The sequence below is a fragment of the Notamacropus eugenii genome, chromosome 2, assembly GCF_028372415.1.
Source record: "Notamacropus eugenii isolate mMacEug1 chromosome 2, mMacEug1.pri_v2, whole genome shotgun sequence".
NCBI classification, from domain to species: Eukaryota; Metazoa; Chordata; class Mammalia; order Diprotodontia; family Macropodidae; genus Notamacropus; species Notamacropus eugenii.
Window position 1 is genome coordinate 66,000,868 of NC_092873.1, and position 141,017 is coordinate 66,141,884.

The 141,017-nt window shown below is 42.8% G+C and overlaps 1 protein-coding gene and 1 pseudogene across 6 annotated transcripts; both read left to right on the plus strand.

The window, feature by feature from the left end:
- Window positions 1–1,177: 1,177 nt before the first annotated feature.
- TRAF3IP1 (TRAF3 interacting protein 1) lies at window positions 1,178–95,252 on the plus strand. 6 transcript variants are annotated; one of them, XM_072640698.1, is made up of 18 exons: window positions 1,178–1,443; window positions 5,045–5,113; window positions 6,873–7,034; window positions 12,536–12,679; window positions 12,790–13,263; window positions 15,766–15,846; window positions 25,825–25,900; window positions 29,759–29,860; window positions 33,032–33,133; window positions 34,960–34,977; window positions 36,073–36,093; window positions 41,886–41,976; window positions 42,677–42,760; window positions 45,194–45,317; window positions 45,547–45,583; window positions 47,839–47,915; window positions 90,003–90,226; window positions 92,757–95,252. In XM_072640698.1, exons 1-18 carry the CDS (start codon window positions 1,321–1,323, stop codon window positions 92,920–92,922), a joined length of 2,175 nt encoding a protein of 724 aa, XP_072496799.1. In that variant the 5' UTR covers window positions 1,178–1,320; the 3' UTR covers window positions 92,923–95,252. The 6 variants fall into 6 exon arrangements, with proteins under 6 accessions (XP_072496799.1, XP_072496804.1, XP_072496800.1 ...); XM_072640703.1 differs by lacking the exon at window positions 47,839–47,915; XM_072640699.1 differs by lacking the exon at window positions 34,960–34,977.
- On the plus strand, window positions 48,117–78,561 carry LOC140530376 (transcription factor A, mitochondrial-like; annotated as a pseudogene).
- Window positions 95,253–141,017: the final 45,765 nt, after the last annotated feature.

The window sequence follows — 141,017 nt, forward strand, 5'->3', positions numbered from 1 at the left end:
TACTTCTGCTGTGCAAGCTATAATTCTGCATTCACAATTCTTATTTCTCTTTTAAACTATTTGGATTTGGTCATTTTCACAGAGTGAAAAATGTGATGTGTATATCAGGGTAGGGTATTTTGTTACTTTCTTTAAAGTTTAGTGGGGCAATGACTAATCAGACCCTCACCCATTTACCTCAAATATGATAAGTAAGGGAATTGTAAAGTCTTAGTCTTCAGGGAGAAAATAAGAAAGAAAGACTATAGAGAAGAGGGAAGCAGAGAGAGGAGGGGGATGGGAGAGTGAAGGAGGAAAGCAGGGAAGAGAAAGGTTGAGAGAGGAGGCAAACAAAAGAGGGAGGGGGAGGAAAAAGGATAGAGGATTCACCGTAGAAAAGACAAGAAGAATGAGGGAGAATGGGGGAAGTGGGGAAGGAAGAGGAAGACGAGTGGAGGAAGATTCTCTGAGAGAAGGGACCTCAGTGGCCGTCTTGTCCAGTTCTCTCGTTTTGTAGGTAAGGAAACTGAGTCCTAGGGAGGTTGTGACTTAAGAGGGGGAGCGTTCACCCACATGCTTTGGGAGACAGGGAAGGAGGAGGGGGAACGAGAAGGGGGAGGAGGAGAAAAGGTGACTGGGAGGGAGAAAAGAGAAATGAAGGGAAGGAAGGGAAGGAGAGGGGAGGAGAGAGAGGGGCAGGAGGGAGGAGTCCAGAAGACCCGTGGGCTCCTCCCCCATCCCACCCCGCCTCCTGCAGGCTGGCCTGAGGGCGGGGCCAGGATCCTGGCTGGGGCTGTGAGGTGGGAGGTGGAGGAGGAAGGAGGCGGGTCCAGGGGGCTGGAAATGGGGAGGGGCTAGGCTAATGAAGAGCGGGTGCCGCTAGGGCTGTGGGGCCTGGCCTCTGTGGGTGGGCGGAGCTTGCCGTGGAGGAGCTCGCAGGGATGCGACGAGGGGTGGGGCTAGAGTCCGGGTCTTCGGGCCTTGGAAGGGGGGGCCAGGTCGCTGGGGGCCGGGTCGCTCTCAGGGGGCGGGGCCTAGACTCTGGTGAGGAGGCGGGCTGCCGGGCTGGGGGCGACCTCTGGAGGCGGGGACATCCGAGACGGCCAGCCGGGATTGGACGGTGAGGGGGAGGGGACGTGATGCCGGCGGCGGCGGCTTGTTGCCCGTTGCTAGGGCGGCGCGCGCCTGGCGACAGAACGCTGTGGGTCCGCGCAGGCGCCGTTGTGGAGCGCGGTGTATTGTGGGATGGGCCGGCGAGCTCGGCGGCGACGGCGGCGGTGGAGGCGGGAGCGGCGGGGCCAGGCGGCGGCCTGAGGTGGCCCGGTCGCGGCCGGGGCCGCCATGAACGCGTCGGTGGTGAAGCGCACGCAGGACTCCCTGGGGAAGGTGATCAAGAAGCCTCCGCTGACGGAGAAGCTGCTGAGCAAGCCCCCGTTCCGCTACCTGCACGACATAGTCACGGAGGTGCGGGCACAGGCCGGGGGGGCAGGGGAGGCCCCGGGGGGTTGGGCCTAGCGGGGGGTCTTCTGTGGAGGGCGGGGCTGCCGCCGGCGGCCCTCCCAGCTCGGCAAGCTCCCTCTGCCTGTGCAGATCGCCGCTCACGCCTCCGGCTTGCTGCGGGCAGCCCCTGGGGAGGGGGAGGGGAACCTGAGCAGAGCCCCCCTGGGGGGTGTGGGGGGGCGGGGAGCTGCCCAGCAGGGGCGCCCCCGTAATGTGCACGCCGCAGAGCCAGGGGAGTCGGATTCAGTGACCACCTGCGACCTGTGGGGTCCAGGCTCCTCCAGCCCCTGCCCTCCGGAAAGGGTCAGGTCCCGGGACTGTTTGTGGAATGCTGATTTTTTAGTCTTCCCAAGAACGTCCGAGTCGGCTGGATGTGAAACTTCCTGGGCTGGGGTGTTTGCCCGCGTTGCCATGGGAGGCCGGCGCGCTTCCCGACTGCCGTCTGCCCGGAGGCTGGGGGGGTGCGGGTCGGGGTGCGGGTCGGGGCCCTTAGCCCCCCGGTGACGGGCACTGCTTGGTTCTTGGACCGCTCGGGTCATACAGACGTTCTCCCTCTTGCTGGTACCAACCTTCCTTTGTCAAAAACCAACGAAAGGGGGAAATCGATCCTGAAAAACCATGTATTCTGTTTAATGCAACTAGGAGACTGAGAAATTGAAAGATGTGTTTACTGCTGTGGACTAGCCAGTCTATAAAGTGCAGCTGGAGTTTGGGTTTGCATGAAAGAAAATGGAATTCTGTCCTTGAACAACAGTCCCCAGGAAAGAACTAGTCCTTGGAAGATGACCACTTTTGTGCTTTGTGCCGTGCATGGGACAAGATGAACTGAAATAGGACCCCAAAGTCGGGTCTGGTTAATTGGTTTGTTGGGTAAAAGCAGTTAAAAGAATGAAAGAATGCCAGTTTGATCTAACTGAGCTTCAGAAGTGCCTGACACTGCCCTACAAATGTTCCCAGTTTCATGTCATCTCCGTGTTTGATAAATATGTGCCATCTGTTTCTTCATCTGAGTCATTGATAAAAATGGTCAACAGCCCAGACTATCCACCAGAGACATCCCCCTAAGTTGCCACAGAGCCATCATTTGTTTATGCAGACTACGTTCGCTCAATCAGTTGAGAATCTAGTTGATGGTACTGTCATGTAGCCTGGGGATTCCCAACCTTTTTGAGTATGAGAGTCCCTTTTTTCTAAAAGAAAAAAATATATAGACATATCGCATAATGGATATCAATTGAAAAGTAAACAACAAAACATTTAATTCACTGATGTTTAAAAATGAATTTACATTTTCTTCATAACGACCCCATTTACATATGCTTGAAAAGTAATACTTAAGTCTGCTTCTGACAGCATTTCCGTTAATGCCACCGTCACCCAGCCAGGGCCTCCCGTTCGAAACTTTAGAATTAACCTCGATTCTTCTTCATGTCCCTCACCTTCATATTCCAGTGTCTTTCACCCTGTACTAAGTCCTGTGAATTGTATCTGCAAAATCTCCTGCATTCAGCTTGCTCTTTGCTCATTGATTGAAAGCTCTGGGTGCTCCTGTCTTGGCCATTAACTGTTCGTGCTGTTGAGCCAGTCATTACCACTCCCTGAGCCTTGATGTGTGTGCCCATCTCTAAATGGGGGTTGTATAAGGGGTTAGCCCCAGAGGGGCAGCACTGGGGACCATTTGGGCATGTGACAAAGAGAAGAATTGAGATTTGATGTGAGGATAAAATTCCTAACAACTGAAGTTTTCCCCACATGCAGGGGCTGCCTGGGGAAGGAGAAGTGTCTTCATGCAAAGGTCGGGTGCCCATTTGGAGTTGGGTTATGCAGTAGGCAGATTCTTGCTTAGGTAGCAATTGGCCTCAAGAGCTTCACAGGCCTCTTTTGTCCCTGAGAGTCTCTAACCTCTAAGGTCCTCTGAGGTCACCTGCTTCTTTTTGCTCTGGCATTCTTAGGTGCATTGGTTGAGGTAGTAGTAGCAAGACTGAGGGAGAAAAAGAAACAAACAGAAGGACTTGATTATTCATAGGGAGGCAAGATACTTCTGTTGTGTATAAAGAATTGTGGGCCCTCATCTTTTTGCCACTATAGCCTTTCATTGATAGGATGCTAAATTCATCTTATCTGCCAATGTAATAATATTTAATGTTTGCCATAACTTGATGGCTAGAGGTCCTGCCTTAGAGTCAGGAAGACCTGGGTTCAAGTCTTGTCTTTAACATATATTAACTCTTTGACCACTGGTAAGTCATTTAACCTTCATCCCCATATCTACTCACCCACTCCCACCCCAACTTTGAGACTATATAAATTCCAGATGAACTGGTCACCTGCTTCAATGCAGTGAGGCTCCACACAGGAAATTCCCTAGAGCCATGAAATCTCAGGTCTGGACCCCTCTAGCATCCCCCCAAAAGAAAACACCTTTGAAAATTTGCAGGCTCTGTCACCTTGTCTGGTAGGGTGGGTAATCCAAACATCCAAGGTTTTGTCCTCCATGATTTTTGCCCATGATTTTTCCAGAGGGGCCCTGGAGACATCACAGATTTTGTATCTTATAGGGCCAGTTGATTTGACCATCAGTTTCTTTAAAATGCTAGGACCTCTGAAATCTTGAAAAAACTTTTTGATAAAATCAGTGTAAAGCATCAGAATTGCTAAAAAAAAAAAATGGTGTTTTGTTTTTATCTTATTTTTACTGATGCTTTTTTTGTCATGTGTCAGTATGGTATGGTGGATAGAAAGCTGGCCTTGAAGCCAGGAGTGCCCTGCTGACCAGGTGGTAATCATTGGTTTGGGCAGCCTTGAGATTCTCCAGATGTAGAGAAGGTGCAGATTTGGATTGATGAGGGGCATGTCCTTAACCAGGAGTTTCTTATACCAATGATCCAAACCTTTACTCTTTTCATCTGTTTTGTTTTTACATCACATGCTTTTTCCTGATTGTATCTTTCCTCTATTGAGCTAACCTTTGTGACAAAGATTAAAAAAGAAAGAGGGAGAAAAAACAGTTTAGTAAAACTGACCAGTGTATTAATGATATCTGATAGTGTAGACAATATTCAGTTCCTGTTCCCACCTCTACAGTGAAGAGCCAAGTATGGGTGTTATAATTGTAGTTATTATTATATATTATTATATGTAATGTTATTACATATATAATTATATGTAATATTATCATAATTATAGTTTCTCTTTTCTCCCTCCCTTCTTCCCTTCCTACCTGCCTACCTTCTCCACTTCCTCCTTCCTTCCTTCCACCCTTTTTCCCTGCTTTGGTTCTTTTAGTTTATAGTATAGTCATTGTTTGTATTATTTTTCTGGTTTTGCTTACTTCATTCTGCATCTGTTCATAGAAGTCTTCTGTACTTTGCATTCATGAATCTAACTCTGCCTTTTTTTTTGCTTCAAGCTGACTTGAAGGGTTTCTTATGGGTATAATCCAGTGGCAAATAGACCCGGAAAGATCTAAAGCTTTGGGGGTTTCCATGTAAACCTGTTACTGAATCTGGACTGATGCTGCTTTTTGGTGTGATATTAATAATTGACCTTTTCCTTATTTTTGAAGGTAATTAGAATGACTGGTTTTTTGAAGGGCCTCTACTCAGATTCTGAGCTGAAATCTGATAATGTTAAGGTAGGTTTGAAATCATCTCCCTGTCTTGGTTAATGTTTTTAAGTTAGTAGTTTTTCTTCTTCCTCCCCTAACCATTTTCTCAAGGGAATTCTTGAGAATTTCTCACATTCTTACAACTTTAAGATAAAAAGCTCGGTCTTTGACTTAGTAGCCTGGGGAAAAACACTTCAGTTCTGCCACTAGCCTCCTTTTTGGAGGGAAAAATGATAATTGAGTGGCAAAGTGAGATGGTGAAAATAGCTTATTGCACACTTCATTTTACATTTGGTTAAGAAATTAAGATAGCATCAGTGAAAGAGACGATTTATTTTCCTTTTCTTTTGGATGCAAGGAACTCTCTAAGGTCGTATTTATTCTTTTCTTTGAAAGCATTTGATATGCCTTCCCTGATATCTTCTTTATACATTTTATGTCCTTAGGTCGTTTACTAGTTAGCCCTAGGCATTAATTAATTCTAGGTATTAATAAAGTCTCACAGGGTTCGTCGTATAAATAGTAGAACAGTGTTTTATAAATTTGAGAAGATTTTTCTTTAGAGAAAGGCAGTTGGAGATTTTTTTTTCTAAATCATTTCTACATTATTTGGAACTCTATCCATGTTTCATTTGCAAACTTGTTTATTGTAAGGGGATGGATTTCTGATTTGGTGCCATATGTGATCACTTGAGTGGTAGCATGACCTGGGGAGCAGAGTTCTGCATGTGGAGTCAAGAGGGCCTCTCTTTTAAAACCTACTTTTGACCCTCGTTAGCTATGTGACTCTGGTCAGATCTCTCCTTCAGCTTCCTTGAGTCTCAGGCAACTTCCAAAGATTTACCTACTAACTTTTAACTGAGTTGTCAGTTTTGTATTGGTAGAGAGTTCCCACTCTGGCCATTCCCATTTGCATATGATGCTATATCTGTACATTGTAATGAAATCAGGCTACTTACTGTGCTTACTTGAAACTATTATTCTGGTAGACCTGATGAAAACTAGTATCTTAATCTTTTATGAAACACATATGCCTCAATATGTATTTATTATTTGTTGAGGGAAAAAGACATGCTAAATCAGAATGCTGCCTTAAAGACTCTCCTTCTGCTGGGTGTCTCCAGTGAACCTGCCTACCTTCAGTGCCAGCATGGCAGAGCAGGAAGCTCACTTTTGTCTTTTGTATCACAAACAGCTTTGATTTGGGGGGAGATCTTGGAACCCCAAGATTTGCAATTCAGTGGTAACCTCAGGAGGGTATTAATTATTGGGTTCACACGATAGGCTTGGGGGGCAAGAAACAGCTTGGGACTCTCCCCAGAACTGAGCTCGGCTGGGTCTCATGCTATCCAGTGCTGGCCTTGGCTCCTGGGCTGTTTCCAGGATTTATCTAATGACTATGTACTCATGTCTTAACTAACTCATGGTGACCTTGGTGATCTGAGAAGGGTGTCATGTTAATGTTCCCATAGGGATGAGATTTGTGATTCAAAGGTTTATGTTAGGAGATCAGTTCAGTCCTGGAATGTACTGAATAGGATCAGTTTTATTTACTTACACAGATCTCGAATTTCTAAATGTGAAGTGCTTTTCAAATTAACCATGTTTATTAGTGATGAGAACTTTATCAGTACAACGTGTTTAATGCTCTCCATCCCCAAAGAAAGAACTGGTATCTGAATACAGATTGAAGCAACTTTTGTTTTGTTTTGTTTTTAAAAAGATTATGTTAGAGGTGATATAAATTATGACTCTAAATATTTGCTTTTAAATTTCAATTTATTAGGATAAAGATGCAAAAATTAGCTTCCTTCAGAAAGCCATAGATGTTGTGATAATGGTTTCAGGAGAACCATTATCTGTGAAACCAGCAAGAATTGTGGCAGGACATGAACCAGAAAGGACGAATGAGCTGCTCCAAGCAATTGGGAAATGCTGTCTCAATAAGGTAATGTTTCAGGACCAAGTTAAAACAGAGTCCTCAAGAACAGGAGCCCATCACACAAAGAAGAATGTCATGACCTTACATGTTTTCCATGAAACCAGGGGCCTTTTTGTTCTGCCATTCTGGCTTCCATGGTGCTCCCCAAGGGTCCTTCTGTTTCTGTTGCATCATTTGCAAAACCGGGAGTGGAGGTGGGGCTGGGGCAGGCTGCAGCCTTGATTTCCTGGCTTTCATTCCTATTAGATGAGGGAAAGGGATGGATAACAGTAGCCCAGCCTAGAAGCTCATGCAGGTCTCTTATCTAGAAACCTCTCCTGAAATTCCAATTAGAGATTCATTTCCTTTACTGAAAGTGTTACATAAATGTCTGTTATTTTAAAATGCCAGACTAAGTCTTCTATCTTGGTGTGTTATATTTTTATTCTTAATGGGTATTTTATTTCATACCACCTTCCTTGCTGAATATATCCTGCCCCTCTTCACTAAAGGTAAAATACCTCTAATTCTCACTTTCTAAAGACAGTAGAGAGGAAAGAAGAAGCCACCTCTTTTTCCTCTGGGACCAAGCTTGGCCATTGTAATTAGTGTCAATTACTTTAATCAGATGATCTGACTAAAGCCTTCCTGATAGCAACACTCTGGAAATGGAAGTTTTCTGTATTTAGCAAAGGCAAGGACCGGAGAGTCCAGGAAGACTTTGGGGCAGGGTCGGTGGACCCTGGACAGTGGGCAGAAGGTAAGGGAGAAGAGATGGGGTCAGAGGGGTCAATGATAAGAGACTTCTCTAACTTCCCAGTTTTGCCTGAGGCTGCTTATGTGTGTTACCATACCAGATCAGGTGGAAAGAGTGTTTACCTCAGCTTTCTCAAGCTGAGTCAGGCCTCCCTCATCTTGGTTAGTTCAGGCAAGACAGGTAGAGGCTATTTAGGTCTCTCTGTTGATCTGTGAAGAGGAAGAGGAGGAGAGAAATCAGAAATGGAACAGAAATTGGATGAGGAGGAGAAACTGAAAGATCTGCCACCTTTTCCTCCTGCTGTTATTCTGGGACTTACCCTTTCAAAAGCACAAGGAAACAAGCAGTAGTCAGAGCCTGCTCTGTGCTGGGCACTTCACAGGTCAGCCAAACAGAAGCATCAAGGTGAAGTTCATGACCTCACGTGTATTATGGGTATTTGCTTATTTGATCCTCACAGCAACCCTCAGAAGGATAAACCTCCTTTTTGCAAAATACTTGCAGAGGAGGGGGAATGTTTCTCTGTCCTGAGTGGCTTCAGTGCATTTTTTCTGGAGGCAGGCAGAATCCTGATGAAGGGACATTGTGACCAGGAAGCCTGATAAGTATATGCCCATATATCTTCCCTAGTCTTTCTCCCACTTTTGATCCTGTATCATTTCAGAGGCCGGGGCTGAGCTGACCCATGGGTCACATGGGACCCCAGATGGCTTAAAGCCTTTGGGAAATAGAGAGAGAAGAAGCCTACTTAGCACTCTCACCTTCTTAAGTACCCAGCCAAGAGCTACTGGAACTTGAATGTCCTCTCTCCTCTTCACTGGCCTTGAGGAGTGGGGCCTGGAGATCTTTTCACTTTTGTCTGATACCTTTTCCCCCAGCCCCACTGGTGTCTGAATTGCCTTGGTGAGTGTTGTTATGTCCTCCTTCATGCAAGGAGGGAGGGAGAAAGGGAAGCCCAGTGTGCCCAGGAACAGTTCTGCTACTGAGATATTGTTAGCATGGCAGCACCTTGAGGTCAGGGACCATTTCCTTGCCTCCGCAGTGCCAAGCACAGGACCTGACACGGAGCAGGGACCAAATCAATTCCAGGCTTGTTTCCTGAGTGATTGAGCACAGTGTTTCCTGGTTGCGTGCTCTAGGCCTCCACAAGCTTCTTATAGCTTTAGGACGGGGCTCAATACCATCCTCATAGTCTTGTTTTGGGGCCAGCCTTCTCAACTCTCCACAGCTATGACCCTCAGAGGTAATCTTGTGGTTGGCATGATGTCCACAAATCTAATAGATAAAGCAATCTCTTCAAGGCCACAGGAGCTGGAGCTCAGAACCAGCCCTGCTATGCTGACTGAGTCACGGTCTTCAGGCAGAAACCAGCATCATGTGGTGTTTTCATCACAGACTGCAGTGCAACAAGACCTCCTTTGTCTAGGAGGCATCACAAGCAGGGGCTCATGGTGAACAGTCTGACCCCAGTTTAGAGAAAGCTTGCGCATGTGGAATCTCAACCTTGAAAAACCATTTTTACTTAGTCAGCCTCTGCATTAGTGACACAACATTTTAATGCAGACAGCTGAAAAGTGAAGTGTTAGAGCAGGTTTGGACTTCGGTTCTTAGAATTGTTGACTGACCAAGTAAGAGCAGGACAAGGGAAAGTCTCAGCATTGATTGAGGAACATCAAGGAAAGGCTGAGGAATCTCCCTGTACTCTGTCCTTTCTCTAAGTTTGATTCTGCTTAGATCCATTTACAAGGAAGAATTGAAGGCCACCAGTGGAGGTGACTTTTACTTTCACTGAGTCCAGCCCCATCAAGAGCATTACAAGGTGTGAGGGGGCACAGATAGAGGAGCCAGAGGAGAAGAACATCCATGGCCACAACTGGCATGGAACTAACCAGATTGGCTCTGGGTTTTTCTTTACTTCAGGGGAATGAGAAAGAAAAAGTAAATGTTTGCTAGAAAGTATGATGGAATACAAAGGAGGCCTCGGCTATTTGCTGTCTGGTGTGCTAAGTAGGATTTGTGGAGTAATAGTCACTTTTTGAAAACCTTGCTGTCAACAGGCTTTTGGTTCTTCCCTATAACACCATGAGTTATGTGGTAGGGACACAATTCTGAAAGTATTGAGACACTTCATGCTTTCAGCTATGGAAATCCAAAGTATATATACTGAGCAGAGATGTCATTTGTTGTCAGCTTTCCCCTGTGCTGCTGTAACCTGCTTCCCTTGGGCCTTGGTTTCTTTACTTGGAAAATGAAGGTGTGGGATGGCCTTGGCTCCATCCTCTGTGATTCTAGTGAAAGTGCAAATTCAGAAGTCAGCAGCCAGCAGCCCCTAAGTGCTGTGGGAGAGCTTCAGGGGAGGGAAAGGTTTCTGGGAAGGCCCAGACAGGCCCTCATGGAGGAAGGCCTCCTGGGCATTTATGTCTCTTGCATTTATCCCCATCATGCAGCTGAGCTCCTGTGGCAGCCTCCCCAGGGCTACACAGCTATCATGGTGGCAGCTGCCCTCTTGGTCTCTGATGCCTCGCCTCCTGCTTGGCCTGCCTGCTTCCTTTCTCTCCCTTTTCCAATTTCTACTTCACAAAACCTCTCTAAGGATCTTCCTAAAGTCCAAATGGACTGTGCCACTCAGCAGATCCTAGTTATTCTTGGGCTCCCCTTGCCTCTAGTCTCAACAGCGTCCTTTTTGATCTCAGACCTTTGCATGTTACTTCTCCTGAGGCATTCTGTGCTCTGGCTTCCTGGCTGTACCTAGAATGTTAGCTTCTTTCAAGGCACAGCTCAGGGGACATTTTCTCCAGGAAGTCTTTCTGTCTTTCTCTTTTCTTAAATGACTTCATTGCCCTAGTAGAGGTGCTTGGGAGATTGACATGGGTTTGTCTTGTCTTTGTTCCCCCAGGGTCTGGCATAACACCTGGCACATGAAAGGGTTTCATCGAGGCTGCCTTGCCAGCCAGGCCTAGTTCATGCAAGTGTGGGTGTAGTGATGAGACCTTGAAGCCTCATCTCCTGCTGGCCACAGGCCTGAGTCACTTGGGCTGTATCATGTGGATACAAAATAAGACAAGGCATCTTTTTCTTTTAGGTTCACCTCAATGTTTAGATGAGTGTAAGGCATATAGTAGGTACTCTGAAAGCATTTGCTTGCTGAAGAGCAGCCTCCCCTCTCACCTTAAACAGATGATTATCTGTTTTTCCTTAGAGCCTCCTTTTTTCCATAGAGAACCTCTCCAGTCTCTTGGTTGACAGACTTTGATGCTTAGTGCATGCTTTGGGGCCAACTGAGCAGTCACTAAAGCCAACAGGCTTGAGAGGTCAGTTGTGTTAAATAGTGTCACGCTCATTTTACTGCCAAGGATGCTGAGACTCGGAGGTGAATCGGCTTGCCTTCCATGGTCATGCTGCTAGGTACAGTATGGGAACACAGGAGGCCAAAGTCAGGGCTCCTAACACCAAGTCAGCATCATTCTTCTCTTCCAAGTAAGTTTTGATCAGCATGGGGCACATGCAACTTGAGCTCAGGGCAGTGTTGGTACAAGCATCACTTTTTTGGCCTCTCCAGCCGCCACTTCTACGGTATGTGAAACTATTGTCAGTGGAATTTAGGGCCGTTTGTTGGAGCTTTAAGATCCCAAGGTAGCCTTTGGCCGTTAGAGCTACTTTGTAAGGGCAGCTTGTCAGATGGTTCATCTTTATGATTTTGTTTTTGTTTTCCAGCCCCATGATCATATCATATAAGTTTATGGAACACAGGCTTCCTTTTCATCTAAATCAGTAGACATTGCTCTCCCCTGCTTCCCCTGCCCCTGCTCCGGAAACTGAGCAGTTTCCCCTTTGATTTCACTGATGGTTTGGGTGATCCAGGATGGCTTCTCAGCCACAGTGACTTGGGCCTTTGACCTTTCACCACTTTTCCTCAGAACTTTTCTCAATTCCTCTTGGTGTTGAAAGGACTTCTCTTCACCATAGGAAAGACCTTTATAACAACTGAAATGTGAGTATTCAGGTAGAGGCTGGATGACTATTGGCCATATTGCAGAAGGGATTCTTGTTTTGTAAGTCTATGTATGAAGGGGAGAGAAGACTCTTTTTAAGTACCCCAGTGCAAGATCAGTACAGAGATCCAGACAGTGCCTCAGTGACATCTCTAGCATGCTACATCTGCCAGGCACTGTTCTTTCTTTGATAAGCGTTTCACAGCAAAAATCAAAGCAAGCCAAACCAAAGGCATTTAATGTCAGCGATCTGGGCCTTGGGCTCTCAAGCTTGTATTTTCTTTGGTGATTTTATCATTTGATTTTACTGAAAGGTCTACAGGATCTTGTGCTTTGGTAGAAAGATCCCCGCACTGGGCGCAATACTCCTGTCTCTGCTTCCTGGCTGTGTGGTCCTGGGGGCATCAAATCACCAGCTTCTGAGCTCAAGCTGCCTCATTTGGAAAATGGGTACAATCACACCCTCTTTGCCTATTTCCCAGGATCATTGTGAGGGTCACATAAGAGATAGGGATAAGGACTGCTCCCTTTCCCAGTGCAGGTCAGTCCCATCTCTTCAACTTAGAGCATTGTCCAGAGTGCTGGAAGGTGAAATCATAGATTAGCTGGGGCTTGACCTGGTCTTTGTCCACAATGCCACATGACTCTTCAGGGAGATAAAGAGCTGGGCAGGGGCTAAGCTCACCAGCTGTGATGAATGTTCACTTGAATACCTGTCAGATTTGCTAATGCTCTCATTTTAACTTTTCCTTTGACTTCGTTCCCTTTTGGATCTGAAGCTGTCAAGCGATGATGCTGTGAAAAGAGTTCTCGCTGGAGAGAAAGGGGATACAAAGGGCAAAGCTCCCCTCGCCTCCAAAGCCCAAGAGCTAGATAATAAGGAGCTTAAGGAAGAAGAACCACGGATTCATAAAGACAAAGAGGTAAATGGGAGCTCCCATTCTATCCAAAGAGAACCTGCGGCCTTGGGGGAGCACAGGACAGAATTGCTCTTAGATTTTATTAATTTTTGTTTATTTATTTACTTGTTTAGGATAGGAGGAACTCCGAAATCAAAGACAGAAGCACCAGCCGAGAACGCAAACAAAGAGAAGAGTCTAAAGATGAAGAAAGCAAACAAAGAGAAAAGGACAGAGACAAAGAACGAGAGAAAAGCAAGGAAAATGACAGGGAGAGGCACAAAGATTCTGACCGGGACAAAGTGAGAGATGGGGACCGAGACCGAAATAAGAACAGAACCAAGCAGGAACGAGAGAGAGAGAAAAGTAGAGACAAAGACAGAGGCAACAAAGACCGAGAGTTAGAACGAGACAGGGACAAGGACAGGAAGAATGATGGAGTAAAAGAAAAGGAGCGATTGAAAGAAAGGGACAGAGAGAGAGAGAGAGATCGAGACAAGGGGAGAGAAAAGGACAGGGAAAAACGGAGAGAGAGGATGAAAGAAGGGGAGCACTCAAGGGAACATGAAAGGGAGAAAATCAAGGAGCAAGAAAAACCAGAAAAAAAGGTAAGAACCTTCACAGGGCCAGCCACCTTTGGGCCTCAGCTTTGGAGGAGTGAGGTGGGCAAAGCCTATATGTAGTGGAGTGTCCGTGACGTCAGCTTTCCTGCCTCTGCTCTGGCCTAGGAGCTCAATGGACTTGTTAAATGCCTGGTCCTATGTTAGGCATGCTTTAATGGTGGACTTCTTAGGCTTGTTGAGGCTAGGGCTTGAGCCAGATTAGTCTGATGAGCTTCACAGCCCACAGCATTGTCAGTGTAAGGTGTGTGTCTAGGGTCCGTAGACCTTCATCTCTGTCTCATCTTTGAGTTAAAGTTAGAAGACCCAAATGCTGCTGGTGCCAGTTGCAGTGCTACTTGTCATCTTGGGCAATGTCATTGAATGTCCCTGAGCTTCAGGAAGGCCTTTGGACCAAGTCATCTGTGAAGGTTCTTCTAGCTCAGAATATCAGAAGAGATCCATACTGGACTTGGTAGCAAAGGTTTAGTGGGATACTTTGTCTTTTGTAGACTTCAGTAAGGAATTAAGAAGTCAGGAAAACAGATACTTGACGTTGAGTTTTAAGGAAGATTCCTTTTTAAGGCAGCTGGCAAATAATAATTAGATGTCATTTAACTAGAGGTCTTGGGGACTTATTAATCCAGCTCAAATGTGGTTAAACAGAAAACAGAAGAGAGAAAAAAAATTAAATCTATGTTGATTTCATTATGCTGGGAGGTGCGAAGCAAAGAACATCATCATGGATTTTGATGTTTCATATGTTTTCTCAAGATTCTCTTTCTGAATATCAGTTCCTCCTTTAAGGCTGTAATTTAATTATAACTGGAAGAGAACTTTGAGATCACCTCAAACAATCATTTCTTTTCATAGATGGAGAAACTTCCTAAGCTCACCCAGGACACTGGGCCAGGATCACCGCAGAACCTAAATGTTCTGGTCCCCTGGCCCTGTGTTCCTTACACCATTCTGTAATGTGGAACCTTCTGTGTAGATATCAGAGGCAGAAGGGCTTCGATGAATTTATGCTAACTGTGGGACAGAAGCTGGGTTGATTTATTTCTATTTTTTAGTCCTCAGTAATGCTTTTATAATTTTTTCCCTCTCTGTGTGATTTTCCTTTTTCCTTCTAAATTGGAATATTTTTTTTTTTAACTTTTAGGGCAATTATTAGTTAAATTCTTGTTTATTAAGGTTTTATTATACCCCTAAGAGATCAGAAATTGTACTTTTAAATATTTCCTTTCATATACCCCCATGAAGTAAGGTCCTAGTGTTATGTTTTATAAAAACCTGAGGTCCATTATGACTTTTAGAATTTATAATTACTTTCACTTGTTCCTCATCGTTTAACCTCTCCCTAGGAGGTTGCCTCACATCTGGCTAAAAAGTGCCTACGCTGTAATGGATGACATTTTTCTGAACGTCGTTAGTGAAAAGAGACATTTTTCTTTGGCTCTTTGAAGTAGAAACTCAGATGAAAGCCTTCTGGAGTTCCTTTAGGGGATTGACTCCCCCATAACCAAAGGTTCCCTGCATTTCTGTAAAATAAATTTGGTCCGGTTGGATCTAGACTGTGCTCCTGCATAATCCTTGGGGCACATACTCATCAGTGGGATCTTGGGGTGAGTGGATGCAAGCATGTTAGTCACTCTCTTTGCTTCATTACAATTGCTTTCCAGAACAGTGGGACTGAAGAAATATTTTAGAATAACTACAGATAAAGGACTTCTGTTCACTTGTGAAAAATTTCAGGAAAGAAAGGGTTGGAGTTTTTAAGCCATCTCCATTAACTGCTTTGCTGCCTTCAAACAAACCTTGGGACTCCCTTGGCCAGCCTTGATGGTAAAAAGGAACCAGTGGCGTCCAGTAGAAAAAGCAACAAACTAGAGTTTTTAACGAACTTCGGCCATATTCACCCAAGCCACTTGACTGGTGCCTTGATTTCCTTGTAGGCAAAATACTTTGCCTGCCACGGGTTCTTTTGTGAAGGTTAAATGAAATATCTTTTTTCTTCCAACTTATGAAGAATTCCTTTACTCACATTTCAGAGAAACACATAACTTTGCCAGGTTTGTCTTATTTGATCAAAACATTGCTTAATGGATTAAAATACTTCAAGTCTTATCTGTGTCAGAGCATTCTGAAGAGTTATGAGCACAATCCAGCTGTTAGGTACATACCCCAAGAAAGTCATAGGCAAAGAGTATATACCCAATACCACAGGAGTTCATGTTAGAAAATTTTTAAAGGTCATATTAAATTCTCACCTACATTGCCTAGTATTTATGAGGGAAATTGACAGACCCCATCGGGTTTTTGAAATTCTGGTGTTAGGATTTAAAATAACAACAACAAACCCAGACATTAACATTGTGTGAACTCAGTCACTGAGAAAATAATTATCTTACTGTGCATGGAAGTTATGACAAATATTTTGATGTCTACTTAGATGTTATGTTACTTAAATATCCTGAGGTAAAGAAAAACGGTGTTTTAATCATTTTATAGGCCACAAGCACAGTGGAGAACTTGTCAAAAAAATTCTCAGAGTCGTCTATGAAGGACACCAGACTTGAAATGGACAAAGAGGTAAGCATGGCAAAAATGAACTTAAGCGCTTTAATATGTTAGGTAAAACATTGATACACTGCAAATGTAGTAGGGGATGTTAGGAAAACTGCCTTTGTTAACATAGAGTGAAATTGCCTGTTCATGCGTGTGTGTGTGTGTGCGCACATGTGTGCGTGTGTGTGTGTGTGTGAGAGAGAGAGACAGAGACAGAGAGAGGGAGAGAGAGAGGAGAAAACAGGTGCACATACCCACAGCTGAGGTCATGAGGCAAAGGAGAAATAAAAGATGATTAAAGGAAACTTTAAACAATCAGACATCATAAACTTTTACTCTGAATTCCTTTGTCAAGTTTTATTACTTTTGTTAAATGCTCAGGATCTCAGAGATTTTCCTCAGCCGCAGAGCTTGAATTTGATGTCATTCAGATTTGAACCTAAGGGCTACTGATAGGGCAAGAGGATATTAATGTATAGTCCTTACTGTACACAAATAAACCAGCTTCCATTCTGACCAGACCTTGTTCCAGACTTGGGTCCATGCTTTCTGGTGTTTCAGTGGGAGCCACATTAATGTTCTGACTCTTCATCTGCTCACCTTCACGTACTGTGTTACCTGAGTCCCTATACATTTAGGTTACATGGCCCCAAACAGGTTCTGTGTCCTCTTCACTATAGAAACTTTCTCTAAACCTTCCATCCTCTCCTCTAGTTTCCCCCATAATCCCATTCCTTTACCTCATACTTTACCGAGAAGATGCAAATCATTTGCCACAAGCTCCTTGTTCTCTCCTATCTAAACTCTCCCATTTCATCCCCCAATTTCTCTTCCTTTACTTCAGTTTCTAATGAAGAGGTGACCCATCTCCCCAAAGCCAGCCCTTCTGTGACCTCATCCCTTCTTGTCTTCACCAGCAGATCTCTCCCCAGCAGTCATCCCTTCTCTCTAATCTTTACCCTCTCCCTATCTGCTGGTTCCTTGTCTCTCCCACCCATAAATCATCCCTAGGTCCCACCACCTCTTCATGCTATCATCCTGGGCCTTTTGCTCCATTCTCCTCTTCACACTTGTTGCCTCCACTTTTTCTGTCTTTTTTAAGCCTTCTGCAGTCTGACCAGCGACTTTACTCTCCAAAGTGCTCAGTGATCCTTACTTGCCATCTCTCATGTTCCTTTTAGTGTCATCTTACTTGATTTGGATGCCCTTGGAGGCTTTATCCAGAGCTTTCTTATCTGCTCTCTGGGACTCAGCCGTCAGATCTCATTATCCAGCCTAGCCTCTCATTTCCCATCTTCAGGCCCACATCCCCAGGTGCCTGTGGGACATTTCCAATGGTTACCTATCCTACAGATATCCCAAACTGAATATGTCCATTGTAGATTTCATTTCCCCTACCTCCACCCCCCCCATTCATCTTTCAAACTGTACTATTTCTGCTGAGGACAGCACTGTTGTTCCAGTTACAGCTTTGCAAACTCAGGACAATTCTCAATTCCTCCCTCACCCATACTCCACAAATCGAATTAGCTGCCAGTCTTACTCGGTTTCAGTTCCACAGTTTCATTAGTAACTGCCCCATTCTGTCCACTCACACAATCACCATTTTAGTCTGGACCCCCATCCTTTTTTTTTCCTGGACTACTGAAATAATCTCGTTTTCTTCTCCAGCGCATCCTCCATAAAGCTCCCAGGATGACTTTGCTGAGCCAGAAGCCTAACTATGTCTCTCCCACCCTCCCTTCCCCCCATTACACACTAAGTGAACTTTATATGATCCCCTTTTCCTCTGGGATGAAATGCAGTGGGTTCCAAAAGTCTTACTAGATTTTACCACTAATAAAGCTTGAAACTACACTTAGACTGTTGGGACCTCAGGTATAAATTCTTCCATTTGGCATTTCAACCTCTTTACAATATTGTACCAACCTACCTTTCCAGACTGATTTCATATGACTTTGTTTTATGCACACCTGTGTTCCATCCAAAGACACCTACTCAGTGGACCCACAGTGTAACATTCTTTCTCCACTTCATCACTGTTCCCATTCCCTGGGATGTTCACTTTCTTCACTGTCTCCTCTTGGAGTCCCCACATTGCTTGAAGTCTCAACCCCAATGCCTACTAAGAAGTTCTTTCCAACTTTTCCCAGTTGTGCTCCTTTCCCCCTAATTACTCTGCATTTATCTTGTATATTTTTGCACATGTTGTTTCTTACATTAGGATGTCAACTCTTTGAGATCAGGGGTTGTTTCCCTTTTTCATCTTTGTTGCCCCAAAGTACCTGAAAAATAGTAGTTTTTTAAAAAATGCTTGTTAATTTGAACTGAATTGAATCAGAATCTTTCCATAACTTGGTGGATAGCACCACCTGGAGGCTAGCCTCTCTGTACTTAGCTAGGCTAGTCCTCAGATGACAGAAATGCTCTCCATCACTGTCCTGTCATTCTGAGCTTTTCCAGCCTGATGGAAGTTGCTGGAGCTTGCACTCCTCTGCCATACTTCAAGAAGCCAGGGTCATCTCCATGCCGTGATGAGGTGGGAGAACTTCACTGGACTGTTGTTAGCACTTTATTTTAAAAAGGGGAAACAATAGGTTCACTTGTCTAAGGAACATTGTAATAAGCTCATTGATATCAGTGGTAGAATTTCTACTTTGGCAAGAGTCACACCTTGTAGTTTCATTGAAATTAAATGTGTTTTAAGGGGTTTATCACTTATCTATATGCGCATTAATATCAGTCAGTATTAGATTTAGCCCTTTAAAAATTCTGTTGAGTAGAATTTATGTACTAAAGTATGTACTAGAATTTATGTACTGAAGTATACAAGTATGCTTAGTCATCTATTTTCTTTATCTTTTTTTGTCTTACAGATAACAGTTCAGATCTTTAAATTAGTTTAGTGTTTTTGGAGAGAAAGTAGACTAAACTTGTTAAATTCCTCTGGTTTCTTTTTATTTGAGTCTCGATAATTTGGAAATTCATTATTTCTTACTCTACCACTAGATATTTTACTTTAAATTTGTTTTCCTTCCTTCATGTGAGTTAATAACAGTCTGTCATTTATATATCACTGGCCACTCTTTCTCTTTTGTGAAAAAGTCCTTTTAATGTTGATGTTCTCCCAGGGATGCTCTAGGATTGCTAATCATGAATACCACTTTCTTCAGAGAATCAAGGCCATTGAATGAGAGACAGACTACTGGAGTAAGGGGGAGCATAGTTGTAATAATGATCTTTATATAAGAAATGATGCAAGGAAAGGGAAATGAGGAAATGTGTACTTATAAAAGGAAATGTACAAATATATGGTAAGAGCAGGAGATGGCACATGAGTTGTCCCAGAGGTCCATTGGTACCCACAAAGTATATTTTTAAAAAATGCCTTGAGTGAGGCATCTCATGCCTTGGATGTATCTGTAATAGAGGACCCATTGGAGGACAAGGTCAAGAATCACACAGTGCTGGATGGAGTGCCCTATCCGTGGGATCCTAGAGCCATTGCCATAGAATGCCTTTTGGTGTCTTTTTCAAACTGTGGTACTTAAACACAAAGAACAGTGGTACCAAATACATTCAATATCTTTTGCTGTTACCTCATGCTAAATAAAGTCCTTTATTATAATTGAGGATTTTGGAAAACAACCTTGTTCTCTGATATATACTAGCACAAAATTGCTAATGACCAGATGTTTGCTTCATGGTGGACACTAATTCATTAGAAATAGATAGGGGAAAAGTTCCATTATCAGTGGGGTTCCAGTAGTAGATGTGCATCTGGAAGCCCAGGATTGTCAGAGCTTGTCATGGATGGCCAATATAGGCAGTCAAGGTGGTGTTTTACAGATACAGAGACTGAGGCCCAGAGAGATAGTTGACTTGCTCAGGTTGTGCATCATGTTAGTAGCAGAGTCAGAGATTCAGGGGAAACATCCAAGATCTCTGGTGTCACTGGAGCTTTCTGACTGACTTGATACTACTACTTTAGAAATTTGATTTGGGAATTTAATCCTGACCTAAGATTTAGCAGCTGGACACTTTAGCAGCCATCCATCAACAAGGATTTATTTAGTGCCTACTATGTGCTAGGCATATAGACGGTGTAAGTGCAAAGTAATTGGGGAGGGGGGGGAGTGAGTTAAAAGGGTGGAAGGCCCTGGTGGGGAGACTGGGAAAGACCTCCTGCCCAGTCTGAAATTGGAGCCAAACTTTGAAAGAAGCCAGAGAAGGAAGCTTAGAGGGAGGACGTTTCAGGAATGGGGCTTAATTGTCATTTATAATATTACTGTCATCAAAATGGAAACAAAGGTATTTGAATGAAGTGGGAAGCATTTTCCATATTATACCAAGATAAAAAAAAAAACAACTAGAAAAAACAAAGAACGTTCTAGAGACTATGGAATGCTGAAACTGAACTTGTCTACCTTTTGGCACTCTGGTTTCACCAGAAATAAGAGAGCCCATCCTCCTTCTAAGATGTACTGCTCTTTTTGGATTCTATTTTCAAACAGGTTGACTGCTTTATGTGACATTTTTCTGAAACTTTCTTCTTTAAACAGGCAGAAAGTTCCAAATAACTATGTCTGACAACAAAATAAGATTTTGATTTTAAGGAATGTTGTTATTCAGATCTGATTTCTTAACATGCCTCTAAATTGTTTTTATCATATTATCATCATCATCATCATCATCATCATCATCATCATCATCATCAGGAGCCTGCAGTATTTTCGGATTCTTACTGCCTAACCCAGTAACTTGCATATAGCAAACACTTAGTCAATTCAAATTCACTTAACAATATTTATTAACTCAGTTGCCAGTATTTGGTACCAGACAGAAAATTGTGGATTGTATGTGTTTTTAGCCAGGCAAGGTGTAAGAAGTAATTTTCTAGGATTTCATTGGGTTGAATCTCAGTGATGGGTTTTGAGGGTATAGTCTGAGCTGGGAGTCTTTGAGCAAAGGCTGATTAACCATCCATTGTATATATTATACAGGGAATTCTCATTCAGGATAGACTTGGTGGTCATCAAAGTTCCTGCCAACTCTGTGACACATTTCCGTTGGCTGCATTACACAATGGCTCCAGATTATTCCGACCACTCATGGAGAAGTCATAAAAAACATTGTTTTTTAATTCGATTACTCTTTTCTAATAGTATTCATGGCAGTACCCTTAATGACTCACTCTTTTCTGTTGGTTCTTCAGAGATTCCCTTTGACTAGAAATAAGCCAGTTAATATCTTTAAAAAAGATTTCAAAGTAGTTTAATGAACATCAGTACAAACATTTCAAATACATAAGAATTTTAATTCAATACATCTTTGATCCCATTTGTATATACACTCTCTCCAGTGTGAAAAATCACCTTCTTCTCCCCTTCATTTCTTGTTTGAGTTGTCTAGACAATGTCTAATGCCACTTTTAGTTCTCTGTCTCTGATCTCCCCTTTCTTCAGAGAGACCATCCTTCCTCTATCTAGGTCCTGTATAGTGGCTGCTGTAGCTTTCTGTCCATGTGACTGGTCCACCCCTTTTCAGATGACATCTTTTTCTTGCACTGATGCAGCCTGCAGGCCCTAGCAGGGCCATAGCAGAAGTCTTTCCCTTTTATGCCACCTGCAGTTTTGTTGCTTTGGAGACTGGCATTCCATGGAATAAAATAATATCACATTACTGAAAGAATGGCCATGGATTAGAAAGGTGGAAGTTGTATCAGGGCATGGTTTGAGGTCATTGAAACAAATGCCTGTTTTTGCCAGTGGTTTCCAGTTTTTTGTTTCCTGTTCTGTTCTGGGTTCACTTTGATGTCCATATGCAGTCCTGGTACCAGAGAGATAGACTGAGTATCTCTCATAAGCCTGAAGAACATTCTTTTTTTATCCATTTGATTTCCCTCCCATATGCCTTATTAGATCAAGCTTTCTTTGAGGTTGAGACTCTCCTGGAGGAGACTTGTTAGTATTTGGAGCTTAATTCTTTCAACACAGGAAGGTCTGAAGGACTGTCACCATCTCTAGAGGATCCTAGTCTGAACTCTGCAAGGCATCCCCCATGACTGTGAAGGATGAGTGCTTTGAGCAGCATGCGCCTCCCTCCTTCCTTTCTTGCTTGGGATTGAGTTCTCCTAGATGCATCTTTCCCAGAATCTTGTATTATCTCAGCACACTCGTGGGAGATGCTTTGTTGAAGGAGAGCACTGAAGAGTGTGCATTTTGCTCTGCTGAGCCAAGTGCTTTTTCAAGTAGTCAGCAAAGGGTAAATAGCAGGATCTTATCTCCCCTGCACTTGAGTCCATCTTGAAAACTCTAAAAATGTGGTTTGTTGCAGAACATCATTTAGGAAAGCCTGCCTTTTCCTTTCTGGCATTTTCATTACAAACTTATTTGTAGATTGTGCTCAGGGAGATTATAGTCAAGTCATTTGGTATTTTCCTCTCTTAGATATCTTGGAAATTGATCCCTAGTACATTCAGCGCTGTTACTACCTCCAGTAAACATTTCTTCTGTGTGGAGTTGACCTTGTTCAAGTTGCTCTTCCTTGGTTTTCCTAGTAGCAGGACATTTTCACTTCTTCCATAGTCCATCAGGGACTGTGCTGTTTGAATTTAAATTAAAATACAGTTCTGCTGTATTGATGATGGAAGTAGTTTGTTGTAGAAATGCTCCCTGGCCTGTTTGACTTTTCTTCAGTTTCCTTCTTCCATATATAGAAATTTCTGGGCTGATGGGGTAATTTGGGTTTCAGGTTAGGCTTTCTTCCCCTTCACCGCTTTTCTCCAGGAGGTCATGGTGCTCTTAATTCTACCACTGGTCTTGTAACACTTTGCCAATAAGATTACGTTTTCAGTTATTGTGGCCCTTGATATCCATGTTTTTCACGTTAGCAAGAAGATCACTTGCTTGTTCTGCAGGTCTCATTGTGCCTCTAATGTTGTACAGAATTGCCCCTTGTGTGAAATGAGACTAGGCCTGTTTGATGCCTTTTCCATTTTCTCTTGCTTGGTTTTCAGGACAACAAGTTTCTTTGAATGGTTCAGGCTGGGCCAGTTGTAATTACATGCAGAATTTCTGTATAGTTATTGTTTCTCCTAGTTTAAGATTGAATTTCACCTTTGTTTTAGCTACTTTAAGTATGGTCATACACAGAAAACTTCTTTGGAAATGATCCTCACCTTAGGAACTGGTAACTGGATAAGACAGAATTTCATTTTTGGTCATGTTTGCCTTCCACATCCAGCATCATTTTTAAAGATATGGATGAGGATTCAGGAAAGATAGAGGAATGACAGAGGAACCCCAAGGCTGGAGTTCCCTATGTGGGCCATCTGGAAAAGGATTTCACAGAGTCAAGCATTGTTGAGGTCAAGGTGGTAAAGATTTATTACGCTTTACAGTGGGCAAGCGTTCTTAGTGAACCTGCAACCATAGAGGGGTACAGGTAAAGTTTATATAGAATGTTCTATAGTATAGCATGTGCCAGGTGTGATGACTAGGTGATTCAGAGTGGGATTGGGGAGTGGTTAGTTCTTAAAGGAACATGCACTTTTGGTATCTACTGTGCAGGTATTTTACCCAGAAGGACGAACACAAGACTAGGTGATGCAGTGTATAGAGCACCAGTGCAGGAGTCAGGAGGATCTGAGTTCAAATCTTACCTCAGACACTTGACACTCACTAGCTGTGTGACCTTGGGCAAATCACTTAACTCCAATTGCCTCATCCTGAATCATCTGCAGTCATCCTGATGAATATCTGGTCACTGGACTTAGATGGCTCTGGAGGAGAAGTGAGGCTGGTGACCTGCACAGCCCTCCCTCACTCCAAACAAAGTCAAGTGCAAGTCATGTCATTATTTCTCTGATGGCATGGTCTTCTTCGGCAACGAAGGATGAACACAGATGTTTTACCCAGAGTTCATTAGGAAATAGCCCAGGGTCAGGGGAGGGCTACATGGAGGTGTGGTTTTAGGCTTGAAATGTCACTAAGTCAACTGACAGTCGGGACTGACTAAGGAATACCCAGGCTGCTCCCTTCAGTGTCTTGTTAGACAAGATGATTGTAAGGGAGTTTACATATGTCTAAGCCTAGAATACGTATGATTGGTCAGTGAGTAGTAACTATTGTCATGACCCAGTGCACAGCTGGTTTAAACGAATAAATTCTATAGGTGCAACGGACTACTGTAGCAGGAGGGGAGATAACGGTTTTTGTTGGGGCAGGCTGTCCTGGGGCTGAGGAAAACCTTCCAGGATAGTGTTTTGAGGCTAGGGAGAGATGTGATTTTTAGAGAGAAATGTGATTTTAGAATTGGGGTCCAGGAACAGGCATCCAAGCACCCTGTCAATATCACCTTCATTCTCCGTTTTCTCTCATTAAGCCATGTAACAACAAAAAAGAGAAAAACCAGGAAGCAAACCAACCAAGGTGTCATCTGAGTCTGCCACCAGATGCTTTGTTCATCAGGCGCACAGTTCAAAGAGGAGTAAAAGATTAAACATAAAACTGTAAACTCCCAATATTTTCCTTTTGTTTGAGCCACCAGTAGTTTGATAAGAGTGCGTGTGTGCGCATGTGTGTGTGAACGTGTGCATGTGTGTGTGCATGTGTGTGCACCTGTAAACTTATAGAGGACTTTGCTGATGAAATATACTAATAATTTTTTATTTCACCAAACTTTACTATTCTTTCATTTTTGCTCAATTGTAGAAGTCACTTAAAGAGAAACTTAGTACCAGTTTACAGCCAGTTAAACCATTTTGTTTTAAAGAAAACTCTCACATCAGGACCCAATATTTTACTTAAAAACAGCATTTAAAGCCATTCATTTTACAAACATTTCTTATTTCTGGTTTGTGTCAAAATGTTTGAATGTGATATGGATTTGCATGCCACTGTGCTTTTAGCTCATGAAATTGAAAATAATTTAAACATTTCTTTAAGTCTGTAATAACACAAATGAATCTAAAACTTGAGTTGAAATTGAACTTCATTCTTTTTTCCTTCAAACATCATTCACTGTCATTCTGATATTTTAATGCCCAGACTAAACACTTCGCTTGGGATTTGGCACACTTCCATCATCAAAATGGATACATCTTTATATTGATGTATCTTTTGAAATAATTGTTTTATGGTGAAATCTAATGAGGTTTTACTCACTTATAATGTGGATAGGGGCTAAGCTGAATGTAGCTTTGCATCATTTATGAGAAAAGACTTCATTATCAGTATTTTAGGAAGAACATTTTAGTCTACCCAAGATGTGACTCTTTTGAGCACTTTAAAAGCCTATTTACATAAAAATTGTTAATTAGCAGGTTGTCTTATCTGTTAATTTTGTTAACATAGGTGTACAAGGTACACTTAATAACCCTTCTCCATGCCGTATATTTGAGATAAAAATATATTTGTGTAAAACATAAGTCATTTGGACTGACTTCCTATAGTCTGAGTAAGGAGGTTCTATTATTTACTTTCATTCTCACTTGAAGATTCTGACTAGGGTCCCAGTAGTGATACTTTAAATGAAGTCAACAGGTAGCATCATAGCCAGCACCTGAGGGTTGAATGTCTTGCACGTTGAAAACTAGTCATTTGCTCAGACTCTTTTGATTCGTCCTCTTTCTCCTTCTACCAAATGAAAAGTCAGCTGTTCTCTTGTATAAAAAAGATTAGCATCACAAAATTAAAGTGCCTAGACTATACTCTTATTGAAGTAGCTTAATTCAACTCCTGGCTAGAAGTTCTATAGTTCCAGTTGCTTTTGTGGCACTAAAATGCATAGAGATGTTGATAAAAACTTGTTTATCTTAAGTATCCAATTTAACCTGCTTCCAATAGCGGAATGAAATCAGCCAGGTTGACTGGACTGCTACTTTATGCACCTTGCTACCTATTTGGTCCCAAAGCAAGTCAGCGTTGTTTTTAAATTATATTGTAAAATGAGTACTTCTTTTTATTGTTTTCTAATATTTCCCTTTCTTTTTTCTTTAAGCTTGACCTTGCAAATCGGGTGTCTAGGTCATTGACAGCAAAGGGATCAAGATGGCGCTCCAAAAATCCAGTGGAAGGTACTTTGAGAGCTCTGCTCTTTAAAAGTGTCTGTGTACAGCATTTAGTGGGGCTTCCATTCTTTTCTGGCCATCATCACAGGGCAGGAAAAAGGAGCTTAAGCCAAAGGAATGTAATAGATATCTCCAGTGGGTATTCTTGGTAGGAATAAATTCTGATGTGGTATGATGTAATGTGGTATGGTGTGGGGAGTCAAGGAATGAATGATAACCTATGGAGGAAATCTCCATTCAAGAGACACATCTCTTACGTATTTACCAGGAACCTTGGTTTGGAGCTAAAACATCCTCTGAGTGGACATTTGTGGTGGTGTGCTGAGCAGTCTTGAGTAGGGTTCCGAATGTACACTGAGTCCTCTCCAGGCTTGACCATCAAAGATTAATGCTAAAGTGGACTGAAAAGAGTGTTAGAGAGCTGATACTGTTGCATCCGAAACCAGTAACATTATTCTTTGAGTGTGAGTAATGGGAAATTCCCATCAGACAGATGACAGGTCAGAATGGGCTTTGGGGAGTTTGGGGTCTAGTCTTCTAACTTGTGTTGGTGAAGCCTGAATGCTGGTCAAGGGCTCGGCTTCCTTCTGGCTCCTCAGAGAAAGTGGTCTCCAGTTTTGGGTCTCCCCTTTGCTGCCCAGAACTCTTCTCTTTTCTTGCCCTTTCCCCAAGGGTCTTCTCTTTAACATAAAGGAGACAGACCAACTTTGAAGTTCTTAAAATAGTTGAGAATTAAGTCTCACTACAGGTTTCTCATCTGTCTCTCTCCATACGCTCTTAATATTTTAGAGGCTACCAGCCATTCCCTCAGAGCCCAATTCTTTAATCCATTTCCAAATGCACTTTCCCCCTCCCCCTGTATTGTTAGAGAGCCTGCTTTCCCAGGAAACATATCACTACCCAAAAGTATTAAGAAAACTATTTTTTATTGGCTGACAAAGCCTAAGGGAAACTGAGGTATAGTCTCTAGAAGACAGAATGACCTCTAGGCCCTAAATGATCCAGTGATTAGATATAATGACTTCTAGCTACAAGTTGTTTATTAATGTCACTGCCTATCCTAGCCTCTCTCCTTTTACCCTTTCCATTCCATCCTCTCAGCTGACAGTGTTCCTAAAGGACAGGTCTGACCATGTCATTCCAGAGCTCAGGAAGATCTTTTCCAGGAAAAATCAAAACAAAACAGCTTTCTCTGTTTGACCTTGAAAGCCCTTCACATTCTAACTCCTGCCTACCTTTTCAGGTATTGCACATGATTTTCCTTCATGCACCCTGGTATCTAGCCAAACTGGCCTCCTCACTGGTACCCATGTATGACATCCCACTATGTACTTTGCCCAGGCTGTGTGCTTTCTTTACTATCATCTCCTGGAATCCCTGGCTTCTTTCCAAGCACAGCCCAAGGTCCCCCTGCAGGAAGCCCATTCAGAATCCTCCTACCTGCCAGTGGCCTATCCCTAGGAAATTCTGGGGGATGTACTTGATGTGTATGTCATATTTACTTTTCTATGTCCATGTTGCTCTCCCTCCGCATCCTCACCCCCAGTGTAGACAGGAGAGTTTGTTTTCAACTTGGTATGCCCAGCACCTGGCACATTGTATCTGCTTAAGAAGGGCTTGCTGAATGCTTGAGTCCTTGGCCTAGGATAAGCACATTGGTCCTGGGTCTCCTCTTCAGACCTTGTCTAGCTCTGCCCCTCTCTCTGGCCATGAGTCCGTGCTGCACTTTGGCTGTTGGGTCTAGTTAGAGTAGGTGTGTATGTTTGGGAGAATCCTTCCTCACATCAATTTTCCACTTGCCCCAATGGGCAATGGTGCTGCCCTTATCTTTGCTTCTCCCCCAGTGCCAAGCATAGGGCTTTTCCCATGGGACTGAGTAATGAATGAATGAGTGACTAAGAGTTCTAAAACTCCCAATAAGAACAGTTTTAAATTAGCTATAGTATTTGAGTTGAATATCACTTATAACTTGCTCCAAGTTCTGGCACCAAGAATGCGTGAGATGCGTTTTGTTTAGAAGAAAATGCCCATTTTGCCAGTGCCCTGGATTTATACATCATGTTTTGATGATGAAACTGTTAATCCTCATTCTGCACTGAGCTATATTACATCCTCCCCGTCTCCACGTTATACACGCGGTCCATGATTGGTCCATTATTGGACAAGGAGTCATTGACAGCTCGGACTTACGTTGATAAGCCCCGAATGCCAAGTATGGTGATTTTCTGGGGTAAATCTTTACCTTTGATGGCAAAGTAGCCGATGACCAAGCTCTGTCTCTTCATCCGTGTTCAGCTCTGCTGGGGCCATAGAAAGCACCAGGCGAGGGAATGGGAATGGCCGGGGAGTAGAGTGAGCAGAATTGCAGGGCTTAGAATGGAAACATGGTCTTCCTTTTGATGAAGTTGGGAATCAATCTGTCAATAAGCATTTATGAAGCACTTATTGTATACCAGGCACTGGGCTAACTGTTGAGTCTGTAAAGTCAAAAGATAAACAGTATTTGCCTCGAGGAACTTCCATGCTAAGGGGACCAATAGGCCCCAAGGATGAACTGCACATGGACTAAATGAGCAAAAGGCAGTTGGGAAGTCGGGGAAGCCAGGAAGGGATTTAGTAGCCACCTGAGAACCAGGCTGTTGGGGGACCCTGCAGGGGTACTCAAGGTGAGGCAGCCAGGAAAAAGGATGGTTGTCAACACAAGGGTCCTGGGAAACACTGGCAGCTATTTCATTCTGGGGCTGTAAATGTCCTGTACTACTCTGGGATCAGTACCTTCAGCATCAGTACCTTGATGAGATTTTCCTCTGGCCTTGTCTTGAGTTGACATAACCAGGGCAGCCTCTAGGATGAGTATCCTGCTCCTGGCATGCTCCAGTGGGCTACTCTGCAGATACCTATGTCCTGAAATCTGTTTGCACTGTGCACTGAGATGCTATGGGACATGGGAAAAGCCTTGCATAACCTGGGGGATTTTAGGGCATTGTCTTGGTGAGCAGGGTGGGCAGTGGACATCTCCACAAGCATTGGCATGTCTTTGTTAGAATGTTGTCTTCTTTGCTTACTCATAGGCCACCCCTTTCAGTTAAGGCATGGGTGTGACATGTCATTTGGCCAGTAGACACTTCTGTGTTTATATGTTGAATGTGTGCCTTGACCGGAGGGAGAGGCAGCCAGATACAGTAGGTAGAGGACTGACCTCAGTGTTGGGAAAATGAGGCGTAAGGCCCATCTCTGATGGGGGCTGATTGAGTGACCCTGGATCATTTAGTCTCGGTACCTTTGGCAACTCCTTAAGTGCAAGATGCAGAGCAGATGGACACACACACACACACTCTCTCTCTCTCTGCTAAAGGAAGCCCCAGAAACAACTGCTACAACAGTAACAACAGCAAATAGGAAACTTTATTTTATATTTTTATGTCAGAAACAAAAGGATGCAGAATTATCAAAACTAGGCTTTTCCCTAAAACAGAACAAGAGCTTTCTCCTTTCTTTAGCTAACGCCAAGGAGTATACAGAGCTCCAGTGAGGGGCCAGCTGTGTGGGTGCTGATGGAGTACTCAGCCAGGGCCCGGTGTTCCTGGGCCCCTGGTGTTTAGTACGTGGGTGACTGCCAAGGACTTGTTGGTGGGGACCTGATCTCTAGGATGAACTCACTGATGCAGCCAGTGTGCCAGGGCAGCACTGGGCACAGCTTTCCCGTGACATTTTCCATCCCATCCGCATACACGGTGCTACTTTTAGTCAATGTCACTCACTGGAGCACGATGTTTTTTGTCTTTATTTAGATGTTAAATTAAGACAGCTGTTTGAAAAACTTAAACCACATTTTAACACTTTATGTGAAATATTTTATGTCAGGAAGAAGGGAGGATAGTATTGTCTCAACTAAGACTATTTCAGACCCTTTAATGGCCGGGCTGGTTAAAGAGCCGGAGCAACAGACAGCATCGCCCGAGATAGGTAAGGAAATTGCGCCGCCCAGTGCCAGCTCAGCCCTTTGAGAATGTCCCCTGGACACAATGATGTGCTCTCTGTCTGCTCTTAGAGAGCGCATTGGAGGCCATTGGGACTTCATCATCACTAATAAAATTGGTTAAAGGGTCCCAACCCTTCCATAGGGAACCTTTATGGGCCTTCTCAAGCACCTGCTGCTTGTAGTGTGAGCCTTGCCAGCTTGTCTTTGGAAAAGCAGGTGGGTCACAGGGGCACAGCTCAAGAGCCCACATCCTTTGCCTGCTGTGGGATATTTTATGGAACAGGACATTAAACAGGCCAGGGTTAAAAGTGGGTGGTGTTCACAGGGCTTGCTGGGGCAAAGTGGCTTCAGTGACCATGGACAGGGTAGAACCTGGGGTCCAGTGTGTAGAGGTGAGTGAACAGTGCCAAGGGATGCCTGGGTGGTAGATACTGACAGGTAGTTCCCATGCTTCCTTCCTTATTAATGACAAGATCTGAGCATCTAGGAGCAAGGAGCGGCCTCTTCTACTGCCTTGTTCACCCCTCTCTCTACCCTACCCCACATCAGTGAGCCTGCTGCTTTTACTTTGAGATCCTCCATGACGGGGAGCTCAGGACCTCCCTTTGAGCAGGCGTTGTGACACTGAGCCTAAGGCAACCGTAGTACATGTTTAACCCATTGTTCTCAGAGTTTTGTGCCCTCTTCAGATGATTTAAGACAGCCCTCACAGCTCCCCTAGGTCTTTAGTATCTAAAATAAATGAGAATTGTTCCACCTTTGCTTTCCAATGTAAAAATAAAGTCTAGTGTCTTTGAGGCTGATGCTTTCCTACTGATTCAGAATTGGTAGCAGATCCTTACTCGAGAGGGTGTCTGTTTGCCAGCTGCCTCCTACACCATGGGTGGTAGAGCATGTTGTTTTATGCAGCCTACCTAGTTCTGACACTTGTAGTTCTTGTGACTTAAAAATTGCCCCTCCCCCCGCACACACACCCCCAAAAAGATGGCACCTCACAAAAAGCCCTCCTTCGGCTTTTGTGCTGAACCTGTCCTTTTGTAAGAACTTGTCTTGTGATGCTAACCTCTTCCTTATTAGAAGTTCGGGTTTCCCATTGGTGGAAAGGTTGAGACAAATTATCAAGCATTGTCTTGTATAATCAGCATCCAGAGCACCGCCCATATTAAAGGCCTGGGGACAGAAGGTTGCTGTTTAAAACAAAGGAACAATTCGTAGTTCTTATTTACTGGGGCCTTTAAAGTCAAACCCAGCTCTTTCCTTAAACCTGTAAAGGGAGTAGGACAGGTGTTAATTTCCTCTGCTTTTAGATGAGGAAACTGAGCCTTACTCTGGGTATATCACAGTTGACCTAGCCCAGGAAGTAGGCTGAGCCTGAAGGAGTCAGGCTGGAGTTGGCTTTTGCATTTTTAAAAATATATATTTTTTAATATTTCACTAAATATTTCCCAATTATGTATAAAAAATGGTTAACATTTTAAAAAAATTTTGAGTTCCAAATTCTTTCTCTCCCTCCCATTTCTTCCCTACCTCCTTGAGAAGGCAAACAATATGATATTGATTATATATGGGAAGACATGCAAAACATTTCCTTATTAGTCATACTACAAAAGAAAACATACACAAAAAGAAAAATGAAGATTAAAAAGTATGTTTCAATCAGCACTCAGAGTTCACCAGTTCTCCCTCTGGCAATGGATTACATTTTTCATCCTGGATCCTTTAGAATTGTCTTAGGTCCTTTCCCTGATCAAAGTAGCTGAGTCTTTCACAATTGATCCTCATTATAATGTTACCATTATTGTGAACAGTGCTCTCCTTATTCTGCTCACTTCCCTTTGTATCAATTCATATAGGTCTTCTCAGATTTTTCTGAAATCATCCTCATCATTTCTTATAGGACTATAGGTGGTGCACTGTTTAGAGTGCCAGGCCTGGAAGTCAAAAAGACTGGTGTTTGTGACTTCAGATTCACATACTTCCTAACTGGGTGACCCTGGGCAAGTCATTTAACCCTGTTTGCCTCAGTTTCCTCATCTGTAAAATGAGCTGGAGAAGGAGATGACAAACCACTCCAGTACCTGTCAAGAAAACCCCAAATGGGGTCACAAAGAGTAAGATATGACTGAAATGACTGAACAGCATTCCATTACAATCTTATACCCCAGCTTGTTTAGCCATTCCCAGGGGATGGTGAATTTTCCAATCTCAATTTCCAATTCTTTGCCACCACAGCAAAGAGTAATAAATATTTTTGTACAAATAGGACCTTTTCTCTTTTCTTTGATTTCTTTGGGAATACAGGCCTAGGCTTTTGAATTCTTTCAGCATTTTCAAGTTGTTAGTATTATTATTTTTGAAGTATCATGCACAATTTTTTTCCTTCCCATCTCCTTTCACCCATAAAAAAGAAAGAAATAAAGAAAGACCCCAGTACCAAAGAAAGACCCCTTGTATTGCATGCCACAGCAGTCACACCCAGAAGTGCATTTCTCAACCTTTGTCATCTTTTATGGAATCGTGGTTAATCATTGCCATGTATATAGTAATGATGAAGATGATGATGATGAGAGTTCTTAGGCCTATCAGAATTGTCCTTTATAATAATATTTGTTTTACTGTATAAATTTCTGCTCACTTCACTCAGTACCTGTCCGTCCACATCTTTCCATGTCTTTCCAAAATCTGCCTACTACTTACCTGGGCCAACTTTAAAAAGTATTCCATTCTTCTCCTACCCCACCCCTTTCAGAGAGTTGCCTTTCAGTTCTTTGCTCCACCCTTAAGGCCCAGTGGGAGGAGAGACAAACTAAATCCCAACTAAGAACAAATAGGGTTAAGGGTGGAACCATAGAGAAATATGGGATGGCCACTTTTGACCAGTTAGCAGAGCCTAGGGTTCAGCCAGGGCATCTTATCATCCATTTATGAAGCCTGTGTTGGTTGTCCCAGTGCCATAACCAAGGAAGTTAAGTGTCCTCCACTTCTGTCATATCACTAAAACCTTTGAACATTTACAAGCTTTGGGAGAAGCCTTAGGTAAATAACATTAGATAACTAGCCAGCTAATACAGAGCACTGGGGCATTCAGGTAGGATTGAATTGATTGAATTTCCAATTATAGCCTTAACTGCCTATTCTAAACTATTTTATGTCAGGAAGAAGGGAAGCTAATAATAATTCAGCTAGTGTTTCAGACGGCAGCCCAGCTAGCCTGTGGCATGAAAACCCTGAACTCGATCCGACAGCCAAGCTGAAAGGTAAGGATTCGGACTGGCTGCCCCTTTCAGGAATGCTTAGAAGCTCCATTCTAACATTCCTGCTTGAACTTGAACTTGAGTTCTCCAGGACCCCCTTGTCTTTGGAGGGACCTCTTCTGAAGAGAAAGCAGGAGTCTCTCTACTGATGCCAAACAGCGCTCTAAGGTGTTCAGATGCAGAACTCTTTATAAATGTCCTCTGATTGGTGCCTTCTAGGAGCCCCATGTGACTGCTGTAGGTCCTGCTGCTATCTGTCACCATCTCTGTAGAATGGGGAGGGACTAATACCTACTCTTAGGGCTTCCTCCTGAAGTCCAGCCTGGCTGTGCCATCACCTTAACCTCAACATAAAATGGCACGTGGCTCCTCTTTGGCAGTGCTTTTTTATATCATTATGGGATTTGTTGCTGACATCAGGCCAAGAGCCGCTAGATGGAGCCCCTCGCAGGTTATCTCTTGGTCAGAAGAGTTCTGATTCTCTATTTTAACAGCACGTATGAGCCTGTGAGATCTAGGGTGCGAGAGAAGCTAGAGCGAGAGAGTGGCTACTTTGAGCCACAACAGGTTGTCAGGGCCATGGCTGTTCAAATTTGTGAATTGTCAGGGGCGTTTTTTTGGATTTATTTGTAAGTGATACATTATTCCTTAGTAAAGCAGTGACATCCTGTCTCTTGAGGAAATGACTTTGGAGTGATAGCATGTATTTCCTTCATGAAAATGATGAACAGCAGTGAGTTCAGGGCAACACCTCAAATTTGCATCCTCTGGAAAGGAGAAAAAATGAAGCAATGTCCATGGGATACAATTGCAGATGCCTATGGAATGATTGTTAATGTTGGAACTGTTCGCGGGTACTTCAGCTGATTGAAAGGCGGAAGAGAGCTGCTCAGGGAGCAGTCTGCAGGCTGGTTTTTCCATTGGCATTTGCCTATTTGTCTGTTTTACCTCTTTAATGAAAACATTGGGTTCCGTTGCAGGTGTAGATATGTGTGGGGAGGGCAGCTGTATATGTGCTATGTAAATGTGACTAATGGAAAGTACTACTCAGTCCAACATCATCCCAGTTCATCTTCCTTGGAGACTCACTGAGTCATGACATATGGTTGTAGCACCAGCTGGAATTGGGGACCCATGGCTAGTGGTAGAACAAGGGAATGGGTAGTGCTCCTGCTTCCTTCCTGTTTATTTGTACATCTGTGGGAGCAAGTTCAAGCTGTGGAAGATCCTGGGTAGGCACCTGGGTGGAGAGGAGTCTGGTCAGAGCTGAGGGGAACTCCCAAGGGAGAAAGCTCCCTCTTCAGGGACATACTGCTTTGAATTTGTGACTCTCACCTGTAGACTGAGCTGGATGGTTGTTAAACTTCTGAGGGGTGGGTTGGAAGGGGCTCTCCCAGCCATGCCTTTGGGGGCTTTATTTAGTGCCAACAACATCACTGCCCAGCTCTGTGGGACAAGATGGCATAGATCATAGCTTGCTTGTCTCAGCTTGACCTTCTTCCACATATGTAGAAGCTCTTGGAACAAATAAAATACTAATTCATTTAAAGTATTCCTAGGTTCCTAGAAGCTTTTTGTCATTGGGTGTTTTCTGAGAGTGTCAATGCTATGGGATAGGGAGGGGCAGGGGAACCTGCAGCATTTTTTAAGATTAGAAAGGATGTTGGAAGAAGTTGGGAATGACTTCTTGAAATAGTATTGAAAATAAATATTACATTTGTGACTGACAGTGAAAGTGTCACCTGTAGGATAAGTACCTTCCATATGAGATACTGAGTTTACAAAAAAGCCTCTTTTTCTCTTTATCCTCTCCTGACATATGGATGAAGATTTGCCAGCTCAGAGAGGTGAGATAAAAGAGGATTCTGTTTCATCACTGAGTTTGAAATATTTCAAATGTTTTGGCAACTTGATTCTGTGAGTTCCAGACCTGGAGCAGTCAACCCCCAAATTTCTTTTATATTAATTATGATTTCTTGCCTTATTTCCTAAGTAGGAAGCAGAGTAGATGTTTCCTCTGAACATCAAAATACATAAAATAAGAAAGAAGTGGGAAATATACATACATAATACACACGTGTGTGTGTCTGTGTGTATGTGTATGTATAGTTGAGTTTTAAAACTCAAAATGGCCAAGCTTTCAAAAATGGCTACATTTGAATTTCAGTCATGGAAGCAATTCTCTGACCATCTTTAGATAACAGTTAGTACATAGAAGAGAGAAGGCAGAGCAGTTGTTGTGTTCATCCTTTGTTGCTGAAGAAGACCCTGCCATCAGCAATGATGACATGACTTGCACTTGACTTGTTTTGAGTGAGGGAGGCAAAGTCAAATGCAAGTCATGTCATCATTTCTCTGATGGCGTGGTCTTCTTCAGCAACGAAGGTCAAAAACAACCCTGTGAGTAGATGCAGCTGCCTGAATGGGGACCCAGCTAGCTGGGTAACTCAACCCCTCCTCTCTTGTCTGTCTCCCCCTCCCCTTCCTTCTCTTCTCCAAAGGAAGGTAAATTTGGATGGCCAAAAGACACCCAGTTGACTTGGGTTTTACTAGGTAGATCCCTTCCCTTCCCTTTCCCTTTCCCTTTCCTTTCCCTTCCATCTTTTTTTTTTCTTTGCCTCATTAATGGGCCATGCCCTAACTGGTTCTTAAACAGACCTATTCATTGAATGGGCATTATATCACCCTAAGTGAGTACTTACATAGACCTTGGCCTAAAGGGGCCAAGGTCTCCTGCATCCTGGGTCATCTCCAGTCATCCTAATGAGTAGCTGGTCACTGGATTCAGATGACTCTGGAGAAGAATTGAGGCTGGTGACCTTGCACAGCCCTCCCTCAAAACAAAGCCAGAGCAGTAAAGATGAGGAATCAAGAGGGTTTCTGGAAATGGGCTGTGCTCAGTTACTTCCTGCAGACATTCAGTGAATGTATTTTCTTTTTAGGTGACTCCACTAGTGATGCAGGTAAGCCTTTTCTCCTCCTGTGTTAAGTGCTGTGGAATCAAATGCATATTAACATCCCCTGTATGCATGCTCCCTATGTACTGTGTGCTTTAATAGCAATAGCGAGGTGATGGACATTGCTTCAGAACTATCCGCAGTAGGTAATTAAACCCTAGAATTAGAAGGGCCTCCAGAGGCCATATGGCCTCCCCACCCCCCACCCCAGTCATACAGGAGTCCCTTCTAGACCATTCTCCACAAGTTAATTTCTAGCCTTTGATGGAAACCCCCCTCTCTAGTGAAAATGACCTGAATGTCTTCCCAAAGCATTCCATTCCCCCTCGGACTACCTATAATGGTGACGATTTTTTTCCCTGAAAACTAAATCTGCCTCTTTGCAACATCATCCTTTGGGTCAAGCTCTTCCGCTAGAGCCAGAGAAAGATAAGTCAAATTCCCCTCCAGTATGATGGTCCACATAACAAGTTTTCTCCCCTCTACTCTGACTCCCAATCTACCTCTCATCCAACTCCCTGGAATGAGTCTTTTCTAGGATAAACCTTCCTAGTTACTTCAAGTGAGTTGTGTGGGGCTGTCCTCTGAGACCTGGAGCCACCAACCTAGCTGGTTCCTATCCTCTTCAGCTTTGTAATATCATTCTCCAAAATGGGCCCAGAATCAATCAGTCAGTCAGTCATTAAACATTTGTTAAGTGCCTATTTGTGCCAGGGTATCAGACTTGCGCTTTGGGAATGTTCCTTTTGAGCAGCTGAGTGAAGGATAGATTGGAGATGTGAGAAAGGGGAGGCAGGATCAAATAAGGAGCTGTAGCAGCCAAACAATACATTGCTGGAGCAATGGTCTGACCAGGGCGCAACCCTAGTTTAATTCAGTAAAATTTCTTAACCATCTATTAATGCAGAAGACCATGGGCTGATCCTAGAGATAAAAACACAAAACCGGAAAATGCCCACCCTTAAGTAACTTTCATTGTGTTGGGGGATACAACATACACGTAAATAAGTAAATGCAAGGATGTTGGCAAATAACGTTCATGCCTGCCACTGAGGAAATGAAACCTGGGAGGAGACACGTGCATTAGCTGCCTGCAGGTTGGGGAACGGTTGTCAGACAGGACCCCTGGGAGTCTAAAGGGCAGCGCCAGAAGCTGTAGGGGACAATTGGAAAGGAGCAAATTGAGAGTTGAGATCATATAAATTTTGGAGGGGCCGGGCCCAGAAATGGAATGAGCCACCCCTAGGGGAGAGAGAGGCTTCTCCTTCCTCAGAGGCCTTCCCATAGAAGCTGCATGGCCATTGTTCTAGTATGGGCATAGGTTTGACCCAGTGACCACACAGATCTTTTCCAGCTATAAAATTCTAAGATTCTCCGCCTTGACTCAAGTCAAGAGGTCAGTCTCCAGCTCACAGAGGGACAAATGCACAGGGTCAGGATTCTTAGGCAAGAGTAATGATACCTGAGCTGCTGCACTCGAGAGCCTTCTCTGAATTGGCATTTTTTCTATTAAAGGCTATTCCTTGAGTGACCCAATCAGCCGCTTTGAATCTAATTCGTTTTGCCAGGATCTCTCCTGAATTTGGAGAGGCAGCATGTAGCTTAATGTGTATTGGAGAGGCAGCATGTAGCTTAATGTGTAATGTGTTGGGCTTAGAGTCAGGAAGGCCTGAGTTCAAATCCTCCCTCATCTACACTGGGCAAGTCATTCAGGTTTTCTAAGCCTACATTTTACCATCTGTAAAGTGGAGAAAATAATACTACCAACTTCACAGGGCTGTTGTAAGGATCCAGGGAGATGATGTGAAATGCTTGGCACAAGGAAAATGCTACATAAGTATTGAGTATAAAATAATGTTGGTAAGCTACTTTGCCAACCTTGAGTTGCTAAATACAGCTTTTAACCATCCTTGTTGTCATCTCCTCCTCCTTCTCTTCTTCTTCTCCTCCTTCATCTTTGTTCAGATGGATCTAAAACCAGCACAAGTCACTCTCCTACTATTTTTCTGTGATATTCAGTGGTTTGTGAACTGTTGTGCAGGTAGACAAAATGACCACTTTTATAGGTGAATCAAGAACAGTTGGGATTGCCTGTCTTCTGCAGGCCCCCTGAAAGTATCCCCTCCTGGGCATTGGGTGGCCATCCTGACAGTCATCCCTGATGGTGCCCCCTCCCCTTTTTTCAGGGTTTAAATAGCAAAGTCTCAGGATAAGTCACTGTCTCCCTGTTGCCCTTTTGTGTTGCATGTTCTTTGCTCAGGTAGATAAAATGATTGCTGCCTGTAATTGCCTGTCACTGTTGGGATGTGGCTGCTTCTTCCACTGCTGCCCCTGCTAAGCGTTTGTCCACATTGTATACAAAAATCTTGCAAAAGCGCATTTGCAACTTTCCTGTGTCTTAAAAAAGACTTGTGATTAGTCTGGCATGTTCCACTCTTTTATAAATTGAAATTTTACAAATGTTATTAATATCTTTTGTTTTTACTTCACTTTCACTGCATTCCTTCTTTTTTCCCCTTGTAGCAAAGAATAAAGGGGCGGGGGGTGTAACCACCACACGTCAGGTGAATGTGCCAAGCTCCATGCCCACAGGCCCCTGCTTCGGGATGGGGGTGGGGTACCCTGGCTTATTACTGGGTTATTTTCTTGGTTTTATTTCCTTTACTTTTCAGCACTTCTTAGGAGTTTTTCCATGCTGCTTTAAATTCTTTTCATTCATTATTATAGCTCACTGGTAATCCATCATATCCTTATACCATCACTTGTTTAGCTGTTTCCCAGCCATTGGGCAGCTGCTTTGTTTTTGTTCTTCATCATCTGAATAAGTATTTATTTGAATTTTTTACCTGCATGGGACCTTTCTTTCTCCCTTGGCCCTCCTGGACTTATATGGCCTGACCTGCTCATGATGAAGTCATGCTTCCTCAATGGAGTTCACTAACTTGCCCATTAATAAGGCAGTCTAGAGTTTTGCCAGCAACCAAAACTAAACTCTTACAGCTCTCAGGCTCTGCCCTTCTCCTATTCCTACTTCCTTTTCCTTTTCTTTTTTTAATTGGAACACTTCTTGCCCTTCCCCAGTCTTGTGGCACCTCTCCCAATTTCCACATTGTCAGAGATCACTGCCAGTGGCTTGGTCATTCCATTTACCAGTTTTTTGAATACTTTGGGGTGTAGTTCTGCAGGCCTGGTGGCTGGACCTCAAGGGAAATGAGACACTCTTCGTTTATCCTGTTTTGTTTGGGTTTATTCTTTCCTTCCTTATCCAGCGATTACCCTTCTTGGAAGAAAAAAAATAAAATCAGAGTCCAAACTCTTTGTCCCTACCATCATTCCATCCACCATAGGGCAGACCTTAGCCTTCATTGGTGACTTTGGTAAATGCTGCACTTGAGGATTTGGGACACAGTTGTTGTTGTTGTTGTTGTTAACAAGAGTAATTGTTATATGCTACCATCATCATCATTATTATTATTTTGGTCCACTCCTGAGAATTCATTAGTGTAGAAAACTCCCAGCAAGGATGTTCTTTCCATCATGGTAAGTCAGTGCCTGTTTGCAACATGAATTTTAGAGGATTTCTTGGGGGTATTGTGAGGTTCAGGGACCCTCATCCAGGCTCACACAGCCAGTACATGTCAAAGGTAAACTGAATCTTAGTCCTTTCTTTATCCACAATCTCATGCTCCCTCTCTTTGCTGACACTGCTTATAGGATCATGCTGCTGTTTTGTAACCACCTTTAATTGTCTACCTTTGTTTAAAAATCAAAATTGCTTCATCCACATCAGTCTCTTTAGACAGATTCCTTCCTTCTCCCTCATTTGTTGTCAGTGAAATTGTTTGTTGTCATTTTCAGAATTTCTTAATTGAACTTTCAATTCCATTTGCCTTAAGAAGTTGGGCAATAGGATTGTTACCAAGTAACTTTCTGAATGCTGCACAGTTTCCTTTCCCCAAACCTAGGCTGTGTTTCCACCTATACTTAGCTTTCTTTTCGTATATCATGAATTCTAAAATGAAGAGGGGTCACTTTTCCCCAATTTGTTTCTATCCTTTCTCCTACACCAACTACGTCTTTGTTGATCCAAATCAGACTTGGAGTAGAAGTGCCTCTTATCAGTTCTTTGACCTTTTGGTGAGAAAAAGTGAGGACAGATATGAGAGATTGTAGGTATCTAATGGATAGGACTTGACTGCAGGTTGACTGTGTTAGTGAGGGAGTGGGAAGAATCAGGGAGATGCTGAGAAGATGAATTCCTGCATTTTAAGACATGCTGAGAAATACAAATCCTCCTTTCAGACATTCATTTCCTAGCCACTTCCGGAATCTTCTGTGCTCTCCTGATCCCCCTGCATCAATAGGCTGCAGTGCTCATTGTGAGCTTCCGGTCTTGTTTCTTTCCTGGGACTCAGTACTTTCTGCTTCCTTCTGGGAATGTTATTTATCCCCATGAAAATCGCCCATGGTAGGCAGTGATCATCTCACTTGAGGAGTCTTAGGTGTACGTTCCAGGCAGTTAGCAGGTTTTCCTTCCAATGGGGATCAGGTGGACAAGTAACTGCCTCAACTGTTCTGAGCAGGCAAGTCCCCAACAAGCACAGCCTGTCCCTTCTTCCTTTGACCCCCACTACATGAACTCCTGATACCACCAGTGACCTCTTGTTCCTCCACTTCTTAGGGACGTGCTATTTCCTCTATGAAAATAGGGGCTGGAGGTAATATCTGTAAGGTACTTGACCAGCCTTAAACCTCTGAATGGATGGCAGCTGGCTACTTATACACAAGCATGCATGTGTGTGCATAAGCAGCCAGCTGCCATCCATTCAGCACACGCATGCTTGTGTACACATATAGAAAATCATATTTTATCCATTTGTCCTGTTATTGTTGACATTCCTTTCTGTGTTTCTTTCCACCTGTCAGGATTACCCCTTAGCCTCTTCTGATTTCTTTCCTTTGCTCTTTTAATCTTGAAGTCTTTGGCTTTTTTGCTCGTGGAGTATCTTATTGTCCCTGCTAACCTGACAAGCACATGGGTGCTCCCTTTGGAGCACGACCAACCTGCACCTGGAGCAGAGATAACCATTTCTTGTCCATGGGCAAAAGGTAAATACTGTCCACTATGGACAGGTTACTGGAAGAGTTCACTTTCCTGTGCCTTCTGGTGAGTGTGCTCCTCAGTCCTCTGATATTCTTAGTAGTGGTAGGTCTATTTGCCTTGTTAGGGACTACATAGTGAAGCTTTATGTAGTATTCATTTAAATTCATTTTTTACCTCATTTAACATCATACTACCAAGGGGCAATGCAAAAGCCAGCCAACCGTGTGTGTATGGGAGGGTGGGGGGTGGGGAGGCAGTTCCTACTCCTGGGCCCCATTCTTGTCCTTATGCCTTCTCCATATAACTAGTATTTCCATTCTTTTTCAAATGTGAAAATATTTAGAATGTGCTTAGCATAATGCCCAGCACATAGTAGGCACTTAATAAATGCTTATTCCCTTTCTTTTCTCTTACCTTTCCCTACTTTTTAGCTAAAAATGTATGTAATATTGTTTAGAAACACAAATTATACGTTTGTGACAAGGGGGACAGTTGGACCTTAGTGATCATGAGTAGAAATGAATTCTCTGCTTTAAAACCTAGGTTAACCTGTCTCTCTTGTAATGCTGGTTGCTTGTGTCCTTTTGGAAGTCTTGTCCTTCCTTAATAACCTACTGACAGTGACTGCAAATGTAGCCTGCACTAATAGGTTGGGTTCCTTTCAGTTTTCCTAATCAGATCTTTATGTATTTAGAAGGAGAAGTCGGAATAGTTACCCAGGAGAAGCCGGTGATGTCAGAAAATGCTGAAATGCCCAATGAGCTTGCAGCTGGCGTCCCTCAGAGGTGGGTAGTTTTTCTTTTCCACCTATCTATCAACTTCCCATTGTTAGGCCACAGAAACAAGGACCAGAGTCTTGTGCCCACAGTGTTCTGGCATTGATTTCACCAGTATTTGTGGAAATTGCTTATTTAATTTAATATGGATCAAGGTGGATTTCTATATCCTTTTCTGTGGAGATGATTCCTAAGTCTGAGCTTGTTTTGAAAAGCATCATGGAACTTAGAGTCATCTCTAATTATTGGATTGTGATAATATTCTCCAGTTTGCAGGTATCTAAGGACTCACCTGCTGAAGGCTTCCTACACACATACCTACATACACACCTCAAGGCTTGCCAGATGCTTGTGTGTGTGTGTGTGTGTGTGTGTGTGTATCTCCTCCCTTTAACAAAAGAGCTGTTATTATCATCATCCCCATTTTACAACTGAGGAAACAAAGTCAGGCAGAGGTGAAGTCACTTGTCAAGGGACACACGCTAGTAAGTGTCTAAACTCAGGTCTTCCTAATCCCAGGCTCCACCCACTGGGCCACACTCACCTAGCTTCTTCTCCAGGGGATTTTCTGTAGGATGCAGCCTGCTGTGTTTGCTGGTGTATAGAAAATATTGATTTTTTTTTAAATACTGATGAAAGTGATTTTTTTCTCTTACAGTCTATTTTAAAATGAGTGACCTTTGGGCATTTCATGTATGTTTGTTTTTAGAAGAATGCCTCGGCCTGGCAGTGCCCGGCCAGCCCCACCTAGAATCAAGCGACAAGAAAGTGCCGAAGTCTTGGTACCGGAGAGGTGAGAACTGTGGGCCCAGGGCCTGCACAGGCTGTTTGGGAGAAAAGTGCTTGTCAGGCTTATTCCTTGTCATGTTAGCTTATTCTTGCAGTTAAAATAAATTACAAGTCATTTTCTTTTATGCATTTTTTGAGAATTCTTATGACTCTAGATATTTCAAAACATTACTTTGAAGGCTGGAGTTCATAAAATCTCCTTTTGTGTAACCCCTTATAGGATGGTGACTGATCAGAGTTGATTTCATCAATTTGACATTGACTTCCTAGAAGAATGCTGGGAATGATGGCATCTAATCCACTGTAACAGTGATTGCCTATCTTCTGGTGACATGGAGTAATCCCCTCCAAAACACCATTCCCAGGGGAGGTGGCAAGTATAGTAGGTTTGAGCACGTGTTTGGAACTCTCTCTCCAGAGAAATGAACAAAAATGTTGCCAGTCGTTACTGCCATACTCTTGAGCACCTCACATTCCAACCTAGTATTTGTAACATGGGTAAATCAAGTTGGCACCAAAGGGAAATTCTCCTTACTTGTTGATTCTCCTTTATAATATGATTTTTGCTATTAATTATTTGTTCCACAAACCAGCTTTATTAACTTCATTTTTCTGGCTTAGAAATAACTTTGTTTTCCCTAAGCCTTTTAGCTCCACCAGACAGAGAAATTAGGAGGCTAAGTAATGTATCTAGTGATGTCACATTGAGGGAGAAGAGAGGTTGGTGACAATGATAAATGTCTTCTGAGATGGTCCAGCACCTCCCATGGCTTTTCATTGGTGGTGTTTCTATGTGCCACAACAAAAACCTGTGTGTAGACACAATGCCAGCATGTCTCCATTTGGTGACAACCCTTTACATGTGGAAAAATAAAATTATACTACATGATGAATGTGAATAGTGAATTCCATAAATTAGAGACTTCATTCTTCTTGGGTTGAATTCAGTCAAATTTGGTGTTGTCCTGTGATCTTTGCCACTTGGGGAAAACCACTAGCCATCATCATTTTGTTTCAGGGAGTCAGACTAATCCATAAATCTGATTTTAGGTACATCACGACTTAGGAGTTTTTACCCAATAATCTCACATCTTCCCCAAAGCTGTAGTTGTCATTGGCACAGACCATTGATATAGACATACATGCAAAGGGAATCACATGTGGAAAATGAAGGAAGAATTCTATTTTAATTAAATATCAAAATATGCACAATTCTTCAGATGCACATTTGTTATTTAATTAGAAGTCTGGGGCAAAAAAGACTTGACTTTGTTTTCAAACTTAAATCAGCTCCTATATTCTCATTTCATCTCCGAAAGATTCTTCTTAATGAATAATTCAGTGAGAACAGTTTTGCTTATTCAAGCCAAATTCCTTCACTGTTCTTAATATAAGTATGATAAAGACACATTTTGCTCTTGTTAGATCCTACTGATTGAACAGGAAAGAGCTAAGGGCCTATTAAGGTCACTTCAAATTTGTATGGCTTTTGGCCAGCATCTTTTGTGAGATTTGTAAAGTAGTGGTAGTAGTGGTGTTAGTAGTAGTAGTTGTCATAGTCATAGTAAAATGAGTAAAAACATTTGTAAAATGAGCTGGAAAAGGAAATGGCAAACCACTCCAGTATCTTTACCAAGTAACCCCAAGTAGGGTCACAAAGACTGTGACATGATTGAAACCAGTGAACAGCAGCAAAGTCGTAGTGGTGGTAGTGGTAGTGGTGGTAGTAGTAACAACAGCAGTAACAGTTATTTACATAGCACTGTAAGGTTATGAAGTCTATATGTATTGTGTCGTTTGATCCTCACAACAAACCTGTTGTTATCACCTGAAGTAGGCAGAGCTTAAGTAACTGGCCCAGGGTCACACAACTAGTAAGTGTCAAAAGCTGTATCAATTCTGGTCTTCCTGACTGCAGGCCCCTACTTCTTCCTCCCTACCCTCCCCAGCTATAGACTTGGTGCTATCTGGGAAATACATATAATGATCAAAACAAGGAGATCAAAGTGTGTTTCTGAGTCGAAGGATAGCTGATATATCTGAGTTGGTTTCACAAATGGAGCCTGCATCCTGGCACCTTACCTGCTGTGTCTAAAATGGCATTTGCTGAGTTTGGAAAGAGAGGTTCTGCCATCTTAGCATATCTGAGAAGCCTTTTACAAATATTCCCTCCTCGTCTTTCTCTTTACAACAAGCCTGACAAGTAGGTGCTTTTGTGATTCTTGGATGATGGAGCCGCAGCAGGCAGTGGTGAAGGCAGTGGCGGCTCACTGAGTGTAAATAGAAGTGGGAGGCCAGACTTGAAATGGACGTGGTCTTCTTGAGTGGACAGTCATTGAAATCACCTCCAAAAGTGACATGTTTCCTGATATTTCATGTATCTTAAAGAAAGTGGCTAATGTTAAATCCGGATGCAATGACGTTTTCCTTTCCTCAGGACGGGCAGCGGTAAGATGGTCTCCAATGTGATTATTGATTCCCAGAATTCAGATGATGAAGAGGACAGCCAATTCGTGGTAGAGGCAGCCCCCACGCTCTCTGATATGCCAGAAATGGATACGGTGAGTGAAACCAGCCTTGGGGAGCTCACCGACTGCACCTCCTTCTGTCCCAGTGTCATATGGACTGTTTTCTACTTGAGATGTCATGTTTAATGGGCTGACCAGGTTTTTTCTAACTTGGGGATTCCATTTCAAGTCTCTTAATGTTGCCATTTGTACCTTTGGGTTTCTCACATGGGTGAGATGACAAAAAAGCAGCAAAACTTATTGTGGTTTGTGTTTTGTCCAGGCACCAGCCGTCGAATTGGAAGAAGATGAGAAACATGGTATGTTTTGACTTATTTTCATTATTTCCTTATTTCATTTTTTTCAAAAGTTAAAGATTTAACAGCCAGTTATCAGAGAAACAGACAAAATGAGGAGTGAGATACTGCCCAGACCCTTGGCCCTGAATCAGATACATGCAAACAAGTTAACTAACACTAAACAGATAGGGAAAAGCCCACTGGCTGATGCTGTCTGGCCCTGACCTCCTGTCTTCCTCTTTCTCCTTGTTCCTTCCCCTCTCCCTCCCCCACTTCTCTTTTCTTTTTTACCTTAGCTGTGTTTCTTTGCTTGTTTTTCTAATTGTGACAAATACATGGTTTTCAAAGGACCTAAGGAAAATTACTGGCCTCTTTTTGCCTTGGACTCTAGGTCAGGGTACACAATGACTCTGGGCTGTGCTGTCTCTGGCAGTAGTCAGGGTAGGGTAACCTTTGTGCCAGGGACTGAGAAAGAGGATGCCAACCCCTGTTATTTATGTAGCCCTTGAACATATGCTAGGCAGTTACATTGGTTCATTAGGTCCACAAGAGCCTTGTGAAGGAGACAGAATGATCCCCCTTTTATAGATGCTCAGAAAGGCTTTTCCCTGATGTCCCAGCTGGTGTTGAGGCAGATAGATAGGGGGCTTCTCCCAACTCCAACTCCAGGATGCTGCTGACTGGAGCCTGGTGCTTCTCCACTGTATGTGTGTGTCCTCAGCCGTCTTACGGATTCATCAGACTGAGCCCAGAGTCAGGAAATCTGCCTTCTTCTCCCTGACCCAATCATCTTTGCTTTCTCACCTGTAAAATGAGGTTGACCCACAGAAGGCCAGCTCCTTGGGAAGAGACCTGTTGGGACAAGACTTTGTTAGCCCAGCATAGTGCCGTATAGATGGCAACATTTCTGAGGTCTTCTCAAGCACTATCATTTTGTGATGATGAAATACTTCATTAAATCAGGAAAACCAACTACAAAAAGGAGCCAGGGTCTGTTTAGCTGTTATTACTTAAAATTTTAGCTCTTTTATGTGCAAGGGTTTTAAGTTGAGGAAGCCTACCTCTCTTCTACCTTGGCCCCAACCCCAAAGCATGTGGCCACAGTTGGATGGCAGCATTGAGGGAGTACTCCTCTGTCCATCCTTGAGACCTGCCCACGGGATGAGTAAGCATCTGGGTCCTCAGAAGTTTTGAGAATTGAGAAGAAAACTTTGAAAGTAATGAGGGCATTCACTGAGGCACAAGGGAAGGTAGTTCAAAGGCAGGAATCCAGGCTGCCCACTCAATATTGAGATTCCCGGCAGAAGGTCCAGAGTTTCCTGGAAACAACTGAGGATGATAGGCATATGGGAGGACCTACCTGTCATCCAGGGTCTCTCGTGGACCACTGTTCTAGGGACATGAGACTCATTTGTTCCTTGAGCCTTTATTAAGCCTCTGCTGTGTACAATTCCCTGTCAAGAACTGGAGTAAGAAAAAAGGAATCATTCTACACGATTTAAACTACCCTTAAGCCCATGACCTCAGGCTGAATTTCAGATAAAGGGGAGGACAAGGAGCTGGCATACACCAGCCACCATAGAGACTGAGACTGTGTATTGATGCTCTGGCCTTTCAAGGGGAGCATTTGCTGAGCAATGGGGTTGAAGGAACTTGCTGAGATTGCTAGAGGGGATCCAGGAGCATGTTGGTTCCCCCTCCTCCCAAGGGGTTTGTTGCCTCAGGGCTTTTGACCCCTGGCAGGCTCACCCATGGAGGTCCCTGGTATCCCCTAAGGGATTTGGCAATCATCTGCATACCCACAGTGGTAGAGTGCAGAGAAATGCTGCTCACCAATAAATATAGAGGGGAAGAGCAAAAGGCTGGAGTCAGGGCCTGGGAGCTCAAGGGGACAGTGACAGCCCCTGCCCCACAGACTGCTTCTAGTCGAGGCCTAACCCCCGTCAGTACAGAGAAATCCAATTTAGAACTTAGGGTTAGGTTATCTACTTGTCTCTTTATGGCATGGATTAAACAACAGCATGGCCTTCTGGACAGAAGGATGGAGGAGCCAGGGAGACCTGAGTTCCAATCCCACCTCCCGCTCTTACTTGCTGAATAGCTGTGTACAAGTCACATAACCTCTTTGAGTCCCAGCTATTGCATCTGTAAAGTATGAATCAAAATACCTGATATATAATATATGTAAAGGACTTTGAAAACTTCCAAAACTCTTGCTAAATGTCCAGCGTTGTGATGATTATGATTGCTACATCATAAGTATTGATTTTCAACAGGTGGACTCGTAAAAAAAATCTTAGAGACCAAGAAAGATTATGAAAAACTTCAGCAGTCCCCAAAGTCCACAGAGAAGGTAATCCATTCATTAGTTGTAAAACTGAACGCTCACAAAAATTGTAGAAATACTTCTGCCTTCCCACCTTTATAATTCCAAAAGTTGGACATTCGTTCTGTGACTGTTTTCTCACTTGTCTCCCCTTCTCCAAACATGTGAGTTTAGGGACTGAGCAAATATTCTGATTTTTCTAGGGCCCTTGTTCCTATAGGCCTTAGCATGCTGGCCCGCATCCTTGTGGAGCACCTTGGTGGGTACACTGGGGATTGCTGGCACCAGGGAGTAACCAACCTATGGCCCCATTCCTCTCTGGCAGACACAGCCAGCGTCCCTATCCCTGTCTCCCCCTCTTATTATTTTTTTTGGAATTTTCAAGTCCTTTTATTTATTTGTTTATTGCATTCATTTTTTTTATTATTAATTTGTTTTCAGTTTTCTACAGTCACTTCCATAAGTCTTACATTTTCTCTCCCTTCCTCTCCAAGATGGCATGTAATCTTATATGGGTTCTACACATTTATTCTTATTAAAGACATTTTCACATTTGTCATGTTGCATAGAAGAATTAAAATGAATGGGAGAAACCATGAGGCAAAATGCCATCCACATCCAGAGAAAGAATTATGGAATTGGAACGCAAAATGAAGCAGGCTATTTTCTCTTGTGTTATACCTCCCCCTCTTAGCTGTGCTCATCTCTGCGTTGGAGTGGATTGAAGGCTAGTTGCCACACTGTAATCCACTTGTGGATGCTTCCTAGTGGGAGAAGCCAGGTGTGGGGTCCCTTTTCACGGAGGATATTGGCTAGCCAGTGCCCACAGAACCAGGGTGTGGGAGGACTCAGGCACTGACTATTGGAGCAGTCCGACATCATGTAGTTCAGTCACTGTTGCCTCTTCTTCAAATTCAGAAAGCCTCAAGTGACCTAAGACTGTCAAACCAACTCTTGGCCTAGTGATCTGGTTGTCTCAAATCACTGGGTCCATGGGTCTGTTCATCTCAATCACTGGGTCCAATTGATCTGGTCATTTCAGGCACTGGGTCCGTACTGTGTGTTTTATCCTGATTTGTTGATTTGTCAGACCACACTTTGATGAACCCCGGATACTCCCTAAATATGCCAAACGTGACATCAGAGTAGAATAGATTCCTTTGTGTTGCCTTGTGAAAGATCACGGGATTGAGAACTAGACAGACCTGAGATCCTCAGGGCCAAGGACCTGAAGAGGTTAAGTGACTTAGGGGAGCCCCAGCAGCCATCAAAAGTCCAGCCTGCTGTGGTACAGTGAACTTGGGGACCCAGTTGGGGACTTCAGGCCTCAGACATCCTAGCCTATCCCTCTAGGCTCCATTTATGAGTCTCCCTTGGAAGTTAAGTAAATTGGTTCACATTTTCTGGCCAGGTCTTATGCCCAGCAGTCTCTGAAAGCTCCCTCTAAAATTCTGCTGAAAAGTAAACCTCCTCTGGGCAGTGACTTACTTGAGGCAACTTGTCCTGGCTCACTTTGCAGTCCCTGCTCTGAGGGCGCCAGCACCATGGGGCCAGAACGTGGGGCATGGGCATGGTGTGGTGGACAGGCCAGAGACCGTGGGGAGCAAAGCAGCATCTTTCATTTGTGAGCAGGGTCTAGTTTGAGGTCACTTTCACACCGATTGAAAAGTTACCTTTTTAAGTGAGAGCGCACACAGAAGCAAGACAGAATTGACTCCACCACTGTTCACAAAGCTCTTGTTAGCATGTTCAGTGTCATTTTACCCCTGTGCCACTTTTCTGGACTTTAAGACCCGAATCAGCCTGTCTGAACTTCAGGCCCAGCCCTGCTTAAGCGCCCCGTCTTGTGTTGCCAGCAGGGGGTGCCGTTGGCTCCCTGAACATTCCCCAGCCCTGACTTTTAGCGAGCAGTTTTCTAATCCAGAAAGTAGCATTTGTATTCTGGGCATATCTCAGGCCAGTCTTTGAGGTTACACTGGAAGAAAGTCCATTTCCTATTGTATTCATCAGCTTGAATAAAGCATTCCAAAAGCAATTTGGGGATCACATTGATTGAAGCTTGTTCTCCATCCTGCTGGAGTATTTCCTCTTCATTTTCAAGAGGAAATGCATACTGGCCATGGAGCTCAGAGCGGTGGATTAGCATTCTCTGGCAAGCTCGGTTTCCAGACTTGGTTCAATGAGGAGCAGACAGTGCCCAGGCTCGTTCCTACACAGGCCTCCAGTGCTCCTCCAGGATGGTCTTTAAAGTGCTCCTGGATTGTTTGTCACTTTTCTCCTTCCGATTTCCCCTAATTTTTTTTTTCCTTTTATGTTCTAAAATGTGCATTTCAGATTTTTTCCCCTCTTCTTTGAGTTTTTTCATACTCTGGTGCCCACTTGTGCTTGGTAGAATTATTGGATTTCCTAAGACACTTTGTATAACATTCATTGTCGCTGGTCTGGATGGTCAGCCACTGCAGGCAAGTTCTCTGCTGTCTCTCTAGGCCTGCCCTGAATTTAATCTGTTCAGCGTGGGGTTCTACCCCCCCACTCACATTGAGTCATGAGATCAGGACATAAAGTAGTGTAGGTCAGGTCAGGGTTCATTGAGAGTAGGAAACTATTGATTTCAGTGGCATAGGGGCCTTCCAGGTGAAGAAACTCCATCTGACAATGCAGGTGGTACCTTTTCTGGGTCACTCCATGCCTTAGGGTCACTCAGCTTCTGAGTATGTAGGAGAGGTGAGACTTGAATTGAGACTGGCCCTCTATCTGTGAGGCCAGACTGCCTTTTAGAAAGGCAGTCCTTAATTTTATAACTATTACACAAAATTCATTGTTGTTGAGTTATTTCAGTTATGTCCAACCCTTTGTGACCTCATTTCTATTTTCCTGGCAAAGGTACTGGAATGGTTTGCCATTTCCTTCTCTAGCTCACTTGACAGATGAGGAAACTGAGGCAAACAGGGTAAAATGATTTGCCCAGGGTCACACAGCGGGTGTCTGAGGCTGAATTTGACCTCACAAAGAGGAGTCTTCCATCACCATACCAATATGGTCTGATAAACAGCTCATATTTAGAAACGTAAAAAGACTAACTGGATCATAGAGTACATTTGCCTCTTAACTGAATAAAATAACTCCTCTGGGTTGTTGTAAACAAAATCTTAGCAAGAACCTATGTGGTGAGTCCACTAGATAAAATGAGAAACATCAGAATTCAGGTCTGAGCTTGAGTGAAGCGGCCAAGCTGGGGGAGGCCCAGGAGGTCCATCCCCCATTAATAAGTACCTACACTATGTGTCAGACACAGTGCTGCAAATACAAAAATGCTCCCTAAGGGAGCTTGCACTCTGAGTAAAAAGCATCGTGTGTATACTGAGGCACCCACTAGATACAGACAAAGCAGATTCAAGGTTACTTTAGAGGGAAGGGCATTAAACAGATGGAGGTAGAGAGGTGAGGAAGGCTTCCAGGGAGCCCAAGAGGTAGAGGTAGGTGGTTCAGCCAGGGTGCAGTGCCCATACAGAGACACATGGTGCCCTGTGGGATGATCACAAAGAAAGCCATTCAGTCGTGGGGACTAATGAGACTGAAGAAATGGTGAGAGGGGAGAAGAGGAGCAGCCAAGTTGTGTTAGAAGTAGCTGGTGGCTCAGTGGATAGAGCACCAGGAAGACTGGGCTTCAAATCTAGCCTCAGATACTTACCTACTGTGTGACCCTGGGCAAGTTGCTTAACCTCTGTCTGCCAGTTTCCTCATCTTTGAAATGGGAACATTAATAGCTCTTTCCTCCCAAAACTCTTAGGAGGATCAAATAAGATAGTAATTGTAAAGCCCTTTGAAAACTTTATCAAGTGCTCTATAAATGCCAGTGGTGAGGATGAGAACCAATGGCTCCCCTGCAGTGGTGTTTCAGTACATACTAATGACATAATAGCTCTGCCCTTACCCTCCCCTTAGATGCTTAGAGTTTGGGCCTGGAAGGTTCTCTTGCTTCTCTGGTCACTGTTCCTGAGTCTTGCCACGAGGGGTCGCTGTTGAACCACTCTCAGAACACCTTGCCCTGGGTGGACTTCACTCTGGGCTCTTTCAGGCAGGACTTTCTTTGCTCAGCATCTTGCCTGGCCCTGGTGCCCCCTCCAGCAAAGCTTGTGGCAGAGTCAGTGAAGCTCAGACCCAAGGAAAGGGTGTCAGAAATGCCTTCCCTCTGTTTGCTTGTGCATCACTGGGCTGTGTTTAAAAAAAGAAAGACCCTCCAGACGTCTTATGGACGCTTGGCTAGGAGGAGGCCGCAGGCCACCTTGTTTCAGAGAGGACGGTGACCCTGTGTGCAGATAGGTGCTACTCCCCTCCTCCCCCGGGCTGACCAGATGTCCATCAGCCACGCTGCTTTCATGGGCTCTGGAGCTGTGTGAGGGGCTTCCAGGTCAGCTACTGTGGACAGTCCAGCCCAGGAGGAAACCAGAAAAAAACCTCTTCTCAGCATGCAAAGTTAGTATCATACCATGAGAAAGGGCTCCATATGCCAGGAATAGCTCAGGCCTTGACTGAAACAGATCACAAGCCTTCAAATCAAGCTTTGCTCTTTCCTTTACAATACTCAGTTTGTAAAAGCATTATTAATGGGAGGAATGCTGCCATGCTCCACAAGTCAGCTTGAGTAACATCCAAGACCCTTTCTCTCAAGGGGTCATGGGTTCCCAGGCTTACAGGGGACTTTGGGAGGCCCAACCAGAAGACCCTCAGTGATATCCCTGACAAGTGACCATGCCCAGCCTGGCCACCCATTCCATGTAGAGACAACTCAGATTTCTAGGGGGTTTTTCTAGATGTTCAGCCTCAATCTGTAACACAGACCCATTTTTTATAGTCCTTGACTTCGGGGCCAAAGAAAACAAATTTAATCCTTTTTCTAAGTTACAATTCTTCGAAATACAAAGACTAGAAATTCCCCCTCCCCACCAAAAAAAGTCCTTTCTTCTGAATAAACATCCCAAATTCCTTTAGTTCATCCTTGAATGGCATGATTTTGAAGTCCTTTGGCATGCTAGATTCATAGCTCTAAGCTTGTCTTTGACTCCAAATGTAATTCCTATAGACTGTAGATGTGGCCTGATCAGGGCACAGTTGAGTGACGATGATTACCACCTATATTTAGGGCATGACCCAATTGACATGAGCTTGTCATTGACTACTGCTGAGATTGTAGCCCCTCAGAACCTGCACAGGATCCACTTGCCAGCCACACCTACACCACCCGACTCTGGCAAATCAGACTTTCAGCAGCCCAGGCAAAGACTACATTGGTTCCACTTGGAATGCATATTTTTTGATTCGGGCCAGTATTCCTATTTGAAACTTGTGAAGTCCAAGCTGTCAGCCAGGGCATTTCTCCTCCAGCATCATCATGTGTACCTTTGACAGACTTGGCTCCTTGTCTTCTCCAAAGGCATTTTCATTGATGAAAAAAGTGTTGATAAGGACAGACACCTAGGATGTCCCTCCAGAACTTTCTTTCAAAGTTGACATTGACCCATTAAAGATTCCTTTGGGGCCCTAGATCTTTAGCTAGTTGAGAATGAGTTTACCCACATTACAGTCTATCTCATCTCCTCCCATATTGTCTGTAAACAAATAAATGTTTTGGTGAAATCTAGGTATGTTGTGTAGATCCTTCTCCTGCTCTGACATCTAGACATCCTGCTCCCCTTCCAGGATCTTCATTTTACTTTCTAAATTCTCACAGATAAGTATCCCTTAATATCATATTCTAGATTTTTACCAGGAAAAGATGCTACCTCCATTGGTCTGCACATTACAGAGGCAGCTAATTGGTGCAATGGATGAAAACCTAGACTTCAGAAAGACCTGAGTTCATGTTGCCACAGCTTTGTCAGCTCTGTGGGCTGACAAGTCATTTACTTGTCCCAGCCTCAGTTTCCTCATCTGTAAAATGGAGATCATATTTGTAAAGCACTTTGTAAATCTTTAAATGCACATTGTTGCTGTTATCATTGTTTTTAGCTACTTTAAATGTCGCCTACTTGCCTCTTGAAAACTCAGAAGCACCTCTACCTTCTCCATGTCCTAAAGATCCCTGGTGATTCTTGGCGCTGACATCTCCCAGTTTTTCCGTGTCCCTGATAACTGACTCCTTGGGGGCTGTGAGCTGCTGTGACCATCTCCTCACAACTCTTTGGAAACACTTGTGTGATTGATGACTAGATTCCTGGGCTTCCTCATTTGGTCTTTACAATAACTGGGAGGAAGTGCAATTATTGTCCTCATTTTACAGATGAGGAAACCGAAGCTCAAAGAGGTTTGTTCTCACCCATCATCATCATCTGATTCATGGGCAGTGTTCTTATCTCTTCTTGAATTGCTCTCTTTTCCTTAAAGTCACAACTCCTCTGCCCCACCCCACCCCCCAGGTCCTTCACGCTCATTCTGGGCCTCAGTTTTCCTGGGGCTGTTTTTGTGGAAGTTGGCAATTTCACATTCTTTCTGGAATGTGGGAAGTTTCCACTATCTACATAGATTTAGTTTGTTGTTGTTTTAAACTGTGAGTTGGTCAGTGAGTTCCTCAGGCAGATGCATAAGTCCCTTTGGGCAGCCCCTCCTTTCCATAACGTCCTGTTCAGATGTTTCAGAATTCATCATCCCTTGTGGACCACGCCAGGTCCACTCTTCCAACTTCTGCCTGCCTTCCCCCAGGTTCCTGGTACCTGTGTCAGCAGCTACTTCCCTCTTGTTGGTCATAATCAAACCCAGAATAGCAATTATCTGTGTTGCTTTCTCCAGCTTTGGAAGGATGAAATTCTCCTTGGGGCTAGTCACAAATCTATCTGCTCTTGCATTTTGCACAACGTTCTAGCCAATGTCTTGGGAGTCAAAATTCCCGCTCTCTACAACATTGTGCTTTTAAGCTTGGGGCAGCTGTGTTTCCCACACTCTTGGTCACATTTTTCCACCAGCCTCATGAGGGCTGGAAGGGGACCCTCGTCACCAGACCTCTCACCTGCTGCTCAGCTTCATTCTGAGGCCCCTGCAGGTTCCTGGGTTTCCAGGTAAATCAATTTAGTCAGCAACCGTCTTGGGCTGCTAACTTGATCCCTTCACTCCCTTTTGAATTGTCATCTTCCATGCCTGAGGCCTGCCCTGCCACACCTGCAAGGTCTGTTCTGCCTCCTTCCTTAGTGAATGGCCTGGCTTCTGCCCTTCATGCTTATCTTTTTGCAGTGTGGGTAGGAGACTGGAGTCCCTTCATTTGGCCTTATGAGTGTGTACACACACACACACACACATGCACACGCATGCATACACGCATACACACATGCACACTCACATTCACGCACACACATACGCACATGCACACATTCATGTACACATACATGCACGTGCACACACATGCACACTCACATTCATGCACACGTACATGCACATAAACACATACACACACTCACATTCATGAACACATACACACTCACATTTGTGCAGACATACATGCACATAAACACATACGCACACTCACATTCACGCACACATACACACGCACACTCACATTCACGCACACATATACATGTATACACACGCACACTCACATTCACACACACATATACATGCATACACACGCACACACATTCATGCACACATACACACGCACACTCACATTCACGCACACAGACACGCACACTCACATTCATGCACACACACGCACACTCACATTCACGCACACATACACACGCACACTCACATTCACGCACACATACACACATGCACACTCACATTCACGCACACATATACATGCATACACACACACATACACACTCACATTCACACATACACACCCCAAAGAAGAAGAGCACCGACCACCATGGACAGTGTAGGTTGTGCTCTGCACCCCTCGGCCGACTACAGAGAGGAGAGAAGGGGATGCAGGTGTGTGTCTCTTTATCTGCTCTTGGGGGCTGAGGGTCGTCCTTATAATTTCTCAGAGTGCAGCTTCATTTTTAGATCTTTTCATTTGTATTCATTGTAGTGATCTTGTCATCCCCTTCTCCAGGTCACAGCATAAGTGATTATACACATTTGTTCTTAACTATATATTCTTAACTATAAGTGAAAAAGAGGAAAAATGTAAAATCACATTAAACATAATTAGTATGAAATTTTTTCACATTTAAATTTTGAAACTCAAGTAGGAACGAAAAGAATGATGGAACATAGAGAAATGTGCAGGAAGGGCCCAGTGGTAAGTTCAGAAAGAGTTTAGGGAATGACTGACCATGACCAAAGAGAAATCCAGGCCTCACAGTCAGTCACTTACCAGCACAGTGGGAAGCGGCAACATATTGATTCTAAGATATGTCAACAGGAAGCAACTGGAAATCAGTCATTCTCTCACTGGCTCTGACATTGACTCATTCTCTATCAATCAAGTAATTGGGTCAAATTGGAGTCTAAGTGACTTGACAGCTGTGGAGAATATGGAAATGGGCCAATGGCCAGCAGGGGAAATGATTTAAGAATTGGAAATAGCTGAGAGGAGAGGCTGAACCCTGAGATATTTCAACTGGAGAAGAGGCCATTTTGCCCAGGGGAGGAGGGAAGGACAGGGGCAGTGCCTGGCCCCTCCTTTTCCCCACCTCATTTGTCCTCTTCTCTTCTCTGGCTGTGACCACCCAAGCCAACCTTGGAGGCTTGGAGTCACTGTGCTCTTTGGTCATTTGGTAACTTGTCCCCTGCTTGAGAGAACAGGAGCATTACCGTCTAGATTTTGCTACAGATCCAAAAGTGCCACATAGGACAGGTCTGATCTTACGTACTCTGCGTGTGGTCAGTCAGTGGTGCACAGTGGAAGGAAGACCTGGGCTCCAGCTTCTGACCACGGCCCAGGCCCCAGCCTCACTGGACCTCCATTTTCTCCTCTTTAGATGGAAGGGAATTGGATTTGATGGTGTCTCTGGTCCCCTTCAGCACTGAATCTATGACACAGTGAAGGGTCTGATTGAACTAGCCATGAGAGAAAGGGAAAATGGGCTTGATTGGGGCGGTGCAATGTGGAGGCTAGACAGACGCGGAAAAGTACTTCCGGTTACAGACTAGTGGTCATTGGGAACAAGTCAGTTTAAAAACTGGCTGTGCCGTCACAAAGTTGCACTTTTGCCCGTCTAGTCTCGTGACTCCGGTGTCTCCTTCCTCCGTGGATTTCAGAGGTTACATGCGGTAGTGGAGGCCTAACAAGAAATGTTCTCACTGAGGCATTTTTATCCTTTGTTTTTCTGGAAGGAATAGATCAGTCACTCTGCCATGATTCAACTCACCATCCCACAGACTCTCCATTTCTGGCCCCCAGGCCTTCAGAGGTGGGAATCTCTGCCACTGAAGCCAGGGGATATTTCACATCTGTATCTGTGCTGCTGGTGCTTAGTGGAGGACTTGCTTGTCACCAAGGAAGTGCTTAGTGAATGTTTTCCAACCATTGGTTAATTCCTGAAGCCCTCTTCACTGAATTATTTTCATCCTCATAAGTAAAGATTATCTTTCATAAATAATTCATTTCTATAAAAATTCCAAGTGCATTTTGGTTTCTAATAGCCATATTTCTTTATGTGACTATACGTCCTATATTCAGATTCTCAAGTGGTGTATTAGAAATATACATTATATATGAAGCCAAAAGAGATACTTCAGCCTTTCTGCTGCTGACCCCGCTGTTTGGTTGATTGACTTTTCTCAATTCAGTCTCAGGCTGCTTTTTACACACTAGGCACCAAACTGAAATCTTGAGACTGGCGTAAGTATTGTTTTTGCTGCTGATACCATATTCCCAGGTATTATGAACCAAAGGCAACGTCTTTTAACAGAATCCTGTCTCATTTTGTAAATCCAGCCCCTAGTAGCCCACTGCTACCTCAGCCTCAGACGGACAGGGGCAGGGAACTGGGCTTCAATTTAACCAGGCTATAAAGAAGGGACGATGTTACCTTTAGGAAATTGTCTAGGGCTTTTGTTGGCCCCTTCCCCAGCTCCTCCTTGAAACAAAGACCCCTTTTAAGAATTCAAATTGAGGATCCTCCAAAGGGCAGTGGAGAGGCACAGGGCTGACCTCAGTAAAGAACTGTTCAGAAAAAGTATAAAGTATGTCTTTGGGAGAGTGGGCTGGTAGGACAGAGAAGGGGAACAAAACAGAGAGAAATGGATGGGAGAATATTTTTGTCTTGGAAATGTATAGAGATGAATAGAATCCTAGCAGAGTAGCCATGGCAATTATTTGATCTTGGTTCTAGGACTGAAAAGGGGGTGACAAGGGAGGGTATGTGTGCAAAGGCACAGCCGCTGGGATGGAGATAGCCAGAGAGTAAAGTGAAGCCTGGCTGGAGCCTACCTAGATGTGGTGGACCATCGGGACATTCCTGGGAGCCCCAGGGAGGCTTGGATTCAACATTATATGTGAAATGTCATGCAAGGTCCTGAGGGTAATGTAACCACAAATAAAGCCTAGTCCCATCTTTCAGGAAGTCTCTAGTCAGGTTGATAAGATGCCTGTAGATACTGTTAGTAACATCCATCTTGTTGAGTTTGTGAGAGCATGCTCCAAGAACTCCAAAGAGAAGGCAGGGCAGGCTTCCTGGAGGCAGCTGCATATGAGCTGGGTCTTGAATAGCTAGGATTTCCTGAGGCAGGGGAGAGTGTGAGGGATGGGCACGGTACCTTTGACTTGGTGTACCTGTTTACCTTGGAAATCCTGTTGGGCAACCTGGTTAGTAAGTGTCCAGTTCTGCAAAAGGGCACAGGAATGGTGAATTGGACTGGAAGTTTTTGAGGGCAGGATTTTCCCTCTTTACCATTGGCTCTCTCATTGCCTAGCACTACATATGAATGTTGTAGCTAAGCAGTGGAAATGCTAGAGGATTGTAGGACTAGATCACCAGACACAATAGCCAGGAACTTGTATTTCCTGTCTTTGTTTTTAGAGTATGTGCTGTTATATATTTTCAAAGAAATAATGATAATAAGAAAAGCATCAAGATTGATAGAGAGACTTTAGAGTTGCAGTGTATTCACACCTGGTTTGAAGTGGAGGAATCTGTTGCTGTGTTGTACAAAAGCAGTATACTGTGTTCCGGTTAATCAAGCAATCGCTTTAGGAAGTGCTTGCCTTATGCCAGGTCCTGGGAATCAGTGGCCTCCTAGAATCAGTATACCATAAGGTGGGATCAAGTATCATGATAGGAAGAAGGGAGGAGAGGTCATTTTTGGCTAGGGAAATGGAGGAGAGCCTCAGGAAATGGGTGGAAGAAGAGAAGGATTGCTCAGTTGATTTTTTTAAAAAGAAGACATCTGGTACATGTCGTATTTGGCATGACCTGTAATACACAATTGTCACTTAAATATTTAATGATAAAGAAATAAAGAGCTGGAGGAAACGAAAGGAAGAAAGTCCAACAAAAATTGCATTTGAGTGCATTGGAATCTAGAAAACAGCCTGTTCTTGCACCTGTGAAGAATATACTCAACCAAGTGAGCCTAATAGTGAGATAACATGAAGGTTTCATAGAGATAAGAGAAGAGACGCATATGGGCCATCTTCATGATCCTCTCTAAGCTGAAGTCTACTTTACTGACTGCATTCTTTACTGTTCTATCTAAATCTTGCCCTCTTTGGGAGAGTCTCAGAAGTGGCACCACCTTGCGTCACATTTTCTGTCAGCCGCTCTTACTGCCTTCCTTACGGGCCAACCGTGCTTTCTCATAGAGTATGTGGGGTACTGCAGTGGCAGAATCCAGATCTGGTGGGTCAGCCATGAGAGATGGTGAGACGAGGTCACTATGGAAGCCACAGCAGGTCTGAGCCCTTTCACATTTGATGGTTGCCTCTCCTGTTTCACCTAAAAATGCTCTAGAAATGTTCTACCTCAGTGGGATCTCCTCCCCAGCTTTGATGTTTTGTGAGGTGACAGCAGCCCTAACCAGCCATCCTCCTCCTCAGTGTTTTGCAGATTAATCTGTCTTCTTCTCCACCTGCCACATTTCCCTCTTAGTATGTTGCCTGCCATGGTTCAGGTGACTCCGGGGCTCTTTGGGTCTCCTCATTTGACAGTTCAGCTATGCATAGTTTTACTTCTCCTTGAAATGGTAACATCAAAGGCTTTCTGATTCTATTCAGTAGCTTATTTAGATAAATCTATTTGGAGCTGCTGTCCTTGTGTTTGATGTCTTCTAATTTGAGATTGATACTGACCTTTCCTCCAGCCTCTGTGACCTGAAATGGCTGTTCTCATTGTCACTTCTGTCCCCAGGTGACCCCTCCTTCATGTTTCCTGGTGTCAGAGGGTATTCGCCATGGCTGCTCCCTCAGACTTTCCTCCTGAAGAAAGTCTTTATTCATCACATCCAGGCACAAAGCTTCTGAGGTGCCTAAAGACATGGACTGGTCTTGTTTTACCATTGGTGCCCAAACTCCCAGGGGAGGCGCAGGCTAGCACCTTCTTTGTGACTTAGCGTCTGGGAAAGTTGACAAGAGCACAGAGAGGACAGGTGACTTGGCCTGGGTTACACAGCTAGTCTGGCTCAGAGGCAAGACTTGGCCCCTTCTTTTTCTACCTGTATTGCTGACTCTCTATCCACTGTACCACACTGCCTCTTAGTACGAAGAGCCAGCTGTAAAGCATGAGAGCAGTTTAAGCATCACCCATCACTGAACTCCCTCAGTAGGTGGGACTCTTGTTGTCTGACTTTCCCCACCCTGGAGAAATCCTAGCCAGTCAGAGAACAACAGGGCCAGGGCAAACCTGTAAGGATGGTGGCCTGGAGGGGCTGATCCAGCACTTGGATTTGTCCTACACAGAGCAGCTCAAAGTCCTTCAGAGGATCCACAGGCCAACCTCCCATTTCTCCATTCTCTTGCACATATTCTGAAATACTTCCAAGGTCTTCATGGCTCCTGCTCTGTCAATATCTCAGTGACTTGCCTGCTACTTCCCTGGAATCTGCTGGGCATCTGTGCCCAGTCATCTCAGCTTCAGGACAGCTGCCCAGTGAGAGCTTCCCAGTGAGAGGGTTTGGGTACTCTTATCATTGCCAGTAGTCCTTCAGTGCAGTCTGACCTCCTCCCCACTTGCCCCCAAGGGAGTTTGTAACTCCTTAATCACTAAATTGCAAAGTAAACATTTAGAAAACAAGTGTTAAATCTGAGATTATTTAACCTGCTCAGATGTCCATCCTGGGAAGGCTGATCCAAAGAACTCACTGCATGACTTAGGGACTTAGAAAAGTGTCAGTTAGATAGGGTTGCCATTTGTATCAGTCAGAAGATGTGGCTGGGGCTGTTTTAGGGGAGGCCACAGGAGACCAGGGATTCCAGTGAGCTGGCCTGAGGTTGGCCCCTGGGCATCCACTCTCACTGCATTAGCTCTGTGATCTTGGGCAGTTCATCTCACATCTGGGGGCCTTGGTCTCATCTCCAAGATGAGGGACTTGTACTGGATGCCCTCCAGCAGTTCTTCCAGCTCTAAATCTATGATCCCAAGGTCCTTTCATCCCTCTAGACCATGAAGTCATAGGGAATTGAGAGTTAGAATAGGACTTGTTCAAACTGGATTTTATCTCCACTTATTTGAAGCATTTGTTGAGGATTTTGTGTTCCTCCTGGGGATAATTGTAGACAGCCAAGGATATCACAATACTTGGTTTGGGACTCCATCTTCCAGAGTCAGCATTGGTTAGGGCTTTATTGGAGTGCTGCGTTCCAACCGAGGCCTCACAAGTGACACATGAAATAAAAGAGTGAGAGCCAGACTAGAGGAGGGCAGTAACAATGAAGAAAGGTTAATATGACCGCAGCTCCGCTTATTTAGTCTAAAGACTACGGGCCTGGAGCTGGGAGGGGTGCTCAGAGGAACAGCCTTTAGCTCTAGATGAAAGGATATCATGGGAACCAGGAGGAGGAGCAGACCTAGCTGGGAATAAGCTGAAGTGTAGGTTAGAGACTAGCCTTTTTTTTTTTCTTATTTTTCTGAGAATTAGGAAGTGCTAAGATCTATTTTCAAAGAATGTTCCTGAGTGTTCCCTGAAGACTTCAGACATAATGCCAAGTCTCTTTCAGGAGCAGTCTAAGTCCCTGACCCTGAAACAAAGGATTGGAGTGGATGCCCTTGGTAGATGCTGTAAACTCACAGGAGCCAGGAAGGGAATATGAGTCAAGGATGAGGGCCAAGTCCAAGCTTCTCACCATCCTTTACCCATTCTGTGCCCATTGACTGAGGTCCCACATGCCCTTAGGATCTGTACTATTGATTGGGGAATCTAAGCACACATGGCCTCACGTCAGTGTTAGTAGTATTATATTCTAGTTTTTTGTCTTTGAAACATCCTTTAAATTATCTCACTTTCAGTTCTCTGCTTCCCACATGTAAAGTCAGCCCTGGTACGGGAAGAATAAAGGAGCGTTGCCAGTGGCCAGTCTGCTTCCTGGAGCTGAGGAGAGGGGGGAGGGAAGATCACATCATGATAACTAGGACCCTATTAGCTCCCACTCTGTAGACGGAGCAGATAGTTGTTCCAAGACCCTCACAAGCTCTTGATTCCTTAACCCAAGGACACAAGTGACCAAACCTCCCAGCCTTGGACAAGGTGGTGAGCAACTTTAGGGAGGCCCCAGCGAGAGCCCAGACAAAGCAGACACTGGAATCTCCAAGAAGCTCCCACCCCTGCATGACTGCTGTGCCACTTTGGGGGCCCACCACAGCCAGCCTTTAGGAAAGAAGGGCTAGGAGAAAAGAGGAAAGTCTGTGGCCCTAACTGTCCCTAACTGCCAGTCACCAAGAGGACATGTGGATAGAACTGTCCGTGAATGTCAGATTCATCTTGCCTGGCTCCAGCGATTCCCATCCTGCCTTCTCTTGCTGTGTGCCTGCTTGTCTCATCCTGACTGGCTGCAGAGTTTTGACTACACAGCAGCCCTGGCAGAGACAGGCCAGCTAAGCACAGGCCGAGTCAGAAATCACAATGGGCTCTTTCCTCACAACAGCCTTGTAAACTGCACTGTATATGACTGCCTCTATTTTACAGAGAAGGAAACTGAGGCTCTGAGTTTTGTGGAGTCAGCTTTGCACCTTCCTCACCTAGCTTGTCTGGCCTCAATTTGATCAAATGAAGAGATTGAGCTGGATAACCACTAGGTCCTGAATAATCCTCTTATATGGCCACTCATGGCCATGTAAAGAGGAAGTGTCAAAGGCAGAATTTTAACCCTGATCTCTTCCTTCCAAATTCCAGCACTGTTAGCCACCTGATTGGAGGGATGAATGAATGCTGTATCCTGCGACTGACTTATCCACTGGGCCTGTCAGTGCATCAGACCAAACTAGGTTTTATCCCTGAGCATTATTTTCTAAGACTGAAGTGTTGACACCCCAAGGAAACTGCCAATCAGTACTGTTTAATGGAAAAAGGATCTTTACAAGCTTATAGAATTCCTCTTCAGCAGGGTCTTGTGAAAGAAAGCCTTTCTGGAGTCATAAACCCACCATGGGTCAAATTCAGTGACTCTATGTGGCACTCGCTCGATCCTTCCCCATTGTCAGACACACAGAGCTCAGTGCCTCATTCATCTACGTTCAGTCTCGCTTTCCCAGCAGGGGCATTGGGCATCAGGCTGGGCCAAGAGATAGCCCTGGTGTGTGTAGTAATTATTTGAACGACTAAGATCTCTTGCTTCAGTGCAGGAGCAGTACGTTATGAGTGTTCCAAACTAAAGGGAAATACTCAGGGAAAATGTTTATCTAGCAATTCAAAAACAGTGTTGTTTCTCTTAGACAAGAAAACTTCCAGTCAGTCCAGAGTGCAAGAACCGATGAGGCTTTGATTTAAACTTTCATAAATGAATCCAATCTATCATCAGTTGGTTTTGCGTTATACATGTATTCACACAGAGGAGTGAGCACATGTACTCGTAGGTTTGGTTGTGATTGCCACTTAGGAGTCACCTACGTATGGCCAACATGTATTGCTACTGTTAAAGTGGGGGTGATTTTAAAGGCAGCTTCTCTGAATATATCATGAAAGTACCTTTGGAAGAATCAGAATATCTTGTGAGTTAAACAGGTGGTTTGTCTAAATAGACACTCCCTGCCTTTGCTTTTTCAATGACCTGTCCTCAGCCTTGCAAGATTCTGGAGAGACTTCCTAAATTTATTTGGTTAGAAGTTGACCTTGCTATCTCCAGATGCTGAGGGCTGCCCAGATGTGTGCTCTGTATTCTACTTCAGGTTAGAAAACGCACATTTCATTTTGAATAAGGGATCTTCAACTTTTTTTTTTTAAGAGCTGTTTTAAAATTTTAAAATAGCCTATATTTTAAGAAACTAGTTCTAAAAGTTTAAAAAAAAAAATTCCATAAAGCTTACTATTTTCTGAAAAGGCAATTTTGAAGTCAAGACTTAGTTTTTTGTTGTTGTGTTTTGTTTTGTTTTGTTTTTTTGGAGTATGTGCTTCGTTATGACTGATAAATTTTGTTTCAAACAGTGTTAAACTTTAAATTGGACATACTAATTTTTCCATGACAGATGATGCCATTTCCACAGGAGTGGTTGAGTTGCTACTTTTTAATATGCTTCAGTCCCAGTTGAAGGGAACCCCAGTCTAAAGAAGAGCCCTCCATTTAGTAGCCAGCATATTCCCCACCCCCACCTTGGCTTGAAGACCTCCATTGAGAGGGAAGCTCCTGACCCCCAGGACAGTCATCCTCATGCCATGATAAGAAGCTGGGGCGGCCCTGATCTATATGCACACCATCTTAGCAGCCTAGATGCTGACTGCAGCCAATCCCTGGCCCTCTGATAAAGTGCTTTAGGTTTGCAGAATACTTGACTGCATTATCTCATCTGAGTCTCACTGGGCCCGGGAAGGGACCAGGACAGATGGAATCATCCCCATCTTACAGATAATGTAAGTGACCACATTGCTAAGTGGGAACTGGACCCAGAATTTGAACCCAGTTATCTCCTGACACATGCTCAGTGCTCTCTACTTTATTTTTTTATTAATGTTTATTTATTTATTTTTAGTTTTCAACATTCATTTCCACAAAATTTTGAGTTCCAAATTTTCTCCCCGTCTCTATCCTCCCCTACTCCAAAATGCTTTGCATTCTGATTACTCCTTCCCTCAATACGCTCTCCCTTCTATCACACTTCTCCCTTCCCTTATCCCCATCTTCTCTCTTTTCTTGTAGGGCAAAATTGATTTCTATACCCATTACCTGTATTCCTTATTTCCCAGTTGTATGCAAAAACAATTCTCAACATTCTTTCCTAAAACTTGGAGTTTCAACTTCTCTCACTTCCTCCCTCCCCACCCATCCCTACTGAGAAGGCAAGCAATTCAATATAGGCTATATATGTGTAGTTTTGCAAAAGATTTCCATAATAGTCATGTTGTGTAAGACTAATTGTATTTCCCTCCATCCTATCCTGCCCCCCATTTATTCTATTCTCTCTTTTGACCTTGAAGTGTTTACTTGTAATTACTCCCTCCTCCCATTTGCCCTCCCTTCTATCATCCCCCCCACCCCACTTGTCCCCTTCTCACCACTATTCTGTAGTGTAAGATAGATTTTCATACCAAATTGAGTGAGCATGTTATTCCCTCTTTAAGCCAGATGTGAAGATAGTAAGCTTCACTTTTTCTCTCTCATCTCCTCCCTTTTCTCCTCCATTGAAAAAACGTTTTCTTGCCACTTTTATGAGAGAAAATTTGCCGCTTTCCATTTCTCCCTTTCTCCTCCCAATATATTCCTCTCTCATACCTTAATTTTATTTTTTTAGATATTATCCCTTCTTATTCAATTCACCCTGTGCTCTCTGTCTCTATGTATATATATACATATGTGTGTGTGTCAGATATTAAGTCTCAAGAGTTACAAATATTATCTTTCCATATAGGAATGTAAACAGTTCTAGTTCAGAAAGACCCTTATGATTTTACTTTCCTGTTTACGTTTTCATACTTTTCTTGATTCTTGTGTTTGATAGTAAAATTTTCTATTCAGTTCTGGTCTTTTCATCAAGAATGCTTGAAAGTCCTCTATTTCATTGAATGACAGTTTTTTCCCCTGAAGTATTATACTCAGTTTTGCTAGGTAGGTGATTCTTGGTTTTAATCCTAATTCTTTGACTTCTGGAATATCATATTCCAAGCTCTTCAGTCCCTTAATGTAGAAGCTGCTAGATCTTGTGTTAATCCTGATTGTCTTTCCACAGTACTCGAATTGTTTCTTTCTGGCTGCTTGCAATATTTTCTCCCTGACCTGGGAACTCTGGAATTTGGCTACAATACTCCTAGGAGTTTCTCTTTTTGGATCTCTTTCGGGAGGTGATCAGTGAATTCTTTCAATATTTATTTTGCCCCCTGGTTCTAGAATATCAAGGCAGTTTTCCTTGATAATTTCATGAAAGATGATGTCTAGGCTCATTTTTTTGATTATGACTTTCAGATATTCTCATAATTTTTAAGTTGCCTCTCCTGGATCTATTTTCCAGGTCGATTGTTTTTCCAGTGAGATATTTCACAGTCTTCTATTTTTTTCATTCTTTTGGTTTTGTAATTTCTTGGTTTCTCATAAAGTCATTAGCTTTCATCTGCTCCATTCTGATTTTTAAAGAACTCTTTTCTTAGTGAGCTTTTGAACCTCCTTTTCCATTTGGTTAATTCTGCTTTTTAAAGTACTCTTCTCTTCGTTGGCTTTTTGGATTTCTTTTGTCATTTGAGTTAATCTATTTTTAAAGGTGTTATTTTCTTCAGCATTTTTTTGGATCTCCTTTAGCAAGCTGTTGACTCACTTTTCATCATCTTCTTGCATTGCTCTCATTTCTCTTCCCAATTTTTCCTCCACTTCTCTTACTTGATTTTCAAAATTCTTTTTGAGCTCTTCCATAGCCTGAGACCATTGCATATTTATTTTGGGGGTTTTGGATACAGAAGCCTTGACTTTTAGGTCTTCCTCTAAAGATATGCATTGTTCTTCCTCATCCGAAAGGGTGGAAGAAAATACCTGTTCACCAAGAAAGTAATCTTCTATAGTCTTATTTTTTTCCTTTTTTTGTATGTTTTCACAGCCAGTTACTTGACTTCTTGAGTCCTCAAGAGGAGGGCATACTCTAGGGACCTGTAAGTTCTCAGTTCCTCCAAGGTGGCACAATCAAGGGAGAGGAGTTTATTTCTCTCCTGGTCTGCCCACTGGTCTGGGAACAACCAAAAATTTTTCTGTCCAACATCTGCACATAGGGCTCCCTCTCCACAACCGCCTCCAGGTCCACCATGCCAGTGCTCCTCCTCACCCCAGGGCCGCCACTCAGTGCTGAGATCCAGATCAACTACTCAATTCCCCCAGGGGCTTTAAGCAGAGAGCTCCAGAAATAGACACTGCTGCTTCAGTGGCTGTTGCTGGCAGGGCCAGATCTCTTTCCCTTCTCACTCAGGCGAAAGAGCTTTCTCACTCACCTTTGAAGCTGTTTTTGGCATTTGTGGGTTGAGCAGTCTGAGAACCGCAGCTGCTGCCAGGGATTCCACCCCCTGAACCCTGCTCCAGTCCTGTCCCTGTCATGGCACATGGCCAAGGCTGAGCTGTACTCTGTTCCGAGCCTGGTGGGATAGACCTGTCAGCCTTCCAGGCTGCTTAGGCTGGAAATCTCTTTCACTCTGTCGTTTTGTGGCTTCTGCTGCTCTGGAATTTGTTTCGAGTTGTTTTTTACAGATATTTTATGGGCTATGGGGGAGAGCTTTTACAGGTCCATCCTTTTGCTCCACCAACTTGGCTCTGCCCCCAGTGCTCTCTCTTATACCTATGGTTGCTGCCAAGGAGAGATCATATGGTCACTGATAGAAAGTTTCTTGACACAGAAGTAATGAAAGATGATTGACCTGTGATGTGTCATTCCGAATGAGTCTCCTGCTTTCCTCATGACCATCCTGGAAGGCCTTCTAACTTCTTATATCACTTAGTGCAAGCCTGGGAGTCATGAAGACTTGAATTCAAATCCTGTCCCAGATCCTTTCTAGCTTTGTCAGGTTTGGGCACATTCCTTCACCTATCTTGTCCTCCCAGGATGGTCATAAAGATAAAATGAGTTAAGGTACATAACATGCTTTGCAAAAGTTAAAGTATGATATAATTGCTAGCTGTTATTAGTCTTGTACAGTCACAGAGAAGGGACATGATTGCCAGATTGCTTCTGCTGTTTGGAAGCTAGGGGACATGAGGGTACTAGCCGACCCCCAGGTTCTGTCTGTGGATCAGAGTGGATTTTGAAAGACCATACTTTAGCTATTGCTCCAAAGAAGCTTTCATCTGCATGCATTCATTGTACGATGGAACATCCACCCATACATACTCAAGGAAAACAAAATCCAGATTTGAGAAGCTATTGAGGTAAATTTAAAAGCAGACAAAGAAGAGGCCTCTGTATATAAAGCAGAGTGCAATTCTGATCAGAAAAAAAGAAAAGAAGCATCAAAAAACACTAGAAAGGAAATAATAAAAAAAAAAAAAGAGTTAACCATCTTGGGAAAGCCAAAAACATCTCACTCAGGTTATAATATTTTGATTTCTGAATAATGAAGCAAAAGGAATTTCATCATAGGGAATGATGAAACTTTTAAATGAAGAGTGGAAAAAAATTATCACGAAAGGAAGTATATATGCAACTTGCCAAAGAGGATAAAATTCATTATGCAAATGAAATTAAATTGTGGGAAGAAAAAGTAAAATTGAATGGGAAGATCTTTTACATTTTAGGAAGGTAAAAGCCAAAACTGGAAAACACCCTGAGGACATCTGTTGGCATTTGCATCTTCATAGAGAATATGGTAAGTACTCAAGGAACCAATCAGGGCTCTTGCTATGCAGGACTGTGGCAACATTTCTAAGAATGATGTTGATGAGCATTTTATATTAACTCTTTTTGTTAACACATGGACTTCAGTCAGTATGGTGACATATTTTGGATTAGCACCTAGTTATGGATACTTCACTAGTATAGACTCAGTCTAAATTGAGACAGAATTTGTTTTTGGAACTACTTAATACCAAAAATAAAAAAAATTATCTAGGTATAGGAAGGAATAATTTTACCCTTAGATAAAAGTAAATCAAACTGTGAAATATTCTCTGATACTGCATGATGACAAGAAAGCATTGTTGTTTCCTGATGAGGAAACAAACATTTGTCTTTCTCAAATTGTCTTAAATAATTAAAACCACAGTGGTCTAAGCTATGACTGTTATGTATTTTTAAAGACTGAAGAACTGGCCTAGGTAAATTTCAAAACTTAGGCAAGTTCTAATTCCTGCTTAAATACTGGCTCAGATAGCATTCAGACATGATGAGTGGACATGCATACAATTGCTGATTTCTTGTATGACTTTTAAAAAAACTCCTGAAGGATTTGTAAATGTTTCCATCCACCCTTTTTTTTGGGGGGGGGGGGGGTAAAGTAAAAAGATTATGTCAACTCTGTGCAAATTGGTATTTATATCACAGAGAGTAAAATCTTCTAATACATTCTAAAAAAATCCAACCCACAAACTTTGAAGGAATCTGCTGTGTGCCCCTGAGGGATTCACAGGGTCCATGTGTAAAGACAATTAGGGCAGCTGGGTGGCACAGTAGATAGAGCACTAGTGCAAGAGTCAGCAGGACCTGAGTTCAAACCTCACCTCAGACACTTGACATTCACTAGCTCTGTGACCTTGGGCAAGTCACTTAACCTGAATTGCCTCATCCTGGGTCATCTCCAGTCATCCTGATGAATATATGTGGTCACTGGATTCAGATGGCTCTGGAGGAGGAGTGAGGCTGGTGACCTGCACAGCCTTCCCTCACTCAAAACAAAGTCAAGTGCAAGTCATGTCATTATTTCTCTGATGGTATGATCTTCAGCAACAAAGGATGAACACACACATGTAAAGATACTAGGACAATCAAGGTGAGAGAAGGACTAGTGCCTAGCAATAAAGGAAGGCTTCCTAGAGGAGAGGTCAACTGAGCTAGCCCTTAAAGGAAGCCCAAGAAGAGGAGACAGAGGACAAGGGCATGAGATTGTGTGCCTGTGTGAAGTTGGCAGATGAAGGATCAAGTGGAAGAACAGCTCATGATCCTGTTTGGAACCAGGAGGCCCTACAGGGGAGGGACCCAAAAGAAGGTGGCAGCGGGGGCGGGTAGAAGGGAAGGTTCTTAAATGCCCAGCATTTTATCTCAGAAGCCGGGGACAACCAGAGTGGATTTTAAGTATCTGAGGGATGTGTTCAGCTGTTCAGAGTAGACTGGAGAAGGGTATTGTTAGCGACTGAGAGACCCCGTCAGCTGTTATATAAGCCAGGTCAGAGGTGTCCCAATGAGGGAGTGCCTCCAGAAAGGAACTCTTCCCCTCGTTCCTCAACCAGACTCCCTCCTCTGTGTTCTTACTCCTATGTAGACACATTAATGCCCCCTCAACCTTTGCTCTTCCTTTCACCATTGCATGTGATTCTGTTGCCCTCCTTTCTGCCCAACTGAAAAGCAGTTGGGGGTTGGTGGAGAGTGCACATAGCATCTAGCAAGAAGGAGGCTTGAAATGAAGTGGCTGGAGCTGGACCGAAATGTGTGGGTACCTGAGGCAAGCATCCACCAGGCTCTCTTTCAAGTGGACCTTGGTCTACTAATGAAGACTCTTTTGATCTGGTTCTTCAGCAAACTTTAAGTCCCCCAGCTGTACTGGCCCCTAGCAGCCATCTCTCATCCTCTGTACAAGGATAACATTCTTAGCTGAAATCTAGGTATGTTCTCACTTGGCTTTCCCCTTCCCAGTCTCAGCCCTAGAGTCAGCCAGTTCACTATGCTTTTCTCCTAGCTCCCTTGTCCCTCTGCATCTTTGCTATTCATCCCTTTCTAAAGTCCAACCCTGGATGATTTCCACCATCCATCTCTTCTGCCACTGAATAGTGCTGGGGCAAAGCAGGTGTTGTGCCAAGTAGGGGTCTGTTACAGGTTTTTCACCAGTGATTTCCTCAGTGAAAGGAGATTCCAGTCAGAAATTCAAGAGCTTAGAGAGTCTCCTAGGGCACTGATTGCCAAGTGATTGGTACAGGGTCACAGAGGCAGGTCTTGAACTCAGGTCTTCCTGCCTTCAAGGCAATGCCATGCTGCCTCTACTAGACCCTGGTTATTATATTTCTGCTGTGCCCTTACTGCAGCAAGGCAGTTCTCCCTAATTGACTGATTGTCCCATTTGCTCCCCTCAAACCTCTTATACCCATGTATGTACCCATTCCTTTCCCTGCCTCAGACTTAACAAGAAAGAGAAGCTGATCTCTGATGTTGGCCCTTCCCCTCACCAGGATCAACCCCTTTACATTTGTCTTCTAACCCATTCCCTCCCAACTCCTCTTCTAGATTGGCCTTTAATGCTTCCCTGCCCTCAAGTCTTTAACATCTCCTGTTCTACTTCTAGTCTTGTCTATACATTCCACATCTATCCATACTCATCCCAAGAACATACCCTGGACTTTCCTTCCTCTCTCCCTTTGGCCATGTTCATCCCTACCCTCAGTATCCTTACTTTTCTTCTTCTCACTGTTAAATTCCTATCCATGCTTTGAATCCTATCTCTTGCTCTCTCTTCTAGGAAGTCTCTCCTTATCTACTCCATTGATAAAGACCCTCTATCTTCGAGCTCCTATATAACACTTTGTTTTGTCTTGCTTAGGTACCTTTCAGTTTTTATTTTATTTTATTTTATATTATTACTCAGGTTAGTGACTGAATCTCTCAAAGATATATTTGGGTAGATGTACATGAAGCAGAAGGATAAAGATCAGCTGTGATTTCATTGGCATAGGGAACTTCCAGGTGAGGGAACTTCTTCCACCAATGCAGATTGGCACCTTCTCTGGAGCTTTGGAGCTTACAGCTCTCAGAGGTCAAGTAACTTGCACAAGGCCATTGTGTACCAGAGACAGCACTTGGACCTAGTTCTTCTGACTTTGAGACTGGCCACTGTCCCACACTGCCTGTTAATATAGTTGTTGTTATTATCCTGTCATTGCTTCTCGGTAAGCCCTGGGGGCCTCACTGTATTCAACAACCTTAGAATTACAAAATGTTAACTCTGAAAGACAGCCAGGTGTCTTCATTATACATATGTATGGTATGCAACATACATATAAGATGAGTAATATATCCATGTATATGTATGCATACACATGAAATATTTATATATGAAATATATGTACATGTGACACATTTCCATTCACACATTTTAGAAAAATATATTAATCCCAGCACATTTCCTTGTGTACTTGCAGTATATGTAAGTTTTTATATGAACCCCAGTTTCAGAAATTTAAGTAATATGATTATCTCATTACATAATAATGCAGTCACATGTGCAAAGTGATGTACATCTGCTGAAAGTTTCCCACAACCTAAAGCCAGCGACTTGCCTAACAATTAAGTCATTAGAGGCAGCTGCCACAGAGTACTGGGCTTGGAGTCAAAAAGGACCCGAGTTCAAATCCAGTCTCAGGCACTTACTAGTTGTGTGACCCTGGGCAAGTCACTTATCCTTTGCATCAGCTTCCTCAAACTGTAAAAATGGAAATAATAATACTACTTCCCAGGTTTGGCATGTTCTGGCATGGGACTCAATAAAGTGTAAAGTCTTCCTCCTGACTGAAAAAAAAAGTGCTGCCCTATTTCTTTTTTGTTATTAGACCACTCATTGTTAAAGAAAAAAAAAGGTCAGGTCTTAAATAAGAGTATTCTTTTAGTAACTTTTTTTTTAGTTCATGTTACTTAAGTGACTGAGGTCACGGGGAAAGAAGACTTTACTCTCCACAAATCCCAAGAAAACCTTTTTTACCCTTTGCTACCTCTTAAAAAAATAGAAAAGGGAACACATCGGACCAGTAGAAGTGATCTTTACTTTTTGGTGTAAAAATAATAGATTAGTTTTTAGACTTCAAGTAGGGATTGGCTGATGAGGTGGAATAGACCAAGATACTGCTAAAAAAATTTTTATAAAAGAAGAGATCAGCTCTGGCACTTGGAATCATTTACCACCCATTCCATTCAAAGGATCAGAATAACTGTCAGGATTCTTAGTGATTTGAAACTGAAGCATTTCTCCCAATTGTAAAGATGGGCCCAGGAATTAACATGCAACTAGATAATTTCTTTTTAATCTGTAATGGTTGTGTCTGAGTGCCCTGTCTTTGTTGGCCCCAAGTATTCTTTGTGGTAGCAAGTTTCTTGCAAAGTATGACATGGCCCATGAAGTACCATGGGAGTCCTATATGTACTGGTAAGTTAATAGAGATGCTTTGGGAACTTTCCATAGCTATGTGGAAGAAAAAAGATTTGTAGGTGGCAGATGTATAGATGTACTATTGTTCAGCCATTTAGTTGTGTCCAACTCTTTGTGATCCCATTTGTGGGGGGTTTTTGGCAGAGATACTGAAGTAGTTTGTCATTTCCTTTTCAAGCTCATTTTACAGATGAGGAAACTGAGGCAGACAGGGTGAAGTGACTTGCCCAGGGTCACACAACTAGTGAGTGTCTGAGACCAGATTTGAACTCAGGAAAACGAATCTTCCTGACTCCAAGCCTGGCACTCTATTTGCTATGGCACTACCTAGCCACCAGTGTGTACCATGGATGTACCATACCCTACACTAATAGCAAGCAACCATCCATACCATACATTCCACAGAATAAGAAGGTGTTTTTAGTGAGACTTTGCAAAAGACTAGCCTTTCACAAGACTGAGTCCCTGTAACTGTCCCTCAGTGAGTTTGCAGGGGAGTAAAATGATGAGCTCAATCCGTGTAACCCTGAGATGTTTTATCAAAGGGATTGACTTTGGTTTTCTTCAATTTTACGTAGCTGGCTTTGGTTTCTCATTGTAACTTGAACAGAAGTGTGCTACAATTTACATAGAGGATATGCTGCTATTCACAAGAGCTACATAAATCAGGTCCTATTTTTCATGCCCCACATGTGCCTGCTTTTTCAGAGAACCTTATGGTGAACCCTTTGTATGGCAAGCAATCACTCTTAATTGATCTTTTTAAAAAATATTTTTCAGATATTGAGTTTTTCAAATGCAAAATACATTTATCTTAGTGAATCTTGACTAATTATACAAATCAGTCTAGCAATCATCCCATAATAGAGCACCTGCTTCTCAAAGAGAGAGTATTGGCTGAATAACAAGAGTTAGTTAAGTTGTTTTTAACCTTTTATCTCTAGAAGCAGTGATGCTGAAATTTGATGAAATAAACAAAAAAAAAAAATACCTCCAATGCTGTTGATTTCTTTGGCTCCTGATTCCTTATTAAATAAATTGTAAGTTATAAAATCACTGCAAGTGTAAATGCTGACATTTTTAGGGACTGTGTGTGTGGCAGAATGCAAGTAGTATTAGGTATCAAAAGTAAGTAAATCTTCAGCTGAAAAATCTTAGAAGTATTTTTCTAAAATATATATCTGCATTCATCAGTAAGCCAAAGGCTGCTAAAATGCTTTTGGCTTCAGGCCCCACTGCCAAAAAACGCAGCTGAATAAACAGCTCACAGCTGGCACTGAAAAGAAAGACAATCAGGTAGGAGGACAAGAGGGGACAAGGGAACGGGGGAGGTTCTGTCCCTCAGAGACGCCCACAGGCTCTGCCACCTCAGTATTTATATAGCTTGTAGAAACTGCTCAGGGTAATTGATTGATCTCCTGGGGAGGGCGTTAAATCAAGGTGTTACTGGCTTCCTTGCATATATTATTATATGGGAGAATTTCAGGAAGCTCTGAAAACACAGTCCCTCCAAAGGAAAGACCTTGGAAGTCCAGACTGCAGTGTGTGTGTGTGTGTGTGTGTGTGTGTGTGAGAGAGAGAGAGAGAGAGAGAGAGAGAGAGAGAGAGAGAGAGAGAGAGAGAGAGAGAGAGAGAGACAGGCAGGCAGACAGACAGAGAGAGAGAGAGAAGGGAGAAGAAAAAGAGATGCTAATAAGGAAGGAAAATGTCATTTTCTCTTGATAAGTAAATGATCTGCTTTAAGTTCAGCAAAATAGATTTTGTGCATTTAAACTGAGTGTCACATTAGGTTTGATCACTGTCATTTTCCCCCTTCTGCTAACCCCCTCCCATCAGAGAAAATAAAGAGAACAGGCATATCTTCAGAAAGATCTCCATTCTAACCCCAACTTTCTGGATAGTGGTCATTCTTTCTTATTGATTTCAAAATTAGCCTCACAAATCTTGTTCTGTAAAATTTGGATTCATTTCAAAAGGCCTCAGTTAAGAATCTAGAAGGCCACATGTGGCCTTGAGGCAGCAGATTCCCCATGCTTGGTCTAGGTGATCCCTAAAGATCCCTCTTCATCTTGGGGAAAAGTTGTTGTGCAAATCAAGTTCTTTCAGTTTAGCCCTGGGATGTTTGAATCAGTCTTCCTTCATTGGAATTAAGTTTTTACTCCTAAACTAAGTAAAGATAGTATTTTCTGAAGCACACAGTGAACTGTGTATAATTGAAAACTGACTTATCCATGTTGTCCTAGCTTATTTCCTTCATAGCCATCTTATTCCCAGGTTGATTTCTCTTGACTTCCCATCCAACAAAATGAAATAAATTGGTAACAGATTGAGAATATAATTTAGATCTTAAAATACTCATATGATCATGTCAAATCTTTTAGGTAATGTCTTAAGAGCAACAGTTAATTGTTTTTTAAAGATTTTTATTGATGTGTTTTGTTCACTCTCATTTCTAATATATTCCTCTACTGTCCCCTCCGCAGTCATCCCTTGTAAGAAAAAAAAAAGAAAGAAAACAATTCAACTAAACTAACCAACATACCCTTTGAGTCTCATGGTGCTATACATGCCATATTTCACTCTCTGTGTCTTCCTTGAGGCCAAGCTTAGACCTTTCAGCAGAACAACATTCAGTTTGGTGGTGATGTTTTTAAATTCATTCCATGTACATTGATGTAATCATTGAGTAATGATGTAATCACTGAGTTTTCCTGATTCTGCTTACTTCACTCTGCATCAGATTATGCAAATATTCCTTTGTTTCTCTGAGCATCAGTTAATGATGCATAATGCAATGATAATTTTTGAAAACAAAATTTTTCCCTAAAAGTATTTAGAAATCAGTTTGTTCCTCAGTTTTTACTTCTTTCATGGTCTAACATACTATGATGTTCTAGAGCTTAAAGAGATGTTGAAAATCACCTAGCTCTCCCCATCCTCCACCCTCAGTTTTCTAGGTGATAAAAGAAAGGCCCTCCAAAGTGAGATGTTTTTCCCAAGGTCACAGAGCTAAGTTAGTGGGAGAGTTTAGGCCATTTTAGGCCATCACTCTAGTGCACAAAAAGCTGGTCTTTGAGCCTCCAAAGCATATCACCTGTGGGATCCTGAGTTACTTCACCCTCGTTGTCCCAAGCAACAGAGAAGGTGATGACCTATGATACCAGAGGGAGCTAACTCATCTGGGATTTCCATAGTTCACATCTTCTCCAACATTTATCATCTTCCTGTTTTGTCATGTTAGCTAATCTGATAGGTGTGATGTGGCACCTCAGAGTTGTTTTGATTCGCATCTCTCTTATCTATAATGATTTAGAGCATTTCTCCATATGATTATTTATAGCTTTGATTTCTTTCTCTGAAAACTTCCTGTTTATATCCTTTGACCATTTATCAATTGGGGAATGAGTTGTATTCTTGTAAATTTGACTCAGTTCTCTGTATATTTTAGAAAAGAGGCCTTCATCACAGACAAAAATTCAACAAGTTCTTTTGAAACACAGTTGGAAAAAGTCTTTCCCAGTTTATTGCTTCCCTCCTAATCTTGGTTGAATTGGCTTTATTTGTGCAAAAACTTTTCAGTTTAATGTAATCAAAATTATCCACTTTGAATTTCATAATGTTCTCTGTCTTTTGTTTGATTATAAACTTCTCCATTCTCCATAAATCTAACAAATAAGTTATCCCTTGCTTCCCTAATTTGTTTATAATATCAACCTTTATACCTAGATCATTTACCCATTTGGACTTTATTCTTGTGTATGGTGTCAGGCATCGGTCTGTGCCCAGTTTCTGCCACTCTTTTATCCAGTTTTCCCAGCAGTTTTTGTCCAACAGTGAGTTCTTATCCAACAGTGAGTTCTTATCCCAGAAGCTGGGATCCTTGGATTTGTCAAACAGTAGATTGCTATAATCATTGACTGCTGTGTCTTGAGTACATGGCCTATTCTACTGATCTACCCCTCTATTTCTTAGCCAGTACCAAGTGGTTTTGATGATTGCTGCTTTATAAAACAAGTTGAGATCTGGTATGGCTTCCCTAGCATTTCTTTTCATTAATTCCCTTGATATCTGGACCTTTTGTTCTTCAGGATGAATTTTGATATTATTTTTTCTGGATCTAGAAAATAATTTTCTGGTAATTAGATTGGTAAGGCACTGAATAAGTAAATTAATTTAGATAGAATTGTCATTTTTATTATATTAGCTCAGCCTATCCAGAAGCAACTGATGTTTTTCCAGTTACTTAGATCTGACTTTATTTGTGCGAAAAGTGTTTTGTAATTGTGTTCCTGAACTCCCTGGGTTTGTTTTGGCAGGTAAACACCCAAATACTTTATAGTGTCTACCATAACTTTAAGTTGGATTTCTCTGTCTCTTGCTGTTGGCCTTTGTTAGTAATTTATAGAAATGCATATGATTTATGTGGGTTTATTTTGTAACCTGCAACTTTGCCAAAGTTGTTTATTATTTCAGGTATTTTTTACTTAATTCTCTAGGATTCTCTAAGTATGTCATCATTTGCAGAGTGATAGCTTAGTTTCTTCTTTGCCTATTCTAATGCCTTCAATTTCTTTTTCTTCTCTTATTGCTAAAGCTAAAATTTCTAGTACCATGTTGAATATGAGTGGTGATAATGGACATCCTTGTTTCACCCCTAATCTTATTGGAAATGCTTTGTCCCCTATGCTTGATGATGGTTTTAGGTAGATATTACTTATTATTTTAAGGAAGGCTGCATTTATTCCTATGCTCTCCAGTGTTTTCAATAGAAATGCATATTGTATTTTGTCAAAAGCTTTTTCTGCATCTCTTGAGATGATCATATGTTTTTTTTAGTTTTGTTGTTGATATGATCAGTAATGCTGATAGTTTTCCTAATATTGAACCAACCCTGCATTCCTGGTATAAATCCTACTTGATCATAATGTATTATTCTCATGATAACTTGCTGTAATCTTTTTGCTAATATCTTATTTAAAATTTTTGCATCAGTATTCATTAGGGAAAGTGGTCTAAAATTTTCTTTCTCTGTTTTTTCTCTTCTGGGTTTAGGTATCAGAACCATATTTGTATCATAAAAAGAATTTGTAGGACTCCTCCAATTTTCCCAAATAGTCTATATAGTATTGGAGTTAATTGTTGTTTAAATGTTTGATAGAATTCACTTGTAAATCCATCTGACTCTGGGGATTTTTTCATAGGGAGTTGATTGATGGCTTGTTCAATTTCTTTTTCTGAGATGGGGTTATTTAAGTATTTTACTTTCTCTTCTGTTAATCTAGGCAATTTAATATTTTTTAAATATTCATCTATTTCACTTAGATTATCAAATTTATGAGCATAGTTAGGCAAAGTAATTTCTAATTATTGTTTTAATTTCCTCCTCATTGAAGGTGAGTAACCCTTTTCATTTTTGATATCAGTAATTTGGTTTTCTCCTTTCTTTTATTTTAATCAAATTGACCAAAGGTTTATCAATTTTATTGTTTTTTTCATAAAACTATTTTATTTATTAGTTCAGTAATTTTGTTCATTTCAATTTTATTAATCTCTCCTTTGGTTTTTAGTATTTCTAATTTGGTATTTACTTGGGGATTTTCAGTTTGTTCTTTGCATGCCCAATTCGTTGATCTCCTCTTTCTCTATTTTATTGATGTAAGCATTCAGTGATATAAAACTTCCCCTCAGAACTGCTTTTGCAGCATCCCATAAGTCTTGTTATTGTCATTCTCTTGAATGGAGTTGTTGATTGTTTCTATGATTTGTTGTTTAACCCACTCATTCTTTAGGGTTAGATTATTTAGTTTCCAATTAATCTTTGGTCTATCTTTCCATGGCCTTTGATTGCATATAATTTTTATTGCATCATGGTCTGAAAAGGATGCATTGACTTTCTCTGCCTTTCTGCACTGGATTGTAAGGTTATTATGCCCTAGTACATGGTCAGTTCTTGTGTATGTACCACTGAGAAAAACGTGTATTCCTTCCTATCCCCATTCAGTTTTCTCCAGAGATCTATTATATCTACTTCATCCAGAATTCTATTCACTTCCTTAACTTCCTACTTGTTTATTTTGAGGTTATATTTAACAAGTTCAGAGAGGGTGAGGTTGAGGTCCCCCACTAGTATAGTTTTGCTATTTCTTCTGTATCTCCCTTATCTTCTCCTCTAAGAATTTGGATGATATACCACTTGGTGTATATATGTTTAGTAATGACATTACTTCATTGTCTGTGGTGCCTTTTACCAGGATTTAGTTTCTTTCCTGGTCTCTTTTGATTAGATCTATTTCTGCTTTTACTTTGTCTGAGATTAGGATTGCTACCCCTGGTTTGTTTTTTTTTTTTTGGGGGGGGGTTGCATCAGCAGAAGCATAATATATTTTTCTCCAACCTTTTACCTTTACCCTGTGTGTATCCATTTAAAATGTGTTTCTTATAAACAACATATTGTAGGATTATGGTTTTTAATCCATTCTGCTCTCCACCTGTTCTATGGGAGAGTTCATCCCATTCACTTTCACAGGTGTTATTACTATCTGTGTCTTTCTCTCCATCCTCTCCCCCCCATTATGCTTTTATTTCTCCTCTCCTCTCCTCATCAATAAGAGTTTCACCTTTGATCCCTGCCTCCTTTAATCTTCCCTCTCTTCTATCAGCCCCTCTCCCTTTTATTTCTCTTTTCCTTTACTATGTTTTCCCTCCCTTTTACCCCCCCCCTTTTCTTTCCCCTTTCCCTTCCTATTGTCTGTAGCACAAGTTATATATCTATACTTAGCTGAGTATGTTGTTCCTTCCTTGAACCAAATCAGAGGAGAGTAAAGTTCAAATAATGCTCATCTCCCTCCCTTCTTTCCTTCTATTATAATGTTTTTGTGCCTCTTTCTGTGATGTAATTTACCTTTTTTCTGCCTCCTCCTTTTCTCTTCTCCTATTACAATCCCTTCACACCCTTTAATTGTTTTTATCATCACATCAGTTCATTTATACCCACTCCTTCTATCTATGTATAACCCTTTTAAATGTCATAATAAATACACAATTCTCAAGATTAACAAGCATCATCCTCCTATATAGGGATATAAACAGTTTTCCCATATTGAATAACAAGGTTTTGTTTTTCTTTTCCCCTGTTTACCTTTTTATACCTCTCTCAAAACTTGTATTTGAAGATAAAATTTTCTTTTGAGCTCTGGCCTTTTCATCAGGAAGGTCTGGAAATCCCTTATTTCATTGTATGTCCATCTCCTTGCCTGAAATATTATGCTCAGTTTTGCTGGGTAATTGATCCTTGGTTGTAGTCCCAGCTCCTTTGCCTTATGGAATATATTCCAATCCCTCTGATCTTTTAATGTAGAAGCTGCAAGGTCCTGTGTGATCTTGATTGTAGTTTCTCCATATTTAAATTGTTTCTTTCTGGCTGCTTGCAGTATTTTCTCCGTAACTTGATAGTTCTGGAATTTGGCAACAATATTCCTTGGTGTTTTCAATTTGGGATCTATTTCAGGAGGTGATCGATGGATTCTTTCATGACTATTTTGCCCTCTAACTCTAAGACTTCTGGATAGTTTTCCTTGATGATTTCTTGGAAGATACTGTCTGGGTTCTTTTTGTCATCATGGCTTTACAGTAGACCAATAATTCTTAGATTTTCACTTCTGTATCTGTTTTCCAGGTTAGTTGTTTCTCCAATGAGATGGCTTACATTTTCTTCTATTTTTTTCATACTTTAGATTTTTTGACTGATTTTTAATGTATCATAGAGTCATTAGATTCTACTTGCCCAATTCTAATTTTTAATAAATTGTTTTCATTAGTTAACTTTTGTACCTCCTTTTCCATTGGTCCAATTTTTCTGCTTAAGATTTGTGCTTCCTTATCATTTGCCCAATTTTCTTTTTAAAGGAACTCTTCTTTTTCAGTGTATTATTTTTTCATTTTATCAATTGTATTTTTAGAATCATTGGCCAATTTTTCTTTAACCTCTCTAATTTAGGTTTTAAAATCCCTCTTGAGTTCTTTCAATAGTATTTTTTGGGGTTGACACCAGTTCATGTGCCCTTTTGAGGTTTCGGATATGAGTACAGTCTCAATGCTGTCCTCTTCTGAATTTGGATTTTGGTCTTCTCTATTCCTATAATAAGATTCTATGGTCTTTATTTTTGTGATTTGCTTCTTGCTCATGGTGATTGCCTTTTTCCTGACTTTGAAAGTGGATCTCTGCTTCTGGGGCACATTTCTTGTGTTGGGAACTGGAGGCTTTGTGTTATGACCTGGTTCTTTCAGCTAGAAGCTAGAATGCTGCAACTTACCTGGTGCTGAGCTAGTTGGTGTGTGCTAAGGCTGAGACCAGGTGAAATCTTTCTGAGTTCCCCCAAGATTACAGTGAAGCTCCTGATGTGAGGTGTGGGGGAGGGGTGGTCTGGCCGTTGGAGTTCTCCTCCTCCCCTGAGCTAGAGCACAGGCAGGCTCAGCAGCTGGTGATCCCCCATCTGCACTGGTGTCTACCCAATTCCCCTGGCTGTGCTAAGGCACACCTGGGGTCCTGGTGTTGGTACTTACAGGCTCCACCCCCCTGGGACTCAGGATCTCATCCAGGTTCACTGAGGTGGGGCTGCCTGGGACACCTCCTGTGCTTCACTGGTCCCCTTCTGCCCACAGCAAAAGGGACTCTTCTCCTTGATCTCCCTAGCCTCCTGAGCTGAGAGATTGCTGTGCCCCTTCTGCTAATCCCACTATTCCGGGATTTTTCCTGGGGAAATGTTCTCTGGGTTTTTTGAGGTCAACAAGGGGAAGGTGAAAGCACTTACTGCTTACTCTGCCATCTTGGTTCCCAGAAGTTCAAGTAGGTGACTTTCAAACATTTAATCTGTGGTCTGATAGTCTCAGGAGTGGCTGCTGCAGTTACCGGGGGCCCTGATCTTCTCTCTCACTCAATTCCACTGAATGCCTGCCCTAGACTAAGATGTTTGAGAATCCGTATTGCTGCTTCTGCTTCATCTCGCCCCAGCAGTTCCTGCTGTGCGCTGCTATGGCGGAGTTTGCACTGGTGCAGCCTGTGCATTCTACCCTCCCCTAGCCCTATGTGTAACAGATCCTTCCCATCAACCTTCCTGGCTGTCCTGGGTTCAAAATCTGCCACATTCTGTCTTCTAGTAGATTCTGCCACTCTAAAATTTATTCAGATTCTCTTTTTAGAGGTATCTGAAGGAATTTGTGGTAGGGCTCATGTGAGTCTGTGCTCTCACTCCACCATCTTGTGTCTGTCCCCATTATTAAGGTTCTTAATCCACTCTGCTATCTACTTCCATTTTATGGGAGAGTTCATCCCATTCACATTCATAGATATAATTACTATCTGTATATTTCCATCCTATTTCTTCCCCCCCGCCCCACGTTTATGCTTTTCTCTCTCTTTCTCTCCTCACTGGAGTTTTATTTTGCCCTCCCTTCTATTCACTCCCTCCCTTTTCTTTCCCCTTTCCTTTCCTGTTGCCTATAGGGTAGGTTAGATTTTGGTACATAACTGATTATGTTATTCTAATTCTTTGAGCCAAATCGGATGAAAGTAAGGTTCAAGCAGTGCTCATCTCCCTCCTTTCTTTCTTTCTGCTGTAATAGGTTTTTGTGCCTTTTCATGTGATGTAATTTATCCTTGTTTTCTCCTCCTTTCCTCTTCTCCCAATACAAGCCCTTTTTACGACTTAATTAGATTTTTTATCATCACATCGAAGTCAACTTATACTGACACTCTCTGTTTATGTATACTGCCTTTTAAATGTCATATTAATGATACAGTTCGCAAAAGTTACAAGTGTCATTTTCCCTTGTAGGGATGTAAAGAGTTTGCCCTTATTGAATAACATGCCATTGTTTTTGTTCCTCTTTACTTTTTTATGTCTCTCTTGAGTCTAGTATTTCAAGATCAGATTTTCTGTTGAGCTCTGGTCTTTTCATCAGGAAGGTTTGGAAGTCCCCTATTTCATTGAATGTCCATCTCCTCCTCTGAAATATTATGCTCAGTTTTACTGGGTAATTGACACTCCTTTGCCTTATGGAATACTGTATCACGTACCCTCTGATCTTTGAATATAGAAACTGCAAGGTCCTGCATAATCCTGACTTATGATTCCATGATATTTAAATTGTTTCTTTCTGGCTGCTTGCAGTATTTTCTCTGACTTGGTAATTTTGGAATTTGGCTACAATATTCCTTGGTGTTTTCAATTTGGGATTTCTTTCAGGAGGTGATCGGTGGATTCTTTTGATGACTCTTTTGACTCTCCAGTTCTAGGACCTCAGCAAGTTTTCCTTGATGATTTCCTGAAAGATACTGTCTAGGCTCTTTTTTTCATCATGGCTTTCAGATAGACCAATAATCATTAAATTGTCTCTCATGGATCTATTTTCCAGATCAGTTGTTTTACCAACAAGGATATTTTATCTTCTATTTGTTCATTCTTTTGTTTCTATTTGCCTGATTCTTGATATCTCATAGAGTCACTAGCTTCCACTTGCCAAACTCTAATTTTTAATGAATTGTTTTCTTCTATTAGGTTTTGTACGTTCTTTTCCATTTGGCCAATTCTACTTTTTTAAGCACTTGTTTTCTCCAGTGTACTTTTTTTCTCTTTGGCCAATTGTATTTTTTTTAATTTTTAATTAGATTTATTTTCAGTTTCTACAATCACTACCATATAACTTAGATTTTTTTTCCCCTAACTCCCCACTCCCTCCCCAAGATGGCATGCAGTTTTATATAGGTTCTACACCTACATTCCTATTAAATACATTTTAACTGCAGTCATGCTGTGTAGAAGAATTAAAATGAATGGGAGAAATCATATAACAAACCAAAACATAATACACACAAAAAAAATGATCTGCTACATTCTGCAATTGAATTCCATATTTCTTTCTCTGGATGTGGAAGGCATTTTGCCTTAAAAGGCCATTGGGCATTTTTTTAAGTCCTTGCATTGCAATGAAGTTCCAAGTCTACCAGAAAAAATTCTCACACACTGTGGTTGTTGCTGTACACAAAGTTCTCCTGGTTTTGCGCCTTTCTCTCAGCATCAGATCATATAAGTCTTTCCAGGCCCCTCTGAAGTCTTCCTATTCATTATTTCTTATAGCACAATAATATTCCATCACATACATATACCATAATTTACTCAGCCATTCCCCAATTGATGGGCATCCCTTGATTTCCAGTTTTTTGGCCAATTGTATTTTTTAAGAACTTGTTTTCTATAGTCAATTTTTGTCCTTTCCAAGCTATTAACCCTCTCTTGCATACCTCTCATTTCTTTTCCCCATTTTTCTTCTACCTCTCTTATTTGACTTTTATGTTTTTAAAGAGTATTTTAATAGACAAATAATATCTTAATATTATGAAAATAGTTATGATCTTGTGGATCCCCCTGAATGGGTCTTTGGGACTTTCAGGGATCTGTGAACCACACTCTGAGAATCACAGCTCTAAAGACTTTCCTTTTATGTACTATGTTTGCAACTCAGTTAAATAATAATACCATCAGGATCATTGTAATTCCTGGAGGTGACTAAGGAAAAACAAGGAGACTTTCAGGGTGACCCTCTTGGAGTGTTTGTACTATGCGAAGGTCACCAGGCATCCACAACTTGATCTTGAACTTTACAGGTTCAGAAACTCAATTTTGTCTGATCAACCAAGGGTCATCCAGCTCTGGGGAACTGATTTTTGTTAACCAAATTCAGATGACAGTGAGTAATAAATCGTAATGGCAGTGCATTTACTTGCAGGGAAGCTATGCCTTTTCCATGGTTGGAATATGAATGTTCATTGCTTAGGTCACCCACTAGTATGGCACTGAAGAAATGGAATGAAGTCATGAGAAGGTTGGGTGGTGAGCCCTTTCATGCTTCTCTTGATTCTTGTATTTGAAAGTCATATTTTTATTCAGTTCTGGTCTTTTCATTAAGAATGCTTGGAAGTCCTCTATTTCATTGAATGACCATTTTTTTCCCCTGAAGTATTAGATTCAATTTTGCTGGGTAGGTGATTCTGGGTTTTAATCCTAGCTCATATGACCTCTGGAATATCATATTCCAAGCCCTCTAGTCCTTTAATGTAGAAGCTGCTAGATCCTATGTTATTCTGATCATGTTTCCACAATACTTGAATTGTTTCTTTCTGGGTGCTTGCAATATTTTCTCCTTGACTTCTGAACTCTGGAATTTGGCTACAATATTCCTAGAAGTTTTCCTTTTGGGATCTCTTTCAGGAGCTGATTGGTGAATTCTTTCAATATCTGTCTTATCCTCTGGTTCTTGTATATCAGGGCAGTTTTCCTTGATAGGTTCTTGAAAGATGTCTAGGCTCTTTTTTTGATCATGACTTTCAGGTAGTCCAATAATTTCTATAATGTCTCTCCTGGATCTATTTTCCAGGCCAATTGTTCTTCAAATGAGATATTTCACATTGTCTGCTATTTTTTCATTCCTTTGGTTTTGTTTTATAATTTCTTGATTTTTCATGAAGTCATTAGCTTCCATCTGCTCGATTGTAAGCTTTAAGGAATTATTTTTTTCAGTGAGTTTTTGGACTTCCTTTTCCATCTGGCCAATTCTGCTTTTTAAGGCATTCTTCTCCTCATTAACTTTTTGAATCTTTTTTGCCATTTGGGTTAGTCTATTTTTTAAAATATTCTTTTCTTCAGCATTTTTTTGGGTCTCCCTTAACAAGCAGTTGATTTGTTTTTCATGATTTTCTTGCATCACTCTCATTTCTCTTCCCAGTTTTTCCTCTACTTCCTTTACTTGGTTTTCAAAATCCTTTTTGAGCTCTTCCGTGGCCTGAGACCAATTCATATTTTACTTGGAGGCTTTGGGTGGTAGAAACTTTGACTTGGTTGTCTTCTTTTGTTTGTGCATTTTGGTCTTCCTTATCACCAAAGTAAGATTCTGTAGTCTTATTCTTTTTCCATTTTTTGCTCATTTTCCCAGCCATTTACTTGACTTTTGAGCTCTTTGTCAAGGTACCTCTCTGCTTCTAGTGGGGGTGGGAGGGTGTACTGCCAGCTGCTCCATCTCACCACAATCTGTGAGCCTAGAGCTCCAGAAACAGCCTCTGCCACTACCTCTGCTACTGCCACTGCTGCTGCTGCCACTTGCTGCTCCACCCCACTCTGCTGTCCTGCAACCAGGGACCAGACCACTCTCCTCTTTCATACAGGGCCCACATTTTTTTCCATTGCCTTTCTAATTTGTCCTCAGTTTTAGGGTCATAAAATCTGGAAACCACCCCAGGTGCCAGAAATTCAGTTGCCCTGAGGCCTGCTTAGATCCCATCTGTGGCGGTGCGGCCCATACTAGACTACGCTCTGCTCCCAGCGTGGTGTGATAACTGCTTCCCTTCAACCTTCCAGGCTATCTTGGGCTGGAGATTTACTTCATTCTGTGGGTTTTGCAGCTCCAGAATTTGTTTAGAATCATTTTTACAGGTATTTGACTGGGCTTGGGGAGAGAGCTCTAGCAAGTCAGTACTTTTACTCTGCCATCCTGGCTGTACCCCATAAATTTACTTTTCAGATATCATTCCATCATATTCAACTCACACTTATGACTTCTGTCTCTGCATACTCCTTCTAATTATAAATAATGAGAAAGTTCTTGGGAGTTAAACTGTCATCTTTCTATATAGGAAAAAGTAAACACTTTAACTTTATTGAATCCCTTATAACTTTTCTTTCCTATTTACCATTTTATGCTTCTCTTAAGTGTTATATTTAAAAATCACATTTCCTAAGCAGTTCATATAAGTCTTTCTAGGATTTTATGATGTCCATCATCATTTCTTATAGCACAATAGTATTCCATTACATTCATGTACCATTTCCAGTGGATGGGCATCCCTTCAATTTCCAGTTCTTGGACACCACAAAATGAGCTGCTATAAATATTTTTGTATATGTGAATTCAGCTCTTTGAACTCTCCATACAGGGCTCTCTCTCCTACTCTCCCTCCCTACCTCACTCCATTCTTACACTATGAGTCTCATTGTTGGGTAGTTTTTAGAGCAAAGGGTGCTGGAGAGCTCAAAAGGTGGTGGGGCCCATGCCTTTCTACCTCCTCTCTGTTGCCTTGTTCAATAATGGTGCATTTAATAAAAATACCATTACTTCCCAAAGGTATAGATTATGTCACAAAGTTGCACTCAGTTTAATTCAACAAGTATGGACTGAATGTCTACTGTGTATGAACTAGCATCATGTATTATTTTCTTCAGTATTTTTGTGCCTCCTTTAACAAGCTGTCAACTCTTTTTTCTGATTTTCTTACATCTCTTTCTTTTTTTAACCAATTTTTCCTCTGCATCTTTTATTTAATTTTTAAAATTCTTTTTAAGCTCTTCCAGAAGTTAATTTTTGGGCCTAAAGCCAATTCACATTTTTCTTTGAGACTTTGGATGTAGCAGTTTTGACTTTGTTGTCTTCTTCTGAGTTTGTGTTTTGATCTTCCCTGTTACCATAGCAACTTTTTATGATCAGCTTCTTTTTTTTGTTGTTATTCTTCGCTCATTTTCTAGCCTGTTTCTTGACTTTTAACTTTATTTTGGGCTCTGTTCCCCAGGTGGAGAGGGCACTCTCCCAGGATGTTTTCAGAGCTAGTTCTGGGATTCTGTAAGTTTTTAGTTCTTACTAAGGAGAAATGAGTTTATTACTTTTCTGGTCTGAGTGACCCCAATCCCTTTTTTACTGAAACTGTGACCAAGGTTCCTCTTCCTGCTAGTACTCCTCCTTACTCTGGGACTGAGACACAGGACTGCGACCCAGATCTGCATATGAGCAATGCAACAGAGTCTTGAATCCAGTATAAGCAAAGGGACCCTTGTAATCTCCTTCTGGCCAGTTACCCAACCTCCTTAATATCTGTGTGGCCTAAGAGGTCCAGAAGCTGCTGCTGCTGATTCCATTGCCCCCAAGGCCTGCTGCTGGCTTGCCAGGGTGCTGCCTATTCTGGAATACATTCCACTCCCACCCTTTCCTGCCAACCTTCTGAGTTGTCTTGGGATGCAAAATTATTTCACACCATCCTTTGGTGGGTTTTGCCACTCTAAAATTTGTTTTGAGGTGTTAGTTTAAAGTTGTTTAGAAGGAAATTTGGAAGAGCTCAGGACATTTTGTGCCTTTTCCTTCTGACCACAAACTTTTTTGAGTTTATCAACTCTGAGACTACGTTGTAGGTCAAAGTGGGGCTGGGTTTGATTTTGGTGGAGATATTACCCACACCTCAAGAATCAAAGGTGAGTGAAGTGTAGTGATAAAATGAAGTTGTATCTCCCACAACATTTCATATGATGCTACTCCATACATAGTAGGCATTCAGTCTGTACTTGTTGCATTAAATTGAGTGCAACTAAATATCCTTGTGACATAATCTATACCTTTGGAAAGTAATGGTATTTTCATTAAATGCACCATTATTGAACAAGGCAAGAGAGAGAGGAGGCGGAAGGACATGGGCCCCAGCACCTTCTTAGCTCTCCAGCACCCTTTGCTCAAAAAACTACTCTACAATGAGATTCATATTGTAAGAGTGGAGTTATGTAGGGATGAAGAATAGGAGGAGAAGGAGCCACATTCATATGTACAAAAATATTCATAGTTGCTCTTATTGTGGTTTCCAAGAACTGGAAATTGAGGGGATGCCCATGCATTGGGGAATGGCTGAACAAGTTGTGGTATAGGAATGTAGTGGAATACTATTGTGCTATAAGAAATGATGAATAGGCAGACTTCAGAAAATCCTGAAAAGACTTATGGGAGCTAATGCTGAGTGAAGTGAGCAGAACCAGGAGAACATTGTACACAGTAACAGCCACATTATGCAAAGACTAACTTTGATAGACTTAGCTCTTCTCAGCAATGCAAGGATCTAAGACAACTCCAAAAGACTCATGATGGAAAATGCTCTCCACATCCAGAGAGAGAACTATGGAGTCTGAATGCAGATTGAAGCATGCAATTTGTTCCTTTTTTTGTTTCTTCTTTCTCATGATTCCCCCCATTTGGTTCTAATTCTTCCTTACAACATGACTAATGTGAAATTATGCTTAATATGAATGTATGTATAGGGCCTATATCAGACTGCATGCCATCATCGGGAGGGAGAAGGGGGAGAAAATTTAGAACTCAAAATCTTATAGAAGTGAATGTTAAAAACTAAAAATTAATTAATTAAAATTTTTTAAAATCCGGGTTCAAATTTACTGGATAGAGCACTGGGCCTAGAGTCAAGAAAATCTGAGGTTAAGTAGGGCCTGAAACATTTAATAACTGTGTATAACCCTGAGTGAGTCACTTAAGCATTCTGTGCCTCCGCATCCCTCATCCGTGAAATGAGGAGATTGGGCTCAGTGATCTCTTTTTCCTTCCAACTCTAGTCCTCTGTTCCTGTTCCAAGCTTTGCCCCATTTGGCCTGATCCAGCTGCAGACCCTGTGAGCCTGAGTCAGGGAGCTGGGGGAGCCCAGTTTAAAGTCCCTGGGTTGGCTTGGCCAGAGTTCCATCCCCATGGGATGCTGGAGTCAAACTGTAGCAGAGCGGTGGTAGGCACTGTGCTACAGAGCCCTAGGCACATCAGTCTCATATGTGCACCAGGTATAGGTGAGCTGCGCACGTCCAGCTGGCTCAGCCCCTGCCGCCTCCTGAATGTTCAGAAACTCCACTTCTCATTCATCTGTCCTATTCATTTACTTCTGCTCAGTGTGAAATTTTCTCTTTTGTTTGCAAACCTCCTTAGGAGAGGCCGCTGCTTCTAGAAGCAGCCTGGAAGAAAGAGAAGGACATCGTGTCCAAGGAGATCGAGAAGCTGCGGACATCCATCCAGACTCTGTGTCGGAGCGCCCTGCCTCTGGGCAAGATCATGGACTACATCCAGGAGGATATGGACGCCATGCAGAACGAGCTACAGCTGTGGCATGCGGAGAACAGGCAACATGCTGAGGCCCTGCAGAAGGAGCAGAGGTGATGGGGCAGCCATGGGGAGGGGCCTGAACAGGGGGTGTCCAGTGTGAGGAGGGAAGGGGCCAGGGGCACCCAGGGAAGCAGGGAAGGGTGGGAGTCTGGGGTGGGGAGGGGCACGGGGCACCCTGGGGAGGCAGGGAGGGATTGGGATGTGGCATTTTCTGTTCATGCTTAAAAATGAACCACATCTTCAAATATGTCCCATATGTGCCATGGCACCATTGACCCAGAGTTAGACAAGACCTCAGAGGTCATCTTGTCCAACCCTCTCATTTTACATTGATGAGAAAACCACCCAAGACCATCACAAGAGTAAGCATCTGAGGTGGGATTCGAACTTGGGTCCTCTCTCTCCACGAGGCCCCGTCTTATCTGGCTTTTCAGAGAGTTCATTCACAATGTTGAAAATGGACTTCTCTCTCATCGAGCCTGCCAAGTGTGTTTTCCCTCCCTAGATTCCGTTTTTTTTTTTTTTTAGATGTATGATTCCATGAGTATAGGGAAAGGAGTTCCCTTCTCCAAACAGAGATTAGCATCTCATCTCTGGTGATGTAGACCTGGAGTTCAGGGTGCTATGGAGGCCAACAGATCTGGGAGTCATCTGCATGGAGATGATGGTGAAACCCATGGGAGCTGATAAGCTCACCATGAGGGAGGGGCAGAGCCTGGGAACACCCATGGTTAGTGAGAGTCCAGCAAAGAAGGCTGGGAAGGAGCAGCCAGAAAAGTAGGTGGAGAATCAGTGAAATGTTGAAACCCAGGGAAGAACAGGCCTCCAGGAGGAAGGGGAAATGGGGTGAGGGAGAGGAGGAGAGGGTCAGCAGAACATGCTTCAGATCTCAAGAAGGCACAGAACTGAGTAGAGGCCTTTGGGGGTCATGTTGGGGAGCAAGGTTGGAGTGCCAGTGAGGCCATGGGGAAGCCAGGAGAGAGGGTGTTTGAAGGGACAGTTGAGTCAGGTGACTTTTTGTTTATTTAAAAGTGGATGGTGATTTGATCATGTTTATAGGCAGCAGGAGAAATCCAGTATGAGGAGATAAAGGAGATGTGAGGAAACAAGCTACCAGTGGAGACTGGAGATCAGGGGATGGAATATGTTAGCGATGACCATGAAGTGCTATCCATGGGTTCAAAGAATTCATCTTCATAGGTGAAATATGTGGGCAGTAGCCAGCTATTTGTGGGGCTGAATGTCCAGGACAATTGTGAACTCAGCAGGAGTCAACCATGGGATATGAAAGCCAACCAGGGTTGTATGATCTTGGGTAACATGGTCATAGTGTGTAGATTTGCTGCCACTGAAGTATCAGGGCTCGGGGTTCCCCATTTATGAAATCAGATTGAACAGTTGGAATGTCTGTAGTGGGGCAATGTGGTGGTGAGGAGGTCAGAGACGAACCTGTGGGAGTATTGGCTGGAGGGCCTTGAGATGGAGAAAGAAGCCTTGCTGGGTTTGGAGGTGTACAAAGTTCAAGAAGCAGATGATAGATTTAGGCTCTATGTGGGGGAAGCTTAGGAAATGCTGGGATGGGCCATCAGCTCAGTGACCACTGGTTAGGATTCTTGGTCAGGGAGGAGATGTTCTACATGCCCCCTGAGGGCCTTTCCAACTCCACCATGCCCTGGACCTTCTTTCCCATTTGTTAAAGTTGGTCCTACATGTAGTATCATTCATTCAGTGCTGGCATTAGGGGGCAAAACCATCAACCAAACAATCTGTGCCCTCAAAGAGCTTGAAGTCTCTTGTGGGAAAAGAAGCTGTGCCCAGAGTGATGAGTCAGGATGCAGGGAGAGCACTGGCCCCTGGGGAAGGGGGGGATGGAGCACTGGGAATCAGGTGAGAATGCCACTGAGCTTTTCAGAGATCTAGGAATCTTAGAGGAACTTTTGTCCCATTTAATATCAAACCTGATTTATGCCTAAGAGAATGGATCCCATTATTTCAAGAATCTCATGTTGGTATTTAATCTACAAAATCAAAATGAATTTTGTTGTTTGGGAAATGTTTAATTGTAAAAAAAAAAAAAAAATCCATTAAAAGACTTTTTTCTAGTGTAAAGTCTCTCTGCTGCCTCCTTGGCACAAAGGTCCCTGAAATTTGGGAGTGTTTCCTTGGTGTGACTGTGGTGTGGTTGGTATCTCATCCACATTTATCCCTTTCCCTCCTCTTCATCTAATTCGTTTTCCACATGACAGTCTCCCGTTCCTGTCCATTTTGGATATTTGTGTGTATGTACATACATATGTATTTTAAATGTTTTGTGCATATAAATTTAAGAAATATTTTGATTTTCAGAGCCCCTCTTTTGTCTGTATAGCGTTTGGCCTTTGAATCTACTTGAATGAGGACCAAATTTCATTCCGTGTAGGGAGTTTGGAACTTTGATGTCAGTCATCTCTGTTTACATTTCTCTCTCTCCATTAAAATGATAGATTAAATAAACCATAAATTCTTAGATGCTTGAACGGGAAACCCAAGAAGGTATCTCCAGTCAATATTGACACACTGCCCATTCCTGTCTCCACTTAGCATCACAGACTGTGCGGTGGAGCCACTCAAGGCAGAACTGGTTGAACTGGAACAGCTGATTAAGGACCAGCAAGACAAGATTTGTGCGGTGAAGGCCAACATCCTAAAGAACGAGGAGAAGATCCAGAAAATGGTGTATAGCATCAATATCAGCTCCCGACGGTGAAGGCCTGACAGCAACTTGAATCCCCACCCATTTTAAAATAAAAGGGAAAGATGTGTGTACGATTGAAAGCTGTGTCCTTCCAACCCTCACAGTTTGCTAAGAAAACCATATCGTCAGCTCACCGAGTGAACGAGCTTTTGATGTGTCGCAAGTGGGGCGCCCTGGGCATTGGGGTGTGAGCATTTGCTAGTGACAACCAGTCCCCCTTCAGTGCCCCCCACAAACTTCCTCTGCTGGCATACTTGCTTGGCCAGTTCCTCTGGGGAGTTATGGAAAGTACACCTTATTGCTACAAATGACTAAGTCATTCCTTTCTTTTGTCGTCTGAGACCAGGTCCCAAATTTCAAACTGGTTTGTGCCCTCCGAGTCTTAAGGAATTGTTAAAGGTTGAGCACAGTGAAGCTTGTTGCCAGGGTAAATGAATGTTTATCTGATAGTCACTTTATAAATAGAACAAAAAGGCCTTTAAGACACCAAAAACGAACTCCTGTTTGTGTCTGTGTTGGAAAGGGTTACTCTAAGTGCATGTGTTCTTTTAAATATGTGTCTGGCTTCTTGCTTCTTACCTAATTCTATCTACAGATATTCCTTTGTACTATTTTTCCATAAGACATTTGCATATCTGAAAAGTTAATGATTTTTTTCAAATTTCACATTTTTCTGGATATCATATTCCTAATATGAAGTTGTCCACATCCACTCTCTTCTTTCCCGCTCATGTGCATCGCCACTGGCCAGGCAGCCCTCTGTAAGGTGGCCATGCCCTTCCTTTCCTCTGAGCTCAGGAAAGAGCTCGCTCTTGCCTGGCCTAAGTGCTGTTCTGGTGCCTTTGCTTTTGTTTCTAAGAGGATCGCTCACAAAATGTGAAGGGAAGACCAAGTGGACATGTTTATTATTAAGTACTGCTATGTTACCATTTCCAGAAAATTTCCTTTTTGTAAAGCCCATCTTTTTGTATTATTTATATGAAGTTTTGCATTTACCTATGACATTGAAGAAACTTATAAAATTCTTATAAGTTATTGGATAAAGGATTTCGCTGTGTCTGGAGACACACTTACTAGTTTTTGATTCTGTCTCCTGCTAGTTACATTTCTGATTGCTGAGGTTATTATGTATGTGTGCTGAGGACAGTCCTGTTCACCATTACCATTGTCTGATCCAAAGCTGACTCCCTTAGGAATGACTCCCAATGGTAGAGTTCAGTCACAGTTCAGTTTGCCCATGGCATTGGCAGATGAGCTGTGTACTAAAGCTGTCACATGGAAATCTGGATGGAAAAGCTCAAGGAAGGTCATGAGATTCTCTCCATTCAGAGTGGGACTCCTTTGCCCCCTTTCCCGTGGAGAATCTTCAAGTTCTAGGGATCTAGCCCTTTCCTGGCCTGTTCCCTCCTGCATGCTCCCCAGATGTTCACATCTGCTGATGGCCTCTTCTACACTGGACAGCATGATGAAGTGGCACTAAGATGACCCCTGTCATGCTTTGGGACAAGATGCCTTTCATGCCTTTTATGTATCTGTAAATATGACCAGAATTTCTGTGTAGAAAGAATGGCAAGTATACTATATGTGCATAGAACTTTGTACAAAGTAGTGTCTCAAAGATTGTATCATAAAATTTATTTTTCTTTTATATATAATTCATTAAAAAACAATCACCTATTTTTTCTATGAAGTGTATGAGTTGTACAGTTCAGTTCACACCTGGAAACATTATTTATAAGCATTTGAATTATCTTTTGGGAAATTTGTGTATTTTATTTTGTTCTTGTATGAAAAGTTCAGGGAGATTCTTTTTCACAATGATACAATGACATTTCCCTTCTCTGCATTAAATGAAGTTTCCTCTAAGACAGACAAGCATTTATCAGAAATTCTAAGACCATTAATGATGTTCTTGGGTATCCATTCAGATGATTGTTTTCTGTCTTTACTTCATACTGATTAAGTCCAAATGAGATCACCTAAATGCTTTTCCCAATTAGAAACTTCAATCTATAATTTTTCAATGATTTCTGAAATCATACCATATAGGGATTTGCATAGAAAGTGACTTGATATCCCAAAGGGTGAGTCTGGGAAAGAGTGTGGGTGAGATGGACTGTCAACTTCTCAGCCACTCATGGTATTCTCAGTGAGCCACTTTTTCAGGGAAATAGTGACCAATGACCCATACAGAACTGACTCAGTATCCCCAGAGAGGCCTTGTCAGGGATTGGTGTGGTACAGTTTCCAGAATGAATGGATGATGAGGGTTCTGTATTTTGGGGGAAAATAAACCTGAAGTACCCACAGGTTAAACTTTGCCAAATAAACTGTCCACAAGATTCCCTGTCTCTAGTTTGGATTTGTGGGGGTTGCCATGTTCTCTGTCACACAAACTAACTGCTTTTGTGGGGGGAGTGTCCACCATGAGAATGGCCCATTTAGGCTGGTGGTGTGATGTGGGGGAGGGTGGGGTTAGAGGGATGTGTTATTGCCAATATAGCTTCTTGGAGTAGGAGTAGTGGTGGTGGTGGTAGTAGTGGTGATAATAGTAATAATAGTGGGAGTAGTAGTGCTGATAGTGGGAGTAGTAACTCACACTGTGGGCCTTAAAGTTTGCAAAGTGCTTTATCTAAACACGGTCACCCCTGGGTCCCCAAACAGCCCTAAGACATGGATAGTATGGGTAGAGTAGCCCCATTTTACAAATGAGTCTTGGCTTCAGTGCCAGGGTTGTGAAGGATGGCCAAGACGCTAGGATCCACAAGGGAGCTCAATAGACTAGGACATGAGGCTGAATGTAACAGAAATCAGCCTCACAAGCTCAGGGTGGAACAAGATCTCAGTGAATCTGAAATAGGATCCTTGGGCCACAAGAACTAAGGCCTTCCTGGGATGTATCAAGGCATGGAGCTCCTGGGAATGAGGAGGGGACCAGTCCTTCGGCATATGGCCTTGCTCCGATGGCAGCTGGAGGCTTAGGCTCAGTCCTGGACAGTGAGTGCCCTGGGGGAAAGATTTGGGTAAATAAGCTGGAGAGCATTCAGATGGGGCTCGTGGGGTAGCAAGGTGCCTGGGGCTTATACCGTGGGAGGATCAATGAAAGGGACTAGGATATTATCTATGTTCAAATATTTTAAAGGCTGTCTCGTGGAAGGAGGGTTAGTGGTGTTCTGTTGGACTCTGAATATTTATTCAGGTCCTGCTCGTGCCAGGCCCTGTGCTGGGTGCTGGGCATACAAAGGCAAAAATGCAACCGCCTCTGCCCTCAAGATGCTTCTGTTCTGTTGTGAAGAAATAGCATATAATAATAAATATGGAACATGAGGGGGTAGGTAGATTCAGATACATATGTGTGCACATCCACATGTATGCATGCACACACACAGAGTAAATTACAAAGGAAGAGGAGTGAGTAGAGCAGAATTCATGCAGACCAGGGTTGCAGTGAGGAGGTGGTTCAGTCCTGGTCTCAGGGCCAACCTGTGTAAAGGAATGCACATAGAAACTGGAGGTCAGAAGAAGCAGGTCAGTGTGTCTGCACATGAAGGGGAGTAAGATGCCACGAGTCCAGAAGAGAAGCCTGGAGCCAAATGAGAAACGGCTTTAAAGCCAAGGAGAAGAATTTATATTTTCCCCCTAAATCAAGAGGGTCCCACTGTAACTTCTCCAGCAGGCCAGCCATGCGATTGGACCAGCTTTCAGCTGGTGGCAGCCATGTAGAAGGTGGGCTGGAGGGAGGAGACTGGATAAAAGGAAGCCAAAGGAGCTTATCGCACTTGTTCAGGAGAGATGTATTTTGGGCCTGAACCAGCCTGGTGACCACATTAATAGAAGGAGACAGACCAGAGGGAGAAGGAGGTAGAATTGACAAGAGCTGGCATGTGGTGAGAGGAACAAGGGGACAGGAGAATTACTTCAAGGCTGCAGACCTGGAAGACTGGAAAGATGGTAAATCAGGGAGACAGGAGCTGGGCAAAGTGAGGGGGGGGAGGGGGGTCATAGAGAAGGAGAACCAATTCTATTCTGGGCATAATGAGTTTACACTGCATATGGGACATCCAAGTGGAAGTGTGTAGTGGACAATTGGTGGTGTGTGATAAGTTCAGAAGCAAGACTAAGGCTAGATATGTCGATCTAGGAGTAGTCTGCAGAGGTGATGCCCAAACCCCTGGAACTGATAAGATGACCAAGAAAAAATGCAGAGAGAGGAGTCCCCCAACCCCAGAACTGAGCTCTGGGGCTCACCTACACTTAGGGAACCAGGACAAGGACAGTGATCCTACAAAGGAAAATTAAACAAGTGGGCAGAAAACCAGAAGAGAACAGAGTCGTGTCAATTCAGGGAGAAGATGGGGGTCCAACAGTGTGAAATGCCACAATGGTCAAGAAAGATAAGAACTGAGGACTTAGAAGAAGCAAAGGACTGCTGTCTAGCAGAAGCTCTGAACTACTTGACTCTGAGCTATTGAACTCTGTTTATACTCCTGGAAGAGTTTCCCAGGCTTGGAATCAGCTTTCGTACTTGGTGCTTGCTATAGCAGCTTGTTGATGTCAATTGGATAAATTATATTGGGGAGATATCATCTGCTTTGGTGATATTGGGGAACATACCATATGAGACTCATGAGCAACCATACTAAAAATCACCCATAACCCCTCAGGTTTACCCCTAGAACCCAAAGGGGAGATGTAATGACTGTTCTCAGTGGCCCTGACCTGCTAAGTCAGGTGTGACTTGGGAGCATGAGCCTAAGGGCCTGGGCCATGATGAACCTGAAAGAAACCAGAGGCCCTCTAGTCATGCCTTCAACAGGATGGGAGCTCTTGGCTTAGTACACATAACATCTAATTTTGGCAACAATCCTCGGAGGTAGGAGCGACTATTATTCCAGTTTTGGGGTGAGGGCTGTTTTCTTATTTCTCCTCAAAGCTCAGAACCTGGCACATACAAGGCTCTTAATAAACAGGCATAGCTTTGAATAAAAAAGGGAAGTGAATTGGCCAAAGTCACCCATGGAGTGCATGGCAGAACTGAACTGGGATCCCTGGTCTTCAGATTCAAAGCCCAAACAAATGCAATGGAGAAGTGGACTGGCTTTCCACCCCGGTGTCCTCAGTGGAACTCCCAGCATCGAAACCCAGCTGCCTCCCTGACTTCCATTCTTTGCTCTACGCCTCACACTAGAGCTGTCCCCCAACAAGCTGGAGTTTGGCATCAAGGACAGGTCTTGTTTGCAAGGTATTTTCCCTTGTTTATGAGCATGGTTATGGTTTCAGGGAAAACAAATGAATTCTGATTCATTTACACTTTTGACATCAAAACTTTCTTTTGTAAATATTATTTTAATGACCGAGAATGTTAATGAATTGAATTTCCCCTTTGGAAAAGCTTTGCAGGTTTTGCCAGGGCAACATCAGGCTTGATTCCAAAAGCAGCTGTGCTCTGTGCTGTCTGCTCTGAGGCACCTTCCTTTCTGAGAGCTCCCCCAGAATAAGGTAGAAGGGAGGCCCATCTGGACCTGCGAGGTCTTACTGGAACTGGCCATTGAGCAATCTCAGGCCTTTCCTTCCCTCTGGTATTTCAGTCTGGGAGAAGAAATGAGAAGGAATGAAAATAGAGCATCCCCAGATAATAGAGTCGGTGGGACCTTGGAGGCCATTGACTCTAATACCCATATTTTGCAAATGAGAAAACTGAGGCCCAAAGAGGATAAATATCTTATCCAACATCACACATAACTGGCAATCTAATGAGACTTCTAGGAGGTGTTGGCAATTTTCTGAACGGGCTGAGTAATGTAAGGGACAACAAAAGTCATAGAAACATTAAGGCACCAACCTGGAGCTTGAGCTTTGATGTCTCTTCTCGAATATCCTCGTTGAAAACTAAGACCTGGAAGGGACATGGGATTGGTCCAAAGGCCCTATTGGTAATATAGAACTTAGCTGAGTTTTGAACCCAGTATTTTAGCTCCAGAGCTAGTGCTCTGACTGTACCATTCTGGACCTCTCCCCAAGTGTCAAGCAGACCAGAATATCTGTCCAAAAAGGTTGAGTGATTGATCATTATGATGTCCTGACAGTCACGTGGGTTGGCCAGTAGATAGCAGGGTCATGTGGACTGTCATGGGAAGTGGAGGGAGACAGTGGATTCCTCCTGTAGGTCAGGAGCTACAGCAAATTCAGCATTTTGTTGAGGAACATGAGGATATTGTCTGGCCCCTGGAGTTCTCATTGTGTTTACAACTTCCATTTGACATGTCTGCTTGAAAATAGCAGACCTGGTTTTATGAGCATTGCCCTCCAACCTAATCTGGACCTGACTGAGAATCCTCTGACAAATGACCACCCAGTCTCTGCTTGAAGATTCCCAGAGATGCGGAACTCACTACCTACTGAGGCAGGTCATCCCCCTTGTATACAGCTTGAGTTCTTAGGAAGGTTTTCCTAAGATTGACTGGGAATCTGCCTCTCAATAACGTCTGCCCATCACTCCTGCTTTTTTCATTCAGTCAGACTTACGTGTATGCATTCACCAAGCAGTTACTACTTGCCTACTCTATGTTAAGCATTAAGAATACAAAGAGAAAAGACAAGAAAACAGTCCCTGTTCTCAGGAAGTTTATATTCTATTGGGGAGAAACAATCTCCCACAAAGAAGTTTATACAAAATATATAGAATGTAAATGCAAAGTCATTTCCAGGGGACAAGGTGAATACCCCGAACAGGACAGGAGAAGCCTTGTGGAACAGATGGTACTTACAGGGAGTCTTGAAAGAAACTGGAGATTCTATAAGGTCGAGGTGAGGAGGGAGCATATTCCATCCTGGGCCTTGAGACCAAGAAGATCAATTCTCATTTTTCTCCCCTGCTTAGTTATCTCTCAAATACTTGCAGCCATCGACCATGTTCTCCTTGGGTCTTCTCCGAAAGCTTCCCACTGATGGTGGAATACAAGCCAAGTCTTGAGGAGAATGAGGGATCTAAGATATTAAAAATAATAGTGAGTGCTTTCAGGTTTGCATGTTATGTTACTTAGATGTTTTTTGAGAATGTTACATGTTATCTCTTTTAACACATTATCAGCTCCTTACAGCTGTGAGAGATAAGAGCAGTTGTTGCAAGTTTTCCAAAATTCCTGACTCCCAGTCCATCACTCTGCATTGTGTCACTTAGCTGAGCTCACTGATCTTCTTAAGAGGGGCTATATAGAATGAGGGAGGACATTTCCAGGCATGGGGAACAGCCAGTGCAAAGGCAGGGGGTGGGAGATGGAAAGTCCCGTGTGAAGAAGGGCAAGTATGCCAGTATGACTGGATCATTGCTTGTGTGGAGAGAAGCAAGTTGTGAGATCAGAAAGATTCTTTGTTCATTTTCCTTGGACTCTGCCAATGTTTCTCTGTCTGATGGTTGTAGTCACCGACAACACCATCATCTGGAAATGGGCCAAGGAGATCAATGTTTAACAAACAGTTACTTGAAATGCAGATCCTCCAGACCCTGCAAAAACAACAAACAAAAACATTTATTAAGCACTGACTGGGTGCAAGTCACAGTGCTAAATGCCAAAATCTAATGGGGAAGATACTAAAAGAAAGCTGAACATTGGGAGGGGAGAAGTACTCTCCCAGAGATATGAGGGAGAAAGAAATCTTCCGAGTCAGGAGCACCGCCCAGAGAGGAAAGTAACGTGAACATGACTGACTGGAGGCCCTCCTCCAAATGGAGGTTCTGGGAGAAACAGACCCATCAAAGAGAGAGAAGCTGCCAGGGAGAGGGACCTTGCGGGGGAGCCTCCACTATTGTGAAATGGTGGAGAAAGGAGTCTAGACTTAGGAGTAGATCTCAGGATGGAATGAAAATTTCTACTCTTTGTATGGCAACTTGGGCAACAGTGAAGTTGGTGAACCCGGTGAAAGCAACGACTCACCTAAGCTCCTGGAAAAACTCCTCTGGATATCTCCGGGGGGAGAGTCTGACCAGACTTTGGAGGTGTAGAATCCAGTGGGTGACGGACTTTGACTGATTCGGAGCCCAGGCTGGACCGGAGGGTCCACGGGAGGGATCTGTTCCGCGGGGGTAAGACCCCGGCGCACAGCGCAGAGCAGCGCGGTCGGCGCGGCAGGGCGGAGGGGACCAGAGGAGCCCGAGAGTGGCAGGCGAGACCAGCGGAGCAGGAGATAAGCCAAGCCGAGCCGGTGAGAGCCGCTGAGTGCCAGACATCAGCGCAGCAGCCCTTGAAATCTTCAGCCTGAAGACGGACTTCGGTGGGTCACTACTTGAACTTCCAGGAACTGGGATGGCAGAGTGATCAGTAAGTGCTCTCTCCTCCCCCCTGATGACTGTGAGGGAACCATAAAATTCTTCCCCAGATTAATCCTGGATCAGCGGGAACAGCAGAAGGGGGCGGGTGGTCTCATAACACCAGAGGCTGGAAAAGTGGCAAAGGGGGATTCTTCCTACAGTAGTGGAGACGGCTGGAGGGACAGACGACCCAGGGCAGAGAAAATTCGCACTGAGACCCAGGCAAGTCTCAGAGCCGGGAGATGAGCCCAAGGAGGGGCGGGAACACGCGTTAGCTTCTAGGCGTGCCCTAGCCCTCCAGGGGAAAAGGGAAGACAATAGGGAAGCTGGGAGTCACCATCCCCTGACCTTGCCTTTGCCTCAAGTCAGCTGAGGAGATATCCTGAGGACAGACCACCCCTCCCACATACCTAACAAGCTAACCCCAGGGTTGATCGGGGAAACAAAAAACAAAAGCCTGCTTTTAGCCTAGACACACATCAGCTCAACTTAAAGATCTGTACCTTCTGACTGAAAGAACCAAAAGCTACAACACTCAGCCAACATCATGAATCGGAAAAAGCAGACGAAAAGTGAAAAAACCATAGAATCTTTCTATGGGGATAAGGACCAAAACACAAACACCAAAGAGGTTAGAGCTGAGACTGTACTTCCATCTGAAACCTCAGATGGGACTATGAATTTCTCGCAAGCACAACTAGATTACCTGGAACGTCTGAAGAAGGATATAAAAGAAAAACTGGCCAATGATTTTAAAACTATAAAAAAAGAATTCACTGATGAGAACATCACCCTGAAAAAGAAAATTGAAGAAATGGAAAAGGAAGTTCAAAAATTAACTGGAGAGAATAATTCCCTAAAAGGAAGAGCTAATCAAATGGAAAAGGAAACCCAAAACCTAATTGGGAAAATTGATCAGATGGAAAAGGAAACCCAAAACCTAACTGGGAAAATTGGTCGAATGGAAAAAGAAGTACAAAAATTAAATGGAGAAAATAGCTCCTTAAAGGGAAAAATTGGTCAGATGGAAAAGGAGATGGAAAAGCTAACTGAAGAAAACACTACGATGAAGATTAGAATTGGGCAAGTAGAAACTAATGACTCAATGAGGCAACAAGAATCAGTCAAACAAAATCTAAAGAATGAAAAGATAGAAGAAAATGTAAAATATTTAATTGGAAAAACAACTGACCTGGAAAATAGATCCAGGAGAGAAAATCTAAGAATTATTGGCCTGCCAGAAACCCATGATGAAGAAAAGAGTCTGGACAATATCTTCCAGGAAATCATCAAGGAAAACTGCCCAGAAGTACTAGACTCAGAGGGCAAAATAGTCATCGAAAGAATCCACCGTTCCCCTCCCGAAAGGGATCCCAAACTCAAAACCCCAAGAAATATCGTTGCCAAATTCCAGAGCTATCAAGTGAAGGAGAAAATACTACAAGCAGCCAGAAAGAAACAATTCAAATATCAAGGACACACAGTCAGGATCACACAGGACCTTGCAGCTTCTACATTAAAAGATCGAAAGAACTGGAACCCAATATTCCGTAAGGCAAAGGAGTTGGGACTTCAACCAAGGATCAACTACCCAGCAAAGTTCAGCATAACATTTCAGGCAAGGAGAAAGTCATTCAACGAAATAAGGGATTTCCAGAGCTTCCTGACCAAAACACCAGAACTCAATAGACAATTTGATCTTCAAATGCAGGTCTCCAGAGAATCATAAAAAGGTAAACAGAGGGGAAAAAACAAAAACAAAAACTTGCTACTCAATTAGGGCAAACTGTTTACCTCCCTATAAGGGAAGATGATACCTGTTAATCTTGAGAACTGTGCAGCTATTATGTAGAGGGAACGGGCATAAAGTAAATGATGTCATGTCAAAAATATGATTTAAGTATGAGAAGGGAATGTAATAGGAGGTGTGGAAAAGGGGAAGCAGAAAATGGCAAATTATATCACAGGAAGAAGTACAAAACTATAGTAGAGGGAAGGAGGGGAGGGAGATGAGCATTGTTTGAGAGGTACTCTCATCTGATTTGTTCAAAGGAGGGAACAATAATCTTAAGTAGATAAGCCTAACTAGCTCTATAGGTAGTAGGAGGGGAAGGGGGAAGAAAGGGGAGGGGGGCTAAAAGGGAGGAAAGAAGCAATAAGAGTAAAGGGGACTAAAAGGGAGGGGGGTCAAAAGAAGGAGGGGAAGGCTGCAGGAGGAGGGGGAGAAAAGTGAATACTATTGAGGAGGGGAAGGGAGATGGGAGAGCTAAAAGCACAAATGGTGGGAAAGAGGTTGGAGGGAAATACACAGATTGTAATCATAACTGTGAATGTGAATGGAATGAACTCTCCCATAAAACAGAGACGGATAGTAGAATGGATTAAAAGCCATAATCCAACAATATGCTGCTTACAAGAAACACATTTGAAACGGGGGGATACACATAGGATAAAGGTCAAAGGATGGAGCAGAATATATTGTGCTTCAGCTCATGTAAGAAAGGCAGGAGTAGCAATCCTAATCTCAGACAAAGCAAAAGCAGAAATAGATCTAATCAAAAGGGATAGGGATGGAAACTATATCCTGCTAAAAGGCACCATAGACAATGAAGCAATATCATTACTAAACATGTATGCTCCAAGTGGTATAGCATCCAGATTCTTAGAGGAGAGGCTGGGGGAGTTGAAGGAAGAAATTGATAGCAAAACTATACTAGTGGGGGACCTCAACCTCCCCCTCTCTGAACTCGATAAATCCAACCTCAAAATAAACAAGAAAGAGGTTAAGGAGGTAAATAAAACTCTGGATAAGGTAGATATGATAGATCTTTGGAGAAAATTAAATGGGAATAGAAAGGAATATACTTTTTTCTCAGCGGTATATGGAACATTTACAAAAATTGACCATGTACTAGGACATAAAAATCTCACAATCCAGTGCAGAAAGGTAGAGATAATCAATGCATCCTTTTCAGATCATAATGCATTAAAAATTACATGTAATAAAAGGCCATGGAAAGAGAAACCAAAAATCAATTGGAAACTAAACAATCTAATTCTAAAGAAGGGTTGGGTTAAAGAAGAAATCATAGAAACAATCAACAATTTCATTCAAGAGAATGACAATAGTGAGACAACATACCAAAACTTACGGGATACTGCAAAAGCAGTTATTAGGGGAAATTTTATATCTCTGAATGCTTACATAAATAAAATAGAGAAAGAGAAGATCAATGACTTAGGCTTGCAGTTGAAAAAGCTAGAAAAAGAACAAATTGAAAATCCCCAAGTAAACACCAAATTAGAAATACTGAAAACCAAAGGAGAGATTAATAAAATTGAAATTAAGAAAACTATTGAATTAATAAATAAAACCAATAGTTGGTTTTATGAAAAAACTAATAAAATTGATAAACCTTTGGTCAATCTGATTAAAAAAAAGAAAGAAGAAAACCAAATTACTAATATTAAAAATGAAAGGGGTGAACTCACCTCCAATGAGGAGGAAATTAAAACAATAATTAGAAACTACTTTGCCCAACTTTATGCCCACAAATTCGATAATCTAAACGAGATGGATGAATATTTTAAAAAATACAAATTGCCCAGATTAACAGAAGAGGAAGTTGAATACTTAAACAACCCCATCTCAGAAAAAGAAATTGAACAAGCCATCAATGAACTCCCTAGGAAAAAATCTCCAGGGCCAGATGGATTCACAAGTGAATTCTATCAAACATTTAAAGAACAGTTAATTCCAATACTACATACACTATTCTTGAAAATTGGGGAAGAAGGAGTCCTCCCAAATTCTTTCTATGATACAAATATGGTTTTGATACCCAAACCAGGAAGAGACAAAACAGAGAAAGAAAATTATAGACCAATTTCCCTAATGAATATAGATGCAAAAATTTTAAATAAGATTCTAGCAAAACGAATACAGCATCTTATCACGAGATTAATACATTATGATCAGGTAGGATTCATACCAGGACTACAGGGCTGGTTCAATATTAGGAAAACTATTAGCATTATCGATCACATCAACAACAAAGCTAACAAAAACCACATGATTATCTCAATAGATGCAGAAAAAGCTTTTGACAAAATACAACATCCATTCCTACTAAAAACATTGGAGAATGTAGGAATAAAGGGAACTTTCCATAAAATAATAAGCAGTATCTGAAGTTGGTGAACCCTCATCCACTGGAGTGTCTGTAAGCATGTGAATATTCACAAATAACATGTGGATGATGACCTCAAATGGCCTTTTGGTTTTAACCCACATATTTGGTAGCAAGTAGACACAGCTTTGGGGGATTCCTATGGTGTCTGATAACTGACTATCCCTCTGTACCCAGATTAGCAGATACCACCTGTGGCTCCTTTCCTGCAGAAACCAAGATCTGATTATCAGCCTCAAGGACTTCCATGGCTACATTTCTGCCTCATGTTTTTTCTTTGTGTTGTTAATGCTTTTCCTTTAGCTTCAATTTCTTTCCCTCCTTGAAGGGTAAACACTTCTTGAGATCTTAATTTGAACCATCAATGGGTGGGAAAATGAAAAACTGCCTACTTATTCACTGTTGTTGTGGCTTGTTGTGACTGTGCTGTTTATACTGGATGCTGTTTTTTCAAAGTGCTTTGGAAGCCCCCTTTAAGTGGCACATGGAGCCTTGCTGTGAAGCCCAGCCGTTGGCCCCATTTCCCTGGTTGGCTTTTCCTGTCAGGGCCATGCTCCCATGCCTCTTCCTTCCAAAGGAAACCTAAGGGTTTCACAAGTCCAAAGTTTAGTGTTCTTCTTGGGAGAATCATAGGATCATTCATCAAAGTAAAACAATGGGAATTCATCTCCCTACCATAGTTTCTCCATCCAGCTCATGGCCTCCATCTCTACCCCACTGGAACCATTGAATTATATCTTGCTAGGTTCAGTCCAGTGCTGTGGAATCTTGTGGATCCTGACTCTGTCACCTGAAAGGGGGTGCGACAGGGCATGGAATGCTGTGATCCTAAGACATACACTAGAACCCAGGCTTGATTTCTCAACCCCCAAGTGTCCTGTCCATCTTTCTGTCCTCAGGGCCTTTTATAGCAATTCTCTAGTTGAAGGCAGAGTGCCATTTTGCATTCTGTGAACCACTAGCAGGGTTGTGTCATTTCTAGAGATAAGTCACCATGGCTCCATGGAATACCATGCATAAGACAAGCTGTGCAAAAGGGAGAGGACCCACAGTGAGGTTCTCTAGGACCCCACTACCAGAAGTGATGCCTAGAGACTCAGGATCATCAATTAATAAGCATTGATTAACCATCTACTGTGCTCTAGGCTCACAGGTATTCACAATTGTGAACAGTCACAGCCTTCAAGGAAGGGATTCATTCTCTCAGTGGAGCCAGCACAATACAAGTTAATGCAGAATAGATACAACACAGATACAAAAAATTAGGTTCTTAACCTAGGACCCCTTTGACAATCTGCTGACATCTATAGAGCCTTTCTTGGAATCATTTCTTAATGCTCAGTTTCAGGTAGAAGCTAGGGAAACTAAAGAAGCCATTTTTTCCCATCCAAATTCATGGGACCTCTGAACTCTCCCCACAGACACCTGGGGTTTCCGAGGGACCTCTCCGAGGTCTTAAGGAAATTCTAGAGACAATAAGTGGCTGAGGTAGCTCCATTTCTCTGCGTTGTTCAACACACCTGCAAAATCACATTTTCTTTGGTTAAGTACCAGGCTTTGTGCTCTCTCAAAGGAGACTGCAAACTTCTTGAAGGCAGGGAGTTTTCTTTTTTAATGTCTAATACAGCACATAGAAGGCACTCAAAATAAATGCTTGTGGGGTGGAATGAAGTTCAAACCATCCCTCTGCCCCCATTTAGACACAACTACTCCCAGCATTTTCACTATTCCCTTCAAGTGAGAGAACAAAAATATTAGTTTGAGCTGAGGTTTTATGAATAAAAACTATCCCAGGAACCCACTACTGAAGACAAATAAAGCTAAGAACTTAAAAGGGAGGGAAAGCTCCCTGGAAGGGGACCAGAGGTTTTCTTTGGCCCTGCCAAGCTAGCCTCTCTCCTTGTGTGGGGCAGGCGCAGGCACTGTGGGTGGGTGGGTGGCAGACACTCCAGCATGGGAAGCACGTTGACTTGGTGGTTTGGACTTGAGAATCTAGGCAGGCATGTCAAGCCCCCTTAGAGCTAATGGGGCCTGACAGTTCTGGGAAGCCTTTGTTTTGTTTTCATAAAGTGCATCAAATCCTTTAACTCATGCAATGGAGAAGACCAGTCTGCCAACAGGGCCTTGAGGAAGGCTGGCTGTTTCCCCCATCAAAGAATTCACATGGGGTTGGTGGATCCTGCTGGCAACTGCCCTCTCCTTCCTGGCATCCACAACAGACCTTTGTGTCTTCCCTCTTTGTTTCTGTTCACAGAATCCCCACCTATCACAGCCCAGCTCTCCCAAGAAAGTGCCTCAACATGTGATACTCTTTCATTTTGCAAATAAACTCATCTCCCATTGGTTGAGGGCAAAAAGACCTCAGGATGAGTTGTAAGAGGCATCTTAGTGGCCCCAAGCAAGGACTGCTATTGAAACACCAGACGGGCAGTATACATGCTAAGAATTCTCCTGACCTGTCACAAAAATCCTCCACCAAAAAGGCCAAGGAAGCTTAGTGAATGGATCCTCCGTCTCGAGAGAGCAGGGTGGTAACTGGGGAGCAGCACAAAGATATAGCGTCCAGGACAGCTGAGGGAGACAACATTCATCCCCGTGCTTTTGGACAGACATTTACCTAGAAATACACTTTCAAAACCTGCCTGCCCACATTGTTTCTTCTTCCACAGGATGCAAACTCCTTGAGACAAGGAGTTTTCTTCAATTTTGGGGTGTCTGTATCTGAGCTCCCAGCAGGTTTCCTGTAAATGCTGGGAAATACAATTGAAATACTCTTACTATACCATATTTAAAAAATCGTACAGGTTTTGGGGGGAAGAATATAGGAGTTTTTAGGGGGAAGGAATCAACCAGAATTATTTGTTTCTTGATTTTGTGCAGGATTCAGCTGCCAAAGTGCTTTCCCTAAAGTGCAACTATGACTGTGTCATCCTCCCCTCAAGTTGATGACTTTCATTGGCTCCCTATTACCTCCCGAATCAAATGCCAACTCCTTTTTTTGGCTATTAAAGCTTGTCACTGGCCCCCTTTCCATATTTATTCTTAATTTTTCCTCCCCTATCCCCACTCTGTGATCTGGCCTCTCTAGTTCACCTGTTATCCCTTGTACTCACTGCCTACTCTGTGTCTTTTCATGGACTCTTCCCCGAGCTGAGAATGTTTTCCCTCCTCACCTCCATGTCCTGGCTTCCTTCAAGACTCAACCCAAATCTCACCTTCTACAGGAGAGCTCAAACTTGTCCCATTATTGCTCTTTCCCTCACTGCACAGTCACTGGTGTTAGTATTGAGACCTGCCTACACTAAAGCAGGTGCCTCCACTAGGGGTGGGGCGTGGCACCTGTGCCTGATTTTTCCCTTTGCTTGCAAATGTTCCACTCACTTTGAAATGAAACTGTTTTTTTATTCCCCTAATTCTCCTGTCTCTAGCCTGCTTTGTTTGGCTCCAGCCAATCATGAGCTAAAGGCTAGTTTGGTCCAGCTGACAAATTCATGGGAATTGATGAGACCACCAAATGAAAAAGCACAAAGCACTAGATTTGTAATGGGGGACCTAGGTTCACATCTCAGCTTTTCTACTGTGTGACAATGGTCAGGTTGCTTTGTCTCCCTCAGTCTCAGATTCCTTATTTGCAAAATGAGAAGGTTGGAACAGATGCCTCTGAGGTCCCCTAGATCTCAGTGATCTGTTTTGTAAAGGGTGTTAGTGTTAGAAAGACCATCTAAAAGACCATCTAGACCCACCCTCTCATTTTATAAGTGAGGCAGGGTTCCAGATCTCATCACCAGAAAGCCAACCACCCATTTGGCTGTGAAAAATCATGAACCCAATAGGTCAACCTAAGGAAGTGCCATGCTATGCACCCCTTTAAAATGACTTCTTCCTCCCTTCCCCCACCCCCTGGAAAGCACCAATCTTTCAAAATCTTTCAAAAACTCTTCAAAGACCAATGAGGGAGGGAAGCCTTCCAATCAGGCATAGCTCTTGTGCCATAACTCAACAGATAGAGTAGTAAGTATAATTTCAATATGTGGATACAGGGAAGTAATGTAATGTTCCCTGATGCATGCTGTCTCCAGGGCCTATAGGGATGGAAAGTTGTAGATGCCTCAGTCAATGGGCACAGGTGGCTCAAACCTATGAGCTGTTTTTGAAAGACACATTAGAATGGCAGATAGAGTGTTGGACCTGGAGTCAGAAGGATCTGGATTCAAATCTCGCCTTTGCCATTTATTTGTTTTCAAGTCACATTCTCACCTGAAGCCTCAGTTTCCTCATTTGTAAAACTGAGGTAACAACATCCAGAGTGAAAAGGAGTAAGGATGATGAACATTAATAATGATAATGATTCTAATTACTCTAATTTTTATTCTAGCTAGAATTTCCACAGTGCTTTAAGGTTTGCAAAATGCTCTCCATATGTTATCTCATATGATCTTCATGACAAGATGGAAGGGAGGTGCTAATATTATCCCTGTTTTACAGGTGAGGAAACTGAGTAGACAGAAGTGCAGTGATTTGCCCAGGGTCACAGAGCAGGTCATCCTGCCTCCAGGGCCAGGGCTCTCTCCACTGTGGTTACCTGAACTGCTTCCAGTATGGTAGAGTGTTGTGCATTCAAGGACCTCTGACATCCACCTGTTCAAACCCTGCTTTTCCTTCAATACCCAACTCAAATTCTTAAATAAGAGACAGACAGACAGAGAGAGAAACAGAGGCAGAGAAATACAAAGAGAGATATAGACAGAGCCAGAGAAGCCTTTTGCTAAGGGTCTAGAGGGGAGAGTATGGAAGCAAGGGAAACTTGGCATTCCAGGTGGTGTCTGAGCTTGCTTTTGAAAGAAAACATTTGTGATGGGCTAAGATGAGGCAGACATGCATCCCAAGTGGAGACTACCCAGCCTCAAATTGGTCTCAGCTTTGAGCACTGTCCTGGGACTGTTATTGGGTTACATGAATGGGTAGGGTTCATTTTGGACATATCACATTTGGTTAAGAACAGACATTTAAAAGACAGAGCTGCCTATTTCCAAACAATAGCGATGCACATTCTTTTCTTTTTCAACTCAACAGTCATTTATCAAGCACCTACTGTATGCCAGGTGCTGTGCGAGGTCCTGGGGGTGCAGATATCAATGTGAGAGTGTTTTCACTCTCATAGGAGTTGATACTCTCCTAAGGTGGAGGAGAGTGCAGCACCTGTGTAGGTAATGAAATACAAAGCATTTGGAGGAGAGAGGAGTGCTGAGAAATAAGGCAAACAGAAAAACCTTCTGCAGGAGATGGCACAGAAGATGATCCTCAAAACCAGAGATTCTGAGGTAAGATGAGAAGAGAATGCATTCCAGGCATGTATCACAGCCTCTTCAAAGGCGTTTGTTGTGCTGAAGTTATTTTTCAGTCTTATTTAGCTCTTCAGGACATCATTCAGAGTTTTCTTGGCAAAGATCCTGGAGTGGTTTGTCATTTCCTTGGCCAGTTTATTTTACAGATGGAAAAACTGAGGCAAGCAGAGTTAAGTGACTTGCCCATAGTCACATGGTTAGGAAGTATCTGAGGCTGGATTTGAACTCAGGAAGATGAGTCTTTCTAGTTTCAAACCCAGTGCTCTATCCATTGGGCCACCTCGCTGCCCCTCTACAAAGGCATAGGGATAGGCAAATAAATGTCAACATGGGGAATTAGTAAGTAGTTGGGTCTGAGCAGAGGAGACCTTCATAGTTCAAAGACTCTTCAGGAGTTGAAGGTGTAAAGGAAGAGAATTTCAGGCTTTGGGGGTCAGAAAATCGAAGCTTTTCTTTGCAAAAACATAAACAAGAGAATGTTTTCATGTTTCATTTGCTTAGTCTGAGGACTGTAAAGTTAAATTCGTGTTAATGGGATCTGCCCTTTGGGAGCTGAACATGTTAAGGAAGGAGGAAGTAGGGTTCTGCCCTTCACAGTCTGTTCCTCTGGGTCTTGCTTTATAGCCAGTGTTACGACTGATCAGAAGCTCGGCTTGGGAGGCCATTAAAGCTGTTCCTGAGGTGAACATGTCACTTTCTCAAGTGTCATGTACAGCATTCCTCATGGGCTTGTGGGGTCTCAGGGTGGTCTCACACTTCACTAACTCAGCCAACACATCCTCAGGGAGCCAGCTGGTTCTAATGGAAGAGCACAGCACTCAGCAGAATAAGTGACCGACCTCCTCTGTTGAGAAGACCCCACGGACTGTTGTTTTACCAAGGTAGGGAGCAGGGACCCCACTGACTCACTAGGATCCATGTTGCTGCTTGGAATTGGGTTTGGGACCCAGCAACTGACGAAGGAGAGGGGCAAGGTGGAGTTGGACTGTCCTGGAAGGTGATATAGCAGTTTTAGACCAAATATGGAAATTGTCTCATACTGGATTATCAAGTCACTGATGAGAAGTAGAATCCTAGAAACAGAGGACTTGACCAGAAGAGACCTCAGAAGCCACATGGTCCAGTTGTCTCCCTTTACAGAGGAGGAAATCAGGCCTGGGGAGATATGCTATGCCCCAGTCACACAGGTAATAAGTGAGGTATCCTGAGAGCAGATATTTAAAGCTGTAGGAGCTTGAGTGGACATCTAGTCCAAAACCTACATTTCCTGGGGAAGGAAGCAGAGGACCAGGGAGCTTAAGTGATTGCAAGGGTGGCTGAAGGCTGCAGGTTCTCCACCTCTGTATCAGCCCAAAGGCACTCAGGCAATAAACAGCAGTGCTAAGATTAGAACCCAAACCCAAAATTCATTTGATTGCCTTTGCTCTCACAACGGCAGCGACTCCATGAAAATCAAGGGGCTAGTGAGAGATGTAATACTAACCTGTCATGTCAGCTGGTCAGAGAGGATCCATGCTCCAACCTGTAGAGAGCTGTCACGTAGGCATCAGCCCTCCAAAGAGGATGCTCAAGGTCTGTGACACTCCGCTTCCCACTCTTCTCTGGAAAGCTTTCCATTCTTCCTCAGGCAGATGGGATCACAATGAGATCCAAATTGTCTTTTAAAAGGGAAATAAGTGGATGGGAAGGTTGGTGAGAGAGAAGGAAGGAGAGGAAGAGTGATGGAAAGGGTCTTCTCTCTGCCATCTCTTTATTATACGGCTATAATGAAATCTGGACATTTTGATCTCTCTCTCTTCCCTTTTTTTGTCAATCTCTCACAAAAGGGATCCATCTGGGATTTTTCATAGAGTCACAGAAGATTTGAATGAGATAGCACATGTATAAATGAGGTTGCTGACTCCAAACTCGTCTGGTCTTTCAAGTTCATCTGGCCCAATCCTCTCATATCACAGGTGGGGAAGTTAAATGACCTGGAGTGCTAGAATCATAGATTTAGAGTAGACAGGACCCTTTCTAATCTAGAATTCAGAGGTAAAGTCTAAAGAAACAGGGATTTTTCTGGATAATGTTTCCATATTCCTTAATTTTATAAATGAGGAAAGTAAGACCACAAAGTTATATGAAGTAGTGGAAGGAATATTGGGTGTTAAAAAAAATAGGTTCAAACAACTCCCTGACTCCTGTGACTTTGGGAAGCCACTTAAGCTGTTTGCTCAATTATGAAACAAAAGTTTGAGACTGGAGTACTACTTTCATGATCTGAAGGTTATGCTGAAGGTCCCAGTGATAACAAATAGCAGAGCTGGAATTTGAACCCAAGTTCTTGTCCTCCAGTGTGTTTCCACTTCACCCCATGGCACACTTCCTGGGTTTTTGCATTTTGATCCCTTAGGTGGTGCCATGTTTTCGTTTCTTTCAGATTGGACAAGGGCTCCCAAATTTATCTGTGTCAGTTTCACCCTGAATGAGGATGGAACTTAATTTATCACATGATTCAAGAGAATAGCCTGAGATTCCATTCTGAGCATTTCTATCTCAGCACTTGGCTTCTTTTAGCCTGAGAACAATAGTTGCATGTTGCCAAGGTGTGGATGGTTAAACTGAAGCTTTCTATCCAAGGAACTCCCGCTGAACTATTAAGAGGAAAAGGAAAGGACAACTGAAGGAGGGAGAGAAGGGGAGAAGCAGAAAGGGAGGGAAAGGAAAGAAAGAGACAGAAAGAGGTCTTTCCATTATTCATTTCTTTTGAACAAGATAGCTGGCTGTTTGCTTGCTGTTAGATCTAACCTAGGGTTGTTGATATGCTTGGCTAAAATATAGAAGTACTTATTTCCAGGATTGGAAGTTTGGAGTGTCAGCTTTTGGATGACTTTCCCTCCATTATCTATGAACTGCTTTGAGACTGTGGGGTTTGCTGGTCCTTCATAGCCCTGGATTAAACCTTACTGGCTTTAGAGTCAAAGGTTCCAGTCCCTGCTCAGCTACACACACAGTATCTAACATGCATAGGGCATTTCATAAATACTTATTGAATTGGACTGGATTGAATTGAAAAAGAAGATATCCCTAACATCCTTTCCGGTTCTGGCTCAATTATCCTGAATGAACTTCTCTGAGCCTCAGTTGCCTTCTCTGTAAAATGAAGGGGTTAGACTGATGACATCTAAGGTTGCTTCCAGCTCTAATCACTGACACCCTTCTCACATTTTGCTGAAGAGCACTTTGTTCTCCCTAATACAATGTAGACTCCTTGAAGGCAGGGACCTTGTGGTAGGCGTCCTCATTTGCTCATTTGCTTTTGTTTTATTTTTATATCCCCAGCGACCAGTAAGATGCCTGGCACTCAGAAGCATTAATAAGTGCTTATTATATCTAATTGAAAAATAATTCAATTTTGAATGATAATGGGATGATTCAGATTTCAAGAACACAAGACTTAGAAAAGCAATGCAAGACCATCAGTTTGGAATCTTTTGGAGTCTCAAGGTGACTCCTTAAAATGCCTGCTCTCCCATTTCATTCAGAGTGATTTATCCTTCCCTTTGGCTCTGTCCATCACGACAATGAATTCTTTAAAAAAAAAAACCACGTATTATAGATGATATTTTTTTTCTGGATGATATAGTACTTTGTCACTCCTACTTCAGATTGACTTTTCCTTTGTGACAAAGAAAACCATCTCAAACAGTGAAGATATATGAAAATGTCCTCAGTGTCCTGTCTGAGCAGTCTTCCACTTCTCTGCAGTAAGGGAGAAGGAACATTTCATTACCTGTTCTCTGGGTTCTCATTGGCTCTTCAATTCTTCTAACTTCAACTTTCTTTTGGTGTTTTCCCATGTGCACCATTACAGTCATTGTGCCAATTGTTCTCTTGGTTCTACTCACGGTGCTCTGCATCAGTTCATCTAAGTCTTCATGCCCATGTATGTGTTCCCCCCAATACAAATATGATTGCCTAGTACTTTCTCATCAAACTAAGCCCACATCCTCTTTTTTCTTTTCCACTGTGATACCCTTCCTATTTTGGAAACCAACTCTGAATTAACCCAGAGTTCTGAGAAGAAATCAAGCTTTAACATCCATTACAAGTTTAATTGTTGGGATTGATTCAATGGGTATGGTTTTCTGAGTGTATCCTTTCCTCCACCACAGCTCCATGGATTTCAAATGTGGAGCTACATGATTTGCTAAAGAGGACAACTTTCTCTTATATTTTTTGTTTTACCTTTATTGATTATAATGATGATGATTCAAAGTTATGGGAGTTAATCTAGTAGAAACTAGAATTATTTCAAAAGACCCCAAATCTTCCACACTGTCATTTACCACTTCACTCTGCAATTGTTTCTGTTCTTGCCTAATTAATCGTAGCAACACAAAACATGGGAACTCCTCTAGTTTTATTAAAGGTCTAACATTTACCCTTAGTCTGCACCTTCTTGCCAATGTCTGCCTTTGTGAAAAGGAGTGGACTCAGAGAAAGAATAGGGATAATAAAATATAAATATTCCTACTACTGGAAAAATGCAGACATACCTGATAATGGGCCAATTAAATCATAGGGTCACAGAATTCAAATCTGAAAGAACCTTGGTGTATCATTTAATCCAATGTTTTCATTTTATAGATAAGGAAACCAAGGCTCCAGAATGTTAAAATGCTTGTCCACAACCATGGAGGTAATATGGGGTAGAACTGGCATTTAAATATTATCCCTCTACTACTGGTTCAGTGTTCTTCTCTTTATACTACACTCATTTGCTCTTTTAGAACACATATGATAAGGAAAACAGAGAGAGTGCTTAGCTCCAAATTTTGGAAGTTCAAGTAAAGTGGGTGAATTACTTAGGAACTAACTCAACATAAGAACTGACTTTATTTTGCAAATGAGTTACCAGAAGAAATTCCCCCATGCTCAAAGCACCGTGTAGATTATCATCCATATAGAACCATATTTCAAGAGTCCCCCCCCAAAATGTTAATGTTGACCAACTAGCTAGAAGATACATTCATTTAAAATAAATGGCATTTGAGGAAACAACATTGGTCATAAGATGACAAAAAAGATCTTCCAAAACACACACATGATGCACTTTCCACAGGTTACCACAATACTGGGGTAAAGAGCACATATGCAGAGAACTCACATGAGAAATAAACATGTGTGGATAACACATGCACATAGAAAAGATATGACCAAAGAGGATGCAAGCAGGGACCACAACAGGAATCCATGTAACCAAGTTATACATTTCTCCAAGGCAACTCACCCCTTCATTATTGCAGACCTGCTGACGCCTTTTGGGGATGTCATCAGTCTGTTTCTTTCTGTTCCCTGTGCTAGGTGATCCATGTCTTCTGGGACATTTTTGGTCATATCTTAGTTTCTGAGCTTTAGTTTGTTGCTATCTTAGGTTTCAGCTCTTTAAGGACATCTACTAAGCACTCAGCTCACATTTACTTAGGCACAGTTACCAGAAAGCCTATGCCTGACAAAGTCATGCTGACTTATCTTTAGTCCATAGCCAGTCAAGCAGTCAACAAGCATTTGTTAAGTGCCTACTATGTGCTAAGTACTGAGGATACAAAGAAAGTTTCCTAGCCTCAAGGAACTCACAGTCTAATGGGAGAAAAAACAGACAAGCAACTAAGTACAAACAAGCTATAGCCAGGGTACGTTAAAAATAATCAACAGAGAGAAAGTTGAGACTTGACGGAAATCAAGGAGGGGAAGAAGGAGAGAATTTGAGGAATGGGGAACAGCCGGTGAAAATGACATGACATTTAGCCAAGCAAAAACTAACCAAATATGGGCTTTTGCCGATAAAGAATACATAAGTTAATGTATTCTTTTTTGACTGCTCATGTGCTGCTGATTTGAAGTCAATGATTTCAGTCATCTCCCTGATTTAGGGTTAGAAAATTTCTTATAATTCCCATTTAACCCTGGGTGGTGATCCTGTGCCCCGCCCCCAAAATCCATTTCTGTAACTCTGCAAAAAAAGCCAGTATCTGTATAAAGCACTTCCAAGATTCTTTCTGATTGGCACACTCATTGACTGACTAGGATTCCTTTCTCTATACTTTGATAACCAATAGTGTGATGTAGTGGATAAAGTTTTGGACTTGGAGTGAGAAAGAAGTGGATTCAAATTTTCACCTCAGACAGATATTCATTAGCTGGGTGACTCGGGGCCAATCACTATTCTCTCACAGCCTCTATTTCTTCCTCTGTAACATGGGGATGATTACAGCTATGGTAACCACTCCCATTGGTTTATCCTCAAAGGAGATGATACCCACAAAGCACTTGGTGAAACTCAAAGTGCTGTCCAAATGTCAGTGTTTTCACTAACACCTTCCTTGGCTGCCCTGAGCTCCTTTCTTGCTCTATACCTCCCAGAATTCTGAGTTATCTTTTGCACTCTGTTCAGACACCACTTTCTACATAAAGTCTTTCCCCATCTTCTCTGATGCTAATGCCCATGCTCTCTCCAGGACTGTGGTTAGCCAGGAGCCATAGGTTCTGGCAGCTTGACACCTTCTTTCTGCTTTGTCTGCTTCCATAGCCCTCCTAGTTTCAGCTTAGGAGTCTGCCCTCCTCGTAGAGGAAGTAGAGTCTTCATGCTCATAGTTTTTGGTTCATGTCCCACCTGGCTAATTGAGACACAATTCTACTTTTGATTTATTCTAAGGGTTCACTCCCAGAAGGGAGAGAAAGTAAAAGGTACCTTTCAAATACAAATCTATTAAAATACAAATAGTTAAAATACAAATATGGAATGGTTTGTTTTATTCCCACATATAAAAGGGAATGCTAATTATAAAGATTCATAGGATGATTAGAACAGAACCCAGGAGAATCAGCTAAGAGTCTAGTAGTCAAGCCTCACTGAGACATTTGCAAACAATTTCTTTGTGAGGTCTAATTATCCATATTACATTTTCACCTCCACTAAGTATTGTCTGATGCCAAGAGGGCTCTTTCTTTCCTGCTGGCTTCTCTTTCCCTCTCCCTCTTCTTCTCCCTCTCCCTCTCTCTCTCTATTAGAGACAAGGGGATATATGCTTTTTCTTATGGTCTGTCAGTTTCTGCTACTCTGGTCACCTTTACCTTGCTGCTCAGATGCCCAGGAAGGGGAAGACCACAATCATCTATCAAGATCTCACAAAGCTTGGTACCCAAGAAAAAAAGGCACAAATGGAAGGCAGTCCTATCCCAGGTACAGGCTTGCCTAGAAGGCAATGAGCTCAAGGCTTGTATCTTGGAGAGGGATGTGCACTCTCCACCCAACCATCTAGACATATCAGAGAGCCATCTTTGCCCTTTTTGTATATTCACAGAGTTCAAACTCAGCAGCCAACTAAGAGACTTCATCATGGAACAGTACAAACTTGAAAATATAAGTTCATCATGCAGTACAAACAGCTGAAAGGAAGAGATCTGAGGAGATCTGCCCCTGCACTGAAGTAAGGAGGGGAAGGATCATTATGTCTTGCATTTCCAGAAGCCACTTCTTCTCGTACTTCCTTGTGATTGTCTGGAATCCCTGCAGAGCATGTCCCAAGGTGCTGGTGGGAAGAGCTCAGGGAGCCCTGTAGATACAGTTTATGATGACAAGGGCTGCTTCATTTCTATCTGTGTAACCCCAGTACCTAGTACAGTATCAGGCACATAGTAAGCACTTAAAAATATTCCTGATTGAATTATTGTAATGTAAAATGTCTCATTATTACTGATGATCTTCACATCATGAGGTAGGGACATGTAGATGAAACTATAAACTTTTCTCATTTTTTGAGGGGGGAGAGTTTATTCCAAGGTCTTCTGTTCAGTGATTCCCTGGTGGAAGTGATGACCATGGATTATTTCATAATGACAGGAGATGGCAAGAGGATTCAGGTGGGAGTGATTGTGCAGGATCCTGTGCAGATTGTCAATGGATCACCTTCTGGGAACTCTGGAGATATTTATTGCTGCCAACATGTGCCAAGAATTTGTCCTAAAAGTACCAAGACATTCTCTTCCTTCAGTCCCTTCCCTAACAAAGCGGGTTTACCCTTCCTGGAGTGTGGTTAAAGTGAGCTTATTTCTCTAAGAGTAATTTCTATTCAGAACCCCACAGAAAAGTCATAGTCTAGGAAAATTAGAATTAGAAATTAGAAAAGGCCTAAGAGACAGCTGTAGGTAATACTCTGTGTCTGGGGCCACCAAATCCCTCCTACAGGATATGTCTGTCTAGGAGCAAATATCTGGGGATAAGGGCATTTGCCAAGTTTTCTATTTTAGCTTCAAGGCATCTGGTTTAGAGACACCCTTCAGGGCTCACATCCCTTTGGGGGATCTCACAAATGTCTGGTGAAACCCAGGGCCAATTTCTACTCAGAGATAGATGCGTCCAACACTCACCAAGTTTATTAAGGACTTGGCCTACCCTGTGTTTCTCTCTCAATGCAGAAATGCTTGGCAGGAAGCTTGGAAATAGCATCAGTCCCACAGATTGAAGACCCTTTCATGATCCCAAGCTTATTAACACTTTCTCCCTCTGCTCAGGTCATCATGCAGTCATACCTATTTACAAACTGTATCATCACACAGCCCCTCCCTCCCATGTCTCTCTTCCTCCAGAAGGATGTGAGCTCCTTGAGGCCAGACACCGTTCCATTTGTGCCATTGTATCCCATTTGTCTATTTAGCAAAATGTCTTCCATGTAGCAGATGCTTAATTTTCTGTTGGATTAAATTAGAGTGAATCACAGAATTTTAGAGTTGGAAGGGATTTTGGTGACTAACTATCCCAAGACATAATAAAAAGAAATCTCTAAATCAATCCACCCAACACATGGGCAGTCAGCCTCTCCTTGAAATGTCTAATGAAGGGGAATCCTACTTCTTGCTGCTGCAGACTGTCCCATTTCAGGACAGCTCTAGTAGTCCAGATGTTTTCCCTGACTTTCCCCCTAAATTGACTTCTTGACAATGTCCATCATTTGATTCTGGCTCTGCCCTTTGGGACAAGTAGAACTAAATCGTTCATTATCTGAAGGGCTTAGAACTGAACACACTTGGTCTTTTGACCCCTTGTTCAAGATGCAACATAGGCATAGACTCTCCTTTAAAAATGCAAACACTGTTTGAAGCTCGGCCTGGGTCTGAGACTCTGCCACCTGAAGAGTTATCCTGGGAGGGAAGGGATTGGCTTTGTTCTACTTGTCCCCATTAAGCTGAGCTGGGAGCAATGGATGTGTGCAGGAAAGAGTCAGTTTGACATGCTAAGGAAAACTTTCCTAATAGTTATTGTTTTGTCATTTTTAGCCAATTCCAACTCTTTGTAACCTCTTCTAGTGTTTTTTTGGCAAAGATATTGAAATGGTTTGCCATTTCCTTCTCCAGCTCATTTTACAGATAAGAAAACTGAGGTAAACAGGGTTAAGCGACTTGCTCAGGGCCAAACAGCAAGTGTCTAAGGCCAAATTTGAACTCAGGTCTTCCTGACTCCAGGCTGACACTCTATCTACTGTGTCACCCAGTTGAACTCTTAATAACCAGAGCTAACCAAACATGAAATTGATTTCCTTGGGAGTTGTGAGTTCTCTACCACTGGATAGGATGGTATTCTAGAAGGAGAATTGAAAGGGACCTGAGAAGCCTTCCAGGCCAACCCCATTTTACAGATGAAGTTGACTTCCAGAGAGATGAGACGTTGAAAATCACAAAGCTAGTGTATCATGGAGGTGGGGCTGGTACATCTGTTTCTGATTCCCAAACTGGCACCTTTCCTCCTTCCTCCCCCTCCAGTCTGTGTGAAGGCCAAATAGTCACTTGGTAGAGATGTTGCAGCCAGGTAGGGGTCTGTCCATATACTTCTGTGGTTCCTTCCACATTGGGGATCTGTGACTGCAATTCTGAGACACTCACTATGGATGCCACAAAAGAAGAGATCCCAAGATGGATGATTCATCAAATCACCCCTCGAAGAACTCAGAACTGATTGGGAGCAATGAGAGAGGGTGTTGATGACTCTACAGTTTTCAGAATACTCTCCACAACAGCCCCATAAGGGAGATCATTCGAGCATCGCTATTCTCATGGTACCATGAGAAAGCTGGCCACAAGCTCAGGTAGGGCAAAAACAGCTTCCTTCTTATCTCTGGATCCCTGGTCCCTAGAACAGGCACACAGGGTTTGACTCTAGTTAAGGATTATGGGATTGAATTTTGAACTAAGTCTAAGGTCAGATGAGTTGTCCAAGGTCACATACTTAAGTTAGTATTAGAGTCAGGATTTAATTCAGGTCTTCTCTGCTCAGAATCCAACACATTTTCCAGGATCTCACAGTGCCTCTTAGTTACACAGTTTATCACAATGCCATGCAGACTGGGAACATACTAGAAGAGGCAAATAGGGTTGGTCTTGCCACCTCTTTTACTACCTGGGAGACCAATCGCCATTTGCACTTCCATAAGCACATCAATCAATCAACAAGCATTTATTCAGCACCTCCCATTTCTGGAAGTCCCTAAACAAGAACTCTGGGGCTTCTGTCCAATGAGGAGCTAGCTTTCTGGGTGGCAAGAGGCTTTTGGTTCATTATCTCATTAGGACCTTCTAATCCCCTGTGAATTAGGTCCAACTGCCAGTTGACCATTTTAGTGGGATGGTAGGGAAAGTGAAGGAACCTTGGATTTCATGAGTGGGGCCTCCCAGTGAGGTGGCTCCTTTTACCAAGGCAGTCCTATACTTGTTCTTCCTCTTTGAGTATTAGAGGGTTACCTGGGGGGACAGAAAGGGAAAATGATTCCTGCCCAAAGTCACACAGTCTGGATATGGCAGACTCTGACCTTGAACTCAGTTCTCCCTGAATATAATCTATTGCCTCTCACATGGATTTTTTCCCCCTTATTTTTCAGATCAGGAAACTGAGGCTTAGAGAATTAAGTGACTTTTCCAACATTACATAATGCCAGAGGCAGGATTTGAACTTAGGTCTTCAATTAAAGTCAAGAGTCCTTTCCATTCTGCACGGATGCCTCCCAGGCCACAGCATCCTAACAAAGATTTCCTTAGGTTTGTGCTTGTAGGCAGGAGTAGGGCTTGGGCATAGTTCTATGAGTCTGTGCCTTAGGAAAATGACTTCTTCCCTTCTCATTTTCACCAATTGAAAACTGAGGCTCATGGGAAAGAGTCTGGCTTTCAGAAAACAGAGGAGACCTTGTCAAACACCTGTTGTGTGGGATCCCTTCCAATGTTCATAGGGACAAGTAGGGTGGAGGGACCTCATTCCAGGGAAGGTAAATCTCCAGTGCTTCCCTCTCTTTGCCAGAAACAATGAACTCTTGGGAATTCTCCCTGGCCCCCCAGAAGATTGAGCTCAACCCAGGTGGCATGTTTCAGCATGAACAACCAGGGTCCTTTTAGCTGACTGTGGCACATTTAAGATGACTGAGAAAGGGAGCATGTTATCACATGTGATTGTCATGGAACAGATAAAGAGAGTGGGGAGCAGCCCCTCAGTCTGGCATGAATGCAATAGCTATCCCCAACCGATGGCACCTTGTTGGCCTAATGGACATAGCAAGCTTGATGAGGCCTCCTTGTTTTCTAGCCATTTAAAAACACTTACTGAGGTATAGTCACATACTTGGGATTCCTCTGATCTGTTTCCTATTTTCGGGGATTATGGAGAAAGGAGTCTCTGGGACAATTTCAAAACAAATAGTGGGCTTCTCTTTAAAAAGGAGATTTTACAGCTTGAAATCCTTAATCTGTAGGTAGTGACTGGGAGACAAAGAAGCTGAGTTTGGAGCATTGCCCTAACTTTCTCTGGAGTAGGTCACTTAGCCTCCCTGGGCCTCAGTTTCCTCATCTATAAAATGAGGAGATTGAACCAATAATTGATTTTAAGATTCCAAGAGAACTTGGAGATCTCAGAAGGCCAACTCCTTCATTTGACAGATGAGGAAACTGAATCAGAGGAGTCAAATATCTTGCCTGAGGTCCCAATGAACATGAACTGGTGTTTGTACTGAAATCCTCTGACTCCAGGGCCAGCCCTTGGTACTCCTTTATACATGTGGAGAGGAGACTGGTTATCTAATTATGGTATGATATGTACCTCTCTTGGGATACATCTGAACATCTGAGAAAACCTCTAAAGCTTAACGTTTGTGAAGAAATTATTGCGTTGTGGTTGGCATCCATAATCTGATTTTCCTGAAGTGCAGCTCACTCCCTCCCCAATAAACTCCAGTGGCTCCCTATGGCCTGTAGGATCACATAGATATCCTCTATTTGGCCCTTTATTGACCAGCCTTCTACTTCCTTTTCCATCTCCTTCTGCTCTCACACATACTCCTCAGTCCAGTGAACACGATACTCCATCCCTCTGCTTCAGGCATGGTCTCTGCCATGCACTCCCTTTTCTGCTCTACCTACTGACCCCCAAACAAAATCTGTCCTTCTCCAGGAAGCCTTTTCCAGCCCCTCTTAATCATTTTCTATTTATCCTGCATACAGGTAATCTTGTCTATATTTGTTTGCTTCTTTTTTCCCCTATTAGATTTGAGGGCAAGGATTGTCTTTCAACTTCTTTTGTGTCCCCAGTATTTATCGTAGTCCCTGACACACAGTAGATGCTAAATAAATACGTATTGACCAACTGACTGATAACTTGCCTCAGTTCATCTTTCCTGTCTCTCGGAACATTATTCCCCCTCTCCCATTTTGCAGTCCAGCCTAAGTGACCTCTCTGTGCCTTCTGCCCACTCCCTCTGCCCTCTCTGTGCCTTTTCTGGTCCTCTCCCATGCCCAGAAGCTGCTTCCTCCTTCCTTTCATCATCTCTCTTTCTTTAAGATGAAGATTAGGCAGTGTTCTTGCATGGAACCATCCCATTACCTTAGTGCTGGTGACCTTCCTTCCAAACTCCCTGGCATTTTCCTCCTTGGTTTGTGTTTGTACTCATTAACTTTGTATTTGCGTTGCATGATTCGGCTAGGTTCTTGATGTCTTCCCCAACAGGAAGAATGTGAGCTCCTTGGGAAGAGAAATGGATTCATTCTCTGTATTTCCAGTGCCTGGCATACAGGAGGTGCTGAATAAATGTTGGTTGATCAATTGACTTGCTGATGGAAGTTTGAATCCCACCTGCCTCAAACACTAGGAATGCCTCCTCACTATCACATGCATTTCAGTCCTCTGAGTCTGTCCACCCACTTGTCTAAGGTCCAGCGTCATCTCCTTCTATTCACTCTTTTCAGACATTTGTTTAGGTTTCTAGAGCCAAGCTATCAGGCCACTGTTGTTCATTTCAGTATCCTTAGTGCCTAACAGAGTGTTTTGTGCATAGAAGGAGCCTAATAAATGTTTGTTGACTCTAATTAAAAAGCATTGGCATTTCCAAGTTCCTAGAAAAGTGTCAATGGATTTATACGATCTGATGCAGAGGGAAGGAGAATCAGAGCCAAGAAAAAATAGACAGTGATGACAACCACGTAAATAGAAATAATAAACGCACAAGGGAATCCAAAGTGAATGTAGCAAAATTACATGAAAGCAGGGCCCCCAATAAGAAATAGAAGACATGACTCCCCCCACCAACATCCCACACAAACATCCCATGCCTCCACAGAGGCAGAGGGTCCCCTGATGTGGAATGTTCTATAGACTTGCTGGCTTTTTCAATATATTGGATGTTTGTGTTGGTTTTTTTTCTGATCAAATAAATTAACATATATATGATTTACACACATTAACAATCTGAAGAAATGCTAGATACTGGGGGTTTTTTGCCTCTTCCTTTTTTTTGTCTTTATAAATAATCTTTGTTACATGGGATGGATCTGAGAGCAGAAAGGGACATTGGGAAAATTTCTAGTGATGTAAAAAACAAAACAAAACAAATCAATAAAACACATTTAAAAATAAAAACAAGAAGATCGACTAGGCAAAAACAAAGCATCGATAATAGATTTACTATGCTAGAAAGGAAGTGGCACCCATGTGATCCAGACCCAAGCTCATTTTCTTCCAGGCTGGAAACTTGTCAGTCAACATCCATGGCTGGCAAGACCGTTTCTTAATGGCCGCAGGGCAGCTTAGTTTTGAAGATTTTAAGGCTTCCTGCATTTTTTTCTTCAGGCGTGGTAAGCAAAGATCCGTCACTGGGGCATGGTATGTGGGGATCTGCTGAGGACACTGAATCCACCAGGCACAGACAGCCCTGCCCAGATCCTTCCCCAAATCTACTGTGTCCCCAGAACACCTTTGAAGCCATTTTCCCTCAAGCACAAAAAAGCCCAGATCAGTTCTGTTAATGTGCCAAGACTTTAACAAGGTGATTAGGTGCATTTGGATCAGAGGACTTTGATATGAACCAGGGTCTCTTATTCCTCCTAAGATCATAGATTTAGAGTTCAGAGATATTTCCATCCCTCTCATTTTACAGGTGAACAAACTGTGGCTCAGAGAGCTGAAGTTGACTTGTCTAAGGTCACACAAGGAGTAATTAACAAAACTAGGTTTTGAACTCAGGTCCTCTGACTCTGAATTTTGTGCTTTTTCCATAATATCCCACTGATTTTCCCTCTAGCCCTAATCATCTCATCCTGTGATTTCTATCATGCTTAGACAAAGGACTGTACTTTCAGATACATCCCCCAGAATTTGGGGAGATGGAAAACACTGGGAGTGGCCCACACCATAACTCAGGCCAGATAATCAGGACCTCGTTCCCCCGAAGTGGTCTTTCCTACAGAACAGTCCAATGGAAGGTATGCTCAGGGAGGGCCTTCTCGGGTACTGGACATCTTTTCATTTCTTGGGGGCTGCTACTTTTTCTGGGTGTCAGTTGATTCACTTTGGACTTAGATGCCCAGTTTGGGACTTTGATCCCCGTGAGCTGCACAATCTCTGACTGGGGGGTGGTGTTCCTAATACTACCCCAAGGGGGGGGACCTTTGTGTCTATGAGTCAGAAACTTTCAATGAGTAAAGGAAACTTTAAAAATGAAGCTGCTTCAAGGCATAAGAGGCTGAATACTCTACCAGAAATCTGCTGGTTGTGTGGCACTGAGTAAGCCACTTAGCTTCTCTCTCTATCCCAGTTTCCTCATCTATAAAATGGGAACAATATGGCACCTACTTCACCAGGTTGTTGGAAGGATTCAATGAGATCATGAGAATGCAAACTGCTAAATAGAAAGAAAGTTGAATCTGGAGTCAGGAAGCCTGGGTTCAAATATCTTCTCTCTCACTTGCCAGTCATATGACCTCAGGCAGATCACCAAATATCTCTGGTCCTCAGCTTCTGCTCTTGTGGAACAAGGGGCTGAAAAGGCAACCTCTAAAGTTCACTTTTGCTCCTGTGTCTATAAATTTCTTTGCCAACCTTAAGTGGTATGGAAATGATACTTTTATGATGATCCCTGGTTCTGCTGAGAACACTCCTATTTAGTATTTAAAGACCTTCCTAGACTGCCTCCACCCCGTGAACCCTCAGTATGTCTTGTATTGAGGCAGGCAATCCTGGCCTTCCTGCTAATGCTCATACACAATGCTCCATCTCCCATCACCCAGCCTTTGCGCAGGCTGTTCCCTTCACCTGGGTGCTCTTATTCCCCAGCCTCTACTTCTCAGAATTTCTGGTTTCCTTTAAATGTCTTCTTGGGTGCCATCTTCTACATGAGAGGCCTTTTTCTGATTCCCCTGTCCCCATTCCTCCCCTTGAAAAGTTATTGCAAATTTACTTTTATACATTATTTATATATTCTTAGGTATGTTCTGCTAAAGAATATAAGCTATGTGAGAGCAGGGCTTTTGCTTGTTTTCTCTTTGTATCTTCAGCACCTAGCATGGTGCCTGGCATTCAACAAATGTTCATTGATTGATTACTATTTGTGTTGCCTAAGACTAGTCACTTAACCTCTTTGTGCCTCAGTTTTCTCATCTGTAAAATGGGGATAGTAATACTTAACATCACAGGGTTGCTGTGAGGAATAATCTTTGTTATCCTTGATGTGCTATAAAAATGACGGTAAGCTGTTGGCCTCTCTTGGCATCAGTTCTTCCTTCTGTAAAACAAAAGAATTGTATGAGGTAAAGGCTTCTTATTCTGTGGTCTATGAGCTGGTTTTAAAAATGTTTTGACGATTGCATTTCCCTATATTTGATTTCTTTGTAATGCTATGTATTTCATTTTATGCATTTGAAAATATGATTCTGAGAAGGGGGCCCATCAACTTCCCCAGCCTCCCTGGGGGATCCATGAACCAAAGTACCAACCTCTGACTGAGGTGGGCTTGGAGGTCCTTCCAAAGTCTGGAGTGTGGGGTCTATTAGGATGATGGCGGGGCCCTAAAGTAAGAAAAGTACTTTTAGGAGAGACTCAAGACCTACGAGCCGGTCGTTTTTCATGAGGTAGTTCTTTTAAGATTGGGTGCCTTGGAGGTGCTCTTGCCTCTAGGGTAGGGAACCAGGACAAAGAAGTCAGTGCTCTGACCCATGGGGCATTTGAGACCCCTCAGAACCAGGATCAACAAAACCTAGCTCATATTTAGTGAGACCAATTAGTTACAATAGGAGGCTACCAGATGGGGCTGCCTTTCCTGCCTGCACCCCTAAATGAGCAAGAGTTTGATGTCACTCGCCTAGGGTGTGCTTTCTGGTGTTTTCTTTCCCTGGAATAAAAATTTCTCCTTATATCTCAGCCTCCAAATATCCAGCTCCCACAGGGTGCTTAAAATTGGAGTGAGGTACCCTAAGTCCCATGAACAACCACATTTCTAGAGCAGGGCGGTACAATGAGAAATATGGTCTTTCCCTGTGTAAGGACAGGTACCCACCTGTACATGAGTGACCCAAGGCTTGGGACCCTTAAATCCAGTGCTGAATATTTAAAAGCAACTTGTACCTGATATACGTTAGGTGCTTAGTAAATGCATGCTTGTTCAGTTGAACAGATGCCACTTTGGAAAGCCCCAAAGGCAAGAAAAACTTTAAAAAAAAAGAAAAAAACCAAAAATTTATTCCTTGCTTTTCTTTTAAAAATTTTCCCAAATTTTTTTCCTGAATCACCTTAATTTCTGAGAATGTCCTTCCCTCTTCTCCCCCCAGTAAGCCCTCATATATAACAAAAAATAAAAGAGAGGGAGGGAGGAAGAAGTATTTCAGGAAAACTAACCAGCCCATCAACTAAGACTGGCAGCATGCAATCTTTCTGCACCCATAGGCCCCCACCTGGGAAAAAAAGGGCAAGAGATGCATTTCCTCATTTCTTCTTGGAGGCCAAAGGAAGGAAGACGCTTGAACAAACAAACCTACAGGAGCAGATGCAGAGTCCGAGGCCAGAGAGGTCCCGTGGGAGCTAGCGGCCCAGACTCCACCAGCACTTCTCCCTGGCTGTCAGCAGCTCTGTTCAAAGCTCTCTTTGCTTTATAAGAGGTTGTGTTCGGACTTGGGACTTAAACTAAACAGATTTCCTATAGGAAACACACACAAAATTACAGGGCTTCTAAAGTTACTTTTATCGACATTTTTCTCTGAGAAATCTTTCTCCCTGGAAAAATAAATTCACAGGATGTAATTAAAACGGTTATATGTGTATGTTGGACTGGCCGAGTCTTAAGTGCTTCTCCAAATGGACCACTGAGAGAAGAAATGAAAGCCAGCTTTGTTTCACTCTATTAATGCCAATATTTATTAATTATGAAATGAGACGCTCTCCTGTTAATTTATGGGGACTGAAATAGCCTTCAGCCAGACCTGGGCTGGACAGCTTCAGAAATCCATTATCCTCTGGGAGAAGCCAGAGAGGAGATGATGGGTCCTACCTTTGGACTGGCCGGATGGATAAGTAGTGATGGTATGAAAAACTCCAGAAATTCCACGAATGGCTGGAGGTTTATTTGGGGATTTCTAGGCTGGGTTCAGGCCCTTGTTATAAAAAGAAATTGTCACTTCATACATAACATTGGGAAAGAAATCGAGGAAAACAAAAGGAATATTGTCTGGTGCTCGGAGGACCCCTTTCTTGTCTCAGGAGGGCTGAACACTTGAGCTGACTTCTGCTTGCCTCGGGAGCAGCACTCATGGGCACGTCCAGGTTCTGGGGAGTCTTTGGAACCAGAACAAACCTATGATTTCCCAGGATCTTATCCAGGGACATCAGCTCTAACCTTTTGTCATGCAGATGATGAAACAGAGGCCCCCACACATAAATGACTCAAAGTCAAGATTACAAAGGGCCAGAGGCAGAATTAGTACCAGACCCTCTGAACCCAAATCCAATGATACCACAGTGAGGTGGGTTTGGCATGAGTTGGATGACCAGACCCAAAAGCTTGTGATTAATAACTCAAAGTCATCTGGAAAAGTGGAGTGCTGTGAGGATCTATGCTGGGCCCTGCAGGGTTTAATATTATATGATCTTAGATAAGAATTTAAATGGCCCTCAGAGATGCACTAGCCCAAACCTACCTGAATTATAATCTCTTCTGCAATATCCCTGGCATATGGGCATCCAGAGTCTTCCTCTTCCTTCTCCTTTGTCTCAGCTGTAGATCATCTCTCCTGAAAGGACCTTACAAGCCTCCTGGGAACTAGAAGGACCTCAGAATTCCCTATGTGGTCTGAGTATACTCTCGCCAGTGGGATGAAGATGTCACTGGATAAAGGAGGTCATATACAAAGTATTTTCAAGAAAGAGGAAGTCCTAATACCTCAGGGTCGGGAGCAGGAATTAGGAGATAGTGCTGGAGCATCATAGATGTAATTAGTGCTAGAGGATATGGCAGACGTCAGTTAGTCTAATCCCTTCATTTTACAGATGAGGAAACTGAGACTCAGAAAAGTTAAAGTGAGTTGCCTAAGGTCACACAGGTAGTAAGTGGCTATTCTGGGATTCAAGCTCAGGTGCTGTGGCATCAGGGAATTCTTCTGGGAAGGAGCAATGTCCATGCGGAATGTCATACAAACAAAATAGCCAGCATTCCAGTTTGAAATGGAGAGTGTATGAGGGAGAGACAGATGAAGAATTCAGTATACAAAGATGTGTGGGGGCTAGCCATATTGTAGGTTTTCAATCCCAAGTGGAGGTCTTTGCATTTTACCCTCTTTGTATTTTACCCTGGTGGCAGCAGGTACTCGCTGAAGACTTGTGAGTCGATGGGGTGCAGTGATGGAGCCAAGAGTTAGGTCCATCGATTTGGCAGCTGGGTGGCATTAAGGCACTGTAATAAGAAACACATGAGAGGTGGTGTTCTTTGGCGCTTCTCCTGGATCAGCACTGATGTTCTTGGACAAAATTAGGATCGACACACTGCAAGCTTTGACTGTCAGTTCCCTACTTGTCTTCTGCCTGCTGAGACAAAATACCTCTCTCCGTATACTCTGTAGATGGAATTGTGCTCTGTTAATAGTCCTGAATGTATTTCCAAAGAGGTGATCTTTTTTTCCCCTAAGAAATCAAACAATATTTATTGCATACCACTGGTAAATCCATGGGGGGGTGCTTAATGTAAAAGAGATTAACATGTGCAACATGTTTAAAGTTGTTGGATCTGAATATCGCTGTTACTTAGTATGAAGAATGGACATTCTCAATTATTCATTCACTGAATGTAGTGAAATTGACTTGGACAAGTAACCTTTGCATATGAAGAGTCATCTTGATTGGTCTCATGCTTTTAGCAAAGAGGTGATCTTGAGAGTAAAGCAGTGATTTTGGATGGACTCAGCCTTGCTCTTTTGTCCTTTTACATCTGACCATCCTTCTTAAGAACAAAACAAAACAAAGAAGGCTCATTGATGTCTTTTTTATGTCACTCATTTTGGGATATTATCTTCTCTCCTTCCCTGAATTAAATCTTTCCTTGTAATTAAGAAGAAAGTTCAGTACAAGCAGCCAGTATAGAGACTCCTCTGTCAACATGTGCCGTCTTGTGCCCTTGTCATCCCCTTCCCCCACCCAAAGGAGGGAGCTGTTTCATTTTCTTTTCTCTTGGACCTTCACTAGCTTGTTGGTGGCTCACAGCCTGACTTCCTTTCAGTGACCTTTCCATTTACATCGCTGTAGTCATGGCTTAGATTGGACTCTTGGATCTGCTTATTTTTCTCTATGTTCATTCATACAAACCAGCGTATGTTGATCCAAATTCCTGATATTCAGCACTTATTACTTCACAATAATATTGCATGACATCGGTGTTCTACAATTTTCTTGCTTTTCCCTGGTGAAAAGGCAAATACTCTGCTCCTAGTTCTTGACTATCACAGAGAGTGTCGCTGTAACTATGGTGCGAACCATTGGTTCTTGGCGTCTGTCTTCATCCTCCTTGGGACATGTGTCCATTTGGGGTATGAGTCAAAGGGAATTCAGTGGGTGTTGTTGTTTTTGTGGATCATCCTCGTTTTTCAGAGAACAATGGCCCATTTCTGGATGCCCCCACCATTGATTCTCCTGTTTCCAGATCACTTCCAAAATTCATGCTTTTGCTGAGGCAAATGTGGACATGCCATGAATATTAGAACTGTGCCAAGAAAGTGGGATGTCCTTAATTTCAGTTCTGTGCTGCCACCTCTTTGCTAAAATACATGAGACTAATCAGGATGACTCTTCACATGCAAGGGTTACTTGTTCATTTTTGCCTCTCATGTGGCTTTCTACTTTACAAGTTTGATCAGTGTGTGACCTAGTGAAATGAGTGATGGATTGGGAGTCAGGAAAGCTTGAGTCTTTCCTTTGGCCCTTTGTAAGGGCAGATCTTTTCACCTGCCTGGCCTTAGCTTCCCTATCTGTAATATGAAAATAATAATGCCTGTGACCCACCTCACAGATTTACTGTGAAGTTCAAATTATATATATGTGTGTGTGTGTATACATAAAATGCTTTGTAAATTTTAAAACATTTTCTAAATGTCAATTATCATTATATTAGTCTGTAACATAGTATCTAAGATCCTATACACTGGTAGCAACGAGAAAGGAGATGAAACCATTGGCACTGCCAATTCGGGGTATTATCTTGATTAGAGAATGTGCTCATAAAATCTGTTAAAGAATACCCAATTCGAAGATTTATACTGCTAAGTGGGAAAGCAAAATCATCTTTCTGTTTTCACAGCTAGCAGTGTTGGAGATCAAGTTGTGGGTACCTGGGATGGCCCTTGGCATCAAGAAGGTTCAGCTCAACCTTTTCTGGGATTGGAGTTTAAATGAAGTCCTCAGTTGTCATAACTCTGAAAGAAGCAAGGTATGGCCCTTTTCTGTCTCCTTCCTGCTCCTTCTCCTCCTTTCCTCTTGCTCCTTCATCTTCCCTCTTTCCTTCCACTTCATCCTCTTCCTGTCTTCCTCTTTTTCTCTATCCTGTCTTTCCCATCTTCCTCCCTTCTCTTTCAGTTCTTACACTTCCCATTCCTCTCTTTTCCTCTTTCTTCTCTTCTTTCCCAGCCATCCTTCATTTTCTTTTTTAATTTTATTTTTTAAATTATTATTATTTTATTTGTTTTCAGTGTTCTACAATCACTTCCATGTAACTAAGATTTTTCCCCCTCCTTTCCCAAGACGGCATACAATTTTATGTAGGTTCTACACATACATAACTATTAAATACATTTTCTCCTTAGTCATGTTGCATAGAAGAATTAAAATGAATGAGAGAAATAATAAAACAAACCAAAATGTAATACAAAAGAAAACGATCTGCTGCATTCTGCGACTGAATTCATAGTTCTTTCTCTGGATGCAGAAGGCATTTTGCCTTAAGAGACCATTGGGAATTTTTTAAGTCCTTACATTGCAATGAAGTTCTAAGTCTACCAGAAAAAATCCTCACACACTGTGGTTGCTGCTATATATAAAATTCTCCTGGTTCTGCTCCTTTCGCTCAGCACCAGATCATATAAGTCTTTCCAGGCCTCTCTGAAGTCTCTCTGTTCATTATTTCTTATAGCACAGTAGTATTCCATTACATTCATATACCACAATTTATTCAGCCATTCCCCAATTGATGGACATCCCCTTGATTTCCAGTTTTGGTCCACTACAAAGAGAGTTGCTATAAATATTTTTGTACATGTGGGATCTTTTCCCATTTTTATGATCTCTTGGGGATACAGTTCTAGAAGCGATATTTCTGGGTCAAAGGGTATGCACATTTGTGTAGCCCTTTGGGCATAGTTCCAAATTACTCTCCAGAATGGCTGGATCAGCTCACAGCTCCACCAACAATGAATTAGTGTTCCAACTCTCCCACATCTTCTCCAACATTTATCATCATCCTGTTTTGTCATGTTAGCTAATCTGACAGATGTGATGTGGTATCTCAGAGTTGTTTTGATTTGCATCTCTCTAATCAATAGTGATTTAGAGCATTTTTTCATATGACTGTAGATAGCTTTAATTTCTTCCTCTGAAAACTGCCTGTTCATATCCTTTGACCATTTATCAACTGAGGAATGACTTGTATTCTTGTACATTTGACTCAGTTCTCTATATATTTTAGAAATGAGGCCTTTGTCACAGACACTAGTTGCAAAAATTCTTTTCCAGTTTTCTGCTTCCCTCCTAATCTTGATTGCATTGGGTTTGTTTGTGCGAAAACTTTTCAATTTAATATAATCAAAATTATACATTTTGAATTTCATAATGTTTTCTATCTCTTGTTTAGTTAAAAATTCTTCCTTTCTCCATAAATCTGATAAATACACTATTCCTTGCTCCACTAATTTGTTTGTACTATCAGTATTTATACCTAGATCATGTACCCATTTGGACTCATCCTTCATTTTCTTACACCTTCCTCTTTCTCCCTCTCATCTTTTTTCTCCTTGCTTAGGGAAGCTCTTTCCTCCCTTCTCCCTCTCTTTTTTCATCTTCTTCTGGAGGCAGAGGCAGATAGAGCTCAGGACCTAGAATTAGGAAGATTTGAACTAAAGTTCTGCCTCAGATCCTCCCTCGCTATGTGACCCTGAGTAAGTCACTTCACTTCTGTTTGCCTCCAATTTCTCACCTGTGGAATGGGGATAATAATAAAACCCGCTTCATGGAGATGACATGAGGATCAAATGGGATACTTGGACAAAATTGTGCAAACTTTCCAGCTCTATGGAAATGCTAGATGACATCATTCGTCCTCCTCCTTTCTCAAACAAAGAATTTACCTCCTTTACCTGCTCTTTGGAAAGATATTTGTCTACTAAATGACATTTATTTGTGATCTGGAAATGAAATGCCAGGCAGATTGTTCGAGATGACCCCTTTATTTCACTGTACTGAGAATACAAACATTCAGTGTGCTGTGAGTGACTGACTGAACACAGTTTGTTGGTCAATATGAACACTGATGTTTAGGAGAAAAATGAGGTCAGTCCCATGAACTGAAACCATGGGGATTCAGAAGAAAACTTTGACCACCCACTTGCCCGCCTGCCTGCCTCTGCATCTAACCCTAAGCCTGCTCTACCTCTGGTCCAAGGGCTCTCCAAGGGCATTTAGACATAGCCTAAGTCCCCCCAAAACAGAAGAAAGACTTTCCAGGTCAAGAGGAATGCTGGTTTTCAGCAGATGTCATAACCGAGCCCTCCTTATGCCACTCAGGTATTATAAAGATTAATGAGCTGGTGTGTGTAAGCTAGTTTGTTTGGCCTCCTGAGGAAAATGGGGCTGTATAAATATGAGGCATTATTAATCTTTCATAGAAAGAAATATTAACTTTGGCGAAAGTTAGAACTTCTTTGCTATGATAATAGGAAAAATAAACACTTGCTGAACACTGCTATGTGGTAGGCCTGGGAGAGAACAGAAAAGCGGACACAAGCACTCTGGGGACAGACAATGGGGTCTCCGAGAGGGAGCAGAAGGGAGCCCACTTCTAGCCCTGGTTTTCTTTCTAACTCACTATATGTCCTGGGGGAGCCCTTCTAATCTCTGACTCTCAGCCTCCTCATACAGTCAGTATAAAAACTAGATGAATTTCGATCCCACCACTGTATTTACTATCTGTATGACCCTGGGCAAGTCCCTGAACCTCAGTTTCCTCTTTCTGTCAAATGAGGGAATTGGACCATTGGCTCCTTAGTTCCTTTTCAACTTGAAATCTATGATCCTGAGTCATTTCACCAGCGTCCTCCTTAGGTGCAAAATGTGGGTCCCTAAGGTCCAGTCCAGCCCCAACCTCGGCTTGAATACTTCCATGATCCTCTGGAGCTCTAAAGGACTATTCTAATGTAAGCTCAGGAAAGGTGCAACATAAAGTTCTCCTTTTTGTCTATTAAAAGGTTAAAAAAAGAATCCCACAAATCAAGGGCAAGATTAACCCCCACGCCAATCAACTTTTGTGACCAAATTTACCTCATCAAAGAGTTATGAGACCAAACAGCAGCTTACACTGGTGTCTTATTGTTTGATTTTCAATGGACCTTCCCCAGTCCTTAAGTGAGGAGACTCATTTAGACTCTGTTTGAACAAACACCCAGACAGATGAATCCACTTGCCTCAGGACACATAGCTAGGATGTAGGACTTGAACCCAGAGCTCTTGACTCCAAGTATACTGTTCCTTCTCCTACTTTGCACTGCCCTAATGACATGGAGACTACTGGAGGCTTTGTAGAACACCCTGGATGTGCAAGGGCAGGGGATTAACACCAGTTTAATAAACCAGTCAGCTCTAAGTCTACAAAGTACTTTAAGCCCCCTCCCCTCAGGCAGAGGCAAGTTATTGATTGCCTGAGGGAGGAGGGTGAAGCTTGGGGCTCTCTCCACTGCTCCAGTCCCTAGTGCTTTCTCATTCCATTGACTACTCCTCTCTAATCACTACACCAAGCACATATCTTGTGTTAGTGTGAGTCCCTCTGATCTTTGTTGGCCTGGACCTGAGGACAGACCCAGAGTTCATGACCAGGAGCAGACCCCAGACTTTCCAAATTAGTACACTGTCAGAGCCAATAATGAGGCAAGGTCCCCTTGCCATCAAAAGATGGTGCCTGTTCTTCTTTGGCACCACTTTCATGATCAGGAGTTAAATTCACCTGTTTGCAATGTTTATTCCTAATTCTGCCTCCTGGAGCCCAACACATCCTGTGAGATCCCACCATTCTCCACATGACATCCCCTCCTTCCACTATTGGAACTAATCACCTCCTTCCCGGTCTTCTCTGTCTCACGACCAGGTATTCCTGGTTCCCTCAGCTGATCCACACATGGCACAGTCTGGAAGCCCTCCGCCATCCTGCTGCCCTGTGCTTTTTAATGCCCTCCCTCCAAGGTGGTGCTCACATCAGAGCACAACACATTCCATTGGATACACCATTATCTGAATGACCCTCATCCAGGATAGGTCACTAATCCATTAATCCATTAATATCAACGTGGCAGGAGGTCTCCAGTGGAATGCTCCGGGATCTGTGCTGTTTAATATTTTTGATGGAAGACTTAGATAAATTAATAGGTGGCATGGTCATGAAATTTTCAGATGACCCCCAGATAGGAAGGGCAGCTCACACACTGGATGAGGGAGGAGGAAGGGGCAGCAGTGAGGCAGTGGCCTGCTAGTCCACCTTAAGGATAACCTCCCATAAATATCACATACACATACGTGTTGGTACATCGTCTCTCCCATTCAATTGTCAGCTCTTTGAGGGCAGGAATTGTGTTTTGTTTCTCTCTGTATTACCAGTGTTTAGCCCAGTGCCTGGTATATAGTCGGTCCTTAATAGATGTTGTGGACTGACTGACTGGGGCAAGGGTGGGAAGCAGGGACAGCCTTCTGGAGGGGGTGGCAACCAGCTACGTAAGTCTTGACTATTGATCATTGCTTCCTTCACTTCACAGAACCAGCTTGGAAGCTCTTTGGGTCTGTGCACACCCCTTTAAGAGATGTATGCTGCCCTAATGATCACTGAATGCACCAATCTTGTTTCAGCTCCTCCGATAGCCAAGCCTGGCTCCTGCTGCGCAATAATGCCAGCCTGCTTCTCTACAGATCCATCCTGTTTAACCTTCTCGACTGATTTATTGTCCCAATTGAAGGATTTGCTGGTCCTTCTGCTGACACCTCCATGCATCCCAGGGCAATACAGAAATATTACTGTGAAGGCCTCCGAGGAGCTTTAAATAAAATTACTGTGGGAATTTTCTCTCCATACTCTGACTTAAAGGATGGCCTATGGTGCATTTAATCATTGGAATGTTTGTTTGGTTTTGTTTCACATCTTAAAGGCATCTGTATGGTATACCAGTCTTTCATTTGACAGAGAGGAAGGGAGGGAGAAAGGGAGAAGGAATGGGAGAGGGAGGGAGGGAAGGAGGGAGAGAGAGGGAAGGGGGGGAGAGAGAGAGAAAGAGAGAGAAGGAGGAGGAGGAAGAGGAGGAGGAGGAGGAGGAGGGACACAGAGCAGTTATGTGTGAAAACAACAGCCCAGGATCCAAGGCTGCTGCAGATACACAGACTGTAAGTTTTCTCCCACACTCTGGGCCTTCCTTTGTTTGCAAGGTGTTACATGAAAGCCAGTCTGCTCAGCAGGCCTTCTGATCTGCAGACCTGCCCCCCAGAGACATGGAGCAGGCCTTCTCTCCACAGGACCTGGCCAGTGTCTGGTTCCTGTCTTGGGTTCACGTTTTTATAGATGAAATGCAAGCAGGATTTTCCTCTCCAGGGAGGCCAGTCCTCTTCCAACTCTGGTTCCTCTTCTAACTCTGGTTCCTCTTCTGGAGGTGGGTCAGACTAGAGGAGCTGAAGGGCATCTCCAAGGTCTTGAGCACCAAGGCTCATCTACTCCTGGAATCCCCAGCAGTGAAAGGCAGCATGGGAGTTCGGGAAGAGAACTGGACTCCCAGTTGGGCTCGGGTCTGAGTTTTGCCTTCTACTCAGTGTGTAATCTTAAACAAGACACTACCTTAAGGGCATCCTCAGTTTCTTCATTAAGAAATGAAAGGGTGCAGGTGAGAAGATTTCTGAGGCCCCTTTGAGCTCTACTGTACTTGAATCTCTCCATCCCTGACCTGTTGAAGGTTGGGGGAAGGATAATCCTTCCATCTCCACAGACCCTCCTGGACATTCTCTGCTAGTGTAGATGCTGCTTCATTGGTTTACACAAGTGAAACCAAGAGCCCATGTCTACATGTTGGGGGAGAGCTGCAAGGAGTCTGGCATAGATCTGATGGAAAATGACTCCCTTGAATTTTCCCCACAGCAGGGTCTTCTGGCAGTATAGCTTCTACTCGGAGACTACACTCCCTTCATTTAAAATAGCAAACAGCAAAGGTGGAGGGCCATAGACCATGGCCTGATCATTGGGGCCACGTGGTGGGACAGGGGAGAAAGCCCCAGGGTCTTCCCCCTCACTGCATGGTCTTTCGCCATGAATGAAGGAGTCAGTGAAAGGCATGAAGGATGGGGAGCTGATTGAGGCCTATATGAAGACATCCCCAGTTGTGGCCTTACAGTCAAAAGGTTCCTCGCAACCAGTTACAGAATGCCCAGGTGTGCTCCCAGGTCTCAGCAGGCACCTGCCTTACAGGGAATCATAACTCTCTGGAAAATATGGGATCAGCCACGCTATCTGGTAAAATCTGTGCAAAGAAATTACCCAGCATCTACACTCATTGGGTGAGCGAGCTCAGTGTTGTTTTTTTTTTTAAATTTAAACTTTGTCAGAGACACTTTTATTCACTATATACGACAATCAATTAATTACAGGAGGAAATATAGGCTGACCCCATAGAATTTCCTCTGTCAACCAAGTGAGTTCCAATTACAAGAAATTCCCAGCTAGTATACATAGCATAAAATAAAGAAAAAAAAGGCTCCACCACGAGCTGCGGCTGATTAAAAGAAACAGCATGTTCCATACAGGGAGAGCTAGGGACTGAGTTCACAGTGCTCAGATAGGACTCAGTAGCATGTCACAACATGGTGCATCTCACTGATGAGGGGAACACTGGGGACAAAAATAACATAGAAAGGAAGATTTGATCAATGGTTTGGATTTAAGGGGTAGGGCAAGATACACTTCTCCAAATTCTGTTTGCCTCAATTCTCTCCTTAGGAACTCTCCACAGTCCTTATGTTTCCACATGTTAAAAGGACACAAGAGTCCCAAGAAGGCCTTTAAAGTGAGAGACTCCAAATAAAACTACAAAATTACAAAGAAAATGGTTACTTTTGGGTTTTTTTTGCTGTTGTCTTGGATGATGCTGGGGCTACCATAGGCACTAGAAGTAACAGATGCTGAGAGAGGTCATTGCACCATTGGTGCCAAGAGAAGTCAGCGGACTTCTCTACAATCACATAATACAACAAGAGGAAGTCTTGAATAGTGGAGAGAATGCTGCTGGATTTGAGGTTCAAATCTTAATCCTAACATTTGCTCTCTTGACCTCAAACAAGAAAGATGACACTAGGATTACTCATCTGGAGGCCCGGAAGGATGGGGAGCCCTTGAGAGCAATAGGGAACTTTGGAAGAGGCATAGTTACGGGAGTGGCGATGGAGTTCATATCATCTCTCCACATAGAGAACCCCATGTTCGAACAGGTTAGTTTTTACCTGCTGATATGGGATGGAAACTTAGGAGAGAAATTAGAGGAGGCAATACAGATGTGGGAGCCCAGTCCTCTTCAGAGAAGTGATAATTGGATCCATGGGCATTGATGAGCTATCGAAGCCAGAGAATATGGAGATGGAACCTTGGGGAACACTCACAGCCTGTGGGCATGCCTCGATAACAAGTCAGACCGGGTCAAAGACTATGGAGAGGTCCAGGAGGGCAAGAAGAGAAAAGGCTGGAGGATTTGACCTTAATTAAGAGATCACTGGTAATTGCAGAGAAAGTGATTTCAGGTGGCAGCCCAATTTCATGCGGATTAGCAGAGCCTGAGAGAAAGGAAGCCGGTGCTCCAGGTGGGTCTAACTTTTTCTTGAAGTTTAGACAACTTGAGAGGGTCCTAGAATTAAAGGAAAGGAGTTTTTTTTTCTCCCTATTCCTTTTTTTCTTTTCTGTTTTTTAAAATGGGAGAAGTATGAGCTTGTTTATAAGCAGCAGGGAGGATGTAGTGGACAGGAAGAGACTGAAAACTAGATGATGATCATAGGGACAACTGCTGGAGAAGATAGGAGAGGATGGATCAAGGATGTCTGGACAGGGCACCTGTTGTCATTTTGTCATCAGATTCCCCAGCCTGTAACACAATATCTGGTATACAGTAGGCACGTTCAGTTGGAAGGATCTTACAAACTGGATTCAAGCCTCTCATTCTACAAAGGAGAATTGCTTTGCCCAGGGTTACCTGGGGGCAGAGCTGATACTGGACCAGCATCTGGCTCTTGGCTTAGAGTACCAGGGTCTTTCTACTCTATCATCTTTTGGATTCTCAGTTCTGTGACATCCTTTCTGTTTCCTTTTTGACCTGGTGACCACTGGGACACTGGACCACTGGGAGCTCTGGACTTGGGGTCAGGAAGGCCTGAGTCTGAATCCCAGTTCAGACACTCACTTAACTTTTCTTAGCCTCAGTTTCCTCATCTCTAAAAAGGAATAATAATAGTGCCTACTCCTCAGGTTTGTCATGAGGATCCAGCGAGATAATAATTGTAAAACACTTAGCACAGTGCCTGGCCTGGAGTAAGTGCTATCTAAAGTTATTATTGCTATCATGAACCTCCCAGGATCGTTAGGAAGTTCAGATGAGATTGCATTTTAAAAACAGTTTGCAGATTTTAAAGTGTTCAGCTCAATGGCTCCCTATTTCCTCCAGGATCAGATACAAAGTGCTTCTGACATTCAAAGCCCTTGATAATCTACCCCACTTTTCCAGGCTTTTGGCACCTTCTGCCCCCTTCCCAGCATGCTCCATTGACGCTGGCCTCCTTGCAGCTGTCCATCTCTGGGCATTTTCTTGGGCTGTGCCCCAAGCTCTCCTCATCGTGTCTCCTGGCTTCCCGGAATCCTCCCGGAAGGCTCCTCCAATCCCTGGCAACGCCAGAGCCTTCCTTCTGGATTACGTCTTATCTATCCTGTCTGGGGCTTGTCTCGTGGTTCTACCCCATGGGATGGTGAGCTCCTGCGGGGCAGGGATCGGCTTTTACCTTCGCATCCACCCCCCAGTGCCCAGCCCGGGACCAGGCACATCAAAGGTGCCGAGTGAACGCTTCTCTAGGACTGAAATTAGAGTAATTATATTAATAAAAAATGCCCACGCTTGGAGGGCCGTGGAGTCTCTGTGAGTGAAGCACGGACAGGAGGCCAGCTCACACTCGCCCTCCGT

What these genes read in the sequence shown, in the direction of transcription:
- TRAF3IP1 (XM_072640698.1), top strand. Translation starts at nt 1,321, where the DNA reads ATGAACGCGTCGGTGGTGAAGCGCACGCAGGACTCCCTGGGGAAGGTG. An exon ending in GGATTCATAAAGACAAAGAG is followed by an intron (nt 12,680 to 12,789) that starts GTAAATGGGAGC and finishes TTACTTGTTTAG; the next exon opens with GATAGGAGGAACTCCGAAAT. An exon ending in CCCCAAAGTCCACAGAGAAG is followed by an intron (nt 47,916 to 90,002) that starts GTAATCCATTCA and finishes AAACCTCCTTAG; the next exon opens with GAGAGGCCGCTGCTTCTAGA.